Source organism: Urocampus carinirostris, chromosome 7 (assembly GCF_059441175.1).
Source record: "Urocampus carinirostris isolate Australia breed hairy pipefish chromosome 7, RoL_Ucar_1.0, whole genome shotgun sequence".
Lineage (NCBI taxonomy): Eukaryota > Metazoa > Chordata > Actinopteri > Syngnathiformes > Syngnathidae > Urocampus > Urocampus carinirostris.
In genome coordinates, this window is record NC_142355.1 from 11,595,255 (window position 1) to 11,710,169 (window position 114,915).

General features: G+C 40.0%; 3 protein-coding genes, 1 long non-coding RNA gene and 1 pseudogene across 5 annotated transcripts; 2 read left to right on the forward strand and 3 right to left on the reverse strand.

The window, feature by feature from the left end:
* Positions 1–7,604: 7,604 nt before the first annotated feature.
* tango6 (transport and golgi organization 6 homolog (Drosophila)) lies at positions 7,605–49,065 on the reverse strand. 2 transcript variants are annotated; one of them, XM_088339753.1, is made up of 19 exons: positions 48,931–49,065; positions 44,567–44,643; positions 41,273–41,928; positions 41,037–41,153; positions 39,622–39,769; positions 39,438–39,544; positions 39,190–39,352; positions 37,587–37,654; positions 36,989–37,101; positions 36,510–36,686; positions 36,078–36,204; positions 33,495–33,701; positions 31,745–31,888; positions 28,726–29,193; positions 23,800–23,857; positions 23,561–23,719; positions 20,971–21,122; positions 17,312–17,425; positions 7,605–7,970 (listed from the first exon to the last, which is right to left on the reverse strand). In XM_088339753.1, exons 1-19 carry the CDS (start codon positions 48,984–48,986, stop codon positions 7,794–7,796), a joined length of 3,288 nt encoding a protein of 1,095 aa, XP_088195879.1. In that variant the 5' UTR covers positions 48,987–49,065; the 3' UTR covers positions 7,605–7,793. The 2 variants fall into 2 exon arrangements, with proteins under 2 accessions (XP_088195879.1, XP_088195880.1); XM_088339754.1 differs by lacking the exon at positions 48,931–49,065 and having other exon boundaries at positions 41,273–41,520; positions 41,816–41,928; positions 44,567–45,257.
* Positions 42,554–42,678, reverse strand: LOC148362341 (U2 spliceosomal RNA; annotated as a pseudogene).
* cry2 (cryptochrome circadian regulator 2) lies at positions 45,633–65,604 on the reverse strand. Its single transcript, XM_088339755.1, has 12 exons — positions 65,274–65,604; positions 63,999–64,107; positions 62,289–62,431; positions 58,190–58,374; positions 57,871–57,959; positions 56,648–56,782; positions 56,439–56,564; positions 54,713–54,898; positions 52,217–52,368; positions 51,285–51,487; positions 49,815–49,895; positions 45,633–49,716 (listed from the first exon to the last, which is right to left on the reverse strand). Exons 1-12 carry the CDS (start codon positions 65,450–65,452, stop codon positions 49,181–49,183), a joined length of 2,124 nt encoding a protein of 707 aa, XP_088195881.1. The 5' UTR covers positions 65,453–65,604; the 3' UTR covers positions 45,633–49,180.
* Positions 65,605–72,990: 7,386 nt separating this feature from the next.
* On the forward strand, positions 72,991–74,011 carry LOC148362343 (uncharacterized). The gene is made up of 5 exons (XR_015850810.1): positions 72,991–73,056; positions 73,149–73,182; positions 73,273–73,328; positions 73,402–73,884; positions 73,944–74,011. It is a non-coding gene; the product is annotated as an uncharacterized LOC148362343 (long non-coding RNA).
* A 1,793-nt stretch (positions 74,012–75,804) lies between these two features.
* Positions 75,805–106,755, forward strand: mapk8ip1a (mitogen-activated protein kinase 8 interacting protein 1a). The gene is made up of 13 exons (XM_088339232.1): positions 75,805–75,990; positions 79,639–79,714; positions 81,515–82,099; positions 86,414–86,926; positions 89,907–90,131; positions 93,652–93,727; positions 94,931–95,097; positions 97,682–97,785; positions 98,098–98,208; positions 98,278–98,348; positions 99,787–99,885; positions 101,960–102,055; positions 106,183–106,755. Exons 1-12 carry the CDS (start codon positions 75,880–75,882, stop codon positions 102,030–102,032), a joined length of 2,211 nt encoding a protein of 736 aa, XP_088195358.1. The 5' UTR covers positions 75,805–75,879; the 3' UTR covers positions 102,033–102,055; positions 106,183–106,755.
* The last annotated feature ends 8,160 nt before the right edge of the window (positions 106,756–114,915 follow it).

Genomic DNA, 114,915 nt, shown 5'->3' on the forward strand with positions numbered 1-114,915 from the left:
TTCCTTCTTTCTCTCTTTAAAGAGCTTGAAAATTGGAAATGATCAGTCTCCTTCTTCTCCTAGTTCTTCATCTTGGTGGCCCACTGGAAAGTCGAGACGATTGAAGGTCGTGCATACTTCACCTGCAACGCTCCTCTTGTCTTGTGTCGCAGTTTCAGCTCCAAATCCAGCCTCCACTCCATCCTGGCTCCCTCACTACCGCCCTCTCCTCCCCCTTGTACTCCCTCCTACTACCCATGCTTGCCCCCCGTATCCCTTTTACTTTCTCACCGCAATGCAGCCAGTGGAGGGCACCTTTCTGAAAGACAATAGTTACTAGTTACTACATTAAAAACTGTGGTACGCTTGGAGCCCATTAGCGGACAGGAAAAACATACAGAGAATAATCAACACAACCCAGAAAAATATTGGATGCTCTCTGCTCAGTTTGGAGGATATTGCAATACCGCAGAATAGCCGACAAGATTATAAAGGACTCTTCTCACCCAGGCCACACCTCTTTGACCTGTTGCCCTCTGGTAGGCGCCACAGGTCCCTTGAAAAAAGGACAAAGACACTTTACCCAGGGCCATCACCATCCTAAACAAGTGCACAAAACTGTGAAAATATATATCTTGCGAGTTATTTGGGAATTTGCTAAATTTTTTTGCACTAATTTTCATTGAACTACTGTCACGATGCAGTATTCTTTAATTGCACTATTATTAAAACTTGGGCCAGGCTTTAAGTATTATGTTGTAAATATCTTTTGCCTATTTATTCTGACATTTTAAAATAATCTCATTTATCTCTTTAAAGTCTTCATTACGTGTTTACCATGGAGTGCCATGTCCAATCTCGTTGCATACAATGTTTCAACATTATTGATAATAATGACAATAAAGACATTTCTATTCTATTCTAATTCAGTTACCCTTCAGGTTACTGACATCGAAAAACAGTATATTACTCAGAAATGAACTATTCAGTTATAAATGATACTTGCATAAAAACCAACCCCCTAAATCTGCTTAAAAATAGCCACATAATAGAGAAAAACGTGTACACCAAACTGTGGAAGTAATGGATACTTCATATTTCTTGGCTTCTCCAAATCTTGAGAGTTGGTCAACGAAAACTTATATGAGAAACTCCATATCAATTTTGTTTCTGGGCTTCAATCACCTCAAAGATTTCCTCTGTTTCAGGGTATTGTCCAAGATGTTTTTCCAGGCTTGGTGCATTGCAAAAATAACTTTATAAATGAAAAGACCGGGCGGCACGGTGGGTGAGTGGTTGATTAGCGCATCCGCGGTGCACTTCACAGGTCATGGGATCAAACCCAGCTACTAGCCTTCCTGTGCGGAGTTTGAGTGTTCTCCCCGTGCTTGCGTGGGTTTCCTTCAGGCACTAGGGTTTCTTCCCACATTCCAAAAACGTGCATGTCAGGTAAATTGGCTGGTCCAAATTGTCCTTAGGTGTGAATGAGCGACTGGCTGGAAACCAGTTCAGGGTGTCCCGTGCCCACTGCCCCTAAGACGGCTGGGAATGGCTCCAGCACCCCCGCGACCCTACTGAGGATTAGAGGCGCAGATAATGAATGAAAAGACCAAAATTCAGCACACGTTGACCATGAATTCTGTGCTCATGTTTACCCCATTGATTTCCCGTTAGTTTGTTGTTCCTGTATAAGCCTCACCACGTGCTGCCTACCATTCGAAACGGGTGACACAGTCTAATATGCGCATACAAGCTGAAACCCCGGATTTCAGTGTTTAATTTTATTGTTGCAAATTCAGCTTGCATGGGAGTATATACGGTGAGAGGAATATCTCCATAAGGAGAAATTAATCGTCCTCGTACTGACGGAAAACCATAACTGTATTTAGTAGTATTTTGAACAGGGTTGGGTAGGGTTACTTTAACTGGATTACTTTCAATGACTTTTGGATTACTCCAATACCAAATATGCTAATAAAAGACAAAATAAACTAAATATGAATAAAATGACTAAATTTTGTGCAGGCTTGGGGAGTAAAGGAATACATGGAACGCCAAAAATGATGTTGGCAAGCTGTTTGGATTTATTTTCATTTTGTTTCTGTCGCATTTTATGTTAGTTTTGCCGGAGATCCAAGAGATCAAAGCCAGGAGAGAAAGCTTACCACATGTTGTGAGTCATCAATTTTTTCATATTTAGTTTCTTTTGTCTTTTATTAGCATATTTGGTATTGGAGTAATCCAAAAGTAATCCAGTTAAAGTAACCCTACCCAACCCTGATTTTGAATCAAATAGAAAACATCCCCACCCTTCTGAACATGTTGATGGCTGAAGTATTCTGTGATCAGGGACAAGTTATGGAACTGTTTAGATGCATGGAGCTAGCCCTGGCCTTGCCTCAAAGCGTCTCTTATGGTCTTATTTATTCTCCCCCCCCCTCCCTTTTTTACCCCCCCTTGCTTTGGAGGCTTAGCTGCTGCGGGTTCCATGAAATTGGTTGCCTGCGTGCCTCACTGGGATCGATACGAGGCTGCCACTTCAAGGCACTTCATTAACATCAAATAACAAAAGGCTGGACGTTTATGTTAAAGGGGGAATGAGGCTGAAAGGGTTTGTCGCATTGTGACAACCTAATATTCATGCGTGACCTTTAGCTCGAAGATTGGAGAAGACCATTTGGTGCAACTCGCACTTGTAAAAAGCAAACTACATTAGATGAGCACTAGACCCCCTTTCAGCCCACGTCAACACCAGATCCCCACGGGATGCGTGGGCAGTGTTGTCCCAAAATAGCAGGAGGAGGAGTACGAGTTTGAATAGAGCAAGCGCAGATTTGTACAGTGAGTCGAAATTTTAGAAGCTTGTCAAGTCAAGTCATTTTTATTTGTATAGCCCTAAATCACGAAGAGTCTCAAAGGGCTTCACAGATTATCACACTATATTACACAGACTATTTTTCAGCCGACGAGAAGAGTAGGTTATTCATATGCTATGGAGTAGAAATGAGTTTTAAGCTTAGATTTAAACATTTCCACTGAGGTTGCAGATCGGCTTGTGGTTGCAAGCCAATAAAAGAACTGGGTGGACTGATGACCAGTGTTCCCTCTAAGCTGCGCGCGTGCGCAATTGCGCACTGCTCGCACATTCTCAGCGCACAAGAATGAGGGCTCAAAAATACTAATTAGGAAGCGACTTAAGTCAAAGTTACAGTGCATGAAGGTAAAAATAAACGGGTTCCCCTGACGTTGTGTGCTAAATGCGGTATTTTGAAGTCGAGTAAAGTTAGTAGTTTGTCAAGAACCGGCTTCTTCGGCTCGGCTCACTAAAAGGAACCGGCTCCTCCGGGTCCTAAACGGCTCTTCAGGTTGTTTTTGCTTCTTTAATCCCAACCTGACTAAATTTCAAGTAAGATTATGCACAAAATGACTTAAAAGAAGGGGGGAATAGAACAAAAAGGAAAAAAAATACCAAAATGAAAAAGTAGTGAAAAGCTGAGAAAAAAAGAAACAAAAGGAAGAGAAAAAAAAGAAGGAAAAATTTAGAAAAGCCATTAAAAAGAAAAGAAAGAAATGTAGGAAAAAAGTAATTAGAGAACAAAAAGAAAAAAGCAACAGCTTGGAAAAAATAAACACAATGAGATTGTTTTTTAAAGGAATTTTAAAAAAAAGTAGAAAAAAAACACGGAAAAAGAAGAAAAAGTTTGTGTTGCATTCAAATAATTTCCAATTATATCAAGTGAATCTTGTTGCCAACATTGTACTTCCACTAAAAAATGTGATTAAGTACAGTTCTGTATCTTACAACCGACTAAAAAAGCCCCCAAAAATGTTAGTATTATGCGACAAAATATATCAGGAAATAAAAAGAAAAGGAAATCTTGTGAAAGAATTGTAAGAACAAACGACGTTTGTAGGCCGTACAACCTTTGCAATAGTACGTGAGTCAATTCATTCGAAAGAGAAAAATAATTTTGCATTGCCGGAAACTCAGCAAAATGTAACGTGATGTCAAGTTCTGGACATGTTTGATAATGAATTATCTTGCCACACTTGGGATTATGGTTGCTCACTGTTGTTTCAAGCGCTGCTCACAGACTATGTGTGAACGCTCAGACCCGTGGAATATTACAGGGAACATTGCTGATGACATCAGTAGCAACGTCCATGTTGCCGTGCCCATATTATATCTGGTAAGTTATCAAACATGCCAACCTTTTGACATTAAAAAGAAGTAGATGTTATCGCCTACTCTGTTTTTACACAATCAGTCTTCAGAATATTAAAAAAACAACATATATATTTTGTTGGGCATTAATTATTAAAATGTACCGTTTATCAAATTGTTCGAATTAGTTATCTGACTCCATTAACCAAACAGAAACTACATTCACCCAACAATGCGCGCTCGTTTCTTGATGGAAAAGATGAACAAGATAAGCCGACATTTTCACACGGAGGCAGATTAAATTTGATTAACAATTGAACTAAGTGAACTCAAATACGGCCGAATTAGTGTCATTGGAGTCTCTGTGAAGCCTCTCTGAAGTCCTCTCACTTCTCCTCTCGGCCCACGCCTCTTCGCAAGATGGTGTGCCGGCTCCTCCCATGGGCGTGCCACGTGAGCTCCACCACCTCGCCGCGATGTCTGGAAAACTCAAAACAGCGGAGAGAGTTTCTCATAACAATGCCTGCCATCCTCAGTCATCAGGGCCTTTCTGCGTCGTCGGATGTGCCGATTATCTTATCAGCCTTACGTCCCGTTCCCGCCATCCCTGTAAACAATATTTCCTAGCAGGGTGCCCTGAATTTTCACTGCTCATTGAATAAAGGCACAGTCAGTAAATAACTACAGAATTAAACTCAATAAATGTAACTTGCACTCAATCGTATAAAATCCTTCATAGTCAAATGTATAAAATCCTTCAATGTGCTTGTTAAAAACCGGAAGTGGCAAACTTCAAACAAAATAGAAATAAATAAGGTCCCCGGTTCGAGACAGAGTGGAAACATATGTTGGCCTGGAGAGAGATGGGCGCAGGGTTGGGTAGGGTTACTTTAACTGGATTACTTTCAATTACTTTTGGATTACTCCAATACCAAATATGCTAATAAAAGACAAAAGAAACTAAATATCAGCACGGCGGCGCAGTGGTTAGCGCATGTGCGGCACAGTTCATGTCTTGGGAACCTCCTGCGTGGGTTCAAATCCAGCTCCAGACTTCCTGTGCGGAGTTTGTATGTTCTCCCCGTGCTTGCGTGGGTTTCCTCCGGGCACTCCGGTTTCCTCCCACATTCCAAAAACATGCATTTCAGGTGAATTGGCCGGTCCAAATTGTCCCTAGGTGTGAATGGGCGAGTGAGTTGTCTGTCCCCGTGTGCCCTGCGATTGGCTGGCAACCATTTCAGGGTGTCCCCTGCCCACTGCCCGATGATTGCTGGGATGGGCTCCAGCACCCCCGCGACCTTACTGAGGATAAGCGGTGTAGCTAATGAGATGAGATGAGAAACTAAATATGAATACAATTATGACTCACAACACGTGGTAAGCTTTCTCTCCTGGCCTTGATCTCTTTGATCTCCGGCACAAAATGCGACAGAAACAAAATGAAAATAAATCCAGCTTGCCAACATCATTTTTGCCGTTCCATGTATTCCGTTAATCCCAAAGCCTGCACAAAATTTAGTCATTTTATTCATATTTAGTTTCTTTTGTCTTTTATTAGCATATTTGGTATTGGAGTAATCCAAAAGTAATTGAAAGTAATCCAGTTAAAGTAACCTTACCCAACCCTGGATGGGTGTCACCAGGCTGTAATTGCCCAAGACATACTAACCAACCAATAGTAACATTATTAATATTATTATTAATGTATATTTCATCTAATATATAGACCCCATTCCAGCCTACGTCATCAGCAGATCACCAGAGGATGCATGCGCAGTGTTGTCCCAAAACAGCAGGAGTACGAGTTTGAATAGAGCGAGCGAAGATTTGTATGTTGAGTTGCCTTTTTAGAGTCGCAATTTTAAAAGGGGCAGTTGAAGCCTGTGGCTGCAAGCGATTAAAAGAACTGGGTGGACCAAGGACATACATCATCAGCAACATGTTTGCCGTGCCCATTTCATAAATGGTAAGTTATCATACATGCCAACTTTTTGACATAAAAAAAAACGAAGATGTTAGAGTTACACAATCAGTCTCCAGAATATTAAAAGACAACAACAACATGTGCTTGTTTAAAACAGCAAGTGGCAAACTACAATCAAAATAGAAACGAGGTCGACGGTTCGAGACCGAGGGGAATCATATGTGGGCCTGGAGAGAGATGGGCGCCATCAGGCTGTACTTGCCCAAAACACACCACGGAAAATAGTGCCACTACGACCCTAATTGTTAGGGGATCGACCGATATTAGCATTATTAACATTATTGTTGTATATTGTATTTAATATAAGACCCAGGACCACCATCAACAGAGAATGTGTGCGCAGTGCTGTTCCAAACTAGCGAAAGTATGAGTTCCAGTTTAAATAGAGCGAGGTAAGATTCGTATGTTGAGTTGCTTTTTGGAGTCGCAATTTGTAAAAACAACATGCCCAGCTTTTGTATGTACGGGTGCACAGTTTGCAATTCTAAGGAACAACTTAAAGATGTTTTCTACATATATAGAGTGTTCTCCTGTATATTTATAAAAAACTAATTTCTTGTGAAGCATCAACAGGTGGGACACGATTATGAAGGGATTAACACACTTTATGGTTTTTTTTAACAGATAAAAACGAATAAGTGGGTGTGCAAAATTATTCAGCCCATTTACTTTCAGTGCAGCAAACTGTCCAGAAGTTCACTGAGGATCTCTGAACGATTCAATGTTGATCTAAATGACTAACAATGATAAATGGAATCCACCGGTGTGTAATCAAGTCTCTGTATGAATGCACCTGCACTGTGATCATCTCAGAGGTCTGTTTAAAGCAGGGGTGTCAAACTCATTCTAACTCAGGGGCCACACGATAGAACAAACATTCTGTCGGGGGGCAGACTAGTAGATTAAAGAGAAAGAAAAAGAGATGAAGAAATAAGAGAAAGAGGGAGGGAAAAGGAGAGAGCACGGGACAAAGAAAGAGAGGGAGAGAGCGTGAGAAACAAGAGAGATAAAAAGTCGTGAGAGAGGGGGAAAAGAAAGGGAGAGGATGAAAGAAATCCAAAGAGAAATAGAAAGACAGAAGGAGAGAAAAGAAAGCGTAAAGGGTAGGAAAAGAGAAAGAGAAAAGGAAAAAAGGAAGTTAGAGCCAAAGAAGTTAAAAAGACACAGAAAGAGACAAAGAGCAACAAAGGAAGAGAAAAAGAGAGACAGAAACAGAGTGGGAGAAAAGAGAGAAAGAGAAAGAGAAAGAGAAAGAGAAAGAGAAAGAGAGAGAGAGAGAGAGAGAGAAAAAAAAAAAAAGAAATACAAGTAGTGTCTTTGTTCAAAGCACCTTTCTTTTGCAACATCAAGTTGACATATTTCAACCTGCAGCTTGTTTTTCTCTTGCGCTTCTCTGAGTGTTGTCTCGCGGGCCGGATTCAATCCTTGATTAGGCCTGCGGGCCGCCTGTTTGGCACCTGTGGTTTAAAGCATCATGAAGAACGAGGAACACACCAGGCAGGTCCGAGATACTGTTATGGAGAAGTTTATAGCTGGATTTGGATACAAAAATCACTGGTGAGCTATTTTCAGCACCACGTTGGAGACCCCTGCTATATACCAAGATGATCCAGTCTTGAAAAACACGATGTGTGATGATTCTGTCATAATAGCGTCATCAAACATCTAAGGCAAGACAACTATCTTCTTCTCCAGCCTCTGTTTGGGGAAGATGAAGCTTCTCATAACATCGTCCAGCTCCTCCAGAGCCAGCCGGGCGTGAAGCACTACCACCTGGTCCGAGTCGCATCGCACCGCCCACTTGAGAGCTCGGTACAGGTCCAACAAAACATCGCGGAGGACCTGATGGACACACGAGTAAGAAATACAAGTTACACAGCAGAAGAGACATTCAAAAATTTTAAAACACACACAGAGATAATCCTCCCGTGGTCTTTCGACCTGCACCGTGGCCACTTGACCTCGCCTTTGTCTGGTCTCACCTCAGCGGGTATCATTAAACCTGTGCAGATGGTGCACGGCCGCAGCTGTTTAGTAATAACAGAGCCAGGTCCGAAATGAGCACCTCTTGAAGCGCTCATCAATTTTCTCTGTTCTTATCAATGACAATAAAGACAGTTGTATTCTAAAGGGATGTGGAAGATGAGGGGGTTTGTTTGAGGGCTGCATAGCCAGAGAATTTTGCTGACCAGCACGTACCAGTAATTGGATATCAAAAAGGAAACACTGCATCCAATATAGGTGTGGAGGCTGGTCGGTCTGGGTGATAGCACAACTGCTTTGTGTTCAAGAGGTTCTGAGTTTGAATCTCGGGCTTTTTTATGCGGATGTTCTTCCTCAGTTTGCATAAGCCATGAGCGGCTGCCTTTCCAGCTCCCAGATTTTTGTTTTATTGTCTGCTTCTCTCTTCGGTGTTTTTTTCCCCGCTTTGACAACTACACTATGGATTACTTCTATCCTATGGACATGGGTTTTAGCGCACAAGAATGCGTTTATTCAAGGAATCAACTCCTTGCCCTGAAGAATCCTCGTGCCGGCATGATGTAGGGGCCTATCGTGGAGGAAGAACCAAAGCTAGCTAAGCGGCTAGCGGCGTTATAAGTCTTCGGTACCATCCGCAATCATGGTAAATGCGAACTCATGACCAAATAAGATCATCAAGTGCTGGTGGAAAACATCGAAGTGCACAGGGAGCGCAGTTGCTGTGTTTTGCGGAAACGTGGCTCACGTTTAGCATTCTGGACGCTTACGTGTAGCCACCCGGAACTATCCGGCTTCAACGCTGCTATACAGAGACACGAAAGCTGGGGGGAATCGGAGAGGAGACGGACTCCCTAACACGAGGTGGTGTATCCCTGGACACAAAGAAAAAGATTTCCATCTGCCGCAAGGGATGTCGAACTTTTGGACTAGCGTGACGTCATCCACTCCGCTACAGGCACCCCTAGGGCATCATGTTAATCTGTTAATAAACAACGGGGTAGACTGCTGGAAGTGTGAATTTCCCTACGGGGATGAATAAAGTATCTATCTATCTATCTATCTATCTATTAAATTGTCACCTTGGGTGAAGAAAATAAGTTTTTGAACACCCTGCTATTTTGCTATTTCTCCCGCTTAGAAATCATGGAGGGGTCTGAAATTTTCATTGTAGGTGCATGTCCACTGTGAGAGAGATAAACTAAAAAGAAAAATCCAGAAAACACTATGCATGATTTTTTTGAACGATTTATTTGTGTGATATAGCTGTAAATATGCATTTGAACACATGAGAAAATGAATATTCATATTTGGAACAGTAACCTTTGTTTGCTATTACAGAGGTCAAATGTTTCCTGTAGCTTTCCACCAGGTTTGCACACACTGCAGGAGGGATCTGGCCCACTCCTCCACACAGATTTTCTCAAGATCAGTCACGTTTCTGGGCTGTCCCTGAGAAACACTGAGTTTGAGCTCCCTCCAAAGAGTTTCAATTGGGTTCAGGTCTAGAGACTAGCTGGGCCAAGCTATAACCTTGAGATGCTTCTAGCGGAGCCACTCCTTGGTTTTCCTGGCTGTGCGCTTCGGGTCGTTGTCGTGTTGGAAGACCCAGCCACGACCCATCTTCAATGCTCTGGCTGAGGGAAGGAGGTTGTTCCCCAAAATCTCGCAATACACGGCCTCCAGTCATCCTCTCTTTAATGCAGTGCACTCGTCCTGTCCCATGTGCAGAAAAACACACCCAAAGCACCCCCATGCTTCACAGTAAGGATGGTGTATTTCTGATTGTACTCCTCCTCCGAACACGCTTAGTGGAATTATGACCAAAAAGTTCGATTTTGGTCTCATCTGACCACAAAACTTTCTCCCGTGACTCTTTTGTATCATCCAAATGGTTAAACTTAAGAGAGGCCTTGACATGTGCTGGTTTAAGCAGGGGAACCTTTCGTGCCATGCATGATTTCAAATCAAGACTTCTTAGTTAATTACCTACAGTAACCTTGGAAACGGTGGTCCCAGCTCTTTTCAGGTCATTGACCAACTTCTGTTGTGTAGTTCCGGGCTGATTCCTCACCTTTCTTAGAATCATTGAGACCCCACGAGGTGATATCTCGCATGGGGCTCCACTCCGAGAATGACCATCATGTTTAGCTTTTTCCATTTTCTAATGATTGCTCCAAAAGTGGACCTTTTTTCACCAAGCTGCTTGGCAGTTGCTCTGTAGCCTTTTCCAGCCTTTTGGAGCTGTCCAAATATGTCTCTGGTGTCTTTGGACAGCTCTTTGGTCTTCGCCATGTTAGCAGTTAGTCTTACTGATTGTATGGGATGGACAGGTGTCTTTGTGCAGCTAAGGACCCCAAACAAGTGCATCCATTTCAGGATAGGTGGTGTGCAGGTCGAATTCAAAAACAGGTCTTTCAGGGTCAGAATTCTAGATGATACACAGGTGTTTAACTACTTATTTGTAGCTGTATCACACAAATAAATTGTTAATCATGCATTGTGATTTCTGGATTTTTCTTTTTAGTTTATCTCTCTCACAGTGGACATGCACCTGCGATAAAAATTTTAGACCCCTCCATGATTTCTCAGTGGGACAAATAGCAAAATAGCAGGGTGTTCAAATACCGTAAATTCCTGACTATAGAGCGCACCTGATCATAAGCCGCACCCACCACTTTTGAGGTGATCTGCCACTTTTGTACTTACACAAGCCTTACCCATGTATTAGCCGCCTCATGACGCATTCACGAGTTTACATCAGGACTGGCTGTGAGTTCCACAATTGTAACTTCATAGATACAGGGAGTGCAGAATTATTAGGCAAATGAGTATTTTGACCACATCATCCTCTTTATGCATGTTGTCTTACTCCAAGCTGTATAGGCTCGAAAGCCTACTACCAATTAAGCATATCAGGTGATGTGCATCTCTGTAATGAGAAGGGGTGTGGTCTAATGACATCAACACCCTATATCAGGTGTGCATAATTATTAGGCAACTTCCTTTCCTTTGGCAAAATGGGTCAGAAGAGGGACTTGACAGGCTCTGAAAAGTCAAAAATAGTGAGATATCTTGCAGAGGGAGGCAGCACTCTTAAAATTGCCAAGCTTCTGAAGCGTGATCATCGAACAATCAAGCGTTACATTCAAAATAGTCAACAGGGTCGCAAGAAGCGTGTAGAAAAACCAAGGCGCAAAATAACTGCCCGTGAACTGAGAAAAGTCAAGCGTACAGCTGCCAAGATGCCACTTGCCACCAGTTTTGCCATATTTCAGAGCTGCGACATCACTGGAGTGCCCAAAAGCACAAGGTGTGCAATACTCAGAGACATGGCCAAGGTAAGAAAGGCTGAAAAACGACCACCACTGAACAAGACACACAAGCTGAAACGTCAAGACTGGGCCAAGAAAAATCTCAAGACGGATTTTTCTAAGGTTTTATGGACTGATGAAATGAGAGTGAGTCTTGATGGGCCAGATGGATGGGCCCGTGGCTGGATCGGTAAAGGGCAGAGAGCTCCAGTCTGCCTCAGACGCCAGCAAGGTGGAGGTGGGGTACTGGTATGGGCTGGTATCATCAAAGATGAGCTTGTGGGGCCTTTTCGGGTTGAGGATGGACTCAAGCTCAACTCCCAGTCCTACTGCCAGTTTCTGGAAGACACCTTCTTCAAGCAGTGGTACAGGAAGAAGTCAGCATCCTTCAAGAAAAACATGATTTTCATGCAGGACAACGCTCCATCACACGCATCCAAGTACTCCACAGCGTGGCTGGCAAGAAAGGGTCTAAAAGAAGAAAAACTAATGACATGGCCTCCTTGTTCACCTGATCTGAACCCCATAGAGAACCTGTGGTCCCTCATCAAATGTGAGATTTACAAGGAGGGAAAACAGTACACCTCTCTGAACAGTGTCTGGGAGGCTGTGGTTGCTGCTGCACGCAATGTTGATCGTGAACAGATCAAAGCACTGACAGAATCCATGGATGGCAGGCTTTTGAGTGTCCTTGCAAAGAAAGGTGGCTATATTGGTCACTGATTTGTTTTTGTTTTGTTTTTGAATGTCAGAAATGTATATTTGTGAATGTTGAGCTGTTATATTGGTTACCCTGATGAAAATAAATAATTGAAATGGGTATACATTTGTTTTTTGTTAAGTTGCCTAATAATTATGCACAGTAATAGTCACCTGCACACACAGATATCCTCCTAAAATAGCTAAAACTAAAAAAGCCCCACTCCAACTTCCAAAATATTCAGCTTTGATATTAATGAGACTTTTGGGTTCATTAAGAACATGGTTGTTGTTCAATAATAAAATTAATCCTCAAAAATACAACTTGCCTAATAATTCTGCACTCCCTGTAGTACAAAATCCTGGACCCAGAGTCGGCATCATGAATTGAAAATGATACCCGTAATTAAAGTATGATGCAGACTTGTAAAGTCCGGGTCCCGTTGAAAGTAATCCAAGGAAACAAAATGTATATTTCCAAAGTTACGGGTGGGAAAAATATATATCCACTATTGTCCGCTGCGACAACAGACAGATCTACCGGTAACTCAGCTTTACCTCATTTCCCATCAGCCCGCGTTTGCTCCGCCCCTTCTTTTTGATTCCTCCACATAACTATCGCCACCAAGGGCGTCTTCCTCATTATCGGAACGTACCTTGACTTTATAGACAGTGCATAGCTAAACTTAGAGGTTGCAGTCTTTCTTGGCGCACATATTCTACTGGTTTTAATCTTACCTTTTATACTCCAGCGCTGCCGATGGCCGTTGGAAAAATTCCATAAATTGGCCACTTCACTGAATAAGCCGCAGGGCTGAACATTTGGGAAAAAAAGTGGCTGCTTATAGTCCGGAAATTACGGTACTTATTTTCTTCACTGGATTGTCGCCAGACATTTTTCTAACAGTATTAGGCCTCTTACGTCGATATAATTTCTGCTGCCAGTTGCTCATGCGCAATAGCCTCTCTGTCTCAAACAGTAACATGTGCTCTTTTGCTTGACTATTAACAGCATGTTAAGATTTATGTTACCTCTGACAAGCAGCAATTATCAACAGGGGGAAGCCTAAACATGGTGGGAGTGTCCCTTCTAAAGCTTGGTGAGAGGCTAAAATTAAGTCAAACATTCCGTGGCTGAATTAAAGGGATTGGTCATTGTTCTCACTCCCAATACCAACACTTTACATTGCACCTCTTTCTCTTACTTTGTTCTCTTAGTTTGTTTCTGGCCAAATTACAGCACTTTTAAGGGACTTTCAGTAGCTCAGGAGGTTAAGCGCTGGGATCAAGAGGTCGCAAGTTCGATTCCCTGCTCCTCCGTGTTATATTGGGCAAGACGTTGAATCTATAAAGCCCTGATAAGCAGGTAGATGCCTTGCATGGGGTGTAAATTTGGGTGAATTGGTATTCCTGCGGTCCAAATTATTAAAATGGGATGATTTAGTAAATGTTTTCACTTCACAACTGCTATTTAAGGTCAACAAAGCGGCGCAGTGGTTAGCGCTTGTGCGGCACAGTTCATGTCATGGGAATCTGTCGTGGGTTCAAATCCAGCTCCAGACTTCCTGTGCGGAGTTTGTATGTTCTCCCCGTGCTTGCGTGGGTTTCCTCCGGGCACTCCGGTTTCCTCCCACGTTCCAAAAACATGCATTTCAGGTGGATTGGCCGGTCCAAATTGTCCCTAGGTGTGAATGAGCGAATGAGTTGTCTGTCCCTGTGTGCCCTGGGATTGGCTGGCAACCAGTTCAGGGTGTCCCCTGCCCACTGCCCGGAGATGGGATCCAGCCCCTAATGAGGATAAGCGGTACGGCTTATGAGATGAGATGAAAGACATCCAAAGATTATTCACTCGGAAAGAGGGAAGTTATAACTTAAGGGGCTGTAGTAAATCCCACTGGTGAGAACCACCAGGAAAAGTATGGGTGTGTCTGTGTGTGGAGTCAAGCTTTGGAACAATTTACTAGACGAGATCAAACAATGTCCAACTGTTCAAATATAAATACAAAAAAACATTACTGGCAAAATACAGAGATGAAGAAAATGGCGTATGAGTGAGACTAGAGATTGGAAATACTGTGTTTACAACTATAGTTAACCTTGTTGTTATTGTTATTATTATTATATCATAAATGTTATTATTGCTATTGTTGTTATTATCATTGATGTCACAATGATAGGCACAGCGAAATATTCTCATTAAATTGACACTTTCCCATGAGCCAAAGTAAACATCTCTGTCCGTAGTTGCAATGTGTATTATGGGTAGACCTAAGACATGCGTCTGCTCTGAAAAGTCCGACTGAAACCAAATTGTTATGAAGCGATATTGCAATTATTCAGACAATTGATAAATGTTATGAATCGTTTTTGGTTTAAACAAATATAAATATTATTAATACGTTCACATTTTTAAGACTGTCGAAAGTTGGATTTCAGTCGTTCAATGCCAATTAAGGCCTTATCCAGATCCAGATCCAGATCTACTTTATTGTCATTCTAGTACACGTGTATACAGAACGAAATGTCGATACATCTGACCCGCACAGTTTCCTCGAATGTACAGATATAAGTAAAAGTTGTATTGTATTATGGCTACGTATAGTATTTCACCATAGTGCCGATAGTGCAAGAGGAGTAGCTCACCAGATGTGCAAAATGGGCATTCAGGTTAACATATTTTTAGAATAATGAATTCAATGCATTTTAAGACTTTTCAAGGATCCACAGGAACCCTGATTAATCACGAGGGAAGACGAAATGGAATAGCAAAGTGAGCAGAGAGCCGTTTCAGCCTCCTTTTTAAGCAGACTTTCCAATCCTTGAAAACACACCCAAAAATTCAAGTATTTAAGGATTTCAAGCCCCCGTATCAACACTGTACTCACGAGGACATCACAATGCAGGTCAATATCCTCTACACTGCATTCATGTCTATTTCCTGCTCTGGTATTTTTGTTTCAGTTGATTTCCCATGGTAATCACCTCACTGTGCTATGTTGCAAACACTGTTTAAGTGCCACATCCAAAGGTTTGAAAAAGTGGAGAAAACAGAATAAAAATTAGAGTTGCAACCATCAACTCTTGACCTCTACTAAATCTAGAACTGTGAGTCATCTCAAACAGACAGGGACTCAAATTTATACCTTCTCAAAAAGGACAAAAGGCAAAAGTTGTCCATTTGTTGGGAGGTTTTAACTGGTACTGGAAATGATTTTAAGTGAAATGCATGGTTGTGCTGGGCCTGGATAAAAAAACAAACAAAGCTTTTAACATTGCTCTTAGAAATAAGAATCACTTGTCCCACAAACCCAACGTTCACTCTTTTGTGCATGCAACAGATGAAGGTAAAATTATAAAAAAATGTGAAGGGGGTTTAAGTCAAAAGAATCAACTGATTGCAAAGACCTGGAGATGACTGTTCTTAAACAAGTAATCGATGACTGTTTTTAACATACAGTGTCTTGCAAAAGTATTTTATAAACCATTCCATTGGACATTTTGTTTTATGCGTAGGGTTGCCCTGTTGGAAGGTAACCCTGCGCCACATTCTGAGGTATTTTGCAGATCTCAACAGATTTGATGCCAATAATCGCCTTGTATTTAGCTTCATCAATCTTCCCATCAACTCTAACGGTCTTCCTAGTCCCTGCTGGAGAAAGGCAACCTCAGAGCATGATGCTGCCACCACCATGTTTAACAGTAGGGATGGTGTTTTAAGGGTGATTTGCAGTGTTACTCTTATGCCAAACGTAACACCTTGCCTTATAGCACCAGCTCGGTAGCCTAGATGGTAGGGCACCCGCTCTGAGACTGGGAGGTCGCTGGTTCAAGCCTCGGCCGAGTCATACCTAAGACTTACAACATTGGTACTCATTGCCTCCCTGTTTGGCGCTCAGCATTAAGGGTTGGAATTGGGGGGTTTGGTCACCTAAAAGACTAAAATGGCTGCACCCTGTTTGGCTGCGGCTGCATTGGCTCGCTACAGTTTAACTGTACGGGTCAGGTGTATCGACATTTCGTTCTGTGTGCATTGTTACAAAGAATGACAATAAAAGTAAATTCTATTCTTCTATTCTAAAAGTTCAAGTTTGGTCCCACTTGACAGGAGCACCATGTTTCACGTGTTATTAATGTCTTCCAAGTTTAATCCCCTCTTATGACATTTAGGTCCAGACTCTCGATTCTTGATGACTCAAACAAATGGTTGTTTTTATTCATGCCGAGTTATATTTGCAATGTCCACGGTAATGTAAGGAAAGCAGAGTACAATTAAGGTTAAAATTCATGAACACGGGAAAAGTTTGGGCATATGCGAAAGTGTGATTTATTTACTGTAAATTAGCAGTTGTTTAATATACAGTACACATATGTATGTTCATTGATATAAGTGTTGATGTAAGCATTTTTCATCAAAGTATGGGCGTTTGCGCAAATGTCAGTTTGATAAATGGTAGAGCTACAATGAGTGTAGTAGTCCCTGGCTTGGGAGCATCCAGTGGACATATTAAAAACTACAGGTCATCATTTGACTAGAAGCCGCTATGTTTTTTTCTTGCGCTTTACTCAGCATCATCAAGCAGGCTAGATTAATAATAATAATAATTTCCTTGTATTGTCATTCTGTGTAACAATGTACACAGAACGAAATGTCGATTGCACCTGACCCGTTGTAGCGAGCCGATGCAGCCGCAGCCAACAGAGGGCGCCGCCGACCACTTTTTAAGTATGCTGGTGGGCCCGATACAGCCTTTGGGCCTTATATTTGGTGACTCCTGATGTAAATGCATAATCCAGATTGGACCAAAACCACAAATTCTGGGTAATTTCCCTTTCCTTTTTTTACAATAATGCTTTTAGGTGTCTCACGTAAGGGGAGCCACCCTACAGCAGTGTGTCGATTTACTGTATTCGCTCTATTTGGGTATGACAAAGTACTTTTTGGGGGGGAGGGGGGTTCTGTTTTTAGTTCTTTTTTGTTGTTGAGCGTAAATTGAGTTGGTTTGTTTTTATGCTATATCGTCAGTCACCTTGGATGCTGTAATATGATAGTACAAACTGAAATAGTTTTGAGTTTGTAACCCTGGTTACCAATTAAAACAAAATAATAAAACAAACAAAAAATGGTCATGTTAACCTGACCATTCCCTGCATTTTTTGTCTGCAACTTTAATTATTGTGATTTGTTTGTACCTGTGTGGTTTTGTCACTGAGGCCTCGTAGCAGCAGGGCGATAACATGGACAGCAGCTCTTCTGACCTCCGCTTCCTTCTCTGTCTTTATCAGGGCAGTGAGACACGAGCTCAGCTGAACGAAACAAAAATGAGACGCATCACTGGTAGGATTATTTGCAAGCAACAGTTCTGCTTTGGTCCAAACTTAAATGATGGAAGAAAGGATCCAAGAAATGTGCATCTTGCACTGTACAGGGTTCGCACACCCTTTTCAGGGCCAAACTCAATCACTTTTCAAAGACTTTCAAAGCCAACTTTCCAATTTCTCCAGTACCCTTAAAAGAATAAAATCCGGTGTGAATCATGAATTTTGCAGAGCCCCAAATATATCTGCTGTTTAAATAAATATATTTTTTTATCTTGCATATGTATTTATCAAAACATGTGATTTTTAGATGTCATGTCATGTTAATCACAAGGAGTCTCAAAGGGCTGCACAGACCACAGACTATTACAGACTACAGACTAATATTACACCATCACCTGATCTAAAATCTACATGAGGGCAAGGAAAAACTAAAAAACCTCAACATGAGGAAAATGAAAAAACCTTAAGAAGGGACCGCACATGAGGTAATTACAAATATTTTCTTTAAACAAATCTCTCCCTATCTAGGTGTTGGGCAAAATTGAAAATGCAGCTCACATTTTCAGTTGCAGGAAGTTCTCCCCATTACAAATTACCACTAGGAAATGCTACCTTAATTTTTTGAATGGCCTTTGATAAATGTCCATAATTGATACGTAATCCTTGCACTAATACACATTTCATAGTGCCCCGTTTTGGTGTAGTATACACCTATCCTCTTGGATGCCAACCGTAGGGGGGCAATTACGCTTCATAATATGACACCGTACAAACTAATGGCCACTGCCGTTAATCACAAGGAATGAAGAGATGAAATGGCAAAACGAAGCTACCAGGGAGCAGTGTCAGCATAATTTTTAAGCAACCTTGTGAAACAAGGCAACAATTTCAAGCATTTACAAGAACTTCATCCAAAATTCGAGCACTTTTCAAGGATTTCAATCACTTGCACAAACTTTGACTGTAAAACAGAGGCAGGCAAACCTTTTGAATCGCGATCCACAGTAAATGAAAAAGAGTTTGTTAAAATGCTCAGAAAAAAAAAAAAAATTGTATATATTTTTTACTTAGTGATAAAGTCTTGAATCCGATACCTCTGCAATTTTTGAGGGAAAGGATATTAAAGACTTATCTTAATTTTGGGGCATTTTTTTAGACAAAAATAAAAAATGATGAAAAACTGAAATAGAGACGCTGCCCGACCTACGAACGAGTTTGTACTTTGAATTTGTTTGTAAGTTGCTTCAGTACTCTATTATGTATGTTTAAGGTTTATAGAAGTAAGTTTATGTATAAGTAACCAGTATTGTTTTGTACTAAAAAAAATAAACTTTTCATAAAATAATATGCTCTATAAAAGATAAATAAAGTGACGTTTAACTTACTTTTGGGAGAGGTCCTCCTCCGTCGTAAAAAGTGGGCGAAAAAAAAGCGCTCCAACCATTTTCTCAACCGCATCAAGCTTTCTTATTCCACTTTCATTACAAAAGAAACACTTCGCCTCTTCTTTACACTTTACACCAACCATATTGAATGGATGCACGAGATATTAAACAATAAATATGTCAAAGTGTAGGGGTAGAATGTGAGCTGCGCATGAATGATGTCAGTAGGGCGACAAATGTCGCGAGAGTTGGTGCGTGAGTGTAGGCGAGCGCGAGAGTTTAGTTTTGAAGAGAGTGTTTACAAAGAGACCGTAAGTGTTTAATATTTTTTTCATAAACGAGCAATCCATTACCCACACATAACGACACGCTACTTTGGTGGCAGCGATGGGATTGCGAGCAGGTGAAGGAGAGATGTTTATATACGAATTAGGAAGAGGAAGTGGACTTTTTCACATCCAGAAAAGAATGATTGTATCTGCCGAAATTCATAAGTCGAATGTACGTAAGTCGGGAGGCGTCTGTAGGTCTTTTTAGAATAGCAGCAACGATATGCATTTATGAATGAACACATTTAGACATCTAAAAGTACATAATTTTTGTCTATAAATAAATTATTCAATCAAACAGGGTTTGAAACGCTCAGAATCAAAACAAAGTAATGAATGATGTCCCTAAAATTGATCATATGCATTGGAAATTTCCCCATGAAATACAGATAGGGCAGATGTTTTTTAATTAAATTCAATAAATCCATCCATCCATCCATTGTCTTCCGCTTATCCGAGGTCGGGTCGCGGGGGCAGCAGTGTTAAAAGGGAAGCCCAGACGTCCCTATCCCCAGCCACTTCCTCCAGCTCATCCGACGGGACCCCGAGGCGTTCCCAAGCCAGCCGAGAGACATAGTCTCTCCAACGTGTCCTGGGCCGTCCCCGGGGCCTCCTGCCGGTGGGACATGCCCGGAACACCTCCCGAGGGAGGCGTCCAGGAGGCATCCTTATTAGATGCCCGAGCCACCTCAACTGGCTCCTCTCAACGCGGAGGAGCAGTGGCTCTACTCCGAGTCCCTCCCGGATGACTGAGCTTCTCACCCTATCTCTAAGGGAGAACCCAGCCACCCTGCGGAGGAAACTCATTTCGGCCGCTTGTATCCGGGATCGAGTTCTTTCGGTCATGACCCAAAGTTCATGACCATAGGTGAGGGTAGGAACGTAGATCGACCGGTAGATCGAGAGCTTTGCCTTTCGGCTCAGCTCCCTCTTCACCACGACAGGTACAGGGTCCGAATGACGGCAGACGCTGCACCGACCCGTCTGTCGATCTCCCGTTCCATCCTACCCTCACTCGTGAACAAGACCCCAAGATACTTGAACTCCTCCACTTGGGGCAAGACCTCCTCCCCGACACGGAGGGAGCATACCACCCTTTTCCGACTGAGAACCATGGCCTCGGACTTGGAGGTGCTGATCCCCATCCCGGCCGCTTCACACTCGGCTGCGAATCGCTTCAATAAATATCTTATTAAAATAAATACATAATCATATGTAAAAAATATATATACCTAGCTATTTGAATGTTGGAGTAAATGGGGGCAAGAGTGGCACCAAATCAACACTTTATTAGTACAGTAATACTTAGCTGAGTTTTGCTCATAGATTTTCACTGTGCATTGTGTTCTGCATTCTGATTGGACAAACAGTTGCCATCATATCAACAAAACGTTCTGCACAGACGAAAGCACTAAAGAGGGCGATGCTTTCTATAGCAAGAAAGTAAGAATTCTCCACCTGCTAAACTTGCCCTGTAGTCTCATGCGGCTCTTTGGCGCATCCTGGTGGCTACCTGGCGCTTTTTCAAAAACTTTGATAATGGAAAAATGTATAGTTTCTATAGGACAACAACAACATTATTAATGTTTTCCAATGAATGTAGATAGATACGGTATGTGTTTCCTTCCTTATAGTTCTTATATAAGGCTTCCAATTTTTTGCCACTCCAGACATATTTTTCCGATCCTATATGGCTCTTTCTTGTCTATATCATGCTTTTCAACCCCTGCTATAGAAGCATGTGCAAAAATAGTGAATAATGCCTTTCTGGAGAAAAAAAAACAAAGGTACAGTACTACCATTGATCTCGGCTTACCTCTTGCGCTATTGAACCGAGTGCATAGTCCAGTCTCTGGCAAACTTCCCCCAGGTTAGAGAGACTGCTGGCACGAACGCTTTGGTCTGAGTCTTTGGTTCCTCTCAGGAACACTGACACTAGAGGACGGCCCAAGTGAGGTGCTAACTCGCCTGAAAGAGGAGAACAGAAGAAGATGGCTGATATCTTTAAAGGTACAGTGTAGTGATGAATAAACATACATGCAAAATGGCTCCTCGAACAAACCACAGTTGGCAAGTGTATCACAGGCTACGACAAATACCAGGAATGAACGACTGAATGTGCAAACAGCCCAGCGAGCAGGAGTTTGCGTGAAAGGGCCAGGTTCATGTTTTAAATGTTTATTTCTTCATGTGCTATAAGTCTTCTTCTTTTTTGCTTGATAGATGTCGCACTATCCCTTTAAGGCAGAAGTGTCAATCTCATTTAAGGTCAGAGGCCACGTAGTACAATAAAAATTCTCACAAGGTTTGGACTAGTTGATTAAAGAGATAGCAAGAAAGAGGGAAAAACACAAGGAGGGGAGAGAGAGAGAGAAAGTAAAAGAGGAAAAGAAAGACAAAGAACAACAAGACCGAGAAACAAAGAAAAAGCGAAAGGATAAGAGAGAAAGAAAGAGCAAAAAAGGGACAAAGAGACAAATAATGAGAGGTAATGAAAAAGAGAGAGTAGGAGCGAGAAAGAAAGAAAGAGAGAGAGAAGAAAATGACAGAAAAATAGAAACAAAGAGACAAAAAGTAAGGAGGAACAAGAGAATGTTAGAAAGAGTGACAGAAACAAAGGAGAAAATAGAAACAGAGAGCGAAAGAAAGAGACATAGAGAAAGAAAAGAGGGACAGAGTAAAATGAGGGAGTAAAAGCAGGAATTTGACTTCAATTTGTGAATTAAGCTCCTGTCAAGTTCAGGGTCTTTTTGTTTATTTTAGAACTTAGGACCTGCATTTCCAGAGCCATCACACATTGTTTACTAAAGATTGGGAACAAGTTGGCATATATTCCAGTGTTTCCTATACCATTGAAAGTCTCTGACGGGCAACCAGGGATTAATAAGTCCCGCCAGAGTCTCATAAACTTGTATTGTTAAAAAGACAATCATATTTTTATCCAATTCTAATGACCGCATAGGTAGTTGGTACTTCCTGCCTGGAATTGCTGCCTGTCACACCTCCTCCGGTCCCCATAAATGCAAAGTTGATCAAAATAACTGGTATAAAAGATCACAAGGCCATGGTGTGCACCCTTTTTTCCTCCTCTTTTGGTTAATTGGTTAATATGCTGGGTTGAGCCTTTGGCGCCGCGCTAATTTGTTCTCTGAGCTGAGGGGCACTACAGTGGAACCTCGGTTTTCGAACGCCTCTCAGTTCGAACAAATCGGAGTACGACCAAAAATTTCGAGAAATTCTTTTTTCGCTGTTCGGTCAAAAAATCGGAGTTCGAACGCCGGTAATGCGGCGTACGGGTGTAGATCGCTCTTTTCGTGACCAACTGTTGTCGCGTGCGGACGTGCTTCGTTTTGCTTTTGCTTTTAATATAGGTGTACGAAGTGTTTTAGCCCCTAATTATGCTTCCGAAGAAAGTCAGTGCAAGCAGCAACGTTGCTACAGGTGAAAAAGAAAAGTAGTGCGTACAACTATTGCATTTAAGAAAGAAAAAATAGCAAAATATGAAGGAGGTGTGCGAGTGTCTGATCTTGCTAGGGAATACAGCATGGCTAAATCTACGATCAGTACGATACTAAAGAACAAGGAGGCTGTGAAATCTAGTGATGTGGCTAAGGGAGTGAGTGCTATAAGCAAGCAACGGCCGTCCACCTGCGCCTTCTGCTGACCACCACATATGTAAGAAATCGTATCCATAATTATTTTCTTTATACTTTTTTTTATTTTTACACGTTCATGTTAGTGTAGTCTTTCGTACGGAATATTACGATAACGAGAATGTACGATTAGCCTGGGTTAGCTTGATGTTTACGTTAAACATTCAAGGTAAACATTCAGGGTGTTGGAACGGAGCCTAGCTTTCAGGGTGTTGGAACGGAGACCCCTTTCCAATGAACCGCTCATCACTTGTTGTGGAGACCCGGGTGCTAAATGACTTGTAAACGACCTGATTTTTTTTATTTTTACACGTTCATGTTAGCGTAATCTTTCGTACGGAAGATTACGATAACGCGAATGTACAATTAGCCTGGGTTAGCTTGATGTTTACGTTAAACATTCAAGGTAAACATTCAGGGTGTTGGAACGGAGCCTAACTTTCAGGGTGTTGGAACGGAGACCCCTTTCCAATGAACCGCTCATCACTTGTTGTGGAGACCCGGGTGCTAAATGACTTGTAAACGACCTGATTTTTTTATTTTTACACGTTCATGTTAGCGTAATCTTTCGTACTTTGTAAAGATTTATCCTGACATTGTTTTTATATCATATTTTCCCTTTTGAGTCTTTATTACGTGTTTATCCTGGAGTGCCACGTCTAATCTTGTAAGTAACGTCTCTTTAATAATTATAAATGACAATCAACATCATTTTAATCATTGTGTAGTAAAAAATGATGTGATAACGCTCACCCATGGCTCTGCTGGCTCTCATTAGGACTTCCCCCATTTTAAGGCGGAATTCCAAAGAATGATCCTTGCTGGATGTAGAAAGCGTAGAACCATTTTGAAAGGCTTTCAGGAACGTTTCCAAAATTCTCTCGGGGCAGAAATCAGCCAGTAAAGCAAGGCCTGTGTAAAACCATGTATTACTCACATTTGCTAGTAGAATATTGTAAAAAAACTTTGCAAAAAGGTAGTAGGATATTTACCTTGAATGGCTGACAGGTAGACAAAGGAGTCCTCGTGATCCAGGTTTTCAAGGAAGAGCTGGTGAAAAATAAAATGCTTGATTAAAACAAAATGAAAACAAAAACCTAGTACCGTATTTACTCATGTATAACGCGCACTCTTAATCTTTGATTTAAAATCAGTAAACAATTTTGTTTCACTTTTTCTGATTTCAAACTAAGCATTGTAAATGACAAATGTTGTTGAATAATAAAATGTAAAATAATTCATTGAAAACTATGAACACAATACCAACATTTATTTTACAATGTAGAATAGTCTCTCGTTTCTTGCAGGGGTTGATTTCCAAAAATATTGCACAATAGTCAAAACCCGATGTAGAAACCTTTGATTATTTATGTATCACTTTACTCGAGAACAAACACAATTTAAAGGCTCAAGTATTTGTTTAACAAGTAACTCCTGTATTGTTAAATTATAAAAATAATCTTTTATTACAGCACAGTATTGATTAAGGACACAATTGACTATACTTTACATGATACTTTGTCACCATTATGTGGACGTTATGGAAAACTGCATTTACCTTCCGGTCCTGTCCTACAGAAACCATCTATTTTTCCATTATCAAACATTTTTGAAAATGTGCCACTAGGGAGGGCCAAAGATCAGCATGTGGCTTCAGAGCAAATTTAGTGGGTTCAACTGTGTTGACGGAAGAAAGCATCTTTCACTGTTTAGACAATCGGAATGCAAAACATATTGCACGAGTGAAAATCTGCAAATTTGCGAACCAGTAACAAGTTAACTGTGATACAGCAAGGGATTAACGTTTTTATTTAATGGCCTTCAAAGTTTGATTATTTATCAATACAAGAAAGTGATGTTTCTTTCGTAGTGCTTTTTGGGGATTTATTTATATCTTTCAGCATTTCTGTCTTCTCCATTCTCTAACAGTTTGCCATGAGTAAAAATAGTGTGATAATGAGACAAAATCTAAGGCCTTTTCAAATGTCATCTATATTAGCGGTGGTCTAGTGCAGTGTTTCTCAACCTTTTTTGAGCCGAGGCACACTTTTTTAATCGAAAAAAATCTTAAGGCACACTGTCAAAAATGTTAAGATATTAATTCGATTTTTTAAAAGCTTAAATGATCATGTCACCTAAATTGACAGAGTAACATTTTTATCATTATTTGTGGTCACTGTGGATCTGGAGGTAATACAGGTTATCTATTTTGGTTAATCATATTACAGTAATTTTGGATTTTACTATATTTATAACTTTTATAAGTTTTACTAAATATTCATCTTCTTTTTCTATAACAAATAATATAAAAATACTAAAAAATGGGAAAAATGAGCAAAATGACTTTTTATTTTACTACATTAACTTTTTCTGTTTTTTGTTTAAACCAGAAATTATCAATCCAAATGAGTACAATTAAAAGCAATATTTTTGCACTGATTAATTGTATTATTTCTATTGGAGTATAACCTTGAACAGCTTCATCAAACAAAATAAGTTATTAACAACATTTCCCTATCTACCTCATAATTAATATATAAAGGGTAAAAGAATAGGAAACTGCTGCCGGGTAGATGAATGTTAAAGGTTTTTGGTTGAGCACTGGAATAAAAGGAAATGTACTCAACACTGGCATACTTTCTTTATGGAAAAATAATATTAGGATTAGGATTCTGCCCTCTTGAAGTTACTACCCATTACCTCCAATGTTTTGCAATTGTGGCCTTTGATATTTTTCTCAACTGATCAATCATTGCACAAATGTGGTAATATACTATTGTAAAACCTGGTGTATCACACCCACACCAACTTATAGTTATTTTTTTTAGGTAAAAATGTGTGTTATATATAAATAAATAAATATGGCGCTTGCACATAGTTCCTACTTGTATACCTTACAGACAGACTTCGAAATTAAAAACCAGTCACGATCTACCACACTATAAAGGGAACAGTTCAAAATTCAAAAGGTAACCTAGGGTTATTCACAACTCCAAATTGCACAAATACACACGCATACAAAATCAATATTGGGAGGTTTTCCTGTCCAGATAGACGGATTACGGCTGTTGAATGTGACAAGCATGAAGACAAGTTGATAAAAGAGAATATTGAAGGTGATGCTTTTCGGGGCCAGCTAACGAATCCCTAGCTATTTCCAATTTTGCCCCTGGAGTAGGAGGCTCAAGCGTTCATTCATTATGCATTCGTGCATTCAGAACCAACATTGTATTTTCTTCAAAGTTCATCAGCCAGTCATTGCACGGATTACATCAGTGGTTCTCAACTGGTCTTAATCGAGGACCTAGCACACTAGCTTAATTACAAGCCTCGACCCGAATCTAGAAAATAAAAATCCAATTTTCAAATGTATTGATTAAAAAGCTGACTTTATTGTCAGCCATCTAGCTGCTACGGGTACACAATAACCTTTTTTTCCAGAGTTCGTATCCATTTTTCATGGCCAAATTCAAGCACTTTTTAAAGAATTTCAATTAAAAAATTTCAATTTCTACAGTCCCCCTTAAAAAAAAAATTTGCAGAACCACAAATACACTGGAGATCAAAATGTGAGAACCATTTTCAAACAGTTGAATAATTCTGAAAAAAGGCTATCTTCGCTGCTCAACAGTTTGAGGACATTTTGTTGCGTCTATAACAGGGGTCGGCAACCTATGGCACGCAAGGGGTTAACTAGTGGCATGCGAGCGCACAGCACAGTAATAATGATTTTTTTTTAAATGCGCATTTTTACCTGAAATTTAGACATTTTCATTGCGCGCTTTCATTGTTTAGCGGCTTTACCGTGAGCGTGTGTCTGCGCGGTGCCTCGCAGAGGAGGAGAGATCTGTTTTAACCCTCCCACAAAAACACCGGCACGCGATAAATGAACGAATCACGACAGCCAAATCATGACGGCTCCTCGGGCGGAAAAATCTCGTTCTTTCCAGCCAGCGTGGACAGCCGAATGGGGCTTTGTGCAAATAATGACCGTGCTGTTTGTGCATTATGCCTCGAGAGCGTTGTACCTCGCACGTCAAGTGTTAAATGTCATTACGAGACGAAACTTGAACATGAATTCAAGGACGAGTCTGAAAAGGCGGATACATCCTCCCCCTTCGTGTCGACGCGCATTCTGCTGCGCTTCTGACAAAAGCGATTGTATTCCATATAATAAGATTATTAAAACAATAAAGCGAGCTAATTAAAACGATTAAGCGATCGTAGTCTATATAACGCGTTTGTTAACGGGAATGCAAAAGTCAACAACACCGTAGACGAATCAATGTACGCTATGATATCCATGATCACAACTAATTGTACACAAATAGCCTTTATTTGATGCACTATAATAGCCATATGTAATGTATTTTGTTGTGAATGAAACCCTGGTTGCATTGGATCCCGCGGTGTAAACAAATCGTTTTGTTTTTTTTCCATTTAAAATCAAACCCTATACTGTTTGAAAAGTAAGACGCACTTTAAACCTATTATGTTTTTTGGCTTTGAGATCCAACTACAGAGGAATACTTCCACTTTGTGATGTGTTACTGAATAGGTGTTTGACAAATCTAGTTCGTTTTATTACTATAATTATTATCAATAGTAATATTATGAGAAACGTTCTGAAACTCTTCAAAATCACAGTGCTGACATATTTGTCACAGAAGGTTACCCTAGAAGTCACAAGACTGTATCTCAAACAGGGTCGATATTAGCAGAGGAGTCAGATTTTGACATGTAAAATCCCAAACGATTCACTTCAGTAGCTTTGTCTTCGATATAATCAAATCAATATCTCATGATTTCTGCTTTTTCCGCGTTTGGCCCTGCTCAACATTAGGGTGGTCCTTAATGGGGGTCGAAATTTTTTTTTTTGAAATATTGGGCTCTGACCCCCCGCATATGTTCTTATATCGATAAAAACACACTGTGTGCAATTTTGAACAATTTGGATAATATTTAGAGGTAGCTCAACGACTTTGAAATTTGCCAAAATGGTAAAATTTTGGCAATTTTCGAGAAAAAACGGAAATCTTAACCCTATGTGTACGGCGTTTTAGAACATCCAATTTCAGTCCATTGCTTATAATTGTAACACAAGAAAAGTTACAAGTAACTTTGTACACTAGGTCTGATATAATGTGCGAAAAATCCTTATTTTTCATACCAAAATTTCAGAGGCCTTGAGCGACCTCTAAATATCCTTTGATTTTGATGAAACTTTGCCTAATTACGTTTTGTATATATTGGAACATATTCAAGGGGTCAGAGCATGAAATTTTAAAAGTCGAAAAATAAGGACCACCCTACTCAACATGGCTAAAGAATCTTTACTGGGTGTCTGCAACTTGATTTTTTCCTGGCTTAGTGTCATGATCGCAGCCTCAGTCAGATCATTCTCGAGTACATGCATATCTTAGACGCGCTCGAAAAAATAGTTCTTTTTTTCATCTTTACTTGGGATTTGGGTTTCGCTTTATAGTAAAACATGCCTTCTTTTTTACTTTTCCCGGTTTCAGGCTGCACTAACTAACATAAAAAAAACCCAGGTGCGAGCATGCAATCACTCTCTCCTCCCCCTTTCTTGCTTTCCAATGTGTCGAGTCCCGGAACTGCAGTGCTATAAATAAAATAAAAGCAGATCGGTGCGGTAGGGGAAAAAAATGATGTTTGCACTCAGTTGGGCATTGTTAAAACATACATAATAGAGAAAATGTTGTACTTTTTAAGGAGACCTCTAACAACAATACCACACCTTTAAGGAGTGTCATTCACCCTCAGTTTTTTCCCCCTTAGCATGATTTTTCCAAGGCAAAGACCTGCTACCCATTGAAAATAGGTCCTTGACCCAGTTTTGGGTCCCAACCCACCATTTAAGAACCACAGGATTGAATGACAGAAAATCAACCACTCACAATGAGGACTTTTTCCTGAGCTTGAACAACTTCTTGATCCTTGGATTTCACCATTTGGGTCAATGTCCTCAGGGCAAAAGCTCTGGTTGGAACATCGGGGTGACATGCATCGAGCAGCCAATCAGAAAACGTCTTAGAAGGACGTAAAGATTGACCCGCCACGGAGTCCTCGCAGGAGGTTGTGTCTTTAGAATGAGATGAGTTGTTGACAGATAGCGGTGATGGAGGACAAGCCTGTGATTTCTTCGTTGGGTTGTTTTTTATCCTTGAAGGCCGATTGTTGATTTCTGATTTGGAGTGTGGCAAAGTGCCACGTGTGAAATGATCTGGTCGGTAGGCCCCGTGGGTCGCAATGACTGCCCTCAAGTTCGAGGCCAGTTCCTGGATAAAGACGTCGGGGTGTTGCTCCGAAAGATTTTCTAGCGGCTGGAGGAGTCTTGACATGGAGGCATAGACGTCAGCAGTGAGCTGTGCATGTAGAACAATAAAGAGGTTAGCTAAGGACAAAGCTTGCACACAAAACAGAAAGACGAAAACCGATCATCAACATCAGTTGAGCTCAATAAAAAAACACTTCTTGATATACTTTTTAATACTAATACTAGTTTTTGCTGTTACTATCACTACTTAGCACAGTCAATTGACCAGAGTAAGATTTGCATTGTCAAAGTGTTTTGAGTCCTCTGGTGTTTTTACACCGTCACTCTCGCATATTCATTTTAGAGTTGAGGGAGCCCTTCGGAATTTGAACCTTTGTTACTCCCTGCCGCCATCTCCTGGTTGAAAGTCATGATTGCAGCCTTAGTCAGATCGTTCACGATGCGAGTGCATTTGTTCTCAAATAAACTCTTTTTTCATCTTTCTTGGTATTTGGACTTTACTAGAAGCAGGCCTTTTCTTACTTTCACTATTTTCATGCGATACTAAAATATAAAATATATAAAATATGACTTTCCACTTTTTAGAAACACCTCAAATGACACACCCCACTCTTTCCACAATGAAAAGGTTGATGTCTATGTATAATTTTGTGTTTTCACGTGATTCGACAATTGAAAAAGTTAAAAAAAAAAACACTGGAGTGATTAAATACAGAAAAGAGTGTTAAATAGGATTCACACTGCAGAAGCTAACTCTTAACTATCCAGTGTTGACATTTAACAACACCAAGGTTGTGACTTTACACCTACCCATCCGTTGTAGCTGTATATGCTGAGTACCATAAATCAACCAGAGAACATTGAAGAAACCCATCCCGACAATATTTTATTTAGGAAAAAAGTCACGAACGCGCAGTTTAGGGCAATACAAAACAATACGTAATAAAATAACTAGCACAACCATGTCTTTGAAGGAGTTAATTAAAGTGTAAGGGAAATTATAGTTTGAATAGTGCCTTTGTATGATTTTATCCTCAAAAGTGCCTTAACGAAGCCAAAGATTATATCCAGGTGCTGTTTGTATTCTTACAAAAATTGTATCCTCTTGGGGCCCGCTAACTGTCCATCAAGATGTCCTTCACTTTAGTGCCGGGAAGTCTCGTCACAAGCTTGCCTCCCTTCTACACTCCCTGGACTTCACAGTAACTCATTGTACTCTTATGTTACAAAAGTTTCACTTTTCTTACGGTTCATCTATTGTGCTCGCACACCATCTAGCTACCAGCAATATATCGTTCCATTTATTCATGTGATTTGTTTAAGCCAATCAGATTTGTTTCATGTATTCATGTGATTTTGTTTAAGCCAATCAGATGTGTTGTTTTATGCTTGAGTTTTTAATAAATGAGCCTGTAGTTATTTGGTGTGTGAGATTGCTCCGTAAACTTGGAAAGCATATCTAGGGGAAAACTCAGATGAAAGGGCTACCCAAACCCTAATCCCCGACTCAGAGTGGGTTCCTTTCTTTACCTTAAGAAAATTTAAAGTTTTAACCTTGACATGAAGTTTTAGCTCCTTTCTATAATGGATATGAAATCTAGCGAACTTTCCATATTCAGGTAAATACTTTCATTAAAAAAAAACAAAAAAAAAACAGAGACTTTGAAGCCGAACGACATTCCGATATCTCGCCACGTGTTCTTTTTAGGAACCAGACCGAGTATTCGGACTTGATAAAAATAAAGCTAAATAGAAGCAATGCAGTGGAGGACATTTTTGAAAAGTTTAAAAATAAAGATAATGTCAAAGTGCACTCCGAACCAATTGATGGAGACACGTTCTCCCACAAAAAGGAATGCAAGAATGTTTCGGCCCCTCTTTTGTAATGAAAAAGTTGTACATGCAGCATTACAGACACTCAGAATTCAGACCTCACTTAAAATGAATAATGTGATTATGTGACGATTAAATAATAAATTAAATCATAAACTTAATCTAGCTAGAAAACGGGCAGCACGGCAGAGCAGTGGTTAGCGCGTGTGCAGCACAGTTCTGAGGTCATGGGATCGGACCTTCCTGTGTGGAGTTTGCATTTTCTCCCTTGCTTGCGTGGGTTTCCTCCGGGCGCTCCATTTTCCTCCCACATTCCAAAAACATGCATATGAGGTTAATTGGTCGGTCCAAATTGTCCCTAGGTGTGAATGAGCGAGTGAGTTGTCTGTCTCAGTGTGCCCTGCGTGTGTCTGAAACCAGCTGAGCGTGTCCTCTGCCCACTGGCCAAAGTAAGCTGGGATGGGCTCCAGCAACCCCGTGACCCTACTGAGGCTAATTTCTGCAGATAATGGATGGATGGATGGATAGCTAGAAAACTCATGATTGTAAAAACATTCTCAGTGACCTAGTTTCATAATGGTACAACATTTAAATAAATTAAATAAGTGTTTGTATGTTTTTTTGTTACTTTCCAGTCTGCATTAAAAAAAATTGAACTGGGATAAAAAAAAAAGTAATGTTATGAACTTTCAATGTCATGTAGAGGTAAAACTATGAGTTTTCAAGCACTGGACACCCTTTGTTTTTCATTTGGCGGGCGAACTAGTTTGGTATAATGGGAGACAGATATATTGAGACTTGGGTACCTGAGGTCCAGAGAGCAACGTTGCCACCAGGCCAATGCCCATACTGATTGTTTGGTTCTCTATTGGGTTTTCCAAAACAAGAGCATTTGCCTTATCTGGAATGATACATGCCCTCTGAAGCAGTGAGTGTATGAAGTCGACCACCTGGACAGAAGACATCAAGCACAATGAAAACCAACGTCTTTTTTGAAAGATTTGACTTCTTTAGTCAGAGCTGCAAACAGTACTTCACAACATCTCAGTTTTTGCTCAAGATGAAATTCCAATGTATAAGAGCCATTCCTAAAACGGTCAAGCATTGTGTTAGCCCGACATATCAAATCAAACATACTATATTTGGCGCACTTATCAAAAGCATTACCTAAAATGTAATACCACTTTTCCCTAATCTACTCCAACTCAACATAGCAATTGTTTATTTAGGAGCATGACTTAGCAGAGACTGCTTCTATGAGCCAAGTCTGGCAAAGAAAACAAAACAAGACCCAGTGTAGCCAATTTCAAGACAACATATTTTGAAAAAAGAAGCACTCTTTAAGTATCTTGGACTCAATTCAGGCATCAAAGTATTGGATAGTCAGAAATGTATATATATATTACATATATAATCATTAATGGATAGGGGCACTTAAAGTTCTTATTATTATTCTGTTTTGCTTTATCTAATTAAAATAAGATACGGGATAAAATGGCTCCAGAATAACGTGCCTGCATTTAGTCAAATTTCCACAGATTACAAAGGATTGTGGTACTGCAACATTTGGCTGAAGGAATTATTATTTTTTGGATAACTTAAGCCCTCACTACCCTAAACGAAAACAATGTGAAAATAATATCTTGTGACTTATTTTTGAGTCATTTTTTTTGGTTTCCGCTAAATGTTATTGCACAAAACTGGAAAATATAGACCTTGTGTCATATGTTAGAGATTTTGTTGCAGCAACACATTATAGCACTTCTTTTCATTGTACTATTGTAGTAACCAATCATTTTCATTCACAAACATTACACAATTATTAAAATAACAGTATATATAATAAATTGATTATTTTTTTGTGTTGGGAATTGGCCCTATTCACCGTTGTTAGCGGGTGAATTTTGACCCGGGGTCTGAATCAAACCTGACCAATGAAAAGAAAGTGGTATCGCTCTATATAGTTAATACAACATATGTATCCATAACCTTATATTCACATTGTACTTTGATTTTATGGCCCCTGAGACTCATTAGTTATTACACTTCATAACCTTGAAACAGGTCACGGGAAAACCCTAACACCAGATAAGGGTTCAAATTCCCTCTAGTAAGGACTATGAGGTGTAAGACCATGACAGTAATTTCTTTTTTGAAAAACAACATGGTATTTCGGGGCGGCAGTGGCTCAGGAGGTAGAGCGCTCGTCTTGGGATCAAGAGATCGCAGTTCGAATCCCGGCTCCTCCGTGTTACATGTCGAAGTGTCCTTGGGTAAGACACTGAACCCCTAATTCCCCCAATAAGCAGGTTAGCGCCTTACATGGCTGCACAGTTGCGATTGGGAAATGTGAAGCACACTGTAAAGCGCTTTGGGAAGTCTTGACTTGAAAAGCGCTATATAAATGCAGATCATTTCATTTCAAATGTTCAAATAAATTGAGACTGGAGAACAAATAACAGATATATGTGATAAAAAACAAAGTAAATCATGAACCGTCACATAATTGTGCAAGCAATACAGAAGCATTAATTTGAATGCATGTTTTATACCAACCTGTATATTTTTTCTCAAAATGACAGTATGCTCAAGAGACTCCACCATTATGGCCAAGACCTGGAGCAAAGCCAATGTGTAGCGTTGCCTTGCAACAGTACGTTGTTGATGTTGTTCCACCTCCAAAAGCGTCATAGAAGATATATCCAGTGGTTGTCCGTCTTTCTCCTCTTCTTCCGCGGCAACTACCGTCCATTGGGTGAGCTCCTGCAGAAACACATAGAAAAACATCATTTATTCTGTTGGCCTAAATTCAACATGCTAAATTTCTTATCTATTATGACTTTGAATAAGGAAGGTTTGTGTTACGAGTAAATGAAGGAAACACCTTCATAAATGGTGTTCATTGTGTTTATCAGTGTGTGTGCTTGCACATTTCAGGATAAGTATGCCAATATGAGATGAGGTACCCTCTTTTAAAAGATCATCTTTTCTGGACTATGCAGCCCACCTAAAAAACCCAAAATGGACAGAAATTTGAAAGTGCACCTTAAAGCCTGGTGTGTAGAATACATGGAACGAAATTCGTAGTGCATATAGTATTTTAGGTGTGCGTTACTACAAGAGGTTTCCCAGTACACTATCATATTTGAGCAAGGATTGATCAATCTATAATCAACGCTGGGCCAAATTGCAATACATTGTATGCAAAAGGATTCAAACCAAGGTCATGGTAGTGAGGGCGCCAATACTTTACCAACAGATCACCAGTGATATAGATTACAAACAAGAAGGCATTAGAGTCTAATCATCACAATATTTTGACTGACGGTGCCAGAAACACTGATTTCCATAGTGTATTTTGTTATGCATTCCGATGGGTTAAACAATTTCTCCACCTCTTCACTTGTGCGTCAATAATATTGCGAAAAACAAAAACATTCAACAAATCCTATACAAGCTCTTTTAAGTACGCATACAAATTAAACTGCAATGTTATTGACACACAGGTGAAGTGGAGGGATTGTTTAACCCAATGGTTCCTAAACTTTGTGTATTCCTAGCTGCTTTGATGGCGGTTTGTTTACCTCTCAGTCCACTTGTAGATGCGCCTACTTTGTCTTTTACTTGTAATCCTTTTTACATGCCGTGATAATTTTTAAGGTGGTAGTACAAATTGTTTCCCATGGACCTAGTGACTACGCGATAGTAAATTCTGACACAGGTGTCTTCTTCTGTTCCACGTCCGCTTCGTCAAAACCAAAATAGGTCCAAACAAGTGATGTACCGGCCTTCTTCGGTGCAAGCTTCGTTTCCTTCTCGTTTGTTGACTCTGGGACTATTTTTATGGAGTCCGCCATGACATTCAATGAGCTCACACGATGGGTGTATCCTAGTATGGTGCTTGCAAACTTTGAATCACGTTTATTGGCTTGTGCCATTATTAAAACTAGCCTCTGATTGGTCGGCGCTTTTAAAACTCGAACAGTAACAATTGTGGTTGACCAAAACTCCATCACACATTACAAAACCTTGAAAAAAATAGCAGTGCTTTGCAGTTTCACAACCGCACTACGTCACATCGCGATGTCGATTTGATTTCGGTTAATCGTGCAGTCCTAACGTGTTGTGTCCAAATCTTCAAACGTTCAGGGGGGCGGTACCGCCCACTTTGGGAACCACTGGTTTAACCTATCAGTTTTCAGAACAAAATGCACTATGCAAATCAGTGTTTCTGGGACCATGAGTAAAAAATAGTTTGATAATAAGATCTGTCAAGTCACGATTAGTTGCATAGCCCTTAGCCACAAAAAGTCTTGTTTTAATGACTTTTCACTGGCGGTCTAGTGGTAAGTGTCGATGCACTTACCACCACCAATTGGATTAGATTCCCATTGAAAACAACGTTTTGCTATTTTAATCAGCAACGCTCATAGACTGTTTAATCATTCCACTTGCATATGCCGTCAGTGTATAAAGAGCCCAACGGTTATACAAGAATGAAGACGGTAGTTCTTACTGTCATCTCAATTTAATAGAATAGAATTTTAGAATAGAATTTACTTTTATTGTCATTCTTTGTAACAATGCATACAGAACAAAATGTCGATACACCTGACCCGCACAGTTAAACTGTAGCGAGCTGATGCAGCCGCAGCCAAACAGGGCGCCGCCATTTTAGATCCAAATGTTGGGAGTCATTAGGTGACCAAACCCCCCAATTCCAACCCTCAATGCCAAGCGCCAAGCAGGGAGGCAATGAGTAACAATGTTATAACCAGGCTTGAACCAGCGACCTACCAGTCTCGGGGCGGGCTTCCTACCATCTAGGCTACCGAGCTGGTAATACGCCTTATAGTGGGGTGCGCCTAATGTATGAAAAAAAGTATAGCAAAATATTTTTTCTTGGATGAGGTTAATAATCCGGTGCGCCTTATAGTCCTGAAAATACGGTATTTTATTTTGTGCCAGCAGTAAAAATGATTATATCACTGTGTGGCTTGGTATGAATCTTTGATGGTACAATTTACATTGCAATAATTTCACCATTAGATTTGGATTTGTCATTAAGACAGGGAGGATAAGATGCCCGATTATGATTTACCCGCCCACCAAAATTAAATAGATAAAAATGCTAATTACCTGTAGCAGGTCAAGGAAGAAATCTCCTGGTACATCACTGTCTTTGAGTTGAGCCAACAGATGTGTCAGACATTCTAACCGCCACTGCTCTCCCGACAGCTTTTCATACAGAGCGTCAGCCTCATCGCTGGGAGTTCACAATCCAGCGAGTTAAATAAAGACACATTATATACAAGTGACATCCGACTAAGGACCAGAGTCAGTTCCGACCAACCGGTTTCAAGCCCATTACAATGGTACCATTCGAGTGTAGTGGTAGATTGCTCTGTGAGAGTGAAATGCTGGGATTCTGGATGGCTGCTAAAATTTTTGTATGAGTTAGAATTTAAAAAATGAGAATCTACTGGTCGTACGTAAGACAGGCAGGCCATTAGACGGATGTTACCCTAAGTCAACTCTAGCAAAGACCTCTCCTTGAACCCAATACTTCACCTGCATCCTTCTCTGCAACAAAGTTGGACTCCGCCGTTGCTACCAGGCGTGAAATGAAAACCTGCAGCCACATCGTTCTTCTGATCCTCTAAACCTGAGAACTGCCGGAGTAGTGGCAGCATTGCTGACGTCTCCGCATGGGTCAGATACCACAACAAGATATCCTGACATTGCGCTCTATGAAGCAAAAATAAAACATATGCAGAAGTTGAAGGTTTGCTTAGGGAAGGTCAAGCATTCCTTAAGATATTTAATCTGGATATACACAGATATTATTATCTATAGTCTGGGTCTCAAACTCACGGCCGGAGACCGATTGTGACCTTCAGGATAATAATATTATCCAGATCATTGACAAAAATATATTAATGTTTTTAAATATTTTGGGGGGATTGACAGCTGCATTTGAATAATGTCATTCCGGTTCCAGAATGTGGGAGAAAATCGCCGTACTAATCTTGGTACAACAACAAGTGTACCTTAGGTTGGAGACGTTCTGTTTGGTAAAACAGAAAAGTGTGAAGACAACCGGAAGAACGTCTTCTAATGCGCCGAGAAGTGAAGTTGAAGCATTGTTTCCTACAACCCAGATCTGAAAGACAGTACAATAACAATGTAAAGTACAGGAAATTAAAAAGGCTAAATCCAACAAACCCATATATACTCAGAATAGTAGTGGTGAGGCCTTCGCTTTCCCAATGCCATTCCATAATAAGAGCATTTCATTAAAAGGCAACATCTAATTTACGACCTGCTTGACCAGTCCACCCATACTTGAAACCATGACTTATTTTTTCCAGTGGAAACTCGTAATTTCCCAGGAAATTATGCTTTTTTTTCAAGCGGATGCTCATTTTCTATATATTTTTTAAATGTCTTTTTTGAAATAAAAGTTTTAGACCCTGGAAGCCCGCCAGAGTTTCTTTATATGGTATGGGATGCACATTGCTCCAATAGATCTTGAATGATTTTAAAACAAATATTGTAACCTTCTACTAAAAGGTTATTATTTTTAAATAGGTTGCCAGATTGCCGTATTATGATAATCAAAATCTGAGAGCAACAAATTCTTCTAACCTTGTGAATGTCATCTACACATTGTGACAACTCCCATTCCTCCACAGCAACTTGGCAGTGAACGGCATCTGAAAAATACATTAGGCAATCTATTATTGTCAATATGTCACTGAAACAACAAATCAACCTAATTCTCACTAAGAATGTTTGTTTACCAGGGATATTGTCACATTTATCGTGTACTAAATATCGCATAATAGTAAAAATATTATGAAAAAAACTGACAAATATAAATAGTCTCAGTCTTTCCAACATGTTAGTGACATAGGACCACTTGACTAGCCTGTGGGGTTTTTCTGAAAATATAGTATGGGTCATTGTGATTTTCTGGGAAATTCAATTTCTAGCTGGCATGACGTTTAGTGGTTGTCTGTGACTATTTCAACCACTAATAATTCAAACTTGGTAATAACATAGTAACAACACAGATAGATAGAATACTATATATCTATCTACCCTGGTCATATCCCTCGAGAGGGGTGACCGACAGCAAAACAAGCACATACAAAAACGAAGAAAATAAAGGGAAAAAATAGCAAAAAAACATACGCAACATTTTTTGGACCATGGCCAATCCAAAAGCCCAAAGACCCCAACAAGTTAAGCACCTCGGCACCCAAGTGGGTCATGCTTTCTTCCCTCCAGATGAAACGGGACACAAGAAAGCAGCCATGTCACTCGGGTCAGGGTGACACAACACACTCTTTTGTTCAACAGCAGGGCCCGACAACTTTCACTGGTTTCATAGGGGTGCCCTGCCCATCCCTTAGAATGCTTCCAAACTATCCTTTCACAACACCTCTCCACTCATTCATATCACCAACAAGAGCTCTAGCTTCCACTATATTTAGACCTCTTTCCTGCAGTGCACTCATAACACTATCCATCCACGTCAATCGCGGCCTTCCTCTTGGTCTCTTTCCATTTACCTCTGCTCTGTAGACCCTCTTCAACATTCGCTCCTCATCCATCCTCTCCATGTGTCTAAACCAACAGAGTACTCTCTTATCCACACGCTTGCTCAGTTCCACTACTACTCCAGTTCTGTCTCGCACAATTTCATTTCTCAATCTATCCAATCTTGTCACTCCTAACATACTCCTCAAACACTTCATCTCAAAAACATTTAATTTCCTTCTCAAATCTGCGTTCAGGCTCCAAGTCTCTGCACCATACAACAAACATAGTACATCCAAACTAGTAAGAACATGTCATTTTAAAAATGCATATCAAACTGGTAACCCTTCGTGTAAATAAGCATGAAATAAACTATCTCTCGGCTTAAAAAAGGTTTGTGACCCCTTCTATAAAGTCTAGCAAGCATGCTTGATCCAATTCACTTGATTTCTTGCTATTGAAGGCTAATATAATACACAAAAGGTGTATTTAATATAGTATGGCAAAATATTTTGATAAATAATGTATTTAAAAATGAATACATTTCACATTTGAGTATTGAAATGAAATAGAATTAAGACATTTATTCTATGCAGTTTTTAATATTATATTCATAAACTTGAACAAGACAGACCTAACATTGCATATAAAGAATATACACTGAGAATAAAGTTCATTGTTTACAGAAGGTGTGCAACATACTAACCAGAAGGAGTGATGCAGCGGGAGAGAGGAGACAACAGGGGAACCAACAAGTACGGCTGAGCAAAACTAGCTTTCTCTTGCACCAAGTAGAAAGCCGCCCTGGTGGCCACACACTGAAATTGTTGAGCTGTTAGCTTGTCTTTCAGGTGCAGGAGCTCAAGAATCTATATACCAAAACAATCCAAACAGTTAAATCACGAAATCGGGATAAGTGAACCCATGCCAGAAACAATTCAATGACAAACTGACCTGAGAGCAGACTCCCTTGTAGTAGGCGTCAGCTGTTGCAGACTGCTGGGGGCATGCGGTGAGAATCTTAGCTACAATATCACATTTCTTCCAGTCTGACTCAGCCCCTAGAGAAGACATGTTAAAAATTCGTCAGAACCTCTCTGTTTGGCTTTTTCAATCCAAGCCATCTGAGTTCGCCCACCTGTTCCTCCCTCCAAGATGGCTCGCACGACAGACTGAACACCGTTTGGCTGCATCAGACGCTCAGACAGCAACTGACCACAAAGGCGCCTCAGCCAGCCAGGAGTTGCCCTGCTTCTGGAACCACTGGAACTTGCTACTGGACCAGACTTAAGGGTAAAACATAAAAGCTGATGTTAAGCCTATTTCAAAAGGACAGAATTTGGGTTTGTTGTCTTATTTAATCTTTCTGTTTAATTTATCTATCCTCAGAATCCGGCTGCATCACAAATAGGGCCGCAAAGATAAGTTAACGTCGTCGACAAAAATCAATAATCGAAATAGTCGACAATTAATTCAGTTTCAGACTATTGTCGCGAGACACGTTCTTCCAACAGAGTGAGGCATCTTACATGCTTAGACTCTCTGCTGAGAGTCGCTAATGTGCAACATACAGTAATGACAGCGTGGAGAACACGTACGCTTACCAAAACGCCATAAAAACTTATGACGTTAAACAACAAACAAGCACCTCGGCACCCAAGTTGGTCATGCTTTTGTCCCTCCAGATTAAATGGGATACCAGAAAGCGGCCATGTCACTCGGGTCCGGGTGACACAACATTCTTCTGTTCAACAGCAGAGCCCGACAGCTTTCACTGGTTTACCCCTGCCGCATCATACGGGTGCCCAGCCCATCCTTTTGAACGCGTCCACAATCCCACTCTCCTTTCACAACACCTCTCCACTCCTTCCTATCACCAACAAGAGCTCTGGCTTCCACTATATTTAGACCTCTTTCCTGCAGTGCACTCATGACACTATCCATCCACGTCAATCACGGCCTTCCTCTTGGTCTCCTTCCATTTACTTCTACTCTGTAGATCCTCTTCAACATTCGCTCCTCATCCATCCTCTCCATGTGTCCAAACCAACCGAGTACTCGCTTATCCACACGCTTGCTCAGTTCCACTACTACTCCAGTTCTGTCCCTCACAATTTCCTTTCTCAACTTATCCAATCTTGTCACTACTAACTTACTCCTCAAACACCTAATGTCAAAAGCATTTAATTTCCTTCTCGAATCTGCGTTCAGGCTCCAAGTATCTGCACCATACAACACAGTCCCCTTTTAACACCCATACTCTTGTTGCTCATCACTCTTCTTAGTGCACCCAAAACCTTGCTTCCTTGATTCACTTTGTGCAATACCTCACACTCCATTCCACAAACTGCAGCCACATCACAACCCAAGTACCTAGTTTTCAACTTCTTCCAGCACGTGTCCATGCAACCTTATTTCTAACGCCATGCCCACTCCATCACGTGAACACTTCATCACCTTACTCTTCCCAACATTCACACATAACTTACGCCTATCACACACTTTTCCAAACTCCATTACCAAACCTTCTCAATGTTTCAGATACATACATACCTGTTTTGCACCACCTTGTAAAATAAGGAGCTCTTTAATGACCACTGGCTGATACACCTTTCCTAAAAGACTCTGGAGAGCGTCCCGACTATTTCTGCGTTCCTCTTTTGTAAGCTCCTATACAGAAAAAGATGGATAAAATAATACGCAATCATACAGTGTACATTGGCTATTTACGTGGATTTGACAGGAAGGTGTGAATTTGACTAAAAGAGGATGCAAATAGGGTTCAGTACCTGGGTATCATTTAGGCTACTTGTCTTTGACTTCTGAGGTTGATATCCGAGCTGACAGAGTGCCGCTATCACATCTCCCAGGTGCCGGGTAAACACCAGTGTGGCAAGAGATGACAGTTCAGCTAAGCGTAATAAAATAGTTGTCGTTGTCAGAAGCTGGTGTGTCGCTCCAACAGCAGTTTGAAGGCGTACCATTTTTTCCACCATTGTGCCAAATGCAGACCTGTGACAAAGTGGCACTCCAACCCCTGGAGCCAAAAATGGGCAGAGGCCTAATGAAACAACAAGTTGAAGGGCTGTCCCAACTGTTTTCTGTTGAGAGAAACTTAGGACGTCTGGGGGTAAGGGCGGAGCCATCTCAGGTGTGCGAATTTTGCTCAAAGGAGTTGTTTTTTGTTTGAAAAACTCAAGTTCAGCAGAAAGGTGGTGTGCTAAGCTGAGCAGCAGAAGGAGACACTCTTGGACAAAGTCCCACATCACATCGTTGGTCTCAGTTAAGAACCAGCTTGCGCTTGACATCACATCTTCTCTCAGCCTCCTCACCTTCTCTAGACTGCCGTCACTGTGTAACCGCTCCAGGAAAACTGTTTGGTTTGCCTTCAATGCAATTAGAAGTAATTCCTCCTTAGATGTTTGGGCATTTCTGCCAGATGTCTCTGTATACAAAACACATGTATCATCATTACATGTCCTATACAGAAAAAGATGGATAAAATAATACGCTTTCATACAGGGTACATTGGCTATTTACGGATTTGACAGGAAGGTGTGAATTTGACTAAAAGAGGATGCAAAATAGGGTTCAGTACCTGGGTATCCTTTGGGTTACTTGTTCATCTATAAATATTTTAATATGTTTCCTGTGTTTTTAGGGACAACGTGTTTTACACAACACATGTTAAGTTCATTCTTGTGTAATATGCTACCATCCACTCTAATCGGCCCATCGAATAAACAAAAATTGTGGAAAGGAGGTAGCAGGGATGGGAGGAATAGTGATTTCACATGCATGCACCCTATTTCCTTTTATTCTAGGATGAAAATGGTGAAAGTAAGAAAAGGAGTGTTTTAAATACAGTCCAAATGCCAACTCCAAGAAGATGAAAAAATAAGTTTGGGGTTTTGGGGTTTTTAAGGGTTATTGATCTATCTTCGTTATTCATTATCCATTATCCGTTATCGGTCAGTTCATAATACGCTACAAAGCCTAGGAGCCGGGACACTTACTCTCAGCCAAAAGGCCAAGCTAAGGTCCTAGCCCTAAAGCCTTGCTGCGATCATTGCGAATGCACCGTTCCCGGAGGTACTGCAATACCGGGCCGATGCGTGGAGTGGACAGAGCAAGCTCTTATTCCATCTCCGGAATGCAAAAATCAAAGATCATGGCAAAGGCCAACAACGGGAATTGCAATCCGCAGTAAATATGTATTAAAAAGCTGCATATTGACCTCATAATACACAAATCTAGGATCAATAAGTTTATTTGAAGAAATTTACCTTACTGGTCATGACGGAGGCTGCAATGATGATTTCAGCCAGGGTTATATAAATATCCTTTTCACACATCTTTGAATCCATGGTGTTACTTTGTTATTTTTTTGCCTTGAAAAACGTGTGTATAAAAATGAAACTGGTCATAAATGATCTATTCGTTATGTTTAATAGTTTATTCTAATTACGCATTGTATTGGAGCAAGATATTGATAGTTTTCATGTGACATTACACACATACCGGTATGTAGGCCGCCGGCCATATTAGATGGGTCCGAGAGACACGGTTTGATGTTATCATGGTTCTATACTGATGTTATTGACTGTTCAAATGAAAATGGAAGTTGGAAGGTGTCTTTTTCGTCTCCCCGCTATAGTAAGGAAGGTCTATTGGGTAATCCAGTAACTTAATGTAACTTGTCAGGCCAAACATTTGTTCAGCACTTGGTCTCTTCCTGAGGCTAGCTACCATCTATCCGTACATATCTCCGATTCTTTCCACTTAAGTCAAAAACAGGAATTCCTTCAGCATCAAGCTCCCACTTGTCTGCCCTAACTATAAGATGTGCATGACATGTCTGTTTTGTGTTCTTATTAAGATATCTATGTCATTGTATGCCCATTTATTTAGTTTTTGTTTGGTTTTCATTCGAATCACCAACATATCCACCTCATTGTTTTGTTTATAAATATCAATCCAGATTGTGGTACATTTTCATGATATGATGGTGGCAGCAACATAATAACAACCTTCAACAATAAGTCATGTTTATTTGCACAGCCCTTAATCAAAGAGAATCAAAGGGCTGCACAGATCAAAGATTATTGCAAACTACAGACTATTATGACACTATCCCCTTATATTGTGAATAATGATAATAATAACAAAAGTAATAGTCCTGATAATCGTTGTAATAATAATGACAAACTTAATTATTAGCTTGACCCATCTATTGACTGTATACGGCTTCTGCCCACTTACATTATTTGGATAGCAATAGTACGACTTATAACAATAAGAGTCACATAACTGTACAGCAGGGGCGTGAAACTGGCGGCCCGCGGGCCAGATCAGGAATTGAATATGACCCACGAGACAACACTTAAAGCACAAGAGAAAAAACGAGCTGCAGGTTGAAATATGTCCACTTGATGTTGCCAAAGCCAGGTGCCCCTCACAAACGCCGTACTTGTATTTCTCTCTCTTCCTCCCTTTTTCTTTCTTAATTCTTCTTTGTCTCTTTCTGTGTCTTTTTACCTTCTTTTGCTCTCTTCCTTTTCTCTCCCTCTTGCTTTCCCCTCCTCTCTTCCTCTCTCTTTGGATTTCAGTCTTTCTCTTTTTTTCCCCCCTCTCTCACTATCTTTTTATCTCTTGTTTCTCACGCGCACTCTCTCGCTTTCTTCCTTTCTTTCTTTGTCTCATCACTCCACTTTTCTCTCCCTCTCCTATTTCTTTCTCTCTAATCTACTAGTCCGCCCCCCGAGAGAATGTTCTATCGTGTGGCCCCCCAAGTTAGAATGAGTTTGACACCCCTGCTGTACAGTATAGCGTTTAGCTACATTGAGTCGCCTCCGGTGTTGGTGACGTTTGTGTGTCTGAATAAATTCACCATATTTTTGTTTTTAATAACACCAATCAACAATCCTTTATGAAAACATACAAACTACGAACGCGACAAATGTTCTGTCCGAGGCACAGCGTTGAGAAGCATCGTTCACGCGAAGGGGAGTCCGATTTATGAACAGGAGTCGAATTATGAATACTTTTTCATTTAAGAATAACTACGATTGTAGCCCACTTACCGCCAAGGGGTTTGGTTAGCACATCCAAAGCCAAGATGATTTCAGCAGTCATTTTGCTGTAAAATGTCATGTGCAATCTGCAAACATTGGCAATGTTTTTAGAGCATGGTTATCCAATCGCTAACAAATGGCGCATTTATTATACGTCATGATGAATAGGAGGGCTAGTGAAGGTGCATTCAGGGACAGTAGGAATAAAATTACACGGGTGGGCGCAGTGCAAAAACAATTAAAAAACGTTAATGTTTAGTTGGCAAATACATTTTGTAAATTCAAAGTTAATATTGCCAATCAGAAATACCACAGGCGTCTACAGAAACAAGGCAAAGGATAAGAAGCAAAAGTGGAATTTCTAAAAGGATCTGTAATTTTCGCAATAGTTTATCAAAATCATATATTGTTAAAATTAGCAATGTAAGTGTATTTTTCCAATATAGTGATGTGGAACAACTGTCCTGTAGTCCTGGAAAATGTGTCAGATGTGTTAGCTAAAATGTTCTAAGAAATAATTTCCAATCACACACATTAAAATACAGTATTGCATGATTTAGTAGTGTTCTTATGCTGTGTGCTGTATGTTGGAAAGGAATGACCAATGGAAAACCTTAAGAAATGTAAATGATGATTGTGTTACTACTTTTCAGTGTTTTGGAAGATTTACACTTATCTCATCTCATCACCGCTTATCCTCAGTAGGGTCGCAGGGGTGCCAGAGCCCATCCCAGCAATCATCGGGCAGGGGACACCCTGAACTGGTTGCCAGCCAATCGCAGGGCACACAGGGACAAAAAACTCACTCGGTCATTCACACCTAGGGACAATTTGGACTGGCCAATTCACCTGAAATGCATGTCTTTGGAATGTGGGAGGAAAACCGGAGTGCCCGGAGGAAACTCACGCAAGCACGGGGAGAACATACAAACTCCGCACAGGAAGTCTGGAGCTAGATTTGAACCCACGCAGGAGGTTCCCATGACATGAACTGTGCCGCACATGCGCTAACCACTGTGCGGCCGTGCTGCCCGATTTACACTAATATTAACAGAAATAAATCACAGTTAAACTGTTCATTCACTAAATGTTCTTTAATGGTTTAAAGAACTATAGTTGAACATGGATAATAGTAATCCATTATTTGTGCAAAAAAACGAACATAGTAGTGATTCTATGTCAAATAGATTTAATTCAGCCCATGAAACATTGCTGAAAAAAGCACAAGGAAAATGGCAACAACAACATGCAGTTTCATAAATGTCCACTGGATGTTGCCAAAGCCAGGAGCCACTACAAATGCTGACTACCATTTATCAACCAGAGAACATTTGAGAAACCATCAACCCTGATGTCATTCAACATACAATAGAAGTCACACGCGGTCTGTTGAAGACAATAAGATTGGATTTCTCTTAACGGCAACATTTGATACTTAACTATGCTTTTTATCCCCAGTGATTGAAACATTGAATGAAAAAATACAATTTATAATGAAATCTTACACCTATGAGTCTTTGCAATTCAATTGAGCCTCTAAAAGATCCCCAGCTCTACAGATAAGGCACACTTTTTGTGCCCTTAAATAACCAGTTCGCCCCCCTGTGAGTTTTTTTTTAACATGGCCCCCAAGCTAGAATGACTTGGACATCCCTGATCTACTGTGTAGGTGAGCCCTTTCCAAAATGAAGCCAGTGACACAAAAGTGGGTTTAAATATTTATGTACAAACTCTGATAAATACAATAAATGGAGAACGTCACAGGCTTTCCTCTACATTCATTAAATACAAGCATAATTTTTAATTGCCAGGAGAAAGGTTTGGCAATATTACAATTTGACAACACTTCAATATTCTGACACTTAACAATATTCCGAGACATTTGTTACAATAAATATCAGAAATCCAGATTTTTCTCCTGTCATGAAAAGCTTCTGGAATCAAAGTAGGAAATATATTTGTTTGTGCTAGTATATATATATATATATATTCTATAGGAACTTAACTCAGTTTAAACATATTGTTCTGATCTTAATCGTCTGTGATATCATCGTACGGTTTTACAGAATAATGGTTGTTGAAGTTAAACCAGGGGAAATATTTTACCATCAAACTGAAAAAAAAAAAAAGGTAGACAGGCCTTGCTTTGCAGACACCAGGGCATTTGTGATAAATGGTCCCCTTTTTTTGTGTGCGAACTAAATTAGATCCCGTATTTTCTTATCATAGAACGCTGCCTCTTATCTGTTATGATTTTTTCCTATCAGTGTGACTTCACACAGCTCTTTTGTCATAACTATCTTCTTCTTGTACACATTTTCAACAAAGGCCTGGTTGACCTCAACCAGAAGGGAGGTGAAAAAAAATCTTAGTAAGCCTGGCCAAGTGCATAAGAAAGCAGAGGATATTACTAAGCTGGGGTTCTGTCATAATGAAACATCCAGAAGATGCTTTGCCTCACAATTTCTCTCTTCTCGAGTAATAAACCAAACCAAACAGGGTGGTCTTGTTTGTTTTGTAGCTTACATTGAAGAGGAAAGATCATGGTTTGCGTTTGAAATACATCTTTCGAACTGCAGAACCTTTGCCGTGTGTACACCGATGTTTTATTTGTTATCTACATGTGTCTCCCCTGAACAAAAATCTTGCCACTGAAGGATTCAAAACTAAAAGTAAGGTTGAACACATTTCCCCTGGAGTCTACCTTCTGCCTGGCTCAACGTTTAGTTTTCACACAAAGTGCAAAGCGGACGAGATAAAATCTGAAACCCTGGTAGCCCATCGTTAAAATGGACCGCTTTATCTGCTCAGAATCAACTTGCCTCCAGGCTCAATTGCATGGACATTTATGGTTATTCTGCGGGTTCTGGTTTCAATGCACGTGTTCAAAGAAGCAGGAAAAAGCTGGGACATGCTTCAGGTGTCAGAAGAAAAAGGCTAAATTGAACTGTTGAAACAAAACTATGTCACGAGTTGAAACGTAATATGGTCATTCATGTTTATCGAGTCTCCTTTACAGAAACTTCCAACAAACTTAATTTACAGCCCAGGGCCTCAATTCAGCCCGCTTCATTATTACATTTGGCAGACAAAAGCGAAGTGTTAATTTCATTGTAACTTTCAAAATATAGATTTGCAATTTGTCTACATTTATAATATAAAGTTGCAGGATAGGAATCCTATTTCCAATCCACCCCTTCAAAATATATTACCAACAAAAAAAAATATGTTTTTTTCTTTTGTTGCTAGGTTATAACCTTTAGTTTTATCCACTATTTTGTTGTATGAAATATGGGATGTCTGGTTTGAACTCATCTGCACAATCTAACCAGATTTTATAAAGCCAGTGTTTCAATTTTGTAAAGATAATGATCCCCATCTTGACCAGGGACATAGAAAACACAAACTTCGTGTTCAGACAGGAGATAAGATCGGACCTCAAAAGTCCAGCCCCGCCTCGCGGGTATTAAATTTGGAGGACTGAGCAAGAAGCAAACCCAAAATTTCAAATTTTAGTTGCGAGGACACGGACAGAAGGGACAGAATCAGTCACTGATATCTTCCAAGCTTAACGAGACTGCATAAACCTTTAAATTTTTTATATTTCGGTGTCTGAGGTTACATTGAATGACACTTTTCAATTAGATTTTTTTTTTTTTAAATAAGTTGACAGAAAAATGCTAAGGCCATCTAGCACTTTAAACAAGAGATGCAAAGAGAAATAGAATAACAATGCCGGGTGGATAAAAAAATAAAATAAAATCAACGAGAGAGCAGCCAGGCTCAGAGGTAATGATTGACATCTTAGGCCTGATCCGAATTTCAGGCTCAAGAGCTTACCCCTAGTTTCGACCACTGCTCAGGTGCATGTCACTTACATTGTTACCTATTACAGAGTTAATCAAAACTTAAATCTTGTGAAAATAAATTCGAGTTTCAGAATTGACAGTAAAATATTTTCACTGGCATACTTTGCTTTTGGGGCAGCACGGCGGCGCAGTGGTTAGCGCTTGTGCGGCACAGTTCATGTCATGGGAACCTGTCGTGGGTTCAAATCCAGCTCCAGACTTTCTGTGCGGAGTTTGTATGTTCTCCCCGTGCTTGCGTGGGTTTCCTCCGGGCACTCCGGTTTCCTCCCACATTCCAAAAAACATGCATTTCAGGTGAATTGGCCGGTCCAAATTGTCCCTAGGTGTGAATGAGCGAATGAGTTGTCTGTCCCTGTGTGACCTGCGATTGGCTGGCAACCAGTTCAGGGTGTCCCCCTGCCCACTGCCCGATGATTGCTGGGATGGGCTCCAGCCCCCCCGCGACCCTACTGAGGATAAGTGGTACGGCTAATGAGATGAGATACTTTGCTTTTGCATTTGTACCTGTAATGATTGCAATTGGGGGGTCTAGATGCTCTGCATAACCATAAAACCTTCATTTCCTTTGTCCAGAATACGTGTTGGATGTTATTTCCCTAACAAGCAGAAAAAAGGGTGATGACTGTTCATGTAAAGTATAAATAATGCAAATACATTTGTATTTGGAGCTCTATCTCCCACATGCATTATGGCTGAAAGAACGCCTTTATCACTCAGTTTTGTAAAAGCAAAGATTGTTTTATCGTTTTCTGTATTACTGTGGATGTTCTGCATAAGTCTCCTCTTCCATTCTCTCTTCTGCCATCTCTAAACCTTCTTCCATTTTTTCATTCCGTTCTCCTAGTTCAGTCTCTTCCTCATGACCTCTCTTGTCTACCTCTCTGGCTACTGCCTGGCAGGTATGTCGTCCTCGCTGCCTCTGGCCACGGCGTACTTTACGGGTAAAGCTTTTTCTTCTTGGTCCCAAAGCTGTCGGAGTTTGGGTTGCGGAAGAATTAGGAGACTGAGGCAAAGTGGAACCTAATGATGGAACCATGCAAGTCTTGGACCTTAATAAAGGACTTGGAGCTGGTGCTGGGACCAACACAGAGGGACAATCTACAGCTGCAGAAAGGTCTGCAGAAAGCTGCTTTTGTGGATCTGAAGAATTGATAGATATGTGAGATAAACATTTCATTGCATCTCTATTTGAATCAGAGTATAGAACAGTGTGGGATGATGTGCAGACAGGGGATGAATCAGGAGCTGCGGAGCAGCCAGCTCCTTCGTCATTATTGATGGATGGAGATTCTGAGAATTGGGGGGAAAAACATGAGAGTAAACAAATTAATTCATAAGAACGTGATGTTTTCAATATTTTAAGGTTAGGAAATGATCTGTCTTCTTACCAGGGCCACTGCTAGTCTGGGACTCATCAGTCATCAGTGGCTCTGCCTCCTCCTGGATTGTTGGTACTGATGCAAGCAGACCTGAATCACAAGCAATGATTATACATAATCAAAATCAAACAAAGTACGTTACAAAATGAACCCTTGAACTTATTTTTAAAAATTGAACTTGTGCGATTGTCTGGAAACAACAAAAAAGAGGTTTTTTTTACACTAATGTAGCACAACATTGGCTTGCTTGCTGTTGAAGTTCCATAAATAAAATGTTGGAATGTAAATTGGCAACAAAACAAGTGTAAGAACACTTGTCATATAAAAGGTTGCATTGGAAATTCATCAAGTTGAACGTGTGTATCTGTAAATAAGGGAAAATGCCATCTGCAGAATTGTTTGGCAGAAGCATTTGAAAAACAAAACAAAACTGAATAATAGTGCTATGTGCAAAATTAGGCCCATTTAAGATAAGTAATAATTAGTTATTAATTCAAAACTGGTTTTGTTTCATCAATAATGTGTGTGCGTTTGTGTACTTGAATTTGTTCCATTTTTATAGCTATATTCACGATTTTTACTGTGATTGTGGAATGTAATACTCTCTATTGGGATATTTAAGTGGGTATAATGCAGCTAGATCACCTTTTTAGGGTTAAATAGTAGTTATAGAGTTAAGATTTGAGTTAGACTAGTTGGGATTAGGGGAAGGGTTAAAGCAGTATAACTAAAATACGGCCTGCAGGATCTGGCCCATTGGATGATTCAATTTGGCATGCCCGAAATTTCTAAGTATTTCAAAAAAGAAGCATGTCTAGGTAGTTTCTATTAAAAGTTATGATTAAAAAAACAGACTATATGCTCTCTGACCAGTAGAAAGCATATTTGAGTTTGTATAGTGTGGCGAGTTGGTTCTGGTGTGAACTGAATTTACTCAACTGTTAAAATGGACCAGGTAACAGGATCGATGCCAAAACCTATTTTTATCTTTTTGTTTGTGAATTAATGTGTTGTGCTCGTTGTTAATCTGTGATTACAATATGTAGGATAAGTTACTAATGTAGGCTGAATGACAAAACATAATAATGATAAACAAAGCAAAAAATTTCAAGTCTACATTGTTTTACTGATTCGGCCGGCGTCAGAACATTAAGTCTAGATCTGGCACCAGAGCCAAACTGATTTAGAAATCCCTGGCTTAAGCAATCAATTTTGATGATTAAGGTTAGGGTAAGGGACTAGGAGAAATATTATGTGAATAAAAGGTCTCAAACAAAAAATGAAAACAAAACCACGTGTTTGTGAAAGAGAGCGTGTGTTTATGTTTGTGCATGTGTTCTTTTAAAAGATTTAATAACTGAATTTGCTCATTGGATATCAATTCAAGATATACCGGGTAATATCTAATGACCCCAAATATATTATATCTGAGCATGTCATACAAAACATACATGAAAACAAGGAACAAGAAATACTTACTGAGCCCTCTGTAATGTGAGAGTTGTTGGTAAACTTGTTTCATCCTTTCAATGTTGAGTCTACTGCTCTCGGCGTGGTTGATCATTGGTTTCGGATAGTCAACTCCCACCACGCAATTTGCCGCCTTCTGGACGGACTCTGGAGCATTCCAAGGTTCATAGATGTAGCGGTTTGGGTAGTCCTTCAAAATGGGGATGTAACGCCTGCAGGAGAGTTTTGTCTTTTACCTCAAATGTTGGTTTTACAATATTGAGGCTATGTATTGTAAAGAAGCTTCTGATGCAAAAATAAAACCCAAGTCCTGCATTAAGTAACAAAAGGTAATTAGCACCACAATAAAAGCTTGGCCTGTAATTGGCTTCAAGGGATGGTAGACTTCGTTAAAATCCAAAACCTGTGCCAATAATTTTTTGAGAAGAGGATATGACCTTAGAAACAATAGTGAACAGCAATTTAATTTTGCATAGAACTACAGAGATGCGGTCCTTTTGAAATTATTTTTCATTGGAACATGAATCGATTGATGTTTTACGATAGCTATACTGCTTGGGCCCACATGGAAAACCGCGCATTGTTTGAGAATTGTGGTTCTCATCGAACATATTATGTCATCAGGCAATGTGTCTATTCAAACTAGTGGTTTTTTTATACAATTTCCCTCCTTTGGCAAACACATGTAGACCCAATCTAACAAAATAGTCATTTTTTTCACCTTACATTTAAAATGCAATAAACAATATGATTTATTTCGGGGGGTCACCAAACTAGTAAGTAGTGACCCCAGCCATTGGAGACATATGCCTGTATAGAAAATAGTGTATTCGGTACATAGGAAAGGTTGGGAATATCTTGTGTTTTGATGACATTGCAAGAAATATCATCTGAGGTTATGCCACTTCTGAATATGCAGGGTTTCTCTATCTGATGCATACCTGATGTAGTCTCCAGAAGGGTTAGTTCTTCTGCCAAACCCAACAGGACAGTAGCAGTGAAAAAATTGCTGAAAGAAGGCACTACAAGACAGCCACATCCAGCTGCCTGCATTTACACTCCAATCTGCATCCAGCAGAAGTTCCTCAAACACCTGTAATAATACAACATCACTTACATAAAAAGGCTGCTACAAATTCTCATACTTACATCGTCGAATAGGCAATTAAAAGGCCTGAATACACCAAAGCCGATGTCACAGGTCTGAAGATAAAGGGTCAGCAGGCACGGTCTAATTTGTGTGTAAAATCAGTGCTGTGACAAAGAGCTGGTCTGGAAGTGTTTGGAGGTTCTCTCGTCCAACTGGTTTAAGAAGGACTGGCATGATTTTATCACCATTAAAAAAGATTGCTTATTAATGGAATGCTAATCGAGAGCGTTCTTCATCCCGGCACCGGTGCTGTGGAATGCTCTTCCCCCTGAGATCCGATCTGCAACCTCAGTGGAAATTTTTAAATCGAAGCTTAAAACTCACTTCTACTCTATAGCATATGAATAACCTATACTTTTCGTGGACAATATCTGTGTATTATTTGTGATTGCAACATCCTCTGCTGTCTGGTAATCCTGGAAGGGTGATACCACATGTACGGTCCCTTCTCAAGGTTTCTTCATTTTCCTCATGTTGAGGTTTTTTGAGTTTTTCCTTGCCCTCATGTTGGTTCCGGATCAGGGGATGGTTTAAAAATAGTCTGAAAAAAATAGTCTGTGTAATAACCTGTGAAGCCCTTTGAGACGCTTTGTGATTAAGGGCTATACAAATAAAAATGACTTGACATAATATTTAAAACAATCCGGTGAAAAAAAGAAAAATCATTGAACAAGAACTTAACTAACATTGTTTGTTTTATAAAACACTGCTGCAACAGCTTGTTTTTCTAGGATATGAGCTCCTGTGGCCGAATGGTTTGCCATGGTACTACTTTCCATGTATGCACCTACTATCTGGCTCAGTCTACAGTTGTGTTTACAACTATTCAACCCCCACAGTATATAATGTTTTTACAAGTTTGTCAATTATCTATTTGTGTTGATAATAATGACAATAATGACATATCAGGAAAAAAAAAAAACCTTGGCCTTTCTGTCATGACCTCATTGACAACCAGAGCCTTCCATTAAAGAAACAGTTAAAAACCTAATTAAGTAGCTTTAAAAATAAAGTGACATAACATTTATTGTCACTTAATGTCATCTTTGCAACATGGTAAAGGCCAGAGAAACGTCCAAAAAGTTCAGAGGAGGAGGATTATTGACTTTGATATTTGTATAAATAGATAGAAAAGAGACTAAACATCTCAAGAGGTAAAATTGGAAGCATAGTCCGCAAGTTTATTCTTCAAGGCACAGCGGAAATGTTCCCTGGTGGTGGTAGAAAGAGATTGCGGTCTGCAACTGCTGTGTAATATCTAAAGTGAGAGGTAAAGAAAAATCCCTGCGTGACGGCTAAAGAACTTCAACAGTACACGTCAGAGGGAGGTGTTCACCTTTTATCCCATCTTGCCCTGTGTTTGTTTTGCTGTTTCATGCACAGGGAATCTTCATCTTATTATGAATTCAGTACTACGAGATCTTGGCTGCAAACGTCATGCAGTCAGTACCAATTTGAGGCTTGGGAGATGTTGGACCTTCCAACAGCACAATGATGCAAAACATACCTCAAGCTAGACCAGGAATTGGTTGCAAAAGAAGTGCAAGAATATTTTGTAGAGGCAATCACAATCATCGATGGTGAAGCAGGAACAACGGCATTCCGCAAATAGACGTTTCTGCATTTAACTTTTGACATTTAATAAAATATATCATTCACTCACCACAAATCAACCGTGCTCATTTGCTCCTCGCTTCCAAATTGTGCTCCATTGCGGTGTCTCGTGTGTTTACAAGCAGTGCTTCCACAGTGCTTGTCAGAAGCCTGGACTTATACTATATACGGATGGATAGAGCTGGGATATTTTTACCTCAGGTCAGAAAATGAAATGGAAATATCCAGGAAACATTAGACAATACATGTGAGGCTTGTTTAGCAGCTTAGCCTAATGTGACACACATTATTCATCTCTGTACTACAGATCTAAAGATTTCAGCTTCACCCAAAAAAATACATCCCAGACCAATGAACTGCACGTGTGCAGTGATGTGCAAAAGCAATCGAAACATTGGAGCAGATATATATGCAAGAGTAACTCAAAATGAAAGGACTAACCAAACTATTTAAAACAGACTATTTGAAGTCGGACTAAGGCTATAATCAGACCACAGTGCGTACTTCCACGATTTTACAGAACATGCATGTATGTCACTTGCGATTTTTCCTGCCATTATACATGGAATGGTCTGGCCGACACCTCAGCAAAGAGGGAAGTAGGAGTATCGGCCATATTGGACTGAGACCGGTTTGATGTATCCAGGCTTTTATTTACAGACAGCTATCCTACCTTCATGCCGCTCTCCCAACTAATCCACAGGTCACCTCTGGTGAGGAAGCAAGCAACAGAGTGGCGAGCTTCACGGTGGATCCAGCCCTCCTGTCTGAGCTGGGTCATAATGGCATCAATCCAGGGGTATCCAGTCCGGCCCTCAGCCCATTTGGCTAAGGCTTCTGGATTTTGATCCCATGGAATCTGGAGACAAATGTATGCATCGTTTAGCATCATTCCTTGCCACGTGGGTGAACTTATTTAAATATATGCATTGGCTCTAGGTAGGACAAATTGTATAAAGAAGACCCAATATCTATCGAGGCGACTATTTTCCTCACAGCTTTTTGTCATAGGGATCGAAAATCAGGGATCTCTGAAGTGGTGCCTACAGGTAGAACCCTGAGTAGTCCGTGGACTGATTCTGAAAATATATCATGGGTCATTCTGATTTTCTAGGAAATGTAATTTCGAACCGGCATGATGTTCAGAGGTTGACTAAGACAAATCAAAAAGGAGGTCTCTGGCGCTATTTTGTAACAAAAAGTAGCTATCAGATTAAAAAAAGGGGGTCTAAACAATTAAGCTGAGGTCTATCCCGGCTAACGTCTAGCAGATGCTCCTTGGAAAACTCGTCAGCATTATGGACAAAAGAAAATTGAAGATAACACAGTAAGAACAAATGTCTCCCACCTGATCCTGAGCCCTAGTTTCAATAATTACATTACTGTGCTAAACAGTAGTGCATTGTTACCTTCCACAAATGTGACGTTTCAAAGACATGAATTTTGCATTGTATGCTCCTTAAAGATCTTTGGTATCAACTTTTATGAAAAAAAAAAAAAATCCTGCCACATTGTTTTCTGCTCACAAATACCACACGAGGGTCACTGTAGCTAACTATCAGCTGATGCATATCTCAACCCAGTGTCAAATACACACTTAATAGATAAATCTGAGACACGACACAATTGATTGTCCCTTCAAGGTGCATACAGGGACTCACTGTACTTAAACGTTATCGTATGATGTCACAGAATACGTCCTATCTCCCCCCCCATAACGAAAATATACAAAGCTGAGTCGACTTTTGGGAGCTTTTCACAATTTCTGAATGCCAATCCCTTTCTAAAATCACTGATTACATGGCGTTTGGCTCCATTCACCTGTCAAATTCAGCACAATCTTGCTTTCCAACAAGCGCCCCCTCCCATCTAGTAAAAACGTCTGCATCCTTTTGTACGAACAATTTTGGGGACTGTGAGTTTGTCTTCTCAGCCATGGTTACACAGAGGGCATAGAAAAAAACATATGTACACTGAGCCAAGGTCCCAATGAACATGTCGAGTGGTTGGAAGTAAAAAATAAAATGGAAAAAAATCGTAAATGACAAATTTATAACCCCACAAAGGCGTGAGAACATTCCATGGTCAAAATACCTAGAGTGTAGTTATTTCTAACGCCACTGGTTAAAAAAACCCCACAACATTTGGAACATAATGGAAATAAAGCAAACTTTGAGATGCTAGAGCTTTTTCTTTATACATCTATACGTTCAAATTACGTGTCCAGCACAGAATGACAGTGGGTGCTTTGCCAGGGTAGCAGAAATATTGTGCTTCTGGGTGAGAATGATCTCCAACGAAATAAAATGTATTTCGTAAGAACTGCACCTTTCAGGGTCCTCATATCCTAACTGCCTCTATAACTGCTATAAATTGTTATATATTTCATAGGTACCAACCTGAACACAAATTGGGTTTCCATCCATTCGGTCAAAGTTGGGGTTGTTGGTAGCAGCAGTGTAAAAGAATTCCCTCCATAGCAATTGACTAAAAAGTGACAGAGGAGGACTGCAACGCTTCCGGAGCTAAACGCAAACAAGGAATAAATGCAAGGGCAGTAATTGTAATGCAGCCATGAGCAAAAAATAGTACGAGTGTAATATGGTACCTTCATGTAGAGCTCTCTTAGATTGTAGTAGAGGACCCTACAAGACAGGCAACCAAAGCGCAAATAAGGACTCAATCCGGTGGGACTGGCGTAGAGAGAGCATGTGGTTCCTCGTGGATTGTCAAGACTAGTGTCCTGTACAAAAACAGACAATCGCCAACAAATTAACAAGTATTCAACTGGCCTTTAGGAAGGCACCCATTGATTAATTCAATGACTTTTTCAGGTATTGAGACCACAATGTGGCACATTGCAAAAAAAAAAATTTAAAAATTGGGGGTATGTTATAAGAATAAACCCTGGCAAAAAAAAAAATTGAATGTCCTGCAGTTTTCGGACAATAAAGTTGGCCAGAAATTCGAATATGCGCCTTAAAAAACAGTGCGGATTGTGTACTGAAAGATTGGAAATACAGTAAGACCTCGGTTATCGCGGTTAATGGGGAGCAAAACCACCCGCTATTAGGGTGACGCCGCGTCCGCCGAACTCGCTCAGCCCGGGAGTGACCTCCGCCGATAACCTTAGTCATGGTACCAGATACGAATGGTACGGAAATTGGAAAACTGAAAGTGATTCAAAATCTTTACAGAAATTGGTTTGTTTTCTTAACTCTAATAAACACTGTATGTGTCAGCGATACAATACTGTATTTCAGTGGCCCCGAATCTATTCAGTGCCACAGACCAGTTTAATGTAAGCCAATATTCTCATAGCCGGCCTAATAATAACATCAACAATGTGGTACCGGGACAAGAAATAGTGTGATGATGATATAAAGCGATGCGGATTCGAATCCCATTGCATTCTTATTTTGCAATTGTGATCATCAATATATTTCGACTGATCAGTCAAATTACAAATATGGTACTTATTAATTAGTAGTGCAACCCTAACCCTTACTGTCGTTTCATTTTCTAAGTACCTTGTACTCTGGTGCGCCCTATATATATATATATATATATATATATATATATATATATATATATATATATATTTAAAATAAATAAATCTGAGAACACTAATTTGGGGAGTTGGCATTATAATGTAGTGCACCATAAAGTGTGGAAAATATGGTCATAATAGTTGTGTAGACATGAGGCTATTGAATTTAAAATACGAACATTAAAAAATTACATTATATATACGTTAACTAGGGGAGAAGGAAATTTTTGTCATGTTAGAGATAAATTGGCACAGCAGAATTGTCTTTACGTGTAGATCACCTTTTTGTCCAAATGTTTGCCGAGTCTGTCCAATGCCTCAGACTCCCCTCCATGCCACACCGGTGAGGGTAAACCTTTTGTTCTAAAGCCTGAAAATGTATACCAGAAAAATTAGGTCAGAAAAAGAGGGAACACCCCGTTAACATTCTACGAAGCCTGATTTCCTCTTAAAGTTCTTAGCTGTCATCTCTGCAAATAATTAAGGGTCTGTTGCCGAAATCATGAACAGAAATTCAAATCTGCACTTCAGGTATTTTCATGCATTATTTATTTTCTATACAAGATTTTGTATCATGACTAAAGTGAAAAATCAGTTTACCCAGTTCTTCTAGTGAAGGTATACTGTAAAGCTGGTCATGATTGTCTGTTATTTTAGTGTGACATTTTTCCATCTGCTTTTGGTTGATGGGAGGCAGTGGTCTCCTGGGCAACTCCAATCTGCTCACGATGGTCTGAAAACGTTTAAAGGTCAGAGGAGGGCTGTTGTTGTTCATCTCTATTATCCTGAAAGCAATGGGAGAAGGAGATCACATATTAGCCGTCTTATTTAAGGTAAACTTTCAAATTACTTAACTATACCCACCCTCCTCCCCAAAACCAGTTTCCTGAAAAAAAAAATGTTTTAAATCATGACCTTTTATTCATAGAATACTACCTAAGTTCTTTCTGTTTCAGTCAGTTGATGTGTTACTAATTCGTTGTGTCATATTATTCAACTTAGATTGTTACAATTTATTTCTGATGAAATACAATTCAGAAAAAACAAATATAATCCATGAAATATAGTTAATCAGAAAAACTCTTGCAAAAACACTACCTCATACGAACGTAAATGGTACTCATGTCTCTGTTTTGCCCTATGATGACTATTTTTGGACCAAATGCATATGTTGACTATTTTTTGCACTATGATGACCATTTTTGCACCAAATGCATATTGCACAAACCCTTACGATACCAAACTGTATGTAACATCCTACATGCCGACATTTCTTGTGTAAATTAAAACTATAACCTTATCCTCCTTGTTTTATAACCTTATCTCCTCTGTTCCTTTATCTTCTTGTTTTTTTTTTACCTCACTGCGAAGGTGTGAACTGGAGTGTCATGCACAATTTCGTTGTCACAATATGTCAACCCATTTTGTAACAATGACAATAAAAGGTATATTCTATTCTATTCTAATAACAACTCAAGCACCTTGCTTTTAATCCAGTTGTTTTAATTATGGCCCGGTGAAATCAACCAGGCTTTTACACTAAGTAAGGTATTATTAGTCAAGTCCAGAGATATTTGCGGAACCAAAATATCCTAGATGAAGGACACTGCGTATGCGCAATAGTGCACACGTGTAAAAAGATTTTTCGAATGGGTATACATGCAAGTGATACCGGAAAATGAGAAGACTAACCCAGCCATATCAATCTGACTACCTACCGTCGGATTAAGACCTTAATCCGATTTCTGTGTTCTTTTGCATGACCAGAATACCAGCAAAAGTTAAAGTTCAATCGAACTATTCACTTCATGACAATGTAGTCAATGTATACATTTCCATCAGAGCTGTTTGGGAATTGTTTGGGTGGAATTTTCAACAGATTCAACTTGTTCAGTAAAAGTGGGAATGTTGTAACTTTTTCACGCTTGTTTACTAGCCCAGGAGGAACAAAAAAAATCAAAAACATTTTCATTCAACTTATTGAACTATTACTTTTTTCAAACTATCGCACTTCACAGTGTAACATACAGTATCTGACTGGACTGAATATCGGCATTACAGTTAAAAAAAGTATCTTGAATTAAAAAAAATAGCATCACAGTTGCTTTTGTACAGAACATGACGTTTTGCATATACATTGAAGTGAATAAAAGTAGCAGTATGCTTTCCGTAAAGGACTTCCTGGTTGAATAGAGAGAGATATTACCTTTTACGCATACACATTAGGTACTTAATAATCCATGTCAGCTAGGAAAAATATTTTTCCAGTATGACATAATTAAAGCCAGGCCAACGCCACAGGTGGAAAGGGGCCAGTCGCATTAGGGCCACTTTGTAGAGAAGCTCAAGCACACCACGGTATCTCCCAGCTTTGTAAGCCTTTTGTTAGCTGACAGCAGGTTAAGGACCCCTTGACCTTCACATAAATGAATAGTAGTCACCGCATGTCAATGGCCACGTGATTTTACCACTCGAACTTGTACAGCTGAAACCTTTATTTGAAGGGTTCATAGGTGATAATGTTGTCATACAGAGTTTAGAAGTGATGAGTTGTGAGTTAAGGTAACAACCAGTAAGAATGAGTTTGACAAGATTGATTAAAAAAAAAATGCTTCAATTCAGTAGGTCCTATGGTGAAGCCAATGCAACAAAGTCAACATCCAATCCCCCAAAAAAATCACTTCTGATATTTACTTGTTGGTAAACAAACACTACATGGAATAAATGACCAAGTAATTTAACTAGTCCGGCCCCTGTTAGAATGTCTTTTTTACCATGCAGCCCTCGAGCTAAAATGAGTTTGATACTCCTGCTCTAAATAAATAAATAGTTATAGCCCTACGTATTATAAAATACACACAAAAAAAAACTTTCATTTTTGTATTTTTCTGTTGTTATCATTTGGAGTTAGTCGCTTATTACTGTTCTGCCATCAGCTGATGACAAAGCAGAGTATTTTTAACTTTCTGGCTTATACAAGCCGAGGTTGCTGGATTTGCAGCACACACACCTTCCTATTGGTCACTTCGCAACGACAAGTACAGTAAGCACATGCCCTCAAGCACCCAAAAAATCCCTAAACACCACACCCACACAGGGAAGATATGTTTGTGAAACTGAACTTGGCGATACAATACGAAGCGTGATACAGAGGGCTTTATACAATTGTACCTCAATGTGATTCAATACCATTTTACACAATGCGATTGTAAAGTTTATTCTCCTTTTAATATTGGACACATGGAAAGAAGATTTCATTGGACGCCAGCCCCTTATTTTGACCATTGTGTTCATTGTTTGGATTATGACATCATTGTCACTATCTTGCTGCTGTTCTTTGATATGCCAGGGCTGACATCTTTTTGTAACCTTAAAGATTTAATACAAAAAGAAGGTTTGGGGAAGGCATCAGAAATGGGGAAAGGAATTCTTGCACGGGCAAAATGTGGCGGCTGTGAGTAAAAAAGCTCCAAATTCTGCAAAATTCCCTTAAACTGAAACAATTTCACTCGAGCAAACATTTTGGTTTATATTCCGAAAAAACTTTTAAAAATATGATTACAGTAAATGCAAAAACATAAATGACAGTTACTTGTTTTGTCGTTAAAAAGTCAAAGAAGAAGCAAAATGTGGGTACGTGTGTAAAGAAAAATGTTTGCTTTGATATAGGACTGCACTACAGATCATCTGGCAGGCCGGGGTTCCAAGAAATAGATCAATTAAATCCAGTAGGGGTGTAAAATGATTAAGTAAATTAGCGATTAATAGATGAACTGGTGCTACTTAATTCAAAATCAGTATTTGATAATGATCATAACCTTCATGTAGCACACCAGGCATGATGAAAGAGGTTGCACAAGGATCTTTTTCTCACCCTTGCCGTGATCTCATCATCACTTCTACATTGAGAGAACAGCATGACCGAACAGAAGCATGAGATACATTTGTTACAGGTACTTTAGCCTTTTAGCTCCTCAGAAATCAGCCACTTTACCCGCAAAACAAAAGAGTAGAGCCAATCGTGAATTACATTCAGGATTTTTGTTGGAATAGGAATAACTTGGTGTTATTAACAAAATGTCTTGATCTGGCCCTAGAGCCAAACTGAGTTTGACATCCCTGCTTCAGAGACAAGTTGCGACCCGGTACTTTCTTCCCAACTGCACCTTGAATTCTTATTTAAATGGCCTTTGAAATTGACTGCATTGATATTTGGTGTAGCAACATAGACACCTTGTTGATATTTCATGACAAACAAAGCGGATAAGGTCAGTGTTTGAATCTTGTTGGTTGCTTTAATTCATAAAAGTTTTTCATGTAGGGCATTATCATTTTAGGGGATACACTGAGGACAATACAAATGTGTAAAATGAAAGTAAAGGTTTAAGTTTTTTTCTTTAAGTATAAGTGGTGACTTGATATTTACTAGAGACCGGTCACTGCCTAAACTACTGGAAGAAACTGGACCAAAGTGATGAAGCTATCATTTTTACTACTGCAACACTGTCCAAAAGCATTTGCATTCAACAAAGTGGGTCAGTGAAAAACGATTCAATTTCTAACAAACAAACCAGTATCATGTGCTCTAGCAGAAAAAAATTCCAGGATATGAAACATAATTTCCCCATGACCTATGTCTGTGGTCCAATAAATTACCCAAGGATGAAACATGATTTTTTTGTGTACTTGTGTCACAAACCTGTCCAAGTTGTAGAGCGTATGGGAGTTTCTGACGATCGTTTCCACTCCAAACTCTTGGGCCATCTTAATAATGGCACTATCCCTCTCCTTCCCATACGGCTCCGGGTCATACTCGAACGTTAACCTTGTCATTTTCCATTCCTGTAAGCAAGACAACGATTTTTTAAATCACTGTTCTTCACATTATATAACAAAAGTAAAAACAATACATTCATTGTGACCTTGGTGGTAGGACAAGTGAGATTACATGAAGCGCGAAGATAAAGATGAGTAAGTAAATACTTCAAAAATTGCACATGACTTTATAATTTCTAAAATCTCACAGGTAAACATGATGAATATAATATTTAATTGTTTTAATGTGAGGGACCAACATTTTGGTCCCACGTTATTTTTAGATGGCCAAAAACATTAAAAATGTGACATGATATTTTATGGCGCTAAGAACAGGATGAAAGTAACCTTGAACCATACTTCAATTATTGAAAAAAAGTGACATGCCACTTGGTCTCTATAATTTACTCTTCATATCTTTATTAGAAACATGCACTTAGGGGGAAATATGAAAATATAACATTCAAAATACATTGAATGGTTTTATCCATTTTCTGTTAAAGTACTTTATCATTTAAATCCAAAATTTGGGGATATTCTTATTTAAAATCTTTTGAATTTTCACAATATACTATGAATACTATGAATAAAATTAGTTTCTATGTATAATTGCTATGTACCTGCAGATGTAGAGTGAGGCACAGAATTATCTTGCTTCGTGGCAGATAGTGAGACAAAGGATTGGGATTTGGCGCACACCTCAGCACCAAAATATAGAATTAGTGATGTAGTGGTTTTTTTTTTCTTGTTGCACAGACAATTTCAGGTAACGGACGATTTCTTATTATTAATTGTAAAAGGAGCGGCGCATAGACTTCCTCTATAAGGTAAGTAAGACAATAAAACTGTTTTTTTTTTATATGCTACAGTTTATACATTGCTTTTTGGTCTGTCAGTCAAATGATGAATAAGAATTAGGTTCATTTTTTTGTAAATCTCATTGTGACTCGTCAGATGTCTCTGATTTGTACAGCTATTTAATTACAACATTTCCCTTAATCGTTAACCCCTGTATCCAACATGCTGAATGGGGGGCGGCAGTGGCTCAGGAGGTAGAGCGCTCACCTTGGGATCAAGAGATTGCAGTTCGAATCCCGGCTCCTCCGTGTTACATGTCGAAGTGTCCTCGGGTAAGACACTGAACCCCTAATACCCCCAATAAGCAGGTTAGCGCCCAACATGGCTGCACGGCCGCTATTGGGAAATTGTAAGCACACTGTAAAGCGCTTTGGGAAGTCTTGACTTGAAAAGCGCTATATAAATGCAGATCATTTCAATTTAACCTGCTTGGTAGCCTAGATGGTAGGGCGCCCGCTCCAAGACTGGGAGGTCGCTGGTTCAAGCCTCGGCCGAGTCATACCTAAGACTTACTCATTGCCTCCCTTGGCGCTGGGCATTAAGGGTTGGAATTGGGGGGTTTGGTTGGACTCCCAACATAGCAGTTGGGTCTAAAAAGGCTGCGCCCTGTTTGGCTGCTGCTGCATCGGCTCGCTACAGTTTAACTGTGCGGGTCAGGTGTATCGACATTTCGTTTTGTGTGCATGGTTACAAAGAATGACAATTTAAAAAAATTATATTCTTCTACAAAACATACCTTAAAAAGCCTTGGGAAAACCTCTGCAGGCTGCCCCCTAACAACAAATAATCTTGAATTGAGCTTCTTCAGGCTGCAGTCCAAGTCTTCCAGTGCCTCTAGCAGAAACCTTCAAGACAGATAGAACAAGAACAGTTTATGATAGAACAGAACAGAGGTGGTGTGGAATGCTCTTCCCCCTGAGATTCGATCTGCAACCTCAGTGGAAATGTTTAAATCTAAGCTTAAAACACTTCTACTCTATAGCATATTAATAATCTATATTTTATGTTGACAATATGTGTATTATTTGCCCCCATGTAAGTTTTAGATGAAGGGATGGTGTCATAATAGTCTGTAATAATAGTTTGCAATAGTCTTTTATCTGTGCAGCCCTTTGAGACCCTTTGTGATTAAGGACTATACAAATAAACACGACTTGACTTAACAGTTTAGAAAAAAACAGAAATTGCTTAGTTGAACGATAGGACGTTAAATAGAGAGACATAAAGGACGATAGCTAGACAGATGGATGAGAGACGATAAATAGAACAATAGAATGATAGCGTAATGTAATGTACACTTCACTATAGATCACAGCAAAATGTAATGTACAATGCTGTATTAAAATAATCTCGATTTAAAGAATTTTACAATAAAAAAGAACGACTTAAACACGCAAAATTTTCGAATGATATGTAAAGAAATTAGAATCAACGTTTTATAACGTATGATTAGATATTGTTTAGGGATTTTTGTTTTGCGTCCTTGAGTAACGCATAGTTTAATGGATACTCAACGTCTCGCAAATCCTTACATAAATCTTATACAATATAACCAACGGTTAATTATCTACGTTACACAACACACTGAGCGAAACTCTTTACGTAAAAACCAGGTAACCAAAATTGTGAGTTTAGCAGTACAGAGCAGCCTAAATGCATTTAAACAATCGAAGTTCCAGCCCATTCCTGTCCTACAGTATTCGTAACTTGAGACGCGAGTTGCACAGTTAAAGCGGGGTATTATTATTTCGCCAAAGCGAAATGATAAAACGATTAAAGTTATTCGGGAAAACGTTTTTGTCGAATGGCGATTTGAAACTAAAATCGAAGAGCGTCAAAACGACCTAAAGAGAGCTCCCTTAGCATTAGCTACCTGACTGGAAGGAGGAGGCCTGAGCCTCGACTCCTGACGTCGCATATCGAAAATGAAAATAACCACACAAATGGCGGATTTACACTCTAAATGTGAAGTTTGTCATGAGATAATACAGATAGCCTAAAATCAACAAACCTCCATCGGTTGATTCCCACGTTGGCGGCGCCGGCAAACCACGGGTCCAGGATATAAACACATCGCACTGTATTAGCTCCATTGAGGGCCTCTTGCAATGCCGGATTATCGTGGAGACGAAGACATTTTCGAAACCAGTGCACCGAATTCACCACCATGGTTCCTTCATATTCTATCATAAGAGCAAAAAATGGAATAAGATAACAAAAAGAAAGAAAATGTAACCGATTTGAATCAGTGACGAAAGAGGAGAGTCGTTCAAAGTTTACTATCTGTCAAACTGGCCAAGATGGGAGACGATACTTTTAGTGGGGGCGAGGGTGAAGCGTGATGTGGGCATGACCGGATATTCTTCGGCTTCGTTGATTGGTTGTTTTTAGCATCAACCTAACTTCAATACCGTATTTGATTGGTTTGTTAGGGACATTATCGGACCTTTGATTCATGCTGTACAGTGGAACCTCGGTTCTCGACCATAATCCGTTCCAGAACCCTGTTCGAAAACCGATTTGGTCGATCACCGAAAATCGTTTTTGCAATTAAAAGTAATGTAAAATAATTTTAATCCGTTCCAACACCCTGAACGCTTACCATGAACGTAAACATGAAGCTAACCCAGGCTAATCGTACGTCCGCGTTAGCGTAATCTTCCGTACGAAAGATTACGCTGACATAAGCGTGTACAACTAAAAAAATCAGGTCGTTTACACGTCATTTAGCACCCGGGTCTCCACGAAAAGTGGTGAGCGGTTAAAGGATAAAGAAAATAATTATGAATAGGATTTCTTACCTTTGTGGTGCTCAGCAGAAGCCATGCTGTAAGATCGGAAACTCGCACACCTTCTTCATATTTTGCTATTATTTCTTTCTTAAATGAAATAGTTGTACGCACTACTCTTCTTTTTTCACCTGTAGCAACTTTGCTGCCTGCACCGACCTTCTTCCGAGGCATAATTAGGGGTTAAAACACTCCGTTCATCGATATTAAAAACGAAAGCAAAAAGGAGTGCGCTCTCACGTGACAACAGTTTTTCGCGAGAGGTGGGGGCAATCTACATCCGTACGCCGCTCAGCATCACCCCTAGCGTACTGGCGTTCGAACTCCGATTTTTTTGAACGAAAAGCGAAGCAAGAATTTCTCTAAATTTTTGGTCGAGAACCGATTTGTTCGAACTGAGAGGCGTTCGAAAACCGAGGTTCCACTGTATCCACCAATTCGATTTTGTCTTCGTATTTTCTCACGATAATTCGTACAAATTGTATTTTGGAGGTCGCCGGTTCGCGCCTCGGCCGAGTCATACCTAAGACTTATAACATTGGTAAAATGGCGGCACCCTCTGTTGGCTGCAGCTGCATCGGCTCGCTACAACGGGTCAGGTGTATCGACATTTCGTTCTTACAAAGAATGACAATACAAAGGAAATTATTATTATTATTATTATTGTTGTTGTGTTTTTTCATCATTGTATTTTGTTGGGGTTGCGTACCTGTCCACCTGTACGTTTTTGCCGTACAAATTACGTTTATCATGCATTTTAAGACGTCTACGACGTACAAGAAAATCCGTACGGAAAAACGCAAATTTGTCAATTATGAATATCATCTGGTATACACCGACTATCACGAAACGGCAAATCAATCAAGTCAAACCAGTTCGCCGCGGTAGCCTCTATCTCTGTATCGTTTTTTTCGTTGTAAACGAAGCGAGCGGTTTGATGCTACTGTGCGCATGCATCTGCCACCTGGGGATTTCCCATCATGCATCATTCCGTGGTAGTTGTGTAATGAAAGGAAGTCCGTCTCTTTTTAGAGAACCGGCTTTTTCGGCTCAACTCATTAAAGAGAGCAGGCTCTCAAACGGCTCACTTGCTTTGATGCATTATACAGTATTACAAATTATTATGTCGTATAGGGAAGCTAAGAAAAAAAGGAAGTGTAAAATGAGAAAATGAAAACAAAGACAGGTTTGTTGTTATCCCTTTAATGCAGAAAATGAATTCATAATTTGAATAAGAACATGTATTATTCTACTTAATTCTCTTTGCATGTATTTTTTCCTTCTACGGTGAACGTCCAAGCTACTTAATTTTTAAACTTTTTTTAATAATAAACCTCATTCATGTCGAGCAACTCAGGGTCAGGTGTATCGACATTTCGTTCTGTGTACATTGTTACAAAGAATGACAATACAAGTAAATTATTATTATTATTATTATTATTATTATTATATAACGAAACACATGCACAATTTAACATGTTAAACTACATAAATAAAGACGTTTGAAAAAAAATATGGTGTAAGATTATTTTGTATTTTGTATGGGAAAATATAACACTTTGTAAAGGCATGGAGCCGTGGAGGTTGACAGGTATGGGGTTGTATTTTGCTTTCTTAGTTTGTCGTCCATGTATTTTGTCGTCCGACCTCTGCACAATTTAATGTCGCCTGTGGCGTTCCACAAGGCTCTGTACTTAGCTCCCTTCTATTTAGTATGTACATGCTTCTGGTGTTGATATTATCTGCAAGTAGGATATTAGTTCCCATTTCTGCGCAGATGACACTCACTTGTATCTGCTACTGGAGGCAACCGTTCCGTTAAATTGGGAGAATTTGGAGGCCTGCCTAACTGAGACAAAAACATGGATTGCGCCTTAACTCAGAAAAAAACGAGATGTTGATTGTTGTCGCAGCTCCTTGTCATGAATTGTTATCAAACAGTTCTCTGAACTTTGACAAATGTAAAATCACCCAGAATGACTTTGTCAAAATCCAGGTGTCATATTTGATCCTAATCTGTCTTTTCAGTTACATATTGTTGATATTCGCCATATGTCGTCGAAATCAGATGCTGAGATTATAATCGATGCGGTTATCAATTCTCGGCTTGATTACTGGAATGCATTGCTCTCTCGTCTCCCGATGTCCAACAATAAAAGTTTGCAGCTGGTTCGTAACGTGTCAGTGAGACTTTTGACTAGGACAAGAAATTTTGATCACATTACTCCAATCTTATTTAATTTGCACTGGCTCCCTGTCGGTTTATGATATGACCTTAAAGTTTTGTTACGAGCATAAAAATGTTTGCATGGACTTGCTCTCTTTTATCCGTCCGATTTGATTTCCCCCTAGGAGCCTACTCAGAGCCTCTGCTTGGAAAATGCTAGTCCACTTGTGAGTCAAAGAACCTAGAGCAGGGGTAGCGAACACGTGGCTCTAGAGCCGCATGCGGGTCGTGGCCATTAAGAACGTGGCTCTTTGCCTCATCTTATTTTCTATATAGTGTGGCTCTTTGCCTTGTTTCATGTTTAGTTTTTTTGTGTGTATTGAGGGTGGTCTCTTTCCTTGAAATCAACACAAGAACAATACTTGTTCTATTGTAAGGAGAGGAGTGTGTTATAGGAAATAGTATGTTTTTAATTGTGTGTGTTTGTGGGTGTCCATCTGTAATGGCAGGTCAGTGCATGGTGTGGCTCTTTGACTCTCACAGTTAAAAATTTCGGCTCTTTGAGTCAAACTTGTTCGCCACCCCTGACCTAGAGGATATCTGCAGCCTCGAGAAAATTGTCCATTTGGGCCTCAGTGCTGCGGAATGCTCTGCCCCCTGAGATAAGATCTGCTTCCTCAGTGGAAGTGTTTTAATTTAGACTTAAGACATCTATTCTATAGCTTACGATTGATGCTTACGATTGATTCCTGTCTTTTCCGGTTGCCTGGCTGGTGGCAAAATAAGTGAGAATGAGTGAGCAGACCGGCAGCACGGCGGCGCAGTTCTAAGGTCTTGGGAACCTCCTGCGTGGGTTCAAATCCAGCTCCAGACTTCCTGTGCGGAGTTTGTATGTTCTCCCCGTGCTTGCGTGGGTTTCCTCCGGGCACTCCGGTTTCCTCCCACATTCCAAAGACATGCATTTCAGGTAGATTGGCCGGTCAAAATCGTCCCTAGGTGTGAATGAGCGAGCGAGTTGTCTGTCCCTGTGTGCCCTGCGATTGGCTGGCAACCAGTCCAGGGTGTCCCCTGCCCACTGCCCGATGATTGCTGGTTTGGGCTCCAGCCCCCCCGCGACCCTACTGAGGATAAGCGGTGCAGCTAATGAGATGAGATGAGTGAGCAGACCAGCACCTAGACCTAAAGCATGTCTACATCTGCATGGACCAGGTGGCTGAGATGGGGAGCTGCGTCATGGCTGTCTTGGACTTCTTAAACAGTTTTACATATTACTTATATTTCATGTTGATGATGTCTGTGTATTGTCTGTTGATGTCCTTGCAACATCCATTGCAGCCTGGTCATCCTGGAAGGGGGATTACCTGTGTGACCACTTTTCAAGCTTTCTGAGATTTTCCTTGCCCGCATGTCGGTTTCAGATCAGGGGATGGTGTAATTGTGGCCTGAGCAGTCCTTTGAGGCATTTTGTGATTAAGGACTTTACAAATAAATGTGACTTGATTTGTTTTTTTTTGTATTTTGTCATTGTTGTATTTTGTCATTGTATTTCGTCGGTGTATTCAGGGTTGGGTAGGGTTACTTTAACTTGAATACTTTCAATTACTTTTGGATTACTCCAATACCAAATATGCTAATAAAAGACAAAAGAAACTGAATATGAATAAAATGACAAAATTGTGTGCAGGCTTGGGGAGTAACGGAATACATGGAACGGCAAAAATGATGTTGGCAAGCTGTTTGGATTTATTTTCATTTTGTTTCTGTCGCATTTTATGTTAGTTTTGCCGGAGATGAAAGAGATCAAAGCCAGGAGAGAAAGCTTACCACATGTTGTGAGTCATCATTTGATTCATATTTAGTTTATTTTGTCTTTTATTAGCATATTTGGCATTGGAGTAATCCAAAAGTAATTGAAAGTAATCAAGTTAAAGTAACCCTACCCAACCCTGGTTGTATTTTATTGTAGTAGTACTTTTTCCGTCGAAGTAGTATTTAGTCGTTTTATTTTGAACAAAGTGTACTTTTTACAAGGTGTATTTTGCCACCGTATTTTGTCGTCAATGTATTTTGTCAAGGGGCAGCACGGCGGCACAGTGGTTAGTTCATGAACGGCACAGTTCTGAGGTCATGAGATCGAACCTCCTGTGTGGAGTTTGCATGTTCTCCCTGTGCTTGTGTGGGTTTCCTCTGGGCAATCTGGTTTCCTCCCACATTCCAAAATCATGTATTTCAGGTTAATTGGCCGGTCCAAATTTTCCCTAGGTGTGAATGAGCGAGTGACTTGTCTGTCTCTGTGTGCCCTGTGATTGGCTGGCAACCAGTTTAGGGTGTTGCCTACTAACTGCCCGAAAATAGCTGGGATGGGCTCCAGCACCCCCTGCGACCCTACTGAGGATAAGAGCTGCAGATAATGGATGGATGGATGGATGGATGGATGTGTTTGATATGGGCAGATGAGGCCTCAATGTGGCATTCGACCCCTTAACCATATGTTTTTGCATTAACACTACCTCCTTTTGGATTGAAAATGTAATTGAATGCAATTTAAATCAATGACTGGATCAGTCAAAACACATTTTTATTCAAATGTAAATGTTAGCTTCTGAAGCGTTTTTTTGGCTACCATTATTTCTCCTGCTTAGGAGAGACTCGTTCACAGTGCACATACGACGGTAATACCATGTATTTCTGACCAAATTAATAAACTATGATTTTTTTTTAACGAAAAAATTAACACATCGAAAGTTTCTTTAAGTGTTAGATGTTAAAGTGGTATAATTGCATGCCTGAAAATGTACTCTTTCCATTTTTAACCTCTGTCAGCTTGTTCATGATAAGCGTGTGAGTACATGCATTTCTTAGACGCGCTTAAATAAACTCTTCTTATTTCATCTTTCTTTGGGTTTGAGTTGCCATCTGCACTGTACTCTGAGAAGGCCTCTTCTTACTTTCACCATTTTCATGCTACACTGAAAAATAATAAACACTGTGGGGACAAGCATGGTATCACCGTGCTCACCAATACTATCACTTTACGATTTATGTTACCACTTTTCTTACCTTGAAATCGCCTGCGAATTTCCTTTTTTTTCTTTTTCATTTTTCTTACAGCTTTTTCTAATTTAAAGGCACGTGTATAATATTTAATGCCTCTTGGTGGTACAAAAAAAATATTCGGTAAAAAAAACATTAATTTGAATAATAAGCAAAAATATGTGAACTATCAAACTGATGTTAATTTCTATAAATATTCATAGGTTAAGGAATTTGTATTTATTTCATAGCGTGATTCATACCTAGCTGTCACCGCCATGTTTGTCTGGCATCTTGCTGCTATGCCATGCTCATTTTGCACTGGTTTTCATTCGCAATAGACAATACAGTGACACAATGTACCTTTAAAGAACAATAAAAATTGAATCGAGACTAGTATTTTAGTCTGTAGCTGCTTTTGAAGAAGACTATGTCTTTGTGCGTTAATAAATGGGTCCAACGATCGCATTAGATTTCCGTTCCGGTAAAGGTTTGTCACTTCTGGTTTTTAATTTATTTTCATTTTCAAATATTATAGAGATGGATTGTGTTCCGCGCTTTAGAGTGTGCGATAAAATAGACATCTTATTAATGTCAAAAAATTGGCATGCATTCAATACAGAGGACAAAAAGAGTCAAAAAGAATTGAGTCAAAGCAGGAAAAGGAGCCAAATTTGGACTCATTTGAAAAAGAAATCACATCTTAATTTCTTTGAATTTGTGTTTCTTCCTCCAACTGAATCCCATGCAGTCAACATTAGCCGTGTTTGAGCTAAGAAATATTATTTTCCAAGCAGAAAAATCCCCGGTCAATTTTTAACATTTAAATGACTGAAACGGGATGCTAAGTCGACTCATTTTGACAGTACAACGACAGAAGTTATTCTCAACATTCTGGGCACTGTGGCTCAAGTAGTTATTTTTTAGGGGGAATATTTTTGTTGCATTTAGTATTTTAACATAGTCAAGTCAAGTCAAGTCAAGTCATTTTTATTTGTATAGCTGTCTCTTTATTTTAATTTTCTAGTTATTCTACAGCATTTACTTTTTAAATCGAGGAAAGAAATTAAAAAAAGTACACTGAGCATTAGCAAATTTATCTGGCAGTGGAATAATATTTTTGAAAAAATATTAACTTGTTCTCTAGTCAAATAAGAAAAACGCAGAGGCAGCAGCTTTAATTTGACCATTACACACACACAAAAAACCTTTGAATAATAGATAAACGTTTTTATTTGTATTTTATTTTATTTTTTGCGTGTTTTTCAGGGGTTCTGCATCGTTTAAATCTGCATTGGTTGAATGTTAAATTGTAAACAGATAACAGTTCCTTTATTTTAAAGTTTATTTATAGCAATGAGGAGTTAATATCTTTCTTTTTTCGGGCTTTATGTGTTGAATTACTTTAAAGCGGTTCAGTGTAAAAAAGTAAAATGTTTAAAATAGTAAAAAGTTCACCGTGGATTGAATAAAAATAAAGGCTATTGAAATTGAATATGATAATAAATGTTTTAAATAATTGCAATTTCAAAATCTAAAAAGCGGTCTCTCTCTCTCTCTCTCTCTCTCTCTCTCTCTCTCTCTCTGTCTCTCTCTCTCTCTCTCTCTCTCTCTCTCTCTCTCTCTCTCTCTCTCTCTCTCTCTCTCTCTCTCTCTCTCTCTCTCTCTCTCTCTCTCTCTCTCTCTGGTGTTTGTAATTAGCAGTAATTGTGAAGCAATTAGTATAAGGACATAAAAGCAGATTCCTGGTCTCTCATTATTTAAAGACAGGTTTCTGTCTGAGTTATTTGCAGGGCACTAAGCAGGTAAGTAAAAATATATATGCCGAATTGAAAAGTTCTGTGTGGGACTTTGTTTCTTTAAGTGTTATCCTTTATTTTTCTTCATACAATCGTAGATCTATCCCTACATTGTCCCTCCGTCAGCTTCATGTAAGTAATGCTAAACCTTTAAATCGTTTTTGCATGGTGGGAAAAAAAAAAACTTTTTTTTTTTATTCTTTAAAAAACAAAACAAATCAGGATGTGGATTACATGTCTGCTGATTGGATTTGTGATCTGTAATCTTGCACAGAAAGGTAAATTCTACATTTTACTCAGGGCATCATGATCACTGTCCTCATTCTGGTGCATTTACTTGTATTTTTAAAGATTATGGCTCTCATGCTGCTCCGCCGTTGGCCTATCTGCCTGATGATTATTGGTCAAAGGGTGGCGAGCAATCTCAGTGGCATGTTCCCCAGAGTGTCAAATCTAATGCAGAGTTTCCTGGTCAAAGTCAACATGCATATGATGCAAAAGTTCAGGATGGTGGTTTGAAGCAAGGTCCTTATTGGGGTCCAAGCAGTGATGCTGGTGTGTACCCAGCAATGAATCCTTACCTACAGCCTCCCTCGTCTAATGAATGGCGCGCAAATATTGGTTACGGTGCCCGAGATGAGCGCTACAGACCAGTCTTCAGTCATGTGTCTCATCTGGAACCAGCCTACTCCTTGGACTCTGGCTCAAGATACAAAAGAGGAAGACATGTGTTTGCACTACTCCATTACAAGCCTGGTGAACCTCAATACCCCCCTTTTGGGGGTTATTTGAGATATAGGAGGTGGTATCATGGCAACTGATAACTTCCTGATGGTAAGGTTACACTATCTGCATGAAATTTATTTAAGTTACCCTGCCCCCTCTCCTTTCAGGTCGGCAAGTGGACGAAAGTGTGCAGTTATCATACCAGTACAACTTCAATAAAAAAAATTGAATATAACATGTGCTTTGTCAAATAACTTATTTAGACTTGAGCAGGGTGAGCCATGTGGTTTTGCCCCCACACTATTTTTACTTGTATTCTACCCTCTAGTCTTGCTATAGCTGGTTTAGGGTGTCCGGCAATAAACGTTTTAATAACCAACAGTGATCACCTGGAAGATTTAAACAAGTTTTGGTGACTTCAATGGGATTAGAGTTGGCACTTCAAAGTCAACCAGGAAAAAATATTCTCAAAGCAGTTTTCGGACTGGTTGCGTTACCATTGTACAACAAATGAAGCCTTCAATTAGAAATTATGTACCCAGAGACCCTGGTGAGGATAATTGATGTGTATGTAAAACATTAATTTGTATTAAATTTACACTATACGCCTAGTAATTTTTTTCCCCCCTTTAAATATCCAGCTGAGTGCAATAGTTGGAATACTGCGCTCTTGACTTTTCAATAAAATAACACTTTTTCATTCTAGTCTGGGTAGCAAATGCAGTTTTAAGAGTGACTTTGTTTTGGCAACATCTATTGGATTATTTAAACCTGCAAGTCAATTATATGGTAAAGGTTTATTTTTCTCAGCCTTGTCTCACGGGCCAGTTTAGGTCTCATACAAACTTGGGCATTAGAGAAAAATGTCATATATTTTGGACTGGTTCGAAATAAATGACACAAAGTTTTGGCAGATTATGAATAAAATAAGATCAAGCTACTAGGCTGGACCAACTGAAGCTGAGTGTATATCCTATACTGTCTTCTAGCGGCCAGAGGGAGAATTTGTTTAAATCCAGTTTTTAAATGATCACTTTTGATATAATCTACAGCAGGCGTTTTAAACATATGCCACATCAAAAATTATAATTTTAAATAAATGCAAACCAAATACTCTCTTTGGCCGCTAGAGGTCAGTGTCAAGTTTGAAAGTCTTAGTGATTTGATTCAGATTTAAAACTGCATTCACTCAACTGTTAAAATAAACCAGTTAACACATTCAATGTCAAATAATTTCGCCCCCATTGTTTGTGAATACATGTGTTTAGAGAATATTCCATGTCATCCGTGATTATAGAGTACTGTATCTTACTCGTGTAGGCTGAATGATAACGCATAATAGTAAAAAAAACAAAGCTAAAAATTGGAGTTGACAATAATTTATTGATCTGGCCTGCCTCAGGACAGACAGTCTGGACCTGGCCCCACAGCCAAACTTAGTTTAACATTTATGACCTAGAGACTTGCTTTTTTTTTTCGACACAAAAATTTATTGTGGGCCGAATTAAAACAAATAGCCCAGATCTGCCCGTGAGCTGTATGTTTTACATTCCTGATCCTATGTCATTCACATCCCTAGTCATCTTATAATTACACAGTGGATTTAGGCTTATTATTTTAACTAGTGTTATTGGGCCGGGCCGCTCTCCATGGAGCGGTTGCAGACCACTGGCTTACGGGATGCAGCATAAGCAGATGGAGGAGCTGATGATGTCATGCCCCGTGATGATTGGTCGGTGATGACTTCTTCTCCACCCCTCTTCCTTCTTGTTTACCTTCTTTGAACTGTCCATCCTAATTCCCTCCATTCTTTGACTACACGATCCACCCACTTTTGGCTCTCCCCCGCACAATATGCAGCTGTCTGTCTAACTCTCGTCTCCGCTCTGGTCCTGCCAGGAAGATGATGCTGACGATGATGATGTGACAATGAGGCTGGCCAATGATCAAGCATGAAGTGAGTACAAGGGGTGTGTCCGCTTTCTAGCTTGAGGCTGCTTCAGGAATCAGAGGGGAAGAAGAGGAAAAACAGGGACCCGGAGGAGACGGAGCATTTTCATCGGCTTTAAAGGGGGAGAGGAGGAAAAGGAGAAGGGAGGGTGGATGCTGTCACCATTCCACCGGTTCTCAAACTGTGCTGTCATGGACAAATATCGACCAAAGAGGCCCACCACGCTAGCTCTAATGCCAACACGACCACAAGCCGGCACCCAGGTAGGAATCAGGGATGGGTCCATCCTTGTCTCTTATTGAAATTAGTTCAGGGCAGAGGTTTCTCTCTGCGTGTGTGAGGAGATGGGTGGATCCTGTAATTCCGAGCAAGCATCATCAGCCCAATCTGGGTTTGTGTTTCTTGTGATACTCATGCTACAATTATTGTCTTTGAGTCTGTTTTTGCCATCTTGTGTAATTGTCCAAAGTATTAGCTACACCCAAAGAGGCATTTTAGATTTTGAAATGAACCATATAGTCTTCACATTGGTTCAACACACATTATGCGCATCTCAATGTGTACAGTACAAGGCACTCATGTAAGAAAATACGAATGGTTCACACTTTTGTGAAGAATATGTCAACTTTATCCTCCAATTTTCAGTGATCAGTGGTAGTAGTAGGCCAGAGCTAGCTTTAGCAGTACTCCTTTGAATGAGTTGCATCCTGTTTACGGTGTCAGTTTGTATCAGCGTGCAGTCATCTCACCACAGTATCCCTTTTATCATCAGGATCAAGATTTTCAAGTTGTGTCTCTTAAAGGGTCGGTGTGTATTATTATAACACTAGATGCCACTGTATGTCAGAGGTTGCCAACCTTTTTAAACTGAGAGCTATTATTTTGTTAATGATTGCTTACCAATTTGCTATGCATTTCTAACATTACTATGTCATAACTATTGCATTACCTGGTTATAATTATTAGTGGTTAAAATAGAGACTAAACAACATAATGGCAACGACATGTAGACAGACAAAAGTTTGTGGTCGGCAGACAATTTTGTGTTTGTATGAAAAGTCACACTATTTTATCTATTAATCAAATAAGTTGCAAAATAAAGAGACATTGAAAAGCTATGTATATATATATATATATATATATATATTTTTTTTTTAAATTACACACAGTATATATACAGTATACGACAGCAGTGCAATGTGACTAACCAGTATATACTCAGGTTTGAGTATATTTTTTATTGTTACATGTCAAACAAGTTACCAGTAGGTGCTTTAGATTCTCAGATAACAAACAAGCATTCATAATAATCATGCTTTAAAGGCTATGCAATTGAGCAAATAGTTCAAAGGGGTGTGTTCAAAAAATAGCAGTGTCTGCTCTTTACTGTTCAAAATCAAAACTATTTTGTGTTTCCAAAAAAAGGAAGGATTTAGCAATACTAATATTCAGTCGCATGACCAGTTTTCTGTTACTGCTTCACATTTGTGTGGTATAGAGCCAAATAAACTTGTGGCACCTCATCTCATCTCTCATCTCATTAGCTGCACCGCTTATCCTCAGTAGGGTCGCGGGGGTGCTGGAGCCCATCCCAGCAATCTCCGGGCAGTGGGCAGGGGACACCCTGAACTGGTTGCCAGCCAATCGCAGGGCACACGGGGACAGACAACTCACTCGCTCATTCACACCTAGGGACAATTTGGACCGGCCAATTCACCTGAAATGTATGTTTTTGGAATGTGGGAGGAAACCGGAGTGCCCGAAGGAAACCCACGCAAGCACGGGGAGAACATACAAACTCTGCACAGGAAGTCTGGAGCTGGATTTGAACCCACGCAGGAGGTTCCCATGACTTGAACTGTGCCGCACATGCGCTAACCACTGCAACGCCGTGCTGCCCTTGTGGCACCTTTCAGTTGTTATTTCACTCCATGATAGCTTAACAACATTTCACAATTCATTTACATTTCTTGATTTTGCTTCACAAACAGCATTTTTGATATCACTCTACAAGTTATTGGTTGGATTTGGGCCACTCTATAACATTAATTTTATTGGTTTGGAGACTTTCCTCTTTTATTGGTGTGTCAGCATAAGGCAACATAACCTCTTCAAGTATCTTGACACACTCAAACTGATCCATGATCCCTGGTATGCGATAAATGGGGCCAACACCAGAATAGGAGAAATATGCTCAGATGCCCATGATATTTGCACCACAATGCTTCACTGTCTTCAACATGTACCGAGGTTTAAATTCAGAGTTTTGGGGGTTGTCTCACACACAGAATATATATATGTATATATATATATAATATATAATTTTTATTTTTTTTAAATATTTTTTGGGGGAAGCATTTTAAAATTTTCTCGGTCATGCAAATTAGGTTTTGCATCCATTGTCCACATGTGGTTGCCATTGTTGAGCGATGATCCCACAAAAAATGCAGTCATTTAAGGAATTTTCTTGTTCAGAATGTTAATTACCCACTTTGACAGATTGATAAGGAAACACAAAATACATGATTGTGTTGGTGGGATTGGGAAGCTCAAAAACAAGATGAAAGTCGACAGTACAGTGGTGTTTTCCTTGAAAATAATTTTGAATGAGCATACGTGAGCGTCTGTAATGTAATATTATTTAATCAAAGCAGCCACAATGCGAGACTGAGCTCATTGGACCGCAACACGCTAGAGTCTTGTTGCCTAGTAATTGTATCTGTAGGGACATTATCAGAATAAAAAAAAATCAGTTGTAATAAAACAAAATGTTGTACAGCAGAGCAGAACGGTGTACACTCAAAGACGGTCAAAGCAAGGTCCTGGTGTAAACCTGAAGCCAGGAAAGCGCAGTAGAACAGTTGTTTTGACCTCTGCTATTTTAAGTACTTGGATTGGATGTCTTCTGTAGGGAGGTTTTTATATCATTCAAAATCAATAATGTTTTTTGTTCTAAGATGAAATGATCAATAATACCATAAATATATAAGGTAAAAACTCCCTATTTGCTTTAAGAAATATGAAAAACTTGATTAACATTGGTATGAATATGGATACTTAGATTTCAATGTCAACACATATTGAATAATTCACAAAGTCACTCTAGAGAGCTGTCAATACTGTATTCAAAATATGGATTTAATCCATTTTCAGTACATTGAAGGGCAATATTGGACATTTTTAATTTAGAAATTTATAGCCTATTGGAATTGAAGGAATGTTTAGATTTCCCCTTAATTTAGTAAGTTACTTCAGAGTTTATTAAATAAGCATTTTCAGCAAACCAATCCTTAAATACTTTATTTACATTAAAATACGGAACAAGTGGCTGTTAGGGTGTGGAAGGAGATAGTCACTGCTGTTGAACTGAAGCATAAATAATATTAGATGCATCTTATGTAACATTTGGTGAATTTTTGCCTTTGAATGAAAACCTAATGCGCCCTACCTTCAGACACTAGTTCTGGTAGCACCTGAGTAAACTGAGTTTGAAACCCCTGACGTAGTTGAAAATGTATAGTTATGCCGATCAGAAGCATCTTATCATTCCTTTCAACTGCATTATTCTCATTAATGGATTCCCTTTCTAGAATCTCAGTGAAAAGGACCACACCAACCACAAAGTAATTCTCCTTTTAATAGATTTTCTGACCTGCAGTCTTCTCCAAAACTATACAAAGTCATTTTGATTTTAGTACTTGACTGTTTCCAGGCTGTATAGTAAGAAATATTGTCGTTTTTTCTGGAAGACTGAAGTTCGTGATTTTATTTGAGAAATGTAAATGAAGCTTTGTAATGTGGGAAAGACAGGAATAAATGAGAAGCTTAACAACACACACACATCCGTAGATATCACTTTGTGTCTTTTTCCACACTCAAACTATTACTCTTTTCTCATCATCTCTTCCCAGGACACAATTAACAATAATTCCTTAGGGAAGAAGGACAGCTGGAAGAACTCCCGTTCATCATCCCCACACATTAAAGGTGAGGACATGCTATTGTAAGGTTCAGCCTGAACCTCAGCCCGGTTATTTTATCTTCAATGCTTGCTATACTAGAAATAAGAACCAGGAGACTGTATATTATCGTTTACTATTGTAACTATTTACCAGGAAAATGGAATACATAGTTGTGGAGCCTTTTGCAGCATGTCACGGAAGAAGTCTATCTTATCTAAGATAGTTCCAACTTTTATATTGTCTTGGCCGCCCACCCACACAGTGGGTGACGGGGGAGGACTCAGCATCACCATTGTACCAACATGGGACCCAATATTCGTATCTGGTTCAGAATAAATTACGTGTGCACATGTGCTTGTAGATAGTAAGATGCCAACCAAGGACATGTCACCGCAACCTAATGGATCAGCTCAACTCTGACCCATTCGAAAAAGAATAGAATATAAGTTACCGGTGCATTTGAAAACATCAAAAGAATGGGTGGAAAAGTAGACCTTGAGGTTCAAAACGATGTTCGGATGAAATAAAAGACTTTTGAGTTACAATCAAACTCGTTTATTAAATAAAGCACATTGAAATAAGGCAAAATAGAGTTCTTGGATTAGCATGAAATAATCCCACGGACTGAAGTGTGAGCCTCTTTCTCGTACCGTTTCATAGATTTCTGATTGGAGGATAGAATAAAACGCATGCACGTAAGCGCATTCTGATTGGTTCGGACAGGAATCGCATATTTAAATGCAGTGTATAATGTTGATCACCAGATGGCGTGCGAGTATAATAAATGATACATCACAGCAGTTCATTGTTTGAAAATAGATAGGGGTCTTGAGAAAATTACCAGTGGCCTCCAATTTGAAGAGACCTTTGGCTTGGGAAGCTAATGTCCTTTTTTGGGGTTGTATGGGTTAGCCGAAATGAGTTCTGTGCACCTGTTTGATAACAGATAGGGAGCCCACCAGTGGCCGTCAGGCTGTAGAGACAAAGTTCCTTTGGCTTGGGAAACCTACCATCCTGACCCTGAAGGCGTTATACATATACATATACATACTATAAAAGGCACATTTTGACCATAATTTCCCCAACATATACGCTTTTTTTCCCCCATCTTTCTTTTGGAGTTCAGTGTATCTTATCAGATCATAGCATCATTGCCCCCTTTTTTTTAGAATACTTGTATGTGTGTGTGTCTGTACATGCGTGTATTCATGCTCCTCAGTATAACTCTTCATAATACTTTGGCCATTCCTGTGTAATTTCAACTCCTAGCTGACTCAAGTAGACAGGACACCCGCAGAGGTGAATAGTAGATGTAGCAGTGTGATACTTTACTGCTTCCTCATCAACTCAGCATTCTAAAAAACAAAGCGCAAAAGAATTGGGTGGTGGGGGTTTACCGGCTGAGGCTATGGGTCAGGCAAAAATGTGGGCTTCTACTGGTTTGTTTGACCATTTTCCTTCACCGGATGTAGTTTCACCTAGGCCAGACCTGGGCACTCCGGTCCTGGAGGGCCATACGTCCTGCCAGATTTTGAAGTTTGCTCTTCTTTAACTCAGGTGATACAAATTATAACCTCGTTAGCAAGCTAGCAAGTGCTCGTTAACGATACTGGTTATTGGAATCACCTGTATTGGATCAGAGAAACCTCAAAAATCATGCAGAACATACGGCCCTCCAGGACCGGAGTGCCCAGGTCTGACCTAGGCCATTACCTATCTTTTGAAAAGTTAAAGTGGATGGTTAATGAGACAATTGTCTTTTGTATGGTTTGACCCCTATCCCAGTTTTCCTAATGAATAATCAGATGCTTCTTTTTGTTTTTAGGAGATCAAACACAACCTGATACCCAATCAAAAGCTGCAGAAAAAGTCCGGCCCTGCACCCGCCGCCCAGCCCCTAAACCTCCGACGTTCAATGAGGCCAAAAGTAGAGCCGGCACTCAAGCTGCAGCTAGCGAGACGCGGGCTCGACCACGAGAAAAACAGCCGCTAGCAGCCACACACTCTTCTTCCGCCAGCATGCCCAGAATCCAACGAAGAGGCGGAGCAGCAGGAGCAGGAAGAGGAAGAGGTGGGGGCAGAGGAACAGGTGCAGTGCAAGACAGGAGCTTGGGGGACGTTAAAGGAAAAGAGGGAGCCACATCAGGAAGGGAGGAACGACGAGGTGGAAGACTGTGTGATGAGTCTAAAGGCAAAGAGAAGGACAGAACCATAAATCAAAGAGCAAAAGAAGCAAATGGACTTAAAAGTTCTGGTTTAGATGGGAGGGGGAAGCCATATACCAAAAGGGGGAACCCGGGTGGAAGAGGAAAGACCAACAACTCTCTTCCCAACCAGGTTTACCTGACATCCATGGTTGTTCCACGGACACCTGTAGCACCAAGAAAAGAGGACAAGACACAGATCCAAGGTAAGAGGTTCATCTAGCCCAGGGGTGGGCAAACTTTTTGATTCGCGGGCCACATTGAATTCTAACATTTGACAAAGGGGCCGGAACAGGAGCAGATGGATGACATGCTTTGGTAACCTCACCTCATTGGAGAAAAAATACACATCTGGGATATAGAGAAAACACATGCTTTAATTTCCAATGAAAATGAAGGAAAGCATTACAACAAACTTTGACTTTGAAATGAGTCTTTAAACACAGAAAATTAAATGAATAACTATTTTATTTTAAAGCACTGAAAATTCTGTTATCCTTCAGGATATCACCATCACTCTCCTCTTGACTGTCTTTTTTTCCAAAAACGGTAGGAGATGCACATGTACTTGTCCTGCTCCTTCTCTTCAATTTGTTTCCCCGGTGCCAAAACTGAACAACGACCAGTGCAAGAATGAAACAGTTGCAGCAATTCAGTCTGTGGAGCGCGTTATATTTGATCTGCACGAACCACGAACGAATTTTGACAACCTGCGCATCACGAAGTAGTCTTACGCTTCACCTCAACAAAGCTAATATATATAGAGTGCGCCAATCAGTGGTGAAACATCAGAATTGCAGAGGAAATAAAACAGTAACAAGGTTAATTAATTAATTATTTCAAATCCGGCGGGCTGGATTAAGATGTTTAACGGGCCGCATGTGGCCCCCGGGCCGTAGTATGCCCATCCCTGATCTAGCCTCACAATGGGGAATGAGTATCTTGGTGTTTTGTAGAAGAACAGCAGTTTCTTCTCTTGTTCTTTGCATGTTCGTTCAATTTCAGGTTATGCAAATGTTGGTAAAATCAGACTGGTGATGAACTGATTCTCGGGAACTATTTAATTGGCAGAATATTCTGGACACCATTATTATGGATACAAAGGCTACATTCTCGCAATAGTGTACAAATGGCATTGGAAGTTAGCTTTTTAAACATTTTATGAGGCGTTACAATACTGCTGTTGAAGCTCTTTATTAATTTTCATTGATCAATATCCTGCTTTCAGGCATTTTAGCAGCTTGCCTCTGTGCCACATAGTCTTGTGGATGTTGGACCTTTTGACATGAGGCGCTCTTTTGGTTACCACAACGATATGAATATAAAAAATGTTGGTACACTTTTTATAGTAAAGCCTGTACCGGTGTGTCCTTATGGAAGACACTTAAATCAGGCTGCCTATATTTTATATGTCATCCATTGTCCAACCAATTTGAAAAGTTGACTGGGTGCTCTACTCCTATCCTAGCAGAAATTAGGGACTGGGCAGGGATACCATTGACTGGTTTCCAGCAAATAGCATGACACACGGAAACAGACAACAATTAACACTTAATTCATAATAAGGGACAATTTGGATCAACCTGAGGGGCCAGAGAGTTTGGAGCTCTAGTGCCACTTGCTGTCTATTTCTGCACACTTGATACATTTCAAGTTTAGTAGACAGGAAAAATAAGGAGAAAAGACACCAATTGATTTAGAACTTACGAGGACAGGGAGAGAAGCCTTCAATTAAGAAATCCCAACCTGTTCTAAGGCCCTCCCCTGAGACATTTATTGTTATGAAATCTTCAAGGTTACAAAAAACAGATCAGCCTTAAGGGGTTGGATATCAAAGAACAGCAACGTGATTGGCCAACGGTGACAATGATGTAAAAAGCGCACAATAATCAAACCAAGACTATATGATAACTGTCAAAACATTGAGACAATGAGACAAGATAATGAACAACTGAGTGCAATAATAATGGACAAAATAGCAAACAGCCCTGACATTCTTGGCAGACTCCTGCAATTATTACGTGTGTCTTTATTTTGTTCACAATTGCAATAAAATTGTGCAGCTTTGGTAAATATGTATCCAAAAATTCGTATCTGGGACCAGGGCGTGATTTTATCAATCAAACATTTAATCAGCCAATACTTTGTCAATAATGCTTATAATAACAATATATTATTATTAGCTCCATAACACTGACATACTGTGTTGATTTTGCAGAACGTACATACAGATATGATCAAAGGCGTGTTCATTATGTGAAAAAAAATCACTTTGTCACTATATACAAGTACTCCAAAACTTAAATTTAAAGACATTCTGCATGAATTGTACTTGTATACACATGTTGCATAGAGGGGAAACTACATCGAACAAAAAAAATATTTGGCCAATTATGGCAGTGAAGGCCTATCATAGTGATGTACGTGAAGCAAATTTATGACAGCGCTAAACTGCTAACGGACAAAAATATTATATGTACACTATACAGTGGGACCTCGGTTATCGCCGTTAATGGGGACCAAAACCACCCGTGATAAGTGAAAATCCGCGAAGTAGCGGCGCACCTTAAAAAAAAAAAAAAAAAATATATATGTATATATCTCATCTCATTAGCCGTACCGCTTATCCTCATTAGGGGGGGGCTGGAGCCCATCCCAGCCATCTCCGGGCAGTGGGCAGGGGACACCCTGAACCGGTTGCCAGCCAATCGCAGGGCACACGGGGACAGACAACTCACTCGCTCATTCACACCTAGGGACAATTTGCACCGGCCAATTCACCTGAAATGCATGTTTTTGGAATGTGGGAGGAAAACCGGAGTGCCCGGAGGAAACCCACGCAAGCACGGGGAGAACATACAAACTCCGCACAGGAAGTCTGGAGCTGGATTTGAACCCACGAAGGAGGTTCCCATGACATGAACTGTGCCGCACAAGCGCTAACCACTGCGCCGCCGTGCTGCCCGTCATATATATATATATATATATGTATAATTTTTTTTTATTTTTTTAAATTATTTTATTGTATTATTATTATTTTTTAGATCTGCGAAGGTCTGAACCAGCGAACATGAAACCACGAAGTAGTGACGCCCCTTCAAATATGGTTTAAAAAAAAAAAAGCATTTTTGAAGGGGCGTCACTATATATATATATATATATATATATATATATATATATATATGTATATATATATGTATATATATATGTATATATATATGTATATATATATGTATATATATATGTATATATATATGTATATATATATGTATATATATATGTATATATATATGTGTATATATATATGTATATATATATATGTGTATATATGTATATATATATATATATGTATATATATGTATTTTTTATTTTTTATTTTATTTTTTTATTATTTTATTTTATCTTTTTTTTTTTTAGACCTGCGAAGCTCTGAACCCGCGAACATGGAACCACAAAGTAGCGACACCCTTTCAAAAATGCTTAAAAAGAAAAAAAAAAAAGAAAAAAAATATAATTTATTTTATTTTATTATTATTATTATTTTTTAGGCTTGCAAAGCTCTGAATCCCTGAACGTCGAAGTGTGAAGTAGCGAGGTCCCACTGTACTTTATTCAGATCTGGAGTACGGAAAAATAACATGCTGTGTCACGATTAAGAAACACATTTGCAGACTTTGTCGCTGTCAACTCTAAAAAAAATGTTTTTCATGTAAAAACAAACAAAATATATAATCTATAACATGAACACTTAGAAACTTTCGATCAAGTAGTCTAAATATCAGGTCTTATTTTTCTTCAGTCCGATAACGTCATATTCTGCTGTTATCGGTCTGATAACTATGAGTCTTGTTATTATCCATCCACTATCTGTACCGCTTATCCTCAGTAGGGGGTGCTGGAGCCCATTCCAGCTATTTTGCGGCAGTGGGCAGGGTACACACTGAAATGGTTTCCAGCCAGTCACAGTTAACTTATAATCTTCCCGTATTTGATTTGTTGTTTGATCATTTTGAATTGTGTACGCCGCATACAATTATCTTTTTTTGTTAAAAAGACCGATCTCGTCTTGCCCATTACGCTCTAATTCGGATCGTCAGGTCTGAGATCAAGAGACTCTTGATGATATGTAGGCACTTAGAGTACACTTAATATTAAAGTTAATGTAACTTTAAGTAAACGTATAACAAAAAACATTTTTACAGGAAAAAAAAGTATATTTGTTTCACCCGTGGTAGTTTGCAGGTGCAAACTGGACAAGCTGATGCTGGCGATGAGCAGTCATAAGACGTTAGCGGTCTCGAGCTGTCTCTAGTGATGGCCTCAGGGACTACATTTTTCTTAGTATAGTCAGGTAGATTTTATAAATCGTAAACCCAAAATCCTCGAGTGTAAAGGTGCTAGTACAAAGAGGTACTACTGTACTTTGAAAAGAACGTAATCAGGAAAGTAACCTGCCTAGTTTTTGGGAGTAACTATAGCAATCCTGTTCAACATGTTGTTTTTTGGTCTTTTTTTTGTAGGCCAGAACCATGACAGGAAAAACCAAAACTCAACAGTTCGTCCCCAGTCTTTAAGTGAAAAGGCATCCAACCGAATGTCCCTCAGTTCAGACAACGAAGGTCCCCAGCCAGAGCCACCACCTTCCCGTTTGTTAAATCAAGCAAACCCAGACATCTGCGAAGAAGAAGGAGAAAATGCCTCTTCCACCCAGAAAGCCCCTGAAAGTACGAAATCATTCCCTGAAAGTGGCGTAAAACTATACCATGTGACAGAAACAAAGACCACAAAATCCACCCCTGACGCGCAAAGTTTACCAAAACTTGAAGCGCCGGAGTTGTCGAGATATGACTCGGTCAAAAACACTGAGGCTGTTGATAAACAAACTCAACTGGATCCGAAAGGAGTCAAGGACGGTAAGAGTGGACACAATGATGACAGTGATGCAGAGACTGTCTATCAATCAGCCAACGAAGAGGAAGATCCTGAGTATACAGAAGAGAGAAAACGAAAAGAAGAAGAAGCAAGGGAGCAAGGTGAGACATATTACCGTAAATTCCGTACTATAGAGCGCACCTGATTATAAGGCGCACCCACCACATTTCGGGAGGAAAACCGATTTTGTACATACACAAGCCGCACCTGTATATTAGCCGCATGCGCCCACATTGAAAAAATGCAACACGAACACAAAATTAACCCAGACCCGACACAGTCCAAAACTCACAGCCGGCATAATGAACGGAAAATGATGCCGGTACTTAAGGTTTGATGCAGACCTGCAGAGTCCGGGTGCCCGTTGAAAGTAATCCAAGGAAAAAAGTGTATATTTCCAAAGGTAAGGGTGGGAAAAATATATATCCACTATTGTCGGCCGCGTTCACAAACACGTCTCACCTTTACTCCACTTCCCGTCAGCCCGCATTTGCCCCACCCCTTCTTTCTCAATTGCACGTGCAAAACATATCAGAATAAGTTTCTAAAATAAATACATTACAAAAATATACAGTTGCAAATACATATTATACATGGTTACACATATTTACAAAGAAAGACGGTACACAGAGAGAGTTTTCAAAGCTTCATAATAACATTATAACTTTCATCCCAAACCGTGCCTGTGAAGGGTAGCAAAACGCTACTAGGAACACGCTCGCAAAACAGTAAACGGGTCTGTTAAAAAAAACATACCGTTCATGTAGAAATCACGGCAAACCGTCCTCATCTTCCTCCTTATAACTGACGTCATTAAAGTCGTCTTCCTTTAGTATGGGAAAGAGACTTTGTCATATAGACGTCGTCTCACGCTCCCTTCTTCCAAAACACACTAGCAACTCGCTCGCAAAGTAAAGTTTACGTGCAGTAGCTCTGTTTCCTTCTTTATCAGACTGCTCGATTGTGTTTAGCTTGAAAGTTGCGTCATGTGCCTTTTTTTTTTTTTTTTGCAATTTGCATGATGAGGATATGTCTACGCTAATTTAACTTGTGCACAAGCTAAGAAGTTGCAGTCTTCCTCGGCGCATATATACCACCGGTCCTTAGAAAAATTACATAAATTGGCTGCATCACTGAATAAGCCGCAGGGTTGAAAGTTTGGGGAAAAAGTAGCGGCTTATAGTCCGGAATTTACAGTAACTGAATTATATCACTGATCATAAGGCGCACCCCCCAAAAACAGTGTTTTGTTTTTTCTAATGCACAAGGCGCATCGGACAATCAGGCACTTGAAATTGAGACTTAAGTGAGATCCATGACCGTTGGACTCTTTAAACACTTACGGTATATAGCAGTGCAATAATTGATAAATTGACAAGCAGAATTGGGTAGGGTTACTTTAACTTAATTACTTTCAATTACTTTTGGATTACTCCAATACCAAATATGCTTAAAAAAGACGAAAGAAACTGAATATGAATAAAATTACTAAATTTTGTGCAGGCTTGGGGAGTCACGGAATACATGGAACTGCAAAAATGATGTTGGCAAGCTGTTTGGATTTATTTTCATTTAGTTTGTATCGCATTTTATGTTAGTTTTGCCGGAGATCAAAGAGATCAAAGCCAGGAGAGAAAGCTTACCACGTGTTGTGAGTCATGATTTTATTCATATTTAGTTTCTTTTATCTTTTATTAGCATATTTGGTATTGGAGTAATCCAAAAGTAATTGAAAGTAATCAAGTTAAAGTAACCCTACCCAACCCTGTAGATGATATATAAACATGCATTAGAGGTTGTATCATTACCACACTATTTTTTCAGTGCAAGAAAGACTGATTTGTATACTTCATTCTAATAGGCTAAACAATCTCTCCACTTCTTCACCTGTGTATCAATAACATGCTCGGTTAAATATGTATACATTCATAAAACAGCTTGTATAGTACTTTGTCGAAAGACTTTCTATTACTGTCTTTTGCAACGTTATTGACGCACAGGTGAAGAAGTGGAGAGACTTTTTAAGAATGCACTATGCAAATCAGTGTTTCTTACACCGTGAGTAAGAATAGCGTGATAATGAGATAAGCTTGAATGCCTTTTCGCATGTCATCTGTGCCACTGGTTGTCTAATGGTAAAGTGTAGGCATGTCGACAAAAATTGTTCAAACCTCATCTTGTTAGAAAATCTCATCTCATTAGCCGTACCGCTTATCCTCAGTAGGGTCGCGGGGGGCTGGAGCCCATCCCAGCAATCATCGGGCAGTGGGCAGGGGACACCCTGAACTGGTTGCCAGCCAATCGCAGGGCACACAGGGACAGACAACTCATTCGCTCATTCACACCTAGGGACAATTTGGACCGGCCAATTCACCTGAAATGCATGTCTTTGGAATGTGGGAGGAAACCGGAGTGCCCGGAGGAAACCCACGCAAGCACGGGGAGAACATACAAACTCCGCACAGAAAGTCTGGAGCTGGATTTGAACCCACGCAGGTTCCCACGACATGAACTGTGCCGCACAAGCGCTAACCACTGCGCCGCCGTGCTGCCCTTGTTAGAAAATGATATAATGAAATTGTGAATATGTTTAATTGCGGTTAAGTGTCGAAAAAAATTGTTGAAACCTCACATTGTTTATTTGCTGTTAAAAGTGTCAATAAAAACTGTTCAAACTGAAAAAAAACAGTTGCATGCAATGCATTTTGATTTGAATAAGTGACGACTATCGCTTGATCATCATTACACAAATACAGAGTATAATGTTAAACCTCATGTAGTAATACTTCCCTATAAATACTGTATGCATGAATACTGAAACATTTCCAATCTCATTTATCATATTTTGCAGTATATAAGGCGCACGGGGTTATAATGCTCACTTTCACATTTCTGGCTAATTTTGGGTTTTTTGGGTGCGCCCCATAGTTGAGAAAATACGGTAATTCGGCCCTGCGATAGGAAGTCCTCACAGGATTACAAAAAACATATTTTGCATGAAACTTTAGAATTAAAAAAAAAAAAAAAATCTGCATTAGTTTCTAGGTTTGAGAGTGGTTCTATTGTGTTTTCTGCTTCGAGGACGGAGGAAAGAAGAAGAACAGAAAAGAAAGGAAGAGGAGAAAAGAAAGATGAAAGAAGAAGACTTGAGGAGGCGGAGGGAGGAGGAAGTGAAGAGGAGGCGAGAGGTGGTGGCCAGGGTCAGCAAGCAGGCCAAAATGTCATCCAAAACGTCGGACCAAGAGCAGTCGAAAAGCAAGAAGTTCCGCAACCTATTTTCTTCTGACAATGAATACAGTTCTACAGGTTTGTTACCTCTTGTGTTGTGTTTTCCTCTGAATAAGACATCTTAATACTGTGTATCATACAAGGTTTAGGGACGTATATTGAATTCCATTGCTATAATATATTCAATATACAGTGGGACTTCGGTTTTCGAACGCCTCTCAGTTCGAACAAATCGGTTCTCGACCAAACATTTCGAGAAATTCTTGCTTCGCTTTTCGTTCAAAAAATCGGAGTTCGAACGCCGGTACGATAGGGGCGATGCTGAGCGGCGTACGACTGTAGATTGCCCCCACCCCTCGTGAAGAACCACCCTCTTGAGCGCGCACTCCTTTTTGCTTTCGTTATTAATATCGGTGAACGGAGTGTTTTAACCCCTAATTATGCCTAGGAAGAAGGTTGGTGCAAGCAGCAGTTGCTTCAGGTGAAAAAAGAGGAGTAGTGCGTACAACTATTGCATTTAAGAAAGAAATAATAGCAAAATATGAAGAAGGTGTGCGAGTTTCCCTTCTTTCAGGAATAGAGCATGGCTTCTGCCGACCGGTAAGAAATCCTATTCATTATTCTTTTCTTTATCCTTTAACCGCTCACCACTTGTTGTGGAGACCCGGGTGCTAAATGACGGGTAAACGACCTGATTTTTTAATTTTACACGTTCATGTTAGCGTAATCTTTCGTACGGAAGATTACGCTAACGCGAACGTACGATTAGCCTGGGTTAGCTTCATGTGTCATGATTACCCAAGTGGAGCCACCTGGGGTAATCATGTGGCGCGCTGGAATGTGCTTCCTGATTGGTTAATGCTCCCTTTTTAAACGCGTTACGCGGAGAACTCTTTGTCGGAGGATTACTTCTGTACCCCGTAAGACTCTCCCGATTACCTGTGCCTTCTTGTTTACCTGATTCTGCCTGCCTGCCTCCGATCCGACCTGCTTCCGTCCCACGCTACGATCTTCTCTTCAGTCCCGGTAAACTCGACCTGCTTCCGTCCACGCTACGATCTTCTCTCCAGTCCCGGTAAACTCGACCTGCTTCCGTCCCACGCTACGATTGGCTACGTGTCCCGAAGTTGTCTTCACGGCGTTGCTGCTGACGTTCGACGGTCATCGCGTCTCCCGCTAACCCTGTACGCTTCCCCAAATAAAAGACTTGTAACGAACGCTCTGGGGTCTCCTGCTCTGTTCTGGTCCGCCCTGACATCATGTTTACGTTCGTTGTGAAAATTCAGGGTGTTGGAACGGATTAAAACGATTTTACATTACTTTAAATGGGAAAAAACGACTTCGGTGATCGTACAAATCGGTTTTCGTTGTCAGAGGGACCAGAACAGAGCAGGAGACCCCAGAGCGTTCGTACAATTCTTTATTTGGGGAAGCGTAAAGGGATAGCGGGAGACGCGATGACCGTCGGACGTCAGCAGCAAAGCCGTGAAGACTACTTTGGAACACGTAGCCAATCGTAGCGTGGGACGGAAGCAGGTCGAGTTTACCGGGACTGGAGAGAAGATCGTAGCGTGAGACGGAAGCAGGTCGGATCGGAGGCAGAATCAGGTAAACAGGTCAAGAAGGCACAGGTAAATCAGGAGAGTCAAACGGGGTACAAAAGTAATCCTCAGACGAAGAGGTCTTGGCGTAGCGTGCTTAAAAAGGGAACATAAACCAATCAGGAAGCGCATTCCAGCGCGCCAGATGATTACTCCAGGTGGCTCCAATTAGGTAATCATGACATTCGTACAAAGAAATGGAACGGATTATGGTCGAGAACCGAGGTTCCACTGTATTTCAGAAATAATGGAATTTGTCCGCATAAAGACTTAATGTGGAAAACTGTAGACCAGCGGTGTCAAACTAATTTCGCTCTGGGGCCAAATGCTAGAACAAACATTTTCAAGGGGGCCGGACTAATAAATCAATGGCATAAAACTGGCCTTAACTGAAGGGCTGGGTGTCGTAACTAAATTATGATTCAGGGATGTACGATTCGATTATAAAAACATTATCATTATTATTTTTTATTTTTATTCTTCGATATCTTTTTTCTTTCACAAAGTTTTAAACTCTTGTAGTCTCATCTCATCTCATTAGCTGCAGCACTTATCCTCAGTAGGGTTGCGGTGGTGCTGGAGCCCATCCCAGCAATCATCGGGCAGTGGGCAGGGGACACCCTGAATTGGTTGCCAGCCAATCGCAGGGCACACAGGGACAGACAACTCGCTCATTCACACCTAGGGACAATTTGGACCGGCCAATCCACCTGAAATGCATGTCTTTGGAATGTGGGAGGAAACCGGAGTGCCGGGAGGAAACCCACGCAAGCACGGGGAGAACATACAAACTCCGCACAGGAAGATTTGAACCCACACAGGAGGTTCCCAAGACCTTAGAACTCTGCCGCACACGCGCTAACCACTGCGCCGCCGTGCTGCCCAACTCATGTAGTATTTATTGTAAAAAAAAAAAGCAAAACAACAATTTAATTCATTTCCACTACAGTTTATTTAACTCGGAGAAACTCATGTAGACTAGAAAGTACAAAAAATAGCACAAAATTACTAATTTAATTAATTTATGTAATGATTAAAAGTATTTCTGCTTATTAGTTGTATTTTTTAATGAACATGTTTTCCTAAATATGGGAACTTGGTTGTTAGTGTCAAGAACCGGAACAGGATCAGGACCAAAATGCGTGACGTTTCTCATACAAGCTTTTATTTTACGGAAATGGGGAGTCATGCACGTTAGGCAGCGGTCTGGCGTGGAAAGACAGGAAGCCACAGACCGACGAGATCGATTATCGGACAGATGGGTCGATACCGGACAGGACGGGACGGACAAGATTGATAATGAAAAAGGATATCGAAATTAAACAGGAAAAACTAGACGGGAACGAAAACTGGAGAGAATAATAAACAGGACAAAAATAGACCGGAACGAAACTGGAAATAGATATTAAATAGGACAAAATATACGGGAACAATACCGGACAGGAAATATCAAAAGGAAAAAAGCACCGAGTCGGAACTCACGTCTTGCGGGGCAGAAGTTCGTTGACGGACTGACAAAGGAGGAATGAGAGCACTGAGCTTAAATAGAAAGAAAGCCAATCTGTCAATGAGCCGCAACTGGCGTCACACGGGCGGGCCAATTGGGCACCATGGCAACCGTGACAGTTAGATTTCATATTGATTATAGAAAGGAGGCAAAGCATTTTTAAATTTCTGCAAAGACACCCAGGTGTTATTTTTTTTTAAATTGTGTATGTTTTTGTCAGTAATTTTTTGAATGTAAAATAATATAGGTATACATTCCCTCACTGTTCTCTGGTTGATTAATAGCAGTCAGCAAACACAGCTTTGGGAGTGGCGCCTGGCTTTGGTGACACCCAGTGAACAAATTTAAAACTGCAATTCATTGTTGTTTCGCGGGCCACACAAAATGATTCGGGTGGGCCACATTTTGCATGCGGGACATAAACTTTTACAAATATGTCATGGAGGAACAAAAAAAGTGACTGTGTTAGATACGGATTCATGTTTTTCAGGCGCAAGCTCCTTCGGTGTGTTTTCCTGTGTTTTGAATGGAGTGGAACAACAGCAAAGCCACAGAGCTGTGTACAGGTAAAACATTAACATATTAATTACCGTAAATTCCGGACAATAGAGCGCACCTGATTATAAGCCGCACCCACCACATTTTAAGAGGAAAACCGATTTCTTACATACACAAGCCGCAGCTGTATATAAGCCGCATGTGCCCACTTTAAAAAAATTGTAACACAAACACAAAATTGATCCACACCCGACTTTAAGTCCCGCGATTGAAACTAAATGTCCTTCATTAAAGTACACAGTCCAAAAATCACAGCCGGCAAAATGAACGGAAAATGATACCGGTACTTAAGGTTTGATGCAGACCTGCAGAGTCCGGGTACCCGTTGAAAGTAATCCAAGGGAAAAAAGGTATATATTTCCAAAGGTAAGGGTGGGAAAAATATATATCGACTATTGTCCGCCGCGATAACAAACATGTCTCACTCACCTTTACCCCACTTCCCGTCAGCCCGCGTTTGCACCGCCTCTCTTAATTCGCAAATTATATCAGAATAAGTGTCTCAAATAAATACAAATAAATACATTACAAAAATATACAGTTGCAAATACATATTATACACGGGTTACACACATTTACAAAGAAAGACGGTACACCGAGAGAGTTTTCAAAGCTTTAATAATAACGGTGCCTGTTAGTGGTAGCAACACGCTAGCAACACGCCCGCAACACAGAAAACGGGTCTGTTAAAAAAACATATCGTACTTGTAAAAATCACGGTAAACCGTCCTCATCTTCCTCCTTACAACTGAAGCCATCAAAGTACTCTTCCTCAGTGTCGGAAAGAAACAGTGTCATATAGACGTCGTCCCACGCTCCCGCAGCCTCACTCGCGCTGTCACTGTCGCTGGTGTGCCCTCCTCTCCGTCACGCAGCAGAAAAATCCACACTGGTGATGGTGGATTTTTTGATGCTGCCCCACGCTGTCAGGATCCACTGACAGACTTGCAAAAAAGTTGCCTTTCGCATGTGGCCAGTTTTAGTGAAGTTGCAGTCTTCCTCGGTGCATATATTCCACCGGTCTAAATCGTACCTTTTGTACTCGAGCGCCGCTGGCGGCCGTTAGAAAAATCACATAAATTGGCCGCATCACTGAATAAGCCGCAGGGTTGAAAGTTTGGGGAAAAAGTAGCGGCTTATAATCTGGAATTTACGGTAATTTAATTGATGTTAACCAGTCAAACCACTGATTTCGTTGTGTCCCTGATTAGGTTTGTTCCCCGTCATTCTGATGAGCTGTACCTGGAGACGGATGACCCAGTCTTAATTCTCAAACAATCTGAGGATCTGTGGTGTCAGGGTTACAACATGAGGACCGGTGCTACAGGAATCTTCCCTGCCTACTATGCAGTCAGGCTAACCCAAAATACAAATATAGGTAAAAGAATCATCCATCCATCCATTGTCTTCCGCTTATCCGAGGTCGGGTCGCGGGGGCAGCTGCGTTAAAAGGGAAGCCCAGACGTCCCTATCCCCAGCCACCTCCTCCAGCTCATCCGACGGGACCCCGAGGCGTTCCCAAGCCAGCCGAGAGACATAGTCTCTCCAACGTGTCCTGGGTCGCCCCCGGGGCCTCTTGCCGGTGGGACATACCCGGAACACCTCCCGAGGGAGGCGTCCAGGAGGCATCCTTATTAGATGCCCGAGCCACCTCATCTGGCTCCTCTCAACGCGGAGGAGCAGTGGCTCTACACCGAGTCCCTCCCGGATGACTGAGCTTCTCACCTTATCTCTAAGGGAGAACCCAGCCACCCTGCGGAGGAAACTCATTTCGGCAACTTGTATCCGGGATCGTGTTCTTTCGGTCATGACCCAAAGTTCATGACCATAGGTGAGGGTAGGAACGTAGATCGACCGATAGATCGAGAGCTTTGCCTTTCGGCTCATCTCCCTCTTCACCACGACGGACCGGTACAGGGTCCGAATGACGGCAGACGCTGCACCGACCCATCTGTCGATCTCCCGTTCCATCCTACCCTCACTCGTGAACAAGACCCCAAAATACTTGAACTCCTCCATTTGGGTACCAGTACCATGGCCTCGGACTTGGAGGTGCTTATCCAAGAATCATACATACCCAAAATAAAATAAACTATATTTTTCAGGTTTGGCATCAGTAGTGTCATGGATCAATCATTGGTATACTGGCAATTGACAGTTTTCGCATGACGTCATCCCCATACAGTATGTAAACAATTCCCTATATTGGATAGGTCCACCAAGCACAATTTGACGTTTTCTATGCAAATGTACTTTATTCATACAGCCCTTTACAAAAGTCATTTTGGTGTACTAAAATGGTTTACAGTAGCAAATAAAAGAGAAGCAATAGGTAAAAACCAAACAAAAAATATAAACAACAATGGACATTGGGCAGCAGTAGCTCAGGAGGGAGAGCGCTCGTCTTGGGATCAAGGGATCCCAGTTCAAATCCCGGCTCGTCCGTGTTCCATGTCCAAGTGTCCTTGGGTAAGACACTGAACCCCTAATACCCCCAATAAGCAGGTTAGCGCCTTAAATGGCTGCAAGGCCGCTGTTGGGAAATGTGGAGCACATTGTAAAGCGCTTTGGGAGGTCATTGACTTGAAAAGCGCTATAGAAATGCAGATCATCACCATCACATTAAAACAATACAATACAACATCGAACAAGATAACATATAACAAAGTGTCGTCATACTACTGAGTATTAAAAGCCATCTTGAAGAACTTTTTTTTTTTATCCTGGATTTAAAAAGGGCCCAGGTCAGAATGAGACCTTCTCAACAGGGAGCTGGTTCCAGAGCCTGGGGGCGGCAACAACCCAGGGTTTATATTTTGACCTGGACACTTCCAGCAGAAGTTGATCCTTCGACCTCAGAGCTCTGCTAGGATTTTGAACGGTTAAAAGCTCGGATAATAGATATTGCTGTACTGGTTTGTGTTCCGCCATCTATCCAAAATCTTACAGTAGCATGAAGATTAGGATATTTTGTCTTATTTACTGTAAGTGTGCTTTTGACCTGCTTATTCAACTCTTATCCACTTGTATTAATTACACTGATAACTGCAGGACAGGATATATATTGTCTGTCATTTTATGCTTTCTCTCTCTCTCTCTCTCTATCTCTCTCTCTCTCTCTCTCCCTCTCTCTCTTGCTGTCGCTCTCGGTCTCGCTCTCTGTCGTTCTCTCTCTCTCTGTGTCGTTCTCTCTCTCTGTGTCGTTCTCTCTCTCGCTCTCTGTCGTTCTCTCTCTCTCTCCCTCGTTCTCTCTCTCTCTCCCTTGTTCTCTCTCTCACTCTCTCGTTCTCTCTCTCTCTCTCCCTCTCTCATTCTCTCTCTCTCTCTCTCTTGTTCTCTCTCTCTCTCATTCTCTCTCTCTCTCTCGTTCTCTCTCTCTCTCGTTCTCTCTCTCGTTCTCTCTCTCTCTCATTCTCCCTCTCTCTCATTCTCTCTCTCTCGTTCTCTCTCTCTTGTTCTCTCTCTCTCTCTCTCGTTCTCTCTTGTTCTCTCTCGTTCTCTCTCGTTCTCTCTCTCTCTCGTTCTCTCTCTCTCTCTCCCTCCTTCTCTCTCTCTCTCCCTCGTTCTCTTTCTCTCTCCCTTGTTCTCTCTCTCCCTCGTTCTCTCTCTCTCTCCCTCTCTCTCGTTCTCTCTCTTGTTCGCTCTCTCTCTCGTTCTCTCTCGTTCTCTCTCGTTCTCTCTGTCGTTCTCTCTCTTTTGTTCTCTCTCTCGTTCTCTCTCTCTCTCTTGTTTTCTCTCTCTCTCTCTCTTGTTCTCTCTCTCTCCCTCTCTCTCGATTTCTCTGTTCCCTCGATTTTTCTGTTTCCCTTTATGTCTCATTCTCCTCTCTCATTCTTCTTTTTCTGTACTATTTGATCTCTCGCTCTCTCTATCTATCTGTCCTCTCTCTTGGTTGTCTTGCTCTCATTTTGTTCTGTGGCACATTCTTTCATTCTTCTATTCACGCTCTCTCGTTCTCTCAGGACCAAAGGATGGTTCAATAGAACAGTTCCTGGTGCGATTCTTGGGTTCTGTTCAAGTCCCCGTTCACAAAGGCAGTGCCGTGCTGTGTGCTGCAATGCGCAAGGTAAAAATACACAAATATCCTATACTGAATAAAAGATCTAAAGATGTGTGTGCAAGTACCGGACGAGCACTCCCCCAGCCCCCTTTCCTCAAACTTGTTCTGCCCCGAACAGCTCTGATAAAAGTAAGATAAAAGCAGATAGGCGCAGTGGAAAATCAAGCAAAAGGGCTCTCTTAAATTGGGCATAGCCTACTTAATGGAGGAAATATTTTAACATGAAACTTTTTAAGGACACCTCAAATGACGTGACCCGCCTTCAAAATCAGATTTTCTTTACTTTAACATACTCTACGCTGTATAATGTGTTAACAGGTTGCATATAACAGGCGATCATCAGGGCAGCCTCCTTCGGCCTGCGTGGTGGAGGTTAGTGCGAGGGGGGTGAAAATCAGCGTCCAGGATCAGTGTCACTCGTCTCACAGGGTACGTAAACAATGAAAACCAAGCAGTTTTTCTGCATGGATTTTCTAATGGTCTTTGTCTCGCCTCAAGGGGGAACAGTGTTTCAATTTCTTTCAATTGAAAAACATCTCATTCTGTGGCTGTCATCCAAAACATAGCAGGTAAGTTGGGCTGAGCAGTTTCCAGCAGTGGATGAAATACTTGATTTTTTTAAAGCAATTAAAACATAACAATGGAATAGTATTTGTGGAAAAAAAGTTTTTAGTTGAAGCCTAAAGTACCGGTACTGTGAAAACGAATAGTATGGGTACTTGATCCCAATCGAATTACAGTAATCCCTCACTGTATTGCGGTTTACTATTTGCGGTTTCGCTATTTCATTGATTTCAATCGTGTGTTGTGTCCTGCATTCTGATTGGCTAGACAGTTGCCCTGCCCCTTTTCTGCCTGTGTCTACCTGTGCATCAAAAAGTTTGCGGTCGAAGTTGTACACAAACTGCTTGACATACAATACGTATGCGCAAATGTTTTTCAATTTCGAGTTTCTCTATAAGCCAGTATGTCAACAAAATGCCCTGGACTAAAAAAACATTCAAAAGGGGCGGCAGTAGCTCAGGAGGTAGAGCAATCGTTTTAGGATTAAGAGATCCCAGTTCGAATCCCAGCTTGTCCGTATTACATGTCGAAGTGTCCTTGGGTAAGACACTGAACCCCCCAATAAGCAGGTTAGCGCCTTACATGGCTGCACGGCTGCGATTGGGAAATGTGAAGCACATTGTAAAGCGCTTTGGGAAGTCATTGACTTGAAAAGCGCTATATAAATGCAGATAATTTCATTTCATTTCAAAAGGCAGTGGAAAATTATTTCTATCACCAACAAAGTTGGACTTTTCCCAAATCTAAAGGAAGCTAAAAGCATTTTTCTGCCACGTTTTTGTTTTCCCAAAGGTGTCCACAGGTTGACAACAAAATATCTTCTGAAGTAAAGGGGATCATGTCTTCAATCAATACTGTAATGCAATATAGCAGCAAGTTTATTATTTTTAAAATATAATATAAAAGTACAGAAGGTATTGGGAAAAAAAACTTCATAAAGTGTATACTTTAATTTGTTAAACAAATGCTAGAGTGTATAAATTGAGTTTGGTTTTTTTGGTTGCCATGTTTAATAGAATATTTACCAAACAAATAGATAACAGTTTCTAGTTTGCAGTTTTGGACTATTACAGCATATTTTTTTGGAACACAACCCTGTGGGAGTACTGTATCAAAGATTCATTGAAATGAAGATTATCATTAGAAATAAATATTATAGAGTGGCACCAATCTGTTTATATGGACCTGAGGCTACTAAACAAAAAGTGTCAACACAAAATGACAGCATTGTAGGATAAAATGTACAAATACGTGCTCTCAGATGTAGTAAAGTACCAGTATTACCAATGAAGTACCATACATACACAAACAATGTACAGTAATACAATGACAACCCTTTCTTAACATTCCACAGTTGGAGGTTGTATTTACTATTGTGCAGATGACACCATGCAATTTGATTTTCATGTTTATGGCAACTGACTATGAAATATTGCATTTCAGGTACTTTGGTTTCATCACTAAACATCCCGACCAGCAGCGCTTTGCCTGTCATGTCATGATGGCAGACACAACTTTACATCCTCTGGCAAAGTCAGTAGGGTAAGCAGTTATCTGATTGTCTGTTTTAATTTCTACATTATTCATTAGCACTTTAATGTATAAAACTTTATGGAGGAGAGAGAGAGACTGAAAGAGACGGAGAGAGAGACTGAGAAACTGATACTGAGAGTTATCGAGAGACAGACAGAATGAGAGACTGAGAGACAGACTTAGAGACAGAGAGAAAGACCTAGAGACAGACATTTAGAGAGAGAGAAAGAGACAGAGACACAGAGAGAAAGAGACAGAACTAGGGAAAGAGAGAAAGAGAGAAAGAAAAAGAGAGGGGGGAGACGGAGACAGAAAGGAAATCAGGGAGAGAGACTAAGAGGGAGAGAGAGAGAGACTGAAAGGGGGGGAGAGAGAGAGAGAGAGAGAGAGAGAGAGACTGTGTGAGAGAGAGAGAGACTGTGTGAGAGAGAGAGAGACTGTGTGAGAGAGAGAGAGACTGTGTGAGAGAGAGAGAGAGACTGTGTGAGTGAGAGAAAGAGAGAGACTGTGTGAGTGAGAGAAAGAGAGAGACTGTGTGAGTGAGAGAGACTGTGTGAGTGAGAGAGAGAGAGAGAGACTGTGTGAGTGAGAGAGAGAGAGAGAGAGAGACTGTGAGTGAGAGAGACTATGTGAGTGAGAGAGACTGTGAGAGAGAGAGAGAGAGACTGTGTGAGAGAGACTGTGAGAGAGACTGAGGGTATTTTTGTTACTTTCCTTGTTTATTTTCTTTTTCATTTTTCTCCCTTCCATTACATTTTTCTTCAGTTTTTATCCCTTTTTTCTGGCTTTTTATTCTTGTACTTTCCTTTTTTTTTCTCGTATTTTTCATCTTCCCTTATTTTCCTTTTAACTTCTTACTTCTCATTCCTTTTTTGTCTTGCCTTGTCTTCGCTCAGTTTTTTTCATATTTTTATTTTTCTTCTCTTCTTTTCTTTCCTTTTCCCCCTCTTTCCATTTTCCTTTTGTCGTGAGAAGCTAGGCAAAACAAGTAAAAGAAAATAATGTTCGGTTTGTGTCACTTTGAGTCTGCATTTTATTCTTCCTTGTGCTTTTTAGCACTCATTTTTAGTTGCACAACCCCGTGCACATATGGCGATCAAGTATTACACACTGTACCTTTAACTCATATTGTTTAAGTAAAATATTATTCAAAATGACATGGTGGCGACAAATACATAATATTATTTTTGTGAACTCCTTTGGAAGGATTTATACTTTAAGAACAAAAATCACAAATTATTGACTGAATGTTATGATGGCTCTAATATTCAGATATGTTTGTGTAGCGACCCTCTTTCATGCACGACACAAGGTTTCACAGTCTCTGGGTTTATTGCCTGCATTCAGTAAACAAAACAATACAAAAGTCAGGGGCATCTGTTCACGACTGCAATTATCTTCAGCGCTTACAAATTCACTCAAGCTACGGCAAGCAGACAACATGCGAGCACATTAATAATGAAACTTCCATAATAACAATGAACATAACTTTCCCACGTACCTGCATTCAGTAAACAAAACATTACAAAAGTCAGGGGCATCTGTTCACGACTGCAATTATCTAAAATATTAAAGATACAAAAAACGGGTCATCACTCAACAGGCCGCACTTCGTGGCGTGTTTGCATCAAAACACGTAGCATCATCGTTTCAAGCTGTATTGCTTTACTTCTTATTTAGTGCTTTTTTTTAATATACATCATTTAGCACAACTTATATATTTTTACATACAAAAATAATTTGCGAAAGCAGCTCATATGTCTAGCAAAATATGCATTTTTAATCCAACTGATATTGGGCACATCTTACCTTCAGCGCTTACAAATTCACTAAAGCTACGGCAAGCGCTGAAGCCCAAACGAAAAAGACAGTCGCAGACGCCCATGACTTAACAACTGAATGAGGTACTAGAATATTAACAGTAATACAACAAAAACACAGATTTTGTGAGAATTCAAAAAAACATTCAAAACAATCAAATTTCAACTCTGTTACATTTGCTATATTGTTTTTGTACTTTCTCAAAGATGTAGTTTTGTAAAAAATGTCCCATACCTGAACTGTATTCCTTTCCATCATGCAGGAAGGCTTTCCAGCAGTATTACAAAGAACACATCGGCTACTCTTGTCCTACCGAAGACATCTTCATTGAATAAGACATCTTTCCTCATCGATCAGGGTAATCCGACTCAAAATATGTCATTTTGTATCATGAACAACTACAATGTCAGTCGGAGTGATGGAAAAGTCCAACATAGAGAAGCTATCGTACCATCATGTGAAGCAAAAATCTCAAATCCTTTTTGCGCTACTATTGAGGATATAATTTTTTCCCCCACAACATTATTTTTACATTTACAGTCCTGTCAGCTTCAGCCAATTGCTACCCTCATGAAAGCCACAGTGTGTAGTGTTTAACCACTAGATGGCACTGTGCTGTAAGGTGCGAGTGAGGGCCAGTGCCACAGTATGCTGGACAAACATGGCGGCGACTTGTTAGTAGGGATACCACTATCTAAAAGAAATATACATTTCTCCACCCAAGTTTTCTTTTATAAATAAATAACTTGATATTGTTCATGATCATGTATTTTTGTCCAATATTCAAGTCAATGTTTTTTTTTTTCAAGTTTTGTACCACTTGGAGGCATGAAATATTCATACCTGTCAACCTGTACGTTTTTGCCGTAAAAAGTACGTTTATTATGCATTTTAAGACGTGTACGACGTACAAGAAAATCTGTACGGAAAAACGCAAATTTGGCAATTATGGGTACCATCCGGTATACACAGACTATCACGAAACAGCAAATCAATCACAGTCAAACGAGTTCGCCGCGGTAGCCTCTATCTCGGTATCGTTTTTTTCCGTTGCAAACGAAGCGAGCGGTTTGATGCTACTGTGCGCATGCATCTGCCGCCTCAGATTTCATGTGGTAGTTACGTAGTGAAAGGAAGTCCGTCTCTTTTTAGAGAACCGGCTTTTTCGGCTCAACTCATTAAAGAGAGCCGGCTCTCAAACGGCTCACTTGCTTTGATGCATTATATTACGAATCATTATTGCTGTATAAAGAAGTTAAGGAAAAAGGAAGTATAAAAGGAGAAAATGAAAAAAGACAGGTTTGTGGTTATCTCTTAAATCAGTATATTACCGACAATAATTTAATGCATAAAATGGGTTAATAATTTGAATAAGAAAATGTATTCTTCTACTTAATTATATTTACATGTATTTTTTCCTTCTTCAGTGAACGTCCAAGCTACTTCATTTTTGAACTTTTTTATAATAAACCTCATTCATGTCGAGCAACTCAGTATCTCACAACAACATGTTCATTAACAATATATATGATATATCGAAGCACACGCACAATACAACACGTTAAACAACATAAGTAAACATGTTTGAAAAAAAAATATGGTGTAAGATTATTTTGTATTTTGTAAGGGAAAATACAACATTTTGGAAGGGCATGGAGCCCTCGAGCTTGACAGGTATGAATATTCCACACTGTCCCTTTAATTATCGTAATTCCCCTTTTTAGGTAAATATAAACCTTACAAACACAACGTGGCGCCTATTTACTCATAGCAAGACAGACTTATTTTATTTACAAATAAACACTTGATCGAGGATAACATTTGCTAGTGTTCCGCGACAATATTAGCAATATATGGGCATGGCGAGATTGATCAAACAAAAAAATTGAGATTTAAAAAAAATAATATTTTTTTTCCCATACAAAATGTTTTTACGGCATGCAGAACTTGAAATGATCAAACGTATAAAATACAGGGAAAACATATACGTTGACAGGTATGCATTCAATGATAACTATGACATTTTACATGTACTGCAAACTACAGGTTTGGTAGGGTGCTGAAAATCCTTGAAAATGCATGAATTTCAATATTTTAATGCTTGAAATTGTTGCCATGTTTCTCAAATAGTCTGCTTAAAAATTACACTGACAGTGCTCGCTAGTAGCCTTTCTTCTATCCTGCTGATTAACGGCAGCTGGCATTAATTTGTACTTCATTGTCTTAGGAATCGTCATCGCCCACTACAGGTCGGCCCAAAAAGACATGCTACATTTAAACATGGCAAAATGAAATGTGTATTGGTACAAAGATAATGTATAAATTATGCACATTTATTACGGGCCATGTAAAAACTTAAGGTCAAGTTTCCCAGTAGTAAACTTGAATGGGAAGATTTTCCTGCAACTGAAAAATTAAGCTACCTATGACTAATTTTTACCCAACACATACAGGGAGTGCAGAATTATTAGGCAAGTTGTATTTTTGAGGATTCATTTTATTATTGAACAACAACCATGTTCTTAATGAACCCAAAAGTCTCATTAATATCAAAGCTGAATATTTTGGAAGTTGGAGTGGGGCTTTTTTAGTTTTAGCTATTTTAGGAGGATATCTGTGTGTGCAGGTGACTATTACTGTGCATAATTATTAGGCAACTTAACAAAAAACAAATGTATACCCATTTCAATTATTTATTTTCATCAGGGAAACCAATATAACAGCTCAACATTCACAAATATACATTTCTGACATTCAAAAACAAAACAAAAACAAATCAGTGACCAATATAGCCACCTTTCTTTGCAAGGACACTCAAAAGCCTGCCATCCATGGATTCTGTCAGTGCTTTGATCTGTTCACGATCAACATTGCGTGCAGCAGCAACCACAGCCTCCCAGACACTGTTCAGAGAGGTGTACTGTTTTCCTTCCTTGTAAATCTCACATTTGATGAGGGACCACAGGTTCTCTATGGGGTTCAGATCAGGTGAACAAGGAGGCCATGTCATTAGTTTTTCTTCTTTTAGATCCTTTCTTGCCAGCCACGCTGTAGAGTACTTGGATGCGTGTGATGGAGCGTTGTCCTGCATGAAAATCATGTTTTTCTTGAAGGATGCGGACTTCTTCCTGTACCACTGCTTGAAGAAGGTGTCTTCCAGAAACTGGCAGTAGGACTGGGAGTTGAGCTTGAGTCCATCCTCAACCCGAAAAGGCCCCACAAGCTCATCTTTGATGATACCAGCCCATACCAGTACCCCACCTCCACCTTGCTGGCGTCTGAGGCGGACTGGAGCTCTCTGCCCTTTACCGATCCAGCCACGGGCCCATCCATCTGGCCCATCAAGACTCACTCTCATTTCATCAGTCCATAAAACCTTAGAAAAATCCGTCTTGAGATTTTTCTTGGCCCAGTCTTGACGTTTCAGCTTGTGTGTCTTGTTCAGTGGTGGTCGTTTTTCAGCCTTTCTTACCTTGGCCATGTCTCTGAGTATTGCACACCTTGTGCTTTTGGGCACTCCAGTGATGTTGCAGCTCTGAAATATGGCAAAACTGGTGGCAAGTGGCATCTTGGCAGTTGTACGCTTGACTTTTCTCAGTTCACGGGCAGTTATTTTGCGCCTTGGTTTTTCTACACGCTACTTGCGACCCTGTTGACTATTTTGAATGTAACGCTTGATTGTTCGATGATCACGCTTCAGAAGCTTGGCAATTTTAAGAGTGCTGCATCCCTCTGCAAGATATCTCACTATTTTTGACTTTTCAGAGCCTGTCAAGTCCCTCTTCTGACCCATTTTGCCAAAGGAAAGGAAGTTGCCTAATAATTATGCACACCTGATATAGGGTGTTGATGTCATTAGACCACACCCCTTCTCATTACAGAGATGCACATCACCTGATATGCTTAATTGGTAGTAGGCTTTCGAGCCTATACAGCTTGGAGTAAGACAACATGCATAAAGAGGATGATGTGGTCAAAATACTCATTTGCCTAATAATTCTGCACTCCCTGTATATGGTGGAAGAATCGTCTCAGAAACTGATATATTTATAGTTTTTCTCAATACATAATAATCATAATCAATCACTTTCCCACCATTATGTGGAGGTTATGGAAAACTGCATCTACCTTCTGATTTTCATTTTTGAAAGTGTCAGGGAGCCACAAGGGAGCAACCAAGACCTGCATGTGGCTCCTGAGTGGGTGGAGTGGTCCATATTAGTTGGCGGTAGAAACCATCTTCCTCTGTTTAGCCAATCAGAATGCAAAACACGATGCACGATGAAAATTCGTGAAGCAGTGAACCAGCGATAACCGAATAGCAAAGTAGCGAGGTGTCACCTTACATGTAATTTGGAAGTAAGTTTTCCTTGACAAAGGATTTTAAGTATTTTCATCATTTAGCAAAGGAAGCATTTCACTTGATGAATGATGTCCTCTTTTGTCATCAGTTTACAATTATTTTCAAACGTGTCCTAAATGTAGGTACTACGAAACAGATTACAGGAGGCTTTTGGAAAACAGGAAAGACTCTTCAACCACAAAGAAGTCCAGTTGCCTTGGGGACAAGAGACGACTCTTACTACAAACTGCAGCACCTTGAAGACATATGTGAGACGGCTTGCATGCTTGATTTTGTTCTATGACTCTCGCTTGTGGTAACTGTACGGCAAATAGAGACTTCTTGATGAAAGGTTGGACCACATGTGAAATGAAGACTATCTATAATCATAATGAACTGCTCAACTAACCTGAACCATCCTAGCTTACGTCAGAATGTTTTCTTTATTATGGCAAGGTTTAAAAGGTTAAAACCTAATACATGCCTTGCGAAATTATTAGTCCTATCCCAAGGACTTTTTGTCATTTTGCCATATTTCAGGCTTTAAACTTTAAGCTAAAAAAGTGAAAATATTTTCTAAATTTCAACAACATGGGAGAGAATATCTTGTCAAGTCACCAATATTTTTCAACATTTTATATTATATTTACAACGTAATAACTAATAAGTGGGTATAGCAAGAACATGGCCCCCTGTTCTCTCAGGTAAGCCAACTGACTCCAGAAGTTCCCAGATGACTTCTGACTGATCCATTGCTGACCTAAATGAAACAATGAAAGAGTGCATTAAGTCTCAGTTTAAATGCACCTGCTCTGTGATGGGCAGAACAGACAACATTGTGAGCACCAAAGAACACACCAGGTAAGTCTGGGATAAACTTATGGAAAAGTCAAAGCAGGAATGGGATACAAGAAAATTTCACAACATCTGGAGCACTGTGCGAGCCATAATATCGAAATGGAGAGAGCATAAAACCACTGCAAACCAGCCAAAACCTGGCTGTTCCTCTAAACTTTTGATACAAACAAGGAGAAAACTAATCAGAGAAGCAACCACAAGTCACATGATCACTTTGAATGAGCTGCAGGCATAAATAGCTGGGGTGCGACCATCTGTGCACAAGTCATACTCTCAATAAATCTGCCCTTTATGGAAGAGTGGAAAGAAAAGAAAAACACCCCTTCTGACAGAATCCCATAACATTCTATGGGTTTGAGGTCTGGACTTTGGCTTGGCCATTCTAACACCTTTACATTTTTAGTTTTAAACCAGTGTTGCTTTGTTTATGATTGTTGTCTTGTTGGAAGGTGAACCTGCACTCCATTTACATGTCACTTGCAGACTCCAAAGGATTTTCTGTAAGAATCGCCCTAGATTTGGCTCCATCCATCTCCCCATCACCTCTAACGATATTCCCAGTCCTCGCTGAAGAAAAGCAACCCCAGAGCATGATGCTGCCACCACCATGTTTGACTGTGGAGATGGTGTTTTCAGGGTGATGTGCAATGCTACTCTTGGACCAAACAAAATGATTTTTATTCAGGCCAAAAGGTTCAACTTTGCTCTCAGTTGACCTGAGCACTCTGTTTGTCACTGTTGGACATTTAGGTTGACATTGGATCATTCAGAAGTAATCGGGAAACTTTTGGACTCAGGTTGCTATGCTGATCATACAGGGTGCCAATATTTTTGCAACACCTTCTTTTCAGTTTTTTTGTTGTAAATACAGTGGAACCTCGGTTTTCGAACGCCTCTCAGTTCAAATCGGAGTCCGACCAAAAATTTTGAGAAATTCTTGCTTCGCTGTTCGGTCAAAAAAATCGGAGTTTGAACGCCGGTAATGCGTGAGTGCGTACGCTGGGGTGCGATGCTGAGCGGCGTACGGGTGTAGATCGCTCTTTTCCTGACCAACTGTTATCGCGTGCGGACGTGCTTCGTTTTGCTTTCGCTTTTAATATAGGTGTACCAAGTGTTTTAGTCCCTAATTATGCCTGTCATGAGTCACTTTAGAAAAGTGCTAAAAAGAAGGCAGAAGCAAGAGTCATTAGATCGGTATTTTAAGGGAAAAGAACATCCTTCCAAACAATAATTTTCCTCCCCACCGTCCACCTGCGCTTTCTGCTGACCACCACAAATGTAAGAAATCCTATTCATAATTCTTTTCTTTATCCTTTTTTTTTATTTTTACACGTTCATGTTAGCGTAATGTTTCGTACGGAAGATTACGATAACGCGAACGTACGATTAGCCTGGGTTAGCTTTAAGTTTACGTTAAACATTCAAGCTAAACATTCAGGGTGTTGGAACGGAGCCCAACATTGTGGGTGTTGGAACGGAGCCCCCTTTCCAATGAACCGCTCACCACTTGTTGTGGAGACCCGGGTGCTAAATGACTTGTGAACGACCTGATGTTTTTATTTTTACACGTTCATGTTAGCGTAATCTTTCGCACGGAAGATTACGATAAAGTGAACATACGATTAGCCTGGGTTAGCTTTAAGTTTACGTTAAACATTCATGGTAAACATTCAGGGTGTTGGAACGGATTAAAACGATTTACATTATTTTTAATGGGAAAAATGATTTCGGTGATCGAACAAATCGGTTTTCGAACAGGGTTCTGGAACGGATTATGGTCGAGAACCGAGGTTCCACTGTATAATAAAAAATGTTAAAATAAATCTGTTCCACTTCACGATTGTGTATCTGCAGTCGATTTTAGAAGATATTTTACGTTGTTAAGCTTTAAGTTTGAAGATTGAAATGTGGCAATATGACTCAAAGTCATTGAGGGGGCAAATACTTTTGCTAAGCACTGTACATTTGTTCCTTGACTAATAGAGATGTCAATCAGGGAAAGGCGAGAATTGATACCAAGTATCTATATCTACCAGTTTCGAGTGCTCTCTAGTGGCCATTAACCTCTCAACGTTCCGACGGCCTGCCGGCGGACCGTCCGACTGTTGATAAACAAAGTTGTGTCTTCACGATGTTACCAGTCACTAAAATACGCTTACAAGAGCATACACTCTTGGAATTCAAGATATGATGCCCGTTTCAAGATATACTCATCACAGAAACATCACAATCAGTCTAAAACAAGATACCCAAGCACTATAGAGAGAATATAACTCACCCAAAATTGTGAAATTCTACGATTACCCGCAATTATGGCGAATCCAAACCGTGTAAAATACGTACTCCAAAACACACGATAATGCCGACAGATAATAAAAAAAATTCGCCTAAAAGTATTCTTGTATCGTTTGACGATGTTTGTTGTAATCTGTCTGTTTCGCTCCATAACTCCCCTAAAAAAATAAACAGTATTTCCAATACAGCTTTAGCCTCTGAACGTTTGATTGACACCATTATTGGCCAATTGCAAGCTTTTAATTTTATGTTTCTTAGCCTATGACAACTTATGAGGGCCTGTATTGAAAAATAAAAAACATCATGACCAACTTCGGCTTAGAAATTCTTTAGCCAATAGTTACAGATTTAAATGTGACATGTGGTTGGCCAATGAGATTCCCAACATCTTACAGGCTGTATTGAAATCAGAGCCGATAATAAACGTTCGTAAATGCAACCCCGGGATCCATTATTATGCACGATTATCACGCTCATGTGTGCACAATCCTGGATTGAATTATGGAAAGAGAAGTCAAACATTTACAACTCTTTACAATGTCTAAAAAACGGCCAAAATACTACACAGCAGGGTTGGGTAGGGTTACTTTAACTGTATTACTTTCAATTACTTTTGGATTACTCCAATACCAAATGCTAATAAAAGACAAAAGAAACTAAATGTGAATAAAATGATGACTCACAACACGTGGTAAGCTTTCTCTCCTGGCTTTGATCTCTTTGATCTCCGGCAAAGCTAACATAAAATGCGACAGAAACAAAATGAAAATAAATCCAAACAGCTTGCCAACATCATTTTTGCCGTTCCATGTATTCCGTTACTCCCCAAGCCTGCACAAAATTTAGTCATTTGATTCATATTTAGTTTATTTTGTCTTTTATTAGCCTATTTGGTATTGGAGTAATCCAAAAGTAATTGAAAGTAATCCAGTTAAAGTAACCCTACCCAACCCTGATACACAGTTGCAACATTTTTAGGGTTCTAAACTGGTCGTCTCCAAATGACTACTTTCGGAAACGCCTAGACCTACCATTAGAAAAACGTGTAAAATACAATGTTTAGTTTTTCAGATTTTAATCAAATTTGACAAGGCACCAGGTACGGCTTCAAGCTATTTTCTCACCTGTTTTCCGGCCAAGAGGCCCATGTCATCTAGAGACAGGTGATTGCAAGAATAAAAACCTTCTATTTCTGTGTGTTCCAACTCAGATTACTCAATGTTAATTGCATGTGCAGTGTTTGGGACCAAACTTTAGTGTCTTACCTTTCAAAAGAGACTAAAACCGCCCAGATTCTCCATGCATATTCAAGAACAGCATTCAATTTACTTTGGGTATGTCTTGGATTGGGATTTTAGGCAGGTTTCGGAACCTGGACCTGAAATTGGTCCAATTACTATTGGTCCGATAAAATACTAAAGAGAATATTGTGATTAAAATGAATTTCTTTGAAATATATTAATCATTTTTAGCAGAGGGAATGGAAATATATGCAGATGTGTTATTGGTATGTGTGGTACCCATATTCATAACTGTGCAAGAGTTGAATGTCTGTATCGGTCTGGAGAAAAAAAGAGCTATCAAACATCCCTAATTGAAAGCACACTTTGGCAGTCACTTCTTGGTCCAACTCGAATTCTAGGCGGTAAGTAGGCATCAATCCTTCGCAGATGCATTTTCTAGATTATTTTCAATCAAAGTCCACTTCCCAGAATCCTTGTGCCTCTCTCGTCGGTCATTAAATTGTATTTTTGACGACTAGGCACAGCAAAAAAAGGGCTTCTTACCAACAACTTTCAATAGAGTCGCTTACAAAAAAGGAATGCCCCTGCTTGTTTCTTTGCACATCATGCAAGCATATTTAAGTGTTTAAAAAGAGCATATAGAACGTCAAACTTTTTATCGGATACCTCTAAGACAATCTGTTGTTGTTCTATTGTTTTCATATGTGATGTTTTATTATTCCACCACAAAAGTCGTATTCAGTAATAGCGGTTGCAAGACTTCAGGAAACAATATGTTATCAATAACGTGTTACAGTCAATGTTCCCTGTAATTTTCCACGGGTGTGAGCGTTCACACAAAGTCGGCCAGCAACGCTTGAAACAACAGTGAGCAACGGCAATCCCAAGTGTGGCAACTAAATCATTATCAAACATGTCCAAAACTTGACATCACGTTACATTTTGCTGAGTTTCCAGCAATGCAAAAACTTTTTTCACTTTTGAATGAATTGACTAATGTACTATTGCAAAGGTTGTTACGGCCTACAAACGTCGTTTGTTTTTACAATTCTTTCACAAGATTTCCATTTCTTTTTTTTCCTGGCATCTTTTGTCACGTAATACTAACATTTTGGGGGGCTTATTTAGTCGGTTGCACGATACAGAACTGTATTTAATCACATTTTTTAGTGGAAGTACAATGTTGGCAACAAGATTCACTTGATATAATTGGAAATTATTTGAATGCAATACAAACTTTTTCCTCCTTTTCCCTGTTTTTTCTCCTTTTTTAAAAATTCCTTAAAAAAAAAAAATCTCATTGTGTTTATTTTTTCCTAGCTGTTACTTTTTAACCTTTTTTTTCTGAAATTTTCCTGCTCTTTTTTTCTCTTTCTCTCCTTTGGTTTCGTTTTTTCTCAGCTTTTCACTACTTTTTCATTTTGGTATTTTTTTTCTTTTTTTGCTCTATTTTCTTTTAAGTCATTTTGTGCATAATTTTACATAATATTTGGCCACGTTGGGATTAAAGAAGCAAAAACAACCTAAAGAGCCGTTTGGGACCCGAAAGAGCCGGTTCAATTTAGTGAGCCGAGCCGAAGAAGCCGGTTCTCGAAAAACTCTACTGACTTTACTCAACTTCGTTCTACTTCAACATTGACTTCAAAATACCGCATTTAGAACACAGCGTCAGGGCAACCCGTGTATTTTTACCTACTTGCACCGAGCTTTGACTTAATTCGCTTTTTAATTAGCAATTTCGAGCCATGATTTTTGTGAGCTGGCTAGATTTTCCTGTGCGTGGAAAAGCTCTGGATAGTGCGCAATTGCGCACACACACAGCTTAGAGGGAACATTGGTTATAGAATCAGCTCCTTGGTACCGTGTTACTCTCATCACTTGCAACCACCTGACCTCTGAATCTTCCTCAAGCTAAGACACGTGAATAGCAAAGTCACGCTTTGAAAATATTTTTTGGGGGCGAAATGAAGTCGACCAGTCTGAACAATCCCTATTCCATTTTTGCTTTTGAGCTTTGTGCAATGAAGAGGCTTGGGTGGTTTGTGCAATCTAGTTTAATACTTTGATCTGTTGTCTTTATAAGCTGACGTCACCTATAGCTTGTTATCTCCTGCTTGAATCTGGTATAGCTTATTTGGCCCTCTCCAGTAATTATGGAACCATATACCCTTAGTGAAAATGAATTACAGTGCCTAGCCAAAGAATTGGCCCCCCGCCCCCCAAGAACTTTTTGTCATATCGCTACATTTCAGGCTTTAGACTTTAAGCTAAAAAACAGAAAATCTTTTCCAAGGATCAACAATATGTGAGACACTATTGTGAAGTGAAACTAAATTATTCCAACATTTTTGTATATTTACAACAAAAAAACCTTAAAAGTAGGTGCTGTATAACTATTTTTTCTCTCAGCTCGGCCAACCGACTCCAGAAGTTCCCTGATGACTTCTGAATAATCCAATGTCTACCTAAACGATTAATTAAACAACATGTATGCCTGGTGCAATAAAATGGAAAGAGCATCACTGTCTCTCTAAACTTTCAACCCAAAGAAAAACTAATCAGAGAGGCAACCAAGAGAACCATGGCTAACATAGCTGAGTTGGTACCATCTGTGCATAAGACAACTATCGGTTGTAAGTATGTATGGAAGAATGGCAAGAAGAAAGCCCTTTCATAAAGAATACCATTAAAACATCCGTTTGGCATTTGCACGAATCCGCATGAAAGACACAAAAAACATGTGGAACAAGGTGCCCTGGTCAGATGAGACAGAAATGGAACTTTTTGGGCTGACTGCAAAACGTTATTTTTGGCGTATTAGTAACAATGCACATCACCCCAAAAACACTATCCCCACTGTCAAACATGGTGGTCTCAGCATCATACTCTGGGGTTTCTTTTCTTCGAATCGTTAAAGTTGATGGTAGAGATAAGATCGGGCCTTAAAAAAGTCCTTTTGGACCCGGCCCGCAAATATAGAAGACCGAGATATACTTGATTTGAGAGACTCGGCCCGAAGTAAACCTGAAGCTGTACTACCGCACGGAAGAATGCGTTTTGCCTGAATCCTTCGCATAGAGTGTGCACTTCGAAGTGAACACTTCGGCGCCAAGTGCATATTATGCCGAAGGGCAGCGAAAGGAAACTAAACGAAATGGCACCGAAAAGAAATATTCTGCATATTATAAGCTGCAAATAGTGAAATATTTGCCCAAAAAGCAGAAAGAAAGTTTGTAAAGCTTTTAAGCTATTGGCATGGAGCAAAAATGACGACTGACGTAAACCACACAGAGGCGGAAAGAGGAAGCCGTGCATCTTCTACTCTTGACATTGAGGATGAAAATTTATTTGGATTTCGTGTTCTGGGGTTAAACTGATCGTTTGGTCATCTAAATCATTACTTGAGTTAAAGTAAGTGTATGCTGTGCAGATCCTCCACCAAGGGAGAAAAAAAAAACGGTGAGAGAGAAGCCCTGCCTGGCCCGACTTAATGATTGACATTTTAAGTCCGGGCCCAAGATCTTACCTCTACTTGATGGGAAGATGGATAGGGCGATTCTGGCAGAAGATCTGTTGGGAGTCTGCGAGAGACCTGAGAGTGGGGTGCAGGTTCACCTTCCAACAGGACAATGGCCCTAAACATAAAGCAAAATATCCAATAGGATGGTTAAAACTAACACTATTAGGTTGTTAGAATGGCCAATCTAAGTCCAGACCTCAATCCTATATAGGATTTGTGGAAAGATCTGAAAACTGCGCGGCAAAAACGACCACCATCAAACCTTAAGATACTTGAACTGCTGAAAAGAAGAATGGGCAAATATGTCTGTTTCAAAATGTGTAAAACATATAAAGACATACCCAAAAGGGCATGTAGTTGTCTCATCTCATCTCATCTCATTAGCTGCACCGCTTATCCTCAGTAGGGTCGCAGGGGTACTGGAGCCCATCCCATCAATCATCGGGCAGTGGGCAGGGGACACCCTGAACTGGTTGCCAGCCAATCCCAGGGCACACGGGGACAGACAACTCGCTCGCTCATTCACACCTAGGGACAATTTGGACCGGCCAATCCACCTGAAATGCATGTCTTTGGAATGTGGGAGGAAACCGGAGTGCAAGCACGGGGAGAACATACAAACTCCGCACAGGAAGTCCGGTAGCTGGATTTGAACCCACACAGGAGGTTCCCAAGACCTTAGAACTGTGCCGCACATGCGCTAACCACTGCGCCGCCGTGCTGCTCGCTTGTAGTTGTGATCGCAGCAAAAGGAGGTTGACAAAGTATTATCTCAAAGTGGGGCAATAGTTTGGCAAAGCCTACTTTTCAATTTTGAATTTATTAGCACAATACAAAATTACGAATGCATTTGGTTTCTTTTCTTATGTTTTGGATTCTTAGAAAATCTGTCGAGGTTTTTATCTACAGGTTTGAAGCCTGAAATATGCCGAAACGTCAAAACGTTTTTTTTTTGGGGG

Coding starts and splice junctions, on each gene's coding strand:
- tango6 (XM_088339753.1), bottom strand. CDS start 48,986: ATGAAGGTTTTATGGTTATGCAGAGCATCTAGACCCCCCAATTGCAAT. Junction 36,205..36,509: donor TGTTGCAGAGAAGGATGCAG/GTGAAGTATTGG, acceptor GTGAACTCCCAG/CGATGAGGCTGACGCTCTGT. Junction 33,702..36,077: donor TCTTCCTTGACCTGCTACAG/GTAATTAGCATT, acceptor GTGTTTCTGCAG/GAGCTCACCCAATGGACGGT.
- mapk8ip1a (XM_088339232.1), top strand. CDS start 75,880: ATGCTGTCACCATTCCACCGGTTCTCAAACTGTGCTGTCATGGACAAA. Junction 82,100..86,413: donor GGACAAGACACAGATCCAAG/GTAAGAGGTTCA, acceptor TTTTTTTTGTAG/GCCAGAACCATGACAGGAAA. Junction 99,886..101,959: donor CCTCTGGCAAAGTCAGTAGG/GTAAGCAGTTAT, acceptor TCCATCATGCAG/GAAGGCTTTCCAGCAGTATT.
- cry2 (XM_088339755.1), bottom strand. CDS start 65,452: ATGATAGAATATGAAGGAACCATGGTGGTGAATTCGGTGCACTGGTTT. Junction 57,960..58,189: donor ACCTTCACTAGAAGAACTGG/GTAAACTGATTT, acceptor ATACATTTTCAG/GCTTTAGAACAAAAGGTTTA. Junction 51,488..52,216: donor CCTTCTGGAGACTACATCAG/GTATGCATCAGA, acceptor ACTCTCCTGCAG/GCGTTACATCCCCATTTTGA.